We start from the raw sequence: 144179 nt of genomic DNA, 5'->3' as shown, positions 1-144179 counted from the left end.
CAAACAAACCAAACAAACAAACAAACAAAATCAAATGACTGCCGTCATGAATTTGATAGATTTTATTTGCCATTTTAGAGATCCATTAAAAGAAAAAAAAATACAGAAATCAGCATTGTGACATACATGTTTCTCACTTTGTGTTATGAGTAAACAGAGTTATATATAAAGGAGATAATGTTTTAAGTTTATTTTCAGTGAGAATGTTTAATGTTTTAAAGATAACATTAAATTTAAAAATGAAGTAACTTCTAAAATTCTATTTAGGGAAATACTAACTGAATATATCAGAAAATGCTATTTGGAGAACTTTTCTAAGATTAAGGATGAAAATTAGGAAGAAAAGTTTGCATTTTAAAATGCAAAATATGGAATAAAATGTTAAAATAATTGTTTGGAAGAAAAATCCAAACAAATCTTTAAACTATGGTGTAATGTCTTTAGAAATATCCAGTTAGATATTTGCTATCCTAAGCTACTTAAAGTGGCCTTAACCTTGCTATCTATATACATGATCTTCCAAGTTAAATCAAATATCAATGAATGATAGTCCACAGGTAACTCCCAAGGCAGAAGACTTTGGAATCACACAAATACATATTCTAAATATGTGAAAAATCAAATATGTATCTAATTTATTTAATCAAGTCCTATGTGGTTGCAAGGAGCTGAAATTCACTTGAAGTAAGCTTCAGTGAAACAGTTATGACATATTTGACTCAAGTGAAGGTAAAATTATTGAGCTGAAAAATAGATCTGAATAAAGTTTCTGTAACACAACACAGAGTGAAGAGATAGAAACAATGTTATGAAACATGGAGGACTGAGTAAGAAAATCTAATATACATCTAAACAGAGCTTAAGAAGGAGAGGAGAGAAGCAGTGGGGCAGAGGAAATATTTGAAAATTTAATATTTGAGGGTATTCTGGAACTGATGAAAAAAACTAATTAGAAGATTCAAAACAACCAATAAGTCTCAGGCAATATCTTTAAAATCTGTACCAAGACAGTACAGTGAAAATATAAAACAACAAAGAAAGAGCATAAAGGTAGCCTGTGGAAGGGGTATTCTGTTAGATTACCCCTAACACATCCACATGATCTGATTGGAAGCCAATACACTCATACTTCCTAATTTCTGAAACTGACTAATTTCAGATGATTTTATTAACATTCTGTGGGACATCATAGACTAAGTCTATTCTTTACTTCATGGGATAATTTGTCAGCTATTTAAAGACAGTAATCACATTCTCATCATAATTCTTCCTTTTCCAATCAGCAGATCTTTCAATCATTCCACAGATGGTGCAGTTTTCAAGGTCTGCTTCAATCTGTTAATGTCTATTAGTTAAATATTCTGTGTTTTTGGCCCTCAAAACAGAACACCAGCTTCTCAGTCAGGTCTGAATATGGTTGAGTACAGAAGGGTGATTATCTTCTTTATTCCTACCATTCTACCTCTATTAAAGGTACCTAAAAGGTTTAGCTGTTTTGTGGTAACCACGTAACCACATTGCTCTTTGTCACTCACATTCAGGTCACAGACATTTAAAGATTGTACACACTTTCCACAGATGCTACTAAATCATACCTTCTTGCCTTTGCAGTTCTCTGAGGATACAAGTAAAAACTTTAGGTTAATTTCTGTTAAATGTCATTTTTTCACATTCAATCTTGTTAATGCAAATCCCTTTGATTTTCAGTTTATGGAAATGAGTAATAATATTTTCACATAGAAAAGGATGCAGCTCAATTACTGACTTACGAAAAATACTTAGTCTATAAACATTGTTATTACAGATTAAATTTATGTTCCAGGCACCAGGCTAATTGACTTTTTTAATGACTTTCACCACCATTACATACCTTTGAGAGGCAAGATTACCTTAACTTTAAAGATGAAGAACGTGGAGCTCATAATAGCTAAGGGAATATACCCTGTAAATGGTAGATCTGGGATTGGAAGTGTATTAGTCCATTCTTGTACTGCTATAAAGAAATACCTGAAACTGGGTAATTTATAAGAAAAGAGGTTTAACTGGCACATGATTCCACAGGCAACTGCACAGGAAGCATGGCTAGGGAGTCCTCAGCAAACTTTCAGTCATGGTGGAAGGGGAAGGGGAAGAGGAAGCAGGCACGTCTTACATGGCCAGAGAGGGCGGCAGTGCTACACACTTTTAAACAACCAGATCTTGTGAGAATTCACTCACTGTCACAAGAACACCAAGGGAGAAATCTGCTCCCATGATCCAGTCACCTATCACCAGGCCTCTCCTCCAACATTGGAGATTATATACTGACAATATTAAGGGAAGAATTCCTGTGGAACAAAATGTCTAAGATCTTGGGCTTTGGAAATAAACAGGCCATGATTCAAATTCCAGGGTGCCTTCTTTCAACCTAAGTGGACTTGTGTTGGAGCTTCAGTTTCTTCCTCTTTAAGAGGAAATGTAACGGTGGTAAAAAAATAAAAATAAAAACAGAGATGATTAACAGATAATTGTGGTTATTATGTGCCAAGTACTCTGCTAAATTATTTCTTCATATAGCAGTTACCTCAGAGGACTGCTGGCAAGGTGAAATGCGAAAATGAACACAGATCACAGCTGAAGCGCTTGATAAAGAGTTGTTACTTTTTCTACACTATTACTATTAATAGCTGGTGCTCCTACTGCTGCTTCTACTATTGCATGGACAATGGCTCCAACCTGAAATAGCCTCCTTAATATGACTACAAGCTAAAATACAGGGTATTTAGTAAAAATATAATCAGATAACCATTTTTTGTACAAGTATTACATGGGATATACTTATATTTCATGGTTTCATGGGACATGTATACTAAAATATATCTGAAATTCAAATTTAACTGAGTATCTTATGTTTTCATTTGCTAAATCTAGTAACCTTACTTCCAAATATACATGTAATCTATCTTATATGTAGAAAAGTACAGATTGTTCATTGAATTAGTCATTAGTGCTGTCAACAGCACTTCAAAGCAATCCCTAAGTTTGGGAGGAGCAGTAGTATCTTCTGCAACTCCAGTGGAGAGTTCAGGCAGCACATCTCATCCTCATGCTAGTCATGCACCATGTATTCTCTAGGCTAATAGAAATCTTTTCAAGAATTTGGACTCTATTGCTCTTTTAATACAGTAGTTTTATATAGATGATTATCCATAAATAAGTAACAGTAAGAAAAAAAAAACCAACATATTAAAATTACACATAAGAATTCCAACAGCTGTGTTCCAAATTCATCAAGGATTTCAAAGGAATTTCCAACTGTTTATATGGCAACTCCTAAAATATTTTGCCAAATACAATGTTCTTTTGATTATAAAATTTATTGTAAGAAAATTTAAGCCCTCTGCCTGTTTCTATCCAATTTATCTTTAAAACAGAATAATATTTATACAAATTTATGCTTTTAAAAACGCTTTGAGTCTTTTTGCCTATATCCAATGTCTTATTTTAAAAACTGTATTATATATTACAAAAAAGGACTTTATTCTCACAGTATGGCAGAACACTACATACCAGGAAAGGATTCTGATTTTCACACTTGAGAGGCATTTCTGCCCCTCCTTTCATATCACACATTAATCTAAAGATAAGACATGCCTCACACAACATTTGGAAGCTATGCTCCAAAATGTCAGAGTTGAGCATTAACATTATGTGATTTTATGTACAAAATCACCCCTGTGAGCGTGAATATCAGTCTAGTTATGTACTTTTCATCATTATTTATTATGGAAATGATGATTTCATATTTACATTAATTTTCCAAAAAATTAGTCATAAATAAAATGAAAATACTTTCTCTTCCAAGTAACTAGTATTACTTCGGAGACATAAAAGTTGTTTCTGGTTTTTGTTTTTTTTAATAACATGACATTTACTATTATCACTGCCAAGCTTCTCTTTTGGAAAATAAATAACAATTATAGAAATCTCAAATCAAGTCCATCTTTATTCATTTGCATGAGTGAGGGCAAAATCACGAAGTGAGCAAGGCTGGTATCTAGTGCCACCCTCCCACACACACACAACCTTGTTTTTCCTTGACATCTTCTCAAACATTTGCAGGAAAAATAAACAAATGAATATTTAAGCAATCAGATTGTCACGATGGAGTTTCACAGTGACTGACAATACACAGTATTTCTTTCCTAAAACAACTGTCTGGGATAGAACAAAGGGAAAGGCCCAAATATTCATCATTGCAACATCTTTTGTCGCCTTCCAAAAGCTGGTAGGAGAAAACAAACACCACGGCTCTCTTTAGATTATTTTTAAAACTTTATTGCTATGTGAAGAAACCTTATGGCAGTGGTGATGATTATCCTAACTATCATTTGTTTGGTATTTTGTGGTTCATAAGACCTTTTAAAAATTATTTGGGGAGTATTATTAAGATAAAGAAAAACTGCCCTCTTCCTGTGAGACCTTGAATTAATTAACTTTTCATTTGCTTTGATTTTATATTTATTTTATGAGATAGGAAATAAATGACTCAGGATTCCAAGGGGCATATAGCAGCTAGAAAAGTATTCTGTTTGTTTTTTAACGAAGATACTTTTTATTTCCTCACAAGATAATATTGATTAACAATCAGGCTTTCCCCTTGAGCCACTGCTGGGCTGTTATTGTTTTTGTTAAAAAAAAAAATGTGGACTGTAAAAATTGCTCCTCTCCCTCTCCTGTATTGGGAAAGAAGTGAAAAGGATGAGACAAGAGGATTCCAGCCATAAATACAGGCTCCTTTGATGACACCTAGTCACAAAACCTGTCACAAGAGGTGGCAAAACTTTACCACTTGTGTCCTAGACAACTGATAAGGATTGTATTCAACTACAGTTTTCTTCATTTGAGAGACACTTTAAGATGGCTTCCTTTATTCTCCAACACAAAAATTACAAAGAAGTAGTGTGCTTAATATCTCAACATCACACATAGGAAGGTAAAAATGTTTACAGAACATCTCAAATGTCCATTCTTTTTCTTTCTTAAAATGTACAAAATATCTTTGGGTAATGGAATGGCCCAGTTTGTTCAGAATTCTGCCCTAGTACATTAATGTTTATCAAGCCCCATTTGTCAAGATACAGGAAAACCTGTCACATAGAAATAATCAAGAAGCAGCCAGGCATGGTGGCTCATGCCTATAATCCTCGCACTTTGGGAGGCCAAGGTCAGCAGATAGCTTGAGCCCAGGAATTCAAGATAAGCCTTGGCAACACCACACAACCACATCTCTACAAAAAATACAAAAATTATCTGGGTGTGATGGTGTATGCTTGTGGTCCCTGCTACTCGGGAGGCTGAGGTAAGAGGACCCCTTGAGCCCGGGAGGACAAGGCTGCAGTGAGCTATGTTTGAACCACAGCACTCCATTCTGGGCAACAGAATGAGACAGACAGATAGAAAGAAAAAGAAAGGAAAGAGAAATAGGAAGCTCCTAAACCAGAAGTGCAAAATGTTCAGGAGTTTCCTAGCACACTCAAAGTGTGGTTCCTGGACCAACAGCATTAGTGTCACCTGGAAACTCCTTAGGAATGCAGAATTTCCTTGATAGAAATGTTCCACACCACAGCTACAGAATGAATTATAAACTGCATTTTAACAGTACTTCAAATGATTCATATGCACATTAAATTTTAAAAAGTATTACTTAAGCATAACCACAGTATTTTATTAAAGCCTTGCAACAAACCCATAAAGCAGATTATTGCTGTAGTCTTAAGTATGGAAATCTCAGTTTTCTCAGCAGTAAAGTAGGGGTTTTGAAAGAGCCTACATTAAAGTATGGAGGAAATTAAATGAGTAAATAAAATGCTTAGAATAGTGCCTATCATATAGCAAGACCTCTGCATTTGTTAGACCTCATAGTAGTAACTGACTTTTTTTTCCCCCAGCACCTACCACATCTGACTAAATCCTCCAAATAACCCTATTAAATATATCTGACTATCACCTCTACCTTGTGGAGGGTCTAAGGAAATAAAGTTTTGTCCAAAGTCACACAGCTGGCAAATATGATGCTGGCATTAAAACCTCCAGACTCAAGCTCTGCATTAAAATGTGCTGCTCTTTAAGTCAAGTGCCTTAAGTTCAGGTCTTTTCAATGCAACTGCTCTATTTTCCCACAAAACTGCACTTCTCTCCAACCATCAATGAGAAGAGCATTTTCAGATGACAGATGACTCATTAATGCTATCTGATTCAGAACACAATTACTGAGCCTTTAGATCTGCCTTTCTGTTTTGCTCCAGGTCTTGTTCTTTTCCTCTCTGCTCTGGCCCTAGAGATCACTCTGTCATTCTTTGCTTGCCTCCAGGCCAGAAGACGAGGTTTCAAATCAGCATCAAAATACTCTTAGAAGATAATGAAATCCTAAGCTGAGAGTTCCAGCTTCCCCAGGATTCTGTCTAATAAATAGCCTTAGTGTGTCTGTTTCATAGTGCTCTGAGGGCAATTTGCATTTTGATGGAGAACTTCTGAAGATGAAAAGCCTTAACCTACAGAAAAACTAATGATAGTATATCAGGTATAAGAGGGCAGTGCACTCTAGGGCAAAACAGAATTAAAGGGGAAAAAAAGTTTTTCCAGAGAGCCTCTGATGGTTGCCTGTAGGCAAATAGTGTCCCAGATAATAGCACCTCTGCATAGGAGTCTCTACCAAGCAGCAAAGGGGAACATAATAACCTACATGTTTTAAGAAATTGCAATTAGGAGCCTCAATCTAACCTCACAAGTGGTTTTTATAACTAAAACTTTAAAAATTATCTGTGACGGCCAACTAAGATGAAAAAAAAATGCGTCTCCACACCAGCGTGGGCTTCATGGATGTGTTTAGGTGGAGGACATAATAGATACTTTGACTCTTTTCTGTCCTGAAGGCAAGATTTTTGTTTTGGTAGTCTGAATAGGGAAGGTAATATTCCAACAGCCTAATACTGTCTTAGGGAATGGATGAAGAAACCTGGATTCATTTGCGTAGTAGAAAAATACAGATAAGATACTTTTTCTAATGTTTCATAAGTAGGACTTGGAGGTTTGGGAAATAGTACCTTTGGTTGGCTTTACAAGACCAAAGATTCGCTCAAGAATTTATGGAGTATACTTGAAGCACAAGACTTTTTTATGGTAAACCATTGAGGTCTTTGAAAAGACTATAATTCTAAGTCTTTAAACAAGATAGAAAAATATTTTACTTAAATCTTGAAAAAAGACAGGAATTATCTACTGTCTGGATCTTTCATTGTTTGAAATGATGAGAAATAGAAGTAAGCTAGAGGCTTAAACTTTTAAATTGTCCTTCAAACCATAAGGTTCCTTTTCTTTTCATAGATAAGGGCAAAAGAGATATTTCAGGTTGGTAAATAAAAGAAAGACATATTAGCCTAAGATCAAAATAATAAGAGAGTATATATGCTTAAGGGTGAGCATTCCAAAAAGCATACAATCAAAAAGGTCTAAAATACTTTTAAAACTGTAGAAACAAAGAAAACAATCTGACTGAAAAGAAAATGGAACAATGAGTTCACAATAATATGTAGTTGATCTTTTGGCTTCACAGGCTAGCTCAAAGTTTGGAACAATAGAATATCATTGTTTTTCTTTTGTTATTTGGCTTTAAACACATTTTGTCAATGTGTGTTTTGCAGAAGTGAGTGGGATATGACATGGACGTTGCTATAGTTACTCATTTTTAATGAGTTTGGAGACTGTAACCCAACCAAACAAATAGTTCCCTCTCACCCAAAAATATTAGAAGGTAATCGAGGGGAAATTTGTAACTGAAAATGACTCATCACAACACCAAAACCAATATTTTTAATGGTTAAGGAAGAACATTATAATTTATCAAGCAAGTGTTTATTCTTCATCTCTCTTGTCAAGTGTGTGATTTGAGGGCATTTAAATAACCCATATTTGAGTAAAATCTACTTCATCCCTTAAAAATGGATTTTTTATTGTAACTTTAAAATGCTTAGCATATCTATTAATAATCAGTAAAACCTAACTGTAAAATATTCAAATACAATTTAAGGAAATCAAATGACTGTCACTTTATTAAAAAAAAGAAATAATTTTATAATATTTAGCTCTAAAAAATTTTGAACTACTTTTCACAGTTAATAAAAATGACCTCTTGAGTTCAGTGGCTCACACCTGTAATCCCAGCACTTTGAGAGGCCAAAGTGGGCAGATCACATGAGGCCAGGAGTTCCTGGCCAGCCTGGCTAGCATAGTGAAACCCCTTCCCTACTAAAAATACAAAAATTAGCCAGACCTGGTAGCACACACCTATAATTGCAGCTACTCAGGAGGCCGAGGCACAGAATTGCTTGAACTTTGTAGGTGGAGGTTGTAGTGAGCAGATATCACACCACTGCACTCCAGCCTGGATGACAGAGCAAGACGCTGTCATAAATTAATAAATTAATTAATTAATTTTAAAATGACCTAACTGTACTACATTTATAAAAGAAGATTATAAACTTATAGTGCAGAAGTGAATGCAGGATGTTCAGAGACAATGTCAAAATCTAATTATTTAAGAGACCAAAATAAAAGGGGATACAATTCAAGCTAATAAGGGTAATTTAAAATATCTTTCCTGCTAGTGACAAAGACATTCAGTTGTTTGAGACCTACAAAAAAATTACTAAGGAAGAAAAAAAGAGGAGAATGTAGCCAAGACATGCTTGAAATATTCTTGGATACAGATATTAGCTCCTTAAGCTGCATTCCCAGTACAACTCAGCAAAATTCCATTTCATTATCCCTCCTTGAAAGTGAGCCCAACTGTTAACAGCCAGTATAATCTTAATGGTTTATGTTAAGAACATTTTCATATCTTTATTCACATACTTTAGAAATATTTACATAAGTATTTTATTGCCTATAATGGTTCTGAAGCTATGGAAATACTTAAAATGACATTTAGTCTCTCTTCAGTAAGGAACATTCTAAAACAAATATATAGACATCTACATTAGAATTTTAAAATTATAGAAAAAAAGCACTTCTTTTAGCAATTTACTGCTTAGAGCTCAAACCAAAATAATAATATATAATCTAAAGACCTCTTACACTTTGGTGTGAAAGAAGAGTAGACAAAAAGTATGGCCTTTTTAAAGCCCATTTACAATAGCTATAAAAAGAAACAGGGAATACTTAGCAATATATTAACCTAAGGAAGTGAAAGATCTCTAAAAGAAAAACTACAAAACACTCATGAGAGAAATCATGGACAATAGAAGCAAACAGAAAAACATTTCAGGCTCACAAATTGGAAAATTTAATATAATTAAAATGACCATACTGTCCAAAGAAAACTACAGACTCAGTGCAATCCCTATCAAAATACAAATGCAATTTTTTCACAGAAGTAGAAAAAACAATCTTAAAATTTATATAAAACTGAAACCAAGCTCAAATAGCTAAAGAAATGCTAAGCAAAAAGAACAAAGCTGAAAGCATAACATTATTTAACTTCAAATTATACCAGAGGGCTATAGTAATCAAAACAGTATGGTAGTGGTATAAAAAATGGACACATAAATCAATGAAATAGAGAACTCAAAAATGAAGCTGTATATTTACAGTCAGCTGATCTTTGACAATGTCAACAAGAACATACAGTGGGGAAAGTCCCCTTTTCAATAAATGGTGCTGGGAAATTGGTTCCCCATATGCAGAAGAATGAAATAGGACCCCTAGCACCCACCATATAAAAAAATCAACTCAATATAGATTAAAGACTTAAATGGAAGACCTGAAACTATAAGAATATTAGAATAAAACCTAGGGGGAGACTTTTCTGGACATTGGCTTAGGCGAAGAATTCATGTCTAAGACATCAAAAGCACAGGCAACAAAAACAAAAATTGACAAATGGAACTTAATTAAACTAAAAAGTTTCTGCATGGCAAAAGAAATAATCAACAGAGTGAATAGACAACCTCCAAGAGGAAAGAAAATATTTGCAAACTATGCATCAACAGGAGACTAATATCTAGAAAACTCAAACAACTTTTAACAAAAATTAATCATATTAAAAATGGATAGAGAATATGACTAGACATTTTTTGAAAGAAGATATTCAAATGGTGAACAAGCATATACAAAATACTCAACATCATTAATCATCAGGGAACTGCCAACCAAATCAATGAGATATTATCTTATACCAGTCAGAAAGGCTATTATTAAAAGAACAAGAAATAACAGATGTTGATGAGGGTGCACAATGAGATACCATCTTATACCAGTCAGAAAGGCTACTATTAAAAGAAAAAAAATGACAGATGTTGATGAGTGTGCAGAGGGAAGGGAAGCCTTATACTGTTGGTGGGAATGTAAATTTACTACAACCTCTATAACTATCAGTATTTCTCAAAGAACTAAAAACAGAACTACCATTCAATCCAGCAATCCCACTACTGGGTATCTACCCAAAGGGAAAGAAATCATCATATCAAAAAGGTACCTGGATCTGTATGTTTATGGCAGGACTATTCACAATAGCAAATAAATAGAATCAACCTAAGTGTCCATGTGGATGAATGGGTAAAGAAAATGTGGTAGAAAGAAAATGTGTTATATATAAGCAATAGAATACTATTCAGCCATGAAAAATAATGAAATGTATTTTGCAGCAACATGGATGGAAATGGAAGCCATTATTTTGAGTAAAATAAGTCAGACATGGAAAGACAAATACCATATATTTGCACTTATAAGTGAGAGCTAAATAATGTGTACACATAACTTAGGGTATGGAATGATAGATGATGGCAACTTATAAGGGCAAAGAGGCAGTAGGGGATAAACAATGAATGGGTACAAGGTACACTATTAAGGTGATATTGGGCAATGAATTATTTGTTGGCAAGGTTAACTATTTAGACTCTTTTTTCTTCAAGAAAAATAATGTATTAGTTTGTGGAGCCTGTAAGACAGTTAGCAAAGCCAGCTTAACCCATACTGCCTCTGAAGTATAGTACTTCATGTGACTACCATAGAACGATTGACAAAATTGTTTCTAAAGGGGCAAAAATTTTACTAATTCCAGCAAGAAGTACCCGTACTCAGGGTCCTGCATTGGAACTGTTTTGGTAAAGGAGTTGTATGTACATGTATGTGTTAGGTCTGATTAGATAAGCAGTATGTGAATAGATGGTTGTTCCTGGGTTAGTAAGAGAAAGTGGTTTTTATTTCTCTGTAGTATCTATAAGAAAGCAAATCTTTACACATTTTGCAAATGCTTGGTCAAATCTAAGATGTCAACAATGAGTAGAGCAATAGGATAGAATCTGCTGGCAGAATTGCCTTTATTTCCTCCTCCTGATATTCAAAAATATGAGTCATTCATAAATTTATCAAGTATGAGTTACCTATACTGGCCTGATAAGAAATAGCATTAAAACCATTTTTAATTTAGCAACCATATACTCAAGTTCCTTGGTACATACATAAATACCAATAATCAAAATGTTGAGGAATTGTAAAATGCTGATTGAGCTAAGTGGAAAAATAATGTTTGAAACAGGAAATTTATATTTTCTTGCTAACCACACATGGCAGTAATTAAAGTTCATTTAAAAATCCCTAATCCTGGGGCAATAGTCTAGATCAGTGGTTGTCAAGTTTAGTGTATGTCAGTATTATCTGGAGAGAGCATTAAAACATGGGCTGTTGGGACCCATATCCAGAGTTACTAATTCACAGGTCTGGGGTGGAGCCTGAGAATTTGCATTTCTGAATTTCCCAAGTGCTGCTGCTATTGGTTATAAGAAACACATTTTTAGAGCCACTGAGGTAATTTTTTCTCAGTGATCCAAAAACATACCAGTAAAAACAATTTTCCTTTAGATTTACCAGTTTTTTTTGTAATTTCACATAAAAGAATTACAGAAAGAAAAATTATGTAAACAAACATTGATTCTAAACTAAGCATTATTTCCTCAGATCATTTTTGTGTGATTAAACTCTCAAAATAACATGTATATAGTTTTTGTTCTCAATTATCATTTTTATTCTTTAAATACTTCCTTTTATTTCTAACATAATAAGGATGCCAGATTAATCTTTCTGCTTTACATAGAGCAAAATTAATTTTAAATATCTAAACTTGAGGCAATATATGATTGTATCATCATATGAAGGGATTAAATTTCCTAAAGAAAAAGAAAATATCAATGCATTTCAGTGCTATTTTCTCAGTTGATAACCGAGAGTAATGTCACTTTTTCTTTCAAGACTGCACCCCACTTCATCATATGAAACTGAAACTTTTGTGTTAGCTTAGTAGTTCCATAGTAAAATCATTTGAGTCTCTAAAATGCATGAACAAAGTATATCTATAATCTTTAAAAAGAAAATTCATGAAAGTTACATTGTTATGTGTTTTTAAGTGCATTCCATGGAATAAATCTTTATTTTCAGAAAATTTCATCAGAAAGCAATTTTACATTTCTATATTTTAGCCTATTAACAAAAATCATTTTGACAGTCATTCCATCTATACTTATAGTTTCAATGTTCAAAATTTAGTATTAATCTTTTATGCCTAACAGCTGTTGCTATATCTAAACTATTATTGGCTAGCATCTAGTTTAAATTCAAATTCCTTAGTGATTTCAGGTTTTCTACGATCTAAACATAATCCGTTTGCTCATTATTATCTCTTCATCTAAACTTTTGGTAAAAAATTTAGTCCACAGACCTTCAAATTTTCCACGTGTTTTCTTGCCTCTGCGCTTCAGGACAAAATTCCTTGCTTTCTCCTTTCTTGCTGGCAAATCCTACCCACCTACCTTCATAACGTCTTTTCTTATTAAATCAGCTGTCATTGGACACATTATTTTCTATCACGTATTATTAGCTAACTTTTCCTGTGTTAACAATAAATAACTACCATTTGCATTATTATTATTTACCAGGACCTACAAAGTAAGTCACTTAAGCATATTCATCAAAAGGATTTAGGCACGATTACCATTCCCATGTTAATATTAAAGCTGAAGGTCAGAGTTTTTACCAGTCATACAACTATTAAGTAACAGAGCTGAGATTTAATTCCAGATCTCCATATCTTGTAAAGTCATGTACACATAACCAACCACTATATTACATTGTATGGCAGCCTTCAAATTATAAATAGGTTTTGATATTTTTTAACATCTGGGAATACTTTAGTATACAGAAGTGAATACCTATAATAACTTATGCTTCGACTGAAATTCAGTTTATTTAGTTGTATATTGGGAAATTCAGCTTATTTAGTTGTATACTGGAATTAAGGTGTAAGAAAAAAATAGTTGTAGTTTGATTTGCATTTCTCTGATGATCAGTGATATTTAGCATTTTTATATACCTGTTTGTCATTTGTATGTCTTCTTTTGAGAAATCTCTATTCAGATATTTTGCCAATTTTAAAATCAGATTATTAGATATTTTTTTCTATAGTTATTCGAGCTCCATACATATTCTTATTATTAATTCCTTGTGAGATGAATAGTTTGTAAATATTTTTTCCCATTCTGTAGGTTGTCTCTTCACTTTATTTCTGTTGCTGTGCAGATGATTTTTAACTTGATGTGATCCTGTTTGTCCATTTTTGCTTTGGTTGCCTGTGCCTGTTGGGTATTTATCAAGAAATTTTTGCCCAGTCCAATGTCCTGGGGAATTTTTTCAAAGTTTTCTACTACTAGTTTAATAGTAGGAATTGTTAAATTTAAGTCTTTAATCCATTTCGATTTGATTTCTGTATGTAGTGAGAGATACACGTTTAGTTTCATTATCCTGCATATGGATATCCAGTGTACCCAGCACAGTATATTGAAGAGACTGTCCTTTCCCCAGTATAAGTTTTTGGCAACTTTGTTGAAAATGATTTCACTGTAGGTATGTGGATTTGTCTTTGGGTTCACTATTCTATTTTTTAGGCCAGTACCATGCTGTGTTGGTTATTATAGCTCTGTAGTATAGTTTGAAGTCAGGTAATGTAATTCCTCTAGTTTTGTTGTTTTTTCCCAGGATAGCTTTGGCTAATCTGGATCTTTCATAGTTCCATATATATTTTAGATTTTTTTTCTATTTCTGTGAAGAATATCTTTAGTATTTTGATAGTGATTGCATTGAAACTGTAGAACACTATGTGTAATATGGACATTTTAACAATATTGATTCTAACAATCCACCAACATGGAATATCTTCCTTTTTGTTGTTGTTGGTTTTTTTGTTGTTCTTTGCTTTTCTTTTCTTTTTCTTTTTTTAGATAGAGTCTTGCTCTGTTGCCAGGCTGGAGTGCAGTAGTGTGATCTTGGCTCACTACAACCTCCGCCTCCTGGGTTCAAGTGATTCTCCTGCCTCAGCCTCCCAAGTAGCTGGGACTACAGGTGTGCACCACCATGCCCAGCTAATTTTTGTATTTTTAGTAGAGACAGGGTTTTACCATGTTGGCCAGGATGGTCTTAATCTCTTGACTTCGTGATCCACCCACCTTGGCCTCACAAAGTTCTAGGATTACAGGTATGAGCCACCACACCTGGCCATATCTTTCCATTTATTTGTGCCCTCTTCTACTTTTTTTTGGGGGGGGGGATGGAGTTTTGCTCACTCTTGTTGCCCAGGCCGGAATGCAATGGCATGATCTCAGCTCACTGCAATCTCTGCCTCCCAGTTCAAGCAATTCTCCTTCCTTGGCCTCCCCAGTAGCTGAGATTACAGGTGCCCACCAACATACCCAGCTATTTTTTTCTGTATTTTTAGTAGAGATGGGGTTTCACCATGTTGGCCACACTGGTCTTGAACTCCTGACCTCAAGTGATCTGCCCACCTCGGCCTCTCAAAGTGCTGAGATTACAGGCATGAGTCACTGCTCCCAGCCATCCTCTTCTATTTCTTTCAACAATATTTTATAGTTTTTATTGTAAAGCTCTTTCACTTTTTTTGGTTAATTACTAGACATTTAATTTTATTTGTACCTACTGTATATAAAATTATTTTCTTGATTTCTTTTTTAGATTCTTTCCTAATGGCATATAGAAATCCTGTTAATTTTTTGTATGCTGATTTTATATCCTACAACTTTACTAAATTTATTAGCTCTAATGGTTATTTGGTGGAATCTAGGTTTTTCCAAATATAAGATCATCTCATCTACAAACAAGGATAATTTGACTTCTTCCTTTCCAATTTGAATGCACTTTATTTATTTCTCTTATCTGATTCCTTTAGGTAGAACTTCCAGTACTATGTTGAATAGCAGTGGTAAAAGTAGGCATCCTTGTCATGGTCCAGATTTTAAAAGAAAGGCTTTCACTTTTTCCCATTCAGTATGTTATTAGCTATGACTCTGCCATATATGGCTTTTATTATGTTGAGGTATGTTTTTTCTATATCCAGTTTTTTTAAAGGATTTTATCATGAAGAAATGTTCAATTTTCATAAAATGCCCTGACAGCATCAATTGAAATGATCATAAGGTTTTTGTTCTTCATTCTGTTGATGTATCACATTGATTGATTTGCATACATTGAACCATATTTGCATCCTTGGGATAAATCCCACTTGGTCATGACGAATGACGTTTATGATGTGTTGTTGTTGAATTCAGTTTGCTAGTATTTTGTACAAATTATTGCAAAAATGTTTATCAGGGATATTGTCTTGTGGTTTTCTTTTCATTTTTCTTTCTTTTTATTTTTTGATTTGTCTTTGTCTGGTTTTGGTAATTCTTCACCTTGTTTGCCAGTAAGTATACCTTCTTCTTCTTTGTTTGGAAGTTTGAATAGAATTGATATCAGTTCTTTAAATGCTTGGTAAAATTTAGCAATGAAGCCAGCAAGTCTTGGGCTTTTCTTTGCTGGGAGATTTCTTTTTATCTTAGCTTTGATTTTATTGCTTGTTAATGATCTGCTCAGGTTTTGGATTTCTTCTTGGCTCTGTCTTGGTAGATTGTATGTGTCAAGCAATTTATCCATTTCTTCTAGGTTTTCTAATTTATTGGCTTATAGTTGCTCACCGTAGCCTCTAATGATCTTTTGAATTTTTGTGGAATCAGTTGTAATGTCTCCTTTTTCATGTCTGATTTTATTTACTTGGATCTTCACTCTATTTCTTAGTCTGGCTAAACATTTGTCAATTTTGTTTATCTTTTCAAAAAGCCAACTTTTATTTCGTTAATGTTTTATATTGTTTTCTTCATTTTATTTCTGCCCTGATCGTTATTATTTCTTTTCTTCTACTAAATTTGGTTTTGGTTTGCTCTTGCATTTCTAGTTCTGTAAGATGTAACATTAGGTTGTTTATTTGAAGTTTTTCTCCTTTTTTGATGTAGTCACTTATAGCTATAAACTTCCCTCTTAGTACTGCTTTCACTATATCCCATAGGTTTTGATATGTTGTGTTTTCATTATTATTTGTTTCAAGAAAATTTTCAATTTCTTTCTTAGTCTCTTTATCAACCCACTGCCAGCGTACATCCAATGTTCACTTAGGGCCCAAGAGTTCTTTGGTCCTGTTATGGTAAATGCTGCCAGGCATGGGACTCATCCTTCAGGACAGTGGGCTCCCCTCTTACCTAGGGTAGGTCCAGAAATGCCATCTAAAAGCCAAATTCTGGAATCCCAGACTCCAAGAGCCAAATTGGTGACCAATCTGGTACCTAAGCTGCAAGACAAGGTCTCTTTTCTTCTTTCCTCCCATCTTCTCAAGTAGAATGATTCTCTCCTGATAGACAGCACAGCTCTGATTATTCTGGGTCACACCTGAAGCCAGCACAGCTCTGAGTTTCACCCAAGGTGAATACTACCTGGCTACCACTGCTGACAATTCAAGGCAAAGAGCTCTGCAGTCAGGAGGTAATGAATCTTGCCAGGATTGAGTCCTTCCTTCTTTCTCTTCAGGGCAGCAGGTTCCCTTTTGGTTCAGAATATGTCTAGAAATGCTGCGTGGGAGATAAGGCCTGGAACTTGGCCTGACAACTCTGTCTAATGCTCTGTCCTACTGTGGCTGTGCTGATACCCAAGTTGTAAGACAAAGTCCTCTTTACTCTTTCTTCTCCTCTACTCAGAAAGAAAGGGTCTCTTTTGGAGCTGCAAACTGTGCTGCCTGGGGCTGCAGAGGGATGAGGCAAGTACTCCCTTAGCTGCCCCAGCTGTTGTCTCACTATGTCACCTGCCCACCAATTCCACTGGCTCTGAGCCTAGCGAAATACTGGTCTTTCCTGGGAGTTGCAGTGCGTGTGGCCCAGACTACCTTTCAAATTTATTTAGAACTCCAGAGAATTTTAATACTCAATGGTGAGGCTTGCTGAAACTCAAGTTTGACTGCTGAGATGAGCAATTCCCCTCTGTCTAGGGTCAGTCTAGGTGGTCCTTCTATGGGCATCAGCTGAGTTCTGTTCAGTGTTGGCAGCGTTGAGTTACAATGCAAAGTCCCCCAAACACTGTGCTTTCCCTCCCCTAAGTGCACATATTCTCTCTCTGTGCCACTTGGCCACTGCCAGGGGGTTAGGGAGGATTGGCATCAGCAATTCAAGACTGTCTCTTCAGTATGTGTTTCAGTAATATTAAGTTAAAACCAGGTATCATGATTACTCACCTGATATTTGGCTCTTATGAAAGTGTTTTTTTGTATAGATAGTTGTCAAATTTGGTGTTCCTGCAGGAGGCCTCTATTTGGCCATGCTGCTCTGCTTCCTCCAGCCATTCATAACTTAAGCTCATTTTTCTATGTTGTATTTTCCTTTCTTTTTGATTTGTATAATTTCTTTATATAATGATACACTAATCTTCTAAACATAATTATGTGTGTTAAAAATATATTCTATCAGTTTTTAATTCATATTTTCACTTTTTCCATCAGGTCTTTTGATTGACAAGCATTAATTTAATGACATCAAATTTAGCAATATTTTATTTTATGGTTATTGGTTAGTGTTTTTTTATAAGTATTCCTCTACTATATAGAAGTCATTAAAGTATACTCTTTAAGTTATAAAGGTTTGCCTTTTACATGTTCTTTAATCCTCCTGGAATTAATTTTTTGCATACGTTTATGAGATAAAAAGTTATTTAAAAAATTTTTCTATTTTGATAGCTAGGTGGTATAATATAATTTATTGAATGGTCTTGTATTTTCCTACTGATCTTCTCTCGTATCTCAAGTTTTTTATATGCATGAAATGATTTCTTGACAATTCTATTCCATTGGTCTCTTTTAAAATAGAAGAGTCCTTGTGCCAATATCACGTCTGAAGTTGTCTAGTTAATAGGATTAACTATCTGGTAATGCAAATTGTTCACCTCCTTCTTTTATAGGAATATTTTGAATATTCATGACCTTTATTCTTTTATATAAGTTTTTAAATTAGCTTGTCAGATTATTATGAAACAATGTCAGAATTTTTACTGAAATAGTCTCTATAAATTTATTAATGAAAAACTGCTTTCTCAATAATATGAACTCTTTCTATTTCATTGATGCTCAAAACAGTTAATAAGCATTGGAGCATACACATCAACCTATCTGTTCATGTTAGAACAATCAGGGTTAATACTGCCTATGAGAAACCAGCATGGCCATCAAAAGGCATACTGATGAGTATCATCCCAGTTCCTATCTATAGTTAAGGTAAACTATTGGAGTCCTTGAAAATAATTTTTGTGCTTGAATATGATTACTCATATCTTTGTATTGATTTTCAATTTATTTAAAAACACAATCTCTAATTTTGTAGCTATATCTTATACATATGATTCTAATTATGTATCCAGTAATGTTAATCTAAAGCTTTTGATTAATATGGGACGACTACTATAAATTTATCCAAATTCATAGAAGCATTCTAAGTACATACATAAAGTTTAATGTATTTGTTTTTAAGTAATCTTAATGTAAAATTTAATAATAAAAAATGCTGAGTACTTAATTCTTATAAATCTAACAATATAATCATTTTAATCCTTTTATATGCTTCACTGTTATATATATCATTTCAAATTAAAATGTCTAAATTGACTACTCAATACAATTGGATTAGAATCATAATGTTGACCTTATACTCTGATAGAACAGATTTTTTAAATATCACAAATATATAAAATACCAAATATATAAGGTCTTAATCTAAAATATTAATATGATAGTTTTCATTCACAGAAAAATTTATTGTGTATAATTCAGAAGTTACACAATAACCCATAATATAGATTACTGTACTCTTTTCTCTTATTGCCCATATGTCATTTTTGTATCAAGAATATGCTCACCTTGTAAAAGAATGTAGGAGGTTAGTGTCTTTCCGCTCCTTAGAAGGCTTTATACAAAATTAGTATTATTTGCTCTTCGAATATTTGATAAAAGTTACCTGTAAAACTATGTCAGAGATTTTTCTTTGTAGGAAGATTGTGAGTTACTGATAAGTGACTCAGTAACTTCATGCTCTTTGTGAAAAGCACTCAGTTTGGATCTTCTACATCTATAAATATGTTTCTCTTTGTATTCCTTTGTATTCCAAGTGGTATCAGCAACTATGTCTCCTCTTCCTTCATCAGTATTTCCAGCTGGTAACAATTATAAATTGTTTTATTTTCCAACTTCCAACTTTTAGGTTTGTTGCTCTTTTTTAAATTTTGGTTTTCTGCTCTGATGTTTCTCTCTTCTATATTTTCTTTGGTATTATTTTGTTCTTTTTCTCAATTTTGAAAGTTGGAATCTTAGCTCATTAATTTCAGCCTTTCTTCTTTGCTAATAACAGCCTTTAAGGTTATACATTTCAATCTAAATATAACTTTTTAACTGTATTTCATATATTCTGACACTATTTACCATATTTTTCCACATTAAAAAAAAATAGTTCTTCTTTGATGCATGGATTATGTGGAAGTATTTCTTTAAAAACATTGAAATATCTGTATTTGCTTTTCTTGTCATAGATTCTTACTGAATTCCACTATGGTTAGAGAATGTGGTCTGTAATTTTCTGTAATTCTTTATGATGTATTGATAATTGTTTTATGACCTAGTATGTGTTCACTTTTTATAGTTAATTAAAAATAACATTCGATTATTGGAAACAGAATTTTCTATATCTATTAGAATTGAACTATAAAAGAAGATGACTTCCTTTGGGTGGAGGAAGACTAATAACTTTTTACATCTATATATTTTATTCATACTGTAAGCAAAAGTTTTCTGAATAAGACTCAGACTGATTACTTACTTAGATTGTATAAAAGATTAACACAGACAAGTACTAGTTAAAACAATGAACACTGATTTAGTAACTACTCACAGTAGAGGAAAGAGCTGAGCTCCATTTTGATTTGTGAAGAGATTATTGGTTTTTTTAAGGAAGGATTAGGAAGGGGAGAGCTAGGTAGAGTCAAAGAAGTGAAAAATTTACAAAGGATTGATCAGTATGAGGCAAGTTATGTTTGCTAACATTCTAATGAAAGTTAGAATTCTATCTTCCCAGAGAGACAGGAAGACAGAGGCCCTATCTTTCCTGGTGATAACTGAAAAAATGATTCACTGCAAAAGTTATTAATTGTGTATAATTCATAGGTTACACAGTAACCCACAATATAGATTACTGTACTCTTTTCTCATATTGCCCATGCCCATTTTAAAGAAATGGCTCTCAGAATCTTCTGAGTTGTAAGTGATACATAGTCACAATTGTAAACCATTTTTAAAATGGAAGGTATGGAGCCTACTGTCAGCAGTTGACTAGAACAAACAGTAAATTCTCCTGGCAGCATTGAGCTTTCTCAGCTAGCCATTATAACTGGGGCTGTAGTCATACTGGGAACACAGCTCTGTGCTGCTAGAGGCCGTGCTGGAATTTGATCATCTCTTAGTGCACAGGTTGTGAGAGTTCTGCAGTTCTCTAGCAATCTTAGTGCTGGTTTCCAGTGCCCTATTTCCCTTTTGGAGCAATAGAGTGTGGGCATATATCACCCTATATGTAAAGGGGGAGGGGCTCTTTAGGAGAGGACCTGAAAATTATGAATCTTGGAGTTTGTGTAGAAACTGCAGCAGAGATGCCTCTCTTCCCCCACTGAGAAGAGAAAGAAACTTGTGCTCTCCAATGCAATCAAATCCTCTCTGGAAAGAGAAGGGGAAGATCCCCAAGTTGTTAAAACTCTTTTCAATGTAAACAGATGGGTTTAGGAGAGACAAATCATTATAAGTTTCTCCTGGGTATTTCACTGTCTTTAATGTCCAAAGCTTATTTTCTGTTCACTCATCCTTTAACTCAGGTTATGAGTAATGTTTCATCAGAAAGCCCAGACTATACAGAAATATGAAAATATTTGTTGCAACAGAGATACCCCATCTTTCCTTAATGTCTACGTTGGCAGACTCAAGTCACATGGGGAAGTTGCCCAATTCTAAGTTGCTGGTTATGTCCTATCCTCTTATATTTGGTTATTAGTGGATGGTTATATTGCCTTGGGATTTCAGCCACAAGCAATGTGGTTTAGAATTCATCTCTTACCTCTAACTACTCCACAACATGCTACTCTTTCAGCCTCCACTCTGTCATGATGGTAATGGAGGTAGAAGTAGTGATGTCTTTTCTATATTTTAGAAGTGTCATATGTCAAACAAAATCGATTAAAAATTAAATCTAAGACCTAAAACTATGGAACTATTAGAAGAAAACATAGGGAAATGCTCCAGGGCATTGGTCTAGGCAAAGACTTTTGTGTAAGGCCTCAAAACAATAAAAAACAAAAGCAAAAATAGACAAATGGGATTACATTAAGCTTAGAAGATTCTGCATAGTAAAGGAAACAGTCAACAAAGTGGGAAGTCAACCTACAGAATAGGTAAACTTGTTTAAGTTCTTTGTAGATTATAGACATTAGCCCTTTGTCACATGAGTAGACTGCAAAATTACTTGCAAAGTATCCATCTGTCAAGGGGTTAATAACCAGAATATATAAGTAACTCAAACATCTCAATAGCAAAAAAGCAAATAATCCACTTAAAATGAGCAAAAGATCTGGATTGACATTTCTCAAAAGAAGACATACAAATAAGCAACAAGTAGATGAAAAAAATGTTCAACATCACAAATCATGGAAGAAATGCCAAAACCACAATGAAATATCTTCCCACCCCAACTAAAGTAGCTTTTATCAAAAAGACTGTAATTAACAAATGCTGGTAAGGAGGTGGAGAAAGGGAAACCTTGTACACTGTTGGTGCGAATGTAAATTAGTATAGCCATTATGGAAAATTGTGTGGAGGTTCCTCAAAAACTACAAATAGAACTACCATATGATCCAGCAATTCTAGTACTGTTATGTATCCAAAAGAAAAGAAATCAATATGTCAGATATCTGTGCTTCCATGTTAACTGCAACACTATTCACAATATCCAAAATATGTAATAAATCTAAATGCCCATCAATGGATGAATGAATCAAGAAAATGTGATATATATACACAGTGGAATGCTATTCAACCACAGAAAAGAATGAAATCCTGTCATTTGCAGCAATATGGACAGAACTATAGATCATAAAATAAGCCAAGCACAGAGAGCCTAATATTGTATCTTTTGACTCATATGTGAAAGCCAAAAAAATGGACCTCATGAAGATAGGGAGCAGATTGATGGTTACTAGAGGATGGGAAGGGTGGGAGGGAGAGGGGCTGAAGAGAGGTTGATTAATAGGTACAAGTACACAGTTTGATAAAAGAAATAAGACCTAGTGTTTGATAGATCATTACTATAACTTACAATAATCTCCTGTATATTTCAAAATAGCTAGAAGAGAAAATTTGCATATTTCTAGCATAAAGAAAAGACAAATATTTAAAGTGATAGGTATTCTAGAAACAAACAGCTCTTCCTAGGTAGGACTTCAACATCAGGAGTACTGTCTTCTTGCTCTTTATCTTCTGTAGAACCTTTCACTTACCCTCTGGCTCCTTTCAGCCCCTCTGTGTAGGAGGGAATCCACTTGAGCTCTTCTGTTTTCTCCATGCCATTCTGGTTTCCCATTCACTTGAATGCACACCTTGGCTCCCTGTTCTCTTATTCAACTTGATCTAAAGGTAAATTCTCATGACTTACTTATTTTAATCAGTTCACATATCCTTTACTATTGAGTGGCTAGGGCATATGTGTAGCTTTGGACTTATACATGTAGCACAAACTGCTTAAAACCCTAGATTTTTAAATGATATTACAGTAAACATAGCAACTTTAAAGTAAAAGAGAGATTAAGAATTTAACATAGGGAGAAATGCAAACAATGCGGCTGGTATTTGTAAGTAACTGGGGTCCATATATAAAAGAAAACATGAAGGCACAGAAGGAAACCTGCTACTGTGGTGATGGGTATAAAAACTTGAACTCCTGTCTACCGCTTTCTTTTATCCTCTGAAGATCATCAGTATAAATATTACCATCCATCTTTCCTTAGAAATTGTTCTCATTAATGATGAAGGTGATGATGCTGATAATGATGACTAACATTTACTGAGTATTTATATGCTAAGTACTCTGAGCAGGTTCTTTTTTAATCTTTATAATAATTCTAAAAGAATCTATAAAACTTCCATTTTTATCTATGCTCTGAGGTCAAATAATTCTTGCTGAACCATAATTTAAACTCAGACATTCTAAGCACAGAGTTCATATTGTAAATCACTAAGCTCTATTATATCCCTCATGGAAAATTGAATCCAATAGTTCTGTTCTCTATTTCCCTGTCTATTCTCCATATACTATGCTTTCTTAGCCATAATTTTTCATAGTCATCCAGTCTCATGAATTTGAATGCCATCTATTCTTTGACAATCCTAAGATCATTTTGTTTTTCCATCCTGGATCCCGCCCCTTGAGCTCCAGACTTCTGTATTAACAATTCCAGTTGGATTTCTAATAGACATCTCAACTTCATCATATACAAAACCAAATTCTTGGTTTCTTCTTTTAAACTCTCTTCATCAGTATCTCATAAAATGGCAACTCCACCCATCTAGTTGTTTAAGTTAAAAATGTTAGCATCTTCCTTGACCAAGCCTTTCTTTTATACTCCAGAATTATACTTCTGAATGCAGCCATAATTTGACCACATCCTCACCTCCATTGCTACTAGTGGGGACTAGTCTCAGCTACCACTGTCTCTTGTTCGATTAACTGTAATTTCTTCCTAGTGCATCTCTCTTCTATCGATTTTGCCCAAAAATGGGATAGAGAAGTCAGAAGGAGTCCTTTAAAACAAGTTATGTCATTATTACTTAAAAACCCCTTTAAAATAGAAAGCATGGATTTCTCATAGCTCAGACCTGGGCCCTGGCATCAACTCTGATCTCTTTCTCTCCTTCACTCACTCTACTTAGCTATAGCATCATCTGTGTATTCCAGGCCTACTCCTTCTATCTTGAGTGATCCTTCTACAAATATCTATATGGTTAGTTCCTCTACTTTCTTTACAATTCTGTCAAATGCCAAGTTTTTCCTAACACACTAAAATAAGAAAACTTACTCCCCATCGCCCCTTCTCCATTAACCTGCTTCATTTTTCTCCATAGCATAAAATACCATCTGACTTACTATTTACTTGCGTCTCCCCAGTTAAAGTGTAAGCTCCATGACTGCAGAGATTTTGTTTGGCTTACCTCCATATCCCCAATGCCCAGAACTATGCCTAGCACATAATGTTTGTTGAATAAATTAATAAATTTACAATTCCACTACTGGTGTATGTGAGGGCCTATGTCAACTCATTCCCAAGAGCATGAATTTTTATATGTTACTTTTATATGTTATATTATTTTTATATGTTACTTTTTCTTAACATGAAAAGTAATTCACTATACAAAGCAATTCTCTAAAGGAAAGCAGTAAAGTCAGATATATATTTGAAATGACTTTTTTTGCTCTGGCTAGAACTTCCAATACTATATTGAATAGGAGTGGTGACAGAGGGCATCCTTGTCTAGTGCTGGATTTGAAAGGGAATGCTTCCAGTTTTTGCCCATTCAGTGATATTGGCTGTAGGTTTGTCGTAAATAGCTTTTATTATTTTGAGATATGTTCCTTTGATACCTAGTTTATTGAGAGTTTTTAGCATAAAGGGCTGTTGAATTTTGTCGAAGGCCTTCACTGCATCTATTGAGATATTCATGTGGTTTTTGTCTTTGGCTTTGGTTCTGTTTATGTGGTAGATTACATTTATAGACTTTTTTTTTAAATTGTACTTTAGGTTCTGGGGTACATGTGCAGATCATGCAGGATTGTTGCATAAGTACACACATGGCAATGTGCTTTGCTGCTTCCATCCCCCCGTCACCTACATCTGGTATTTCTCCCCAAGTTATCCCTCCCTGACCTCCCCACCCCGCTGCTGTCCCTCCCTTGCCCCCTTCAACAGATCCCAGTGTGTGATGCTCCCTATTTCCATGTGTTCTCATTGTTCAACACCCGCCTGTAAGAACATATGGTATTTGATTTTCTGTTCTTGTGTCAGTTTGCTGAGAATGATGGTTTCCAGATTCATCCATGTCCCTATGAAGGACACAAACTCATTGTCTTTTTATGGCTGTGTAGTATTCCATGGTGTATATGTGCCACATTTTCTTTATCCAGTCTATTGTTGATAGACATTTGGGTTGGTTCCAGATCTTTGCTATTGTAAACAGTGCCACAATGAACATACGTGTGCATGTGTCTTTATAATAGAATGATTTATAATCCTTTGAGTATATACCCAGTAATGGGATTGCTGGGTCAAATGGAATTTCTATTTCTAGGTCCTTGAGGTAGCACCACACTGTCTTCCACAATGGTTGAACTAGTTTACACTCTCACCAACAGTGTTAAAGTGTTCCTATTTCTCCACATCCTCTCCAGCATCTGTTGTCTCCTGATTTTTTAATGATCGCCATTCTAACTGGCATGAGATGGTATCTCAATGTGGTTTTGATTTGCATTTCTCTAATAATCAATGATGATGAGCATTTTTTCATATGTTTGTTGGCCTCATATATGTCTTCTTTTGAAACGTGTCTGTTCATATCCTTCACCCACTTTTGGATGGGTTTCTTTTTTTTCTTGTAAATCTATTTTAGTTCTTTGTAAATTCTGGATATTAGCCCCTTGTCAGATGGGTAGATTGCAAACATTTTTTCTTCTCGTTGGTTTCAAAGAACATCTTTATTTCTGCCCTCATTTCATTGTTTATCCAGTGGACATTCAGGAGCCAGTTATTCAGTTTCCATGAAGTTGTGCGGTTCTGAGTTAGTTTCTTAATTGAGCTCTAATTTGATTGCCCTGTGATCTGAGAGACTGTTTGTTATGATTTCTGTTCTTTTGCATTTGCTGAGGAGTGATTTACTTCCAATTAGTGGTCAATTTTAGAGTAGGTGCCATGTGGTGCTGAGAAGAATGTATATTCTATGGATTGGGGTGGAGATTTCTGTAGTCGTCTATTAGGTCCGCTTGGTCCAGATCCGAGTTCAAGTCCTGGATATCCTTGTTAATTTTCTGTCTCGTTGATGTGTTTTATACTGACAGTGGAGTGTTAAAGTCTACCACTATTATTGTGTGGGAGTCTAAGACTCTTTGTAGGTCGTTAAGAACTTGCTTTATTTTTATTTTTGACCAAACAACTAATAAGGTATACACACAGTGCTCTCATAATTTATATAATTACTTAAAATGTGGAGAAATAAAAGCATGCAAAAGTTTATCAAAATTCAACAGTGTTCTTACTAGTAACTGCTGTCATTTACACTGCTCTCTGGGTTGCACAGGTCTCTCATTATGTCATTCCAACAGCAGGGCAAATGTTACAAGTGACTGGGATATGTTTGATACTTGTTGGCAAAGGAGGCTCTATTTCAGTTCCTCCTTGAATCTTCTTTCCTGTGAGAGCCTTTCAACAGAATATTAAAGGGAGCAGAGAAAGACAAGCACAAATGATGACAATCCTCAAAAATAACTTTTCCTCATCACCAACTCTTTGGCACAGGAAGATCAGAGAAATTTTTCTTGTTGCTGATATTTTCCCTAAAGTTCCCAGCCTTCACATTTATAAAGAGGGAGTTAAGGCTGTAAGTCAAGAGTAGAAAGAATTTAACATCTGCAAAGTCAGTCTATGTTTGAAAAAATATAAGTGTAATAATGATGAGATTATTATGTTAATATTCATCATAGAAAATTCTTTTAGATAATTCTTTCAAAAATATTTGACCTTTTTTATGTATAAAGCCCTATTTTGGACACTGGAGCTAGATCTGTTTCCTGCCTCATAGAACCAAAAATTTAGCAGGGGAGACAAAGCAAATCACAAATTTATGCCAATAATTGCTACAAATTAAAATTAATCACATTAAGACATGCAGAGTAAGTATTGACTTCACCAATAAATTAAGTTTTCAAAGTTCTGTAATATAAAAGTCTGAACTAAAAGGGCTTTGGTTATGAAACATATTTGTGACTTAAAGTTAACAAATTGAGAAACATATTGGAATAGAATCCATATGAAAAGCATTATTAAATCACTCTCTAAACCATCTGTATCCCAACCCTTAGCATCACATAGTATACTCATATAACAACCCTTGAACCTGTCCCCCTGAATCCAAACAAAAAGTCCTTGGCATATTAAAATAAATCATTCCCCAGATCAGTAATATCAATAGAAGGAAAAAGGTGAAAACTATAGACATTGTGCTATTAGAGATGATCATCCTGATTATAAACGTTGCTTTCTCAGGCCTTTTCTAGTTATATTTCTTCTATTATTGTCTCTCACAGCAGCACCCTACTTGTTTTATTGTGCAAACTAATCATAATCATTATATATACATATATAAAATTTATATATCATATACTAATTTGTTTGCGTTGCTTATTTGATTATCTGTCCCTGTTGTAGAATACCCTCTTCTTGAAGGGAGGAATATTGTCTGTGTTGTTCTTTTTTCTGTCTCCTGCATAAAGAACAGAGCTGGCATGTAGTTGATGTTTAATAAATATTTATTCAGTAAGTATTTAAAGCGAGCCCATTATGTCAGACTCTTACTCTGCATATATTTTATTGAATGTGTGTCAAATATGACATGTTCAGTGCCTTCAGGTTACTTTCTCTTATAAAACAGGTTATAGAAAAAGAACTCATTAGCATCTACCCAAGACAATGCCTCTCTCCTGCACTTAACTAGTCCTACAAATTAATTAGTACCTTTATAGGCTCTGTTGGTGAAAGTAATTTTTTGAATTTTAAGTAGTACATAAGAAAAATGAAATCTACCTTTTGAAATGATCATCCAAAATTTTTAGAAACAGATTGTATGTTTATCAAATTGTTATGTTTTTATTGTAAATCAACTTGAAGTAGTAGTTTTGATCAGCATACCCAATACAAATGAGGACACAAAAATAAGAGAATGGAAATGAATTATAATTCTGTTTTGCTGCTTATAGAGAATGTACATATTGGATATTAAATATATAAATATAGATCAGACGTATATCTTTATTTTATACATGTAAAAATATTTATTATGAGAAATTGGCTCATGTGATTAAGGAAGCTAGAAAGTTAGAAGATCTGCAGCAGGCAAACTGGAGGGCAAGGAGATCCAAATGGTATAGCTGTAGGTTGAGTCCAAAGGTATGAAAACCAGGAAAGCCAGCAGTACAAGTTTCAATCGGAGAAGTGAAGCCTTCTTAGGCTTGAGGCCCAAGGAGAGCCAGTATTCAGTCTGAGTTTGGAGAAGATTGATGTTTCAGCTCACCCAGTTAGGCAAGAGAAGTTCCCTCTTAGTCGTTTTGTTCGATTCACTTCTTCAGTTGATTGGAAGAGGAACATTTATATTAGAGAGGGCAATCATCTTCTATGCTGAATCTACCAATTCAAATGTTAATCTCACCCAGAATAACCTTCACAGACTTTCCAAGAATAATGTTTGACAAAATGTCTGTGCATCCCACGGCCCAGTCAAGTAGACACAAAATTGACCATCACAGCTTCTCAGTTCAGATACCTCCTTAGTGAAACTTCCCTGTCCCTGTAGTATATTACCCTCCCTTGAATTGCTTGGGAGCACAATGTCCTCTTTTGTATTCTTCAGAATTCTCATTCTCCAAACTTATTCCTTTTTTTAAAAGATATTATTGGCATAGGAAAATGTTAATGACAAAACATTAAGTATGAGAAGTAATTATGTTTCATTTGTGTCTCAAAATTGGCCTTCTTATATATTTAAGGTGAATTGAGGTGCTGCTCTGGGTATCTTTAATTTCTTTTCTCTGCCCACCCACCACCGACTCAGCACAGTGGAGGCCAGTCCAGCAACCACTGCAGGAGCTAGGCCATCTTAGCCTCAAAGGTCAGGGAATAAGGGGCAAGCTTGGAGACTCATACACTAAAACCTGTTGCCTCTCCTGTATTTCTTATTATCTAAGAGCCAGAAAGCACATGTCTGGTTTAAATACATACTCATATATGTATTCATATAGAACAATATTTAGCAAGCTTTTAAGAGGTTATATAATTGAAAAAAAAATAGAGAAAAAGAAGACCTTGTTCAGATAACTTTTATTTGTCAAAATAAGAGGTTTTAAAGTAACAATCTGGCCAGGTACAGTGGCTCATGCCTGTAATCCCAGCTTTGGGAGATCGAGCTGGATCACTTGAGATCAGGAGTTTAAGACCAGCCTGGCCAACATGGTAGAACCTTGTCTCTACTAAAAATACATAAATTATCCAGGGGTGGTGGCATTCGCTTGTATTCTCAGTTACTCTGGAGGCTGAAGCATAAGAATCACTTGAATCCAGAAGTTGGAGGCTGCAGTGATCTGAGATGTGAGATTGCAACACTGCACGGCAGGCTGAGTGAATAAGCAAGAATCTGTCTCAAAAAAAAAAAAAAAGTCACAATTACAGTACCATACTTACATTTTGAGTATAGTATAGGGAACAAAAATCATTACTATATAACTCATTAAAACATTCACAAAGATATATCTTATTTAATAATTCTTTTGCTCTCTTTGGTATTAAACATATGTCTTACCAAATTATAGCTGTCCAAAATTTTATGAGAATTGCATTTGCAAATATTAATCAATATTAGTATATGTATATTTATATATTTTATGTAATATGTATAATACATATACATATTATATATAATTATATATGTATAATATTTATATATATATTTTTTGAGATGGAGTTTTGCTCTTGTTGCCCAGGCTGGAGTGCAATGGTGCAATCTCTGCTCACTGCAACCTCCACCTCCCGAGTTCAAGCGATTCTCCTGCCTCAGCCTCTCCAGCAGCTAGGATTACAGGCACACACCACCATGCCTGGCTAATTTCTGTATTTTTAGCAGAGACGGGGTTTCACATGTTGGCCAGGCTGGTCTCAAACTCCTGATCTCAGGTGATCCGCCCACCTCAGCCTCCCAAAACGCTGGGATTACAGGTGTCAGCCATTGCGCCCAGCCCAGTCATATTTTACAACAGTTGAGTGAATAAAAAATAAATTTAGAAAAATTAATACAGAAACCTACAACTTAAAAAGGAAATAAAAATTTATAAATAGAATTATCAAAATAAGGAAGAGTCAAGACCCACCCCCAAATTAGAGATTTTAAAATAATGATGTCTAAATCAGTTGAAAGTTTGAAACATTACATACCTAAATGACACATGATGTATCTTATGCCATAAGAATCATCGTCTGATTTGTAAGACAATTATTTATGAATACAAGTAAGTATTTAGAGAAAAATGATTACTTTTAGATATTGTTTCTCAAAATGTCCTATTGACATTTCTAGTTCAAATTTAAGTTAAACTGATTTCCAGGTGTTTTAGACCTGTGCTTTCTGGCTTTTGGCTAATAATAAATGTAGAAGAGGCAACAGGTATTACTGTATGAGTCTCAAACCCTTCCCCTCATTCCCTGACCTTTGAGGCTTAGGTAGCCTTGCTGCCGTGGTGGCTGCTGGCCTGGTCTCCACTGTGTTGAGTGGGTGATGGGCAGAGAAGAGTAATCTAAGACACCCAGAGCAGCACCTCACTTCACCTTTGAGGACACAAAGAGTGTCTCAAGTCAAAATAGGTAGCGGGAGAGACCCTCAGTGGACAAGAGGAGAGAAAGAGAGAGAGATGAGCTGATGCTGATGGAAATCAGCAAGAGCTGAGGAGAGAGGGAGGAGAGGGAATACGGTGCAGCTATTGAGCCACATAAAAAGCAGAGGGAAAAGGAGGGGGTGAAAGGGGATGTTAAGATAACTGGTCATGTTACTTTCCAAGAGAACTCAAGAAAACTTTGAATTTCTTACAATGCATTTATTAGAACGTTAAATTTCTTTGCATGTGATACCATGTACAAGGTGGGCCAGGTAGATCACCTTTATATGGGAGGATGAGAGCTAGGCCCTATTAAACAAAAACCCATATTAAGATTTTTATAACTTTAAGTACTAAACTGATCATCTGGTGTTCAAATACCATCATCAAATACCATCATCTCTACTTCTAAACAAAGCTCATTCAACTTGACCATTTCCCAGTCCTTCCCTTTCTAACTGCTGCATAATCTTGACTTGTCTCCTCTTATATATTTTCATATTTCTACAGCAGCCAAAGAAATTCCTTTTAAGTGTAAATCATATTATCAATCTTCTGATATTAACCCTCCAGTGGTTTCTCATCAAACTCAGAATAAAATGCTCACCAAGACTTCTAAGGCCCTCCATGAGCTCTGTCCTTTTGAACTCTACATTTCATCTCTTTCTTGTTCACTTTTACACACCAACTCTGTCTAAAACGAGTTCCTGCCCATCATTTTCTCAATTAGTACTCTCTATATTTCTTCTTATAACACCCATCAGTACCTAAAATTATATCTTGTATTTCTCTATTTAATTTTTTTCTATATCCTTTTCTATAATGTACACTCTATAAGGGCAAAGACTTTGCTCTGTGCACAGCTGCTGGTCCACAGGTAAACTAATACCTTTCATTCTAAGGTTGAATTAGAAAAGTCAGAGATTCAATGTTATCAAATAATCAATTATCTGTGTAAGAAGTGCTACTAAGGTGAGGCTTGGTGGCTAAGGCCTGTAATTCCAGCACTTTGAGAGACTGAGGCAGGTGAATTGCTTGAGGTCAAGAATTCAAGACCAGGCTGACCAACACGGTGAAATGCCAACTCTACTAAAATACAGAAATTAGCCGGGCATGGTGACAGGTACCTGTAATCCCAGCTACTCAGGAGGCTGAGGCAGGAGAATCACTTGAACCCAGAAGGCAGAAGTTGCAGTGAGCCAGGACCACACCACTACACTCCAGCCTGGGTGACAGAGCCAGATACCATCTCAAAAAATAAAAAAAAAGCTAATAAGAATCCAAGAGAAGTAAATAATTTAAGTTGAACTTAAGTTACTTCTTTAAATTTCAATAATACCATTAAACAAATTCAGATTGTTGCTGTTGATCATCAACTGATTAATGATTCTACAACATTTGACGTTTTCTCTTTAGTGTACTGTTTTGGAAAGATAAGCAGTAAATATTAAATGATGGTATCAGGGAGAGAAGTGGTTAGAATCAAAAAGAGTGAGGAGAAAATGAGACAGAAGATATAAAAACAAGGAGGCAGAGAATGAGGGAAAACTGTATTGCATGTGGGTGCCAGTCTTCAATTAATTATTCTCCACATGCTTCATGGAAACACAGTTCAAGGACCTTAGTTTATGAAGTCTCCCACTGTTAGCTCCCCAAATGACTGTGGTATTATATGTACTAACTAATGACCTCAAAATGTGACTTAATATCATAAAATGACAGAAGATTTAACATAACTGTGGTAAAGACAAATGGTTCTCAAGTAATTTTTAAAATGTCAAAAATTTTATATACTAATATTTAAGTATCTTTACATTCATTGTTTCAATTCTGAACATTCCTTCTTCTCCTCAGCCTTTGTTCTGATTTGTTGGGAAATGAAAAAGACTAACCTTATCAGATGTATTTTTCCCCCGAGTTTGCCTGCAGCTAAACCAGATGGTTTATAAAAATATAATCATTTCTCAGAATTCTTAACTGAAACTTTAATAAGATAAATGTGTGCTTAAGAATAATCATACAGTATAATTATATAATATGCATTAATGCCTTTTTTTAATAGTACCATATCTATTTTAATTTTGATAACTAATTCTAAGTGGATTTTAACAGCTAGATATTTTCTTGTCAGTGTCTGGGTCTGCTCTTGATCTCTGCTTCTGCTTCTATAGAAAGAAGAGCTCAGCTGGAAAACTGTCATTTACTCAGTGTCTTACTGTCTTATTGCTAGGGATTTGCTGCTCTCCCTACAATAGCCTCTAAGTGAACTTTCCCTTTATCCTTTCTCTTTTTCTGGTAACTTATCTTGCCTGTGCATCTTCGCTTTTTTGGAAGTTGCTTCATGCTTTGCACACCTTGGCTGTTCTCTGGCAGGCCAAAGGTCTCCTGCCTCTGCATTCTCCATCCTATCAGATTCTCAGCACCTGGCCTGACTCCCTGTTCCCCTTGAATGTCCTTCCCCTCCCATTAAAGCTATGTGTTCTGCAAACTCTGCCACAGAAACCTCTAAGGACATCACAGTCAAGAAGGTCTTACTTTATGTACAGTATCAGTAACAGTTCTGTTATTTTTCTGATGCCATCAGGAATATATTTCAATGCATTTATTGAGAATTTATTATGTGCCAGGCTCTGGGCTTTCTCTACTAATTCTTACAATAATCCTCTGAAGTAAGTACAATTCTTAGCATTTACAAATTATTTGTTTTCCCATATCTTTGCTAGAACTGACAGGAATAAAATTACATCAAATATATTAGGTAGCTGGTTTCAGAAAGCAGCTGAAAGGATATAACACTTCTTTTTTCTTTATTATACTTTAAGTTCTGGGATACATGTGTAGAATGTGCGGGTTTGTAACATAGGTATACATGTGCCACGGTGGTTTGCTGCACCCATCAACCTATCATCTAGGTTTTAAGCCTCACATGCATTAGGTATTTGTCCTAATGCTCTTCCTACCCTTGCCCCCACCCCCGACAGGCCCCAGTGTGTGATGTGCCCCTCCCTGTGTCCATGTGTTCCCATTGTTCAACTCCCACTTATGAGTGAGAACATGTGGTGTTTGGTTTTCTGTTCCTGGATCTAGCACTTCTTAAACTCTTTTTGCTTAGGTTTTTTTTTTTCCTATTTCAACTTTATAATTTCTAGATATAGTTTTTAAGAATGCTATGACCCATCAATAAAATAAATACTTGTGGCTTCTCCTTATTTGACATTTTATTCTACAGCACAGTAAAATAAATTCTCATTAGTTTAAAAGGTACACATTAAAAGATTGATACTGCTAGATTTAACTTGTTAAAGCAAATGAGTAATAAAGTGTAATTTAAATACATGCATAATGTTAGGCGTCTACATAGCCTGGTTCATTGGTATCCTAATCACACATGATTTTTACTTATTAAGGAAAAAATATATATAATATAAGCCAATTGAAACACATATAGGAAGCCTATTCCAGGAACACTGTAATTCTGACAAAGGGATTGTAAAAAGGCTAAATGTTAAAAATTCGTTCTTGTAATGCTTTACTAATACTAAAAATATTAGCTTTAATTAACCAAAATTGAGTTTTTACTATAGCAATGACTAAGATTAAGACTATGATAAAACAACCAAAATAAAATTGCACGTAATGCAAAAATCTTTTAATATAGAAACTACTGTTATTTTCTCTATAGTTTTAACTACCTTTCCTCCTTCAAACAGTAATAAGCAGTAAGACTATTCAGCACTTCTTCTCCTCTGGGAAGGGACAACACAACAGGAACAATAGCAGGTAAGGCAAATCCTTAATATTTTTTACAATTTATATTTTCAATTGACAAATAATAATTGTACATATTCATGGGATTCACATTGAGGTTTTAAAACATCATTTACAGTAATGTGATGGTTAATACTTAGTGTCAACTTGATTGAAGGAGGCAAGTATTGGTCCTGAGTATGTCTGTGAGGGTATTGCCAAAGGAGATTAACATTTGAGTCAGTGGGCTGGGGAAGGCAGACCCACCCTTTATCTGGTGGTGGACACAATTTAATCAGCTGCCAGTGAATATAAAGCTGGCAGAAAAAATGTGAAAAGACAAGACTGGCCTAGCCTCCCACCCTACATCTTTCTCCCTTGTTGGATGCTTCCTGCCCTCAAACATCAGATTCCAAGTTCTTCAATTTTGAGACTCGGACTGGCTCTCCTGCTCCTCAAGCTTGCCAACAGCCTATTGTGAGACCTTGTGATCAGGGAAGTTCATACTTAATAAACTCCTTTTTATATCTATCCTATTAGTTCTGTCCCTCTAGGAAACACTGACTAATACAGTGATAAGATTAGGATAATTAGCATATTCATCATCTCATGTATTCATCATTTCTTTGGATCAGAATGTTCCATATCCTCCTTATAGCTATTTGAAACCATATATTAGTGTTGACTATAGTCATCTTATAGTATATAGAACGGTAGAATTTATTCCCTCTATCTAGCTACAATTTTGTATCCTTTAACAAATTTCCCCCATCCCTCTCTTCCTTCTACCCTTCCCAGCCTCTGGTATTCTCTGTTCTACTTTTTACTTTTATTAAATCAACCTTTTTTAACTTCCACATATGAACAAGAACACGCAATATTTAACTTTCTGTTTCTGCCTTATTTCACTTAACATAACGTTCTCCAGCCCATGCATGTTGCCACAACTGACAGGTTTTCATAGTGTTTTAGGTCTGAATAGTACTTCGAAAAATATGTATGCTATATTTTCTTTATTCATTTCTCTGTTGATAGGGACCTAGGTTGATTCCACATCTTGGCTATTGTGAATAGTGCTGCAATAAATATGAGGGTGCAAATGTCTCTCCAAAACAATGATATCCTTTTCTTTGGATAGATTCCCAACAGTGGGATACCTGGGTCATATGGCAGTCCTATCGTAGTTTTTTGAGGAAACTTCACACTATTCTTTATAGTGGCTATACTAGTTTGCATTCCCACCAACAGTGTGTAAGAATTCCCTTTTCTCCACATTCTTGTCAGGGTTTGTTATTTTTTGTCTTTTTCCTAATAGGCCATCCTAACTGGCATAAGATGATACCTCATTGTGGTTTTGACTTACTTTTCTCTGATGAGCATTGTTTCATATATTGGTTAGCCATTTGTATGTCTTTTAAGAAATGACTGTTCAAATTATTTACCCATTTTTTAACCTGATTATTTTTGCTGTTGAGATGTTTGAATTCCTTGTATATTCTGAATATTAATACCCTATCATATTAGTTTGTAAATATTTTATCCCATTCTGTAGACTGTATTTTCACTCTGTTAATTGTTTCTTTGCTCCTGTGCAGAGGCTTTTTAGCTTGATATAATCCTGTGTGTTTATTTTTGCTGTTGTTACATGTGGGTTTTTTATTATACTTTAAGTTCTGGGGTACATGTGCAGGATGTGCAGGTATACATGTGCCATGGTGGTTTGCTGCATCCATCCTCCCATCATCTACGTTAGGTATTTCTGCTAATATTATCCCTTCCCAATCTCCCCACCCCTACTATCCCTTCACTACCTCCCCGGCATGCCCTGTGGTGTTCATCTCCCTGTGTCTATGTGTTTTCATTGTTCAACACTCACTTATGAGAACATGCAGTGTTTGGTTTTCTGTTATCGTGTCCGTTTGCTGAGAATGATGGCTTCCAGTTTTATCCATGTCCCTGAAAAGGACATGAACCCATCCTCTTTTATGGTTGCACAGTATTCCATGGTGTATATGTGCCACATTTTCTTTTGTCCAGTCTATTGTCGATGGGCATTTGGGTTGGTTCCAAGTCTTTGCTATTGTGAACAGTGCTGCAATAACCATACGTGTGCATGTGTCTGTATAATAGAGTGATTTATAATCACTTGGGTATATACCCAGTAATGGGATTGCTGGGTCAAATGGTATTTCTAGTTCTAGATCCTTGAGGAATCTCCACACTGTCTTCCACAATGGTTGAACTAATTTACACTCCCACCAATGGTGTAAAAGCATTCCTATTTCTCCACATCCTCTCCAGCATCTGTTGTCTCCTGATTTTTTAATGATCACTATCCTAACTGGTGTGAGATGGTATCTCAATGGGGGTTTAATTTGCATTTCTCTAATGACCAATGATGATGAGCTTTTTTTTTTATATGTTTGTTGACTGCATAAATGTCTTCTTTTGAAAAGTGTATGTTCATATCCTTCACCCACTTTTTGATGGAGTTTTTATTTTCTTGTAAACTTGTTTAAGTTCTTTGTAGACTATAGACATTAGCCCTTTGTCACATGAGTAGACTGCAAAATTTTTTTCTCTTTCTGTTGGTTGCTGGTTCACTCTAATGATAGTTTCTTTTGCTATGCAGAAGCTCTTAAGTTTAATTAGATCCCATTTATCTATTTTGGCTTTTGTTGTCATTGCTTTTGGTGTTTTAGTCAAGAAATCCTTGCCTATGTCTATGTCCTGAATGGTTTTGCCTAGGTTTTCTTCTAGGGTTTTTATGGTGTTGTCTTATGTTTAACTCTGGGGTTAATTTTTGTATAAGGAAGGGATCCAGTTTCAGCTTTCTGCATATGGCTAGCCAGTTTTCCCAACACCATTTATTAAATAGGGAATCCTTTCCCCATTGCTTGTTTTTGTCAGGTTTGTCAAAGATCAGATCGTTGTAGATGTGTGCTGTTACTTCTGAGGTCTCTGTTCTATTGGTCTATATCTCTGTTTTGGTACCAGTACTATGCTGTTTTGATTACTGTAGCCTTGTAGTATACTTTGAAGTCAGGTAGTGTGATGCCTCCAAGTTGTTTTTTGTTTTTTGGGTTTTTTTGCTTAGTATTATCTTGGCTATGCAGGCTCTTTTTTGGTTCCATATGAAGTTTAAGGTGATTTTTTCTAATGCTGTGAAGAAAGTCCATGGTAGCTTGGTGGGGATAGCATTGAATCTACAAATTACTTTGGGCAGTATGGCTATTCTTCCTAACCATGAGCATGGAATGGTTTTTCATCTGTCTGTGTCCACTCTTATTTCTTTGAGCTGTGGTTTGTAGTTCTCCTTGAAAAGGTCTTTCACATCCCTTGTTAGTTGTATTCTGAGGTATCTTATTCTCTTTGTAGCAATTGTGAATGGGCTGTCTGTTGTTGGTGTATAGAAATGCTTGTGAATTTTGCACATTGATTTCATATCCTGGGACTCTGCTGAAGTTGCTTATCAGCTTAAGGAGATTTTGGGCTGAGACGATGGGGTCTTCTAAATATTACTGTCATGTCATCTGCAAATAGAGACAAATTGACTTCCTCTTTTCCTAATTGAATACACTTTATGTCTTCTTCTTGACCGATGGCCCTGGTCAGAACTTCCAATACTATGTTGAATAGGAGTGGTGAGAGAGGGCAACCTTGTCTTGTGCCAGTTTTCAAAGGGAATGCTTCTAGTTTTTGCCCATTCAGTATGACATTGGCTGTGGGTTTGTCATAAATAGTTATTATTATTTTGAGATACGTTGTATTTTGTTTTGTTTTGAGTTGGAGTCTTGCTCTGTCTCCCAGGAGTGGAGTGCAGTGGTGTAACCTCAGCTCACTGCAACTTCTGTCTCCCAGGTTCGAGTGATTCTCCTGCCTCAGTCTCCAAGTAGCTGAGACTAGAGGCATGTGCCACCATACCCAACTAATTTTTGTATTTTTAGTAGAGACAGGATTTCACCATGTTGGCCAGGCTAGTGTCAAACTCCTGTCCTCAGGTGATCTGCTCTCCTAAACCTCCCAAAGTGCTGGGATTACAGATGTAAGTCACAGTGCCCAGCCTTGTTTTTGAGGTCTTATTCATAAAATATCTTCCCAGACCAATGTCCTGAGGCATTTTCTCTGTTTTCTTCAAGTAATTTTATAGCTTCAAGTCTTACACTTGGATCTTTTATCTATTTTGAGTTGATTTTTGTATAGGGTGAGAAGTGGGAGTTTAGTTTCATTCTTCTACACATGAATTTCAATCTTCCCAGTACCATTTATTAAAGAGATTTTTTTTCCCCAATGAGCGTTCTTGCCTTTGTCACAAATCATTTAGCTGTATATGTGTGAATTAATTTCTGGGTCCTCTATTCTGTTCCATTGGTCTATGCGTCCGTTTTTATGCCAACTAGAGCTTTGTAGTATATTTTGAGGTGTGGTAGTGTGATACTTCCAGCTTTGTTCTTTTTGCTGAGGATTGCTTTGGCTATTCCTGGTCTTTTGCAGCTCCATATAAATTTTAGAAAAATGCCATTGGTATTTTTACAGGGATTGCATTGAATCTGTAGATTGCTTCGGATGGAATTATTTTTACAATATTAATTCATCTGGTCCGTGAGCATGGGATGTCTTCCCATTTGTTTGTATCCTCTTCAATTTCTTTCATCAGTGTTTTTCAGTTTTCCTTATAGAAGTCTTTCACATCCTTGATTAAATGTATTCCTAGGTATTTCTGCTACTGATTTTTATATTGCTTTTGTATCCTACAACTTTACTGAATTTATTAGTTCTAAGATTTTTTGGTAGAGTCTAGGTTTTTCTTTATATAAGATCATGTAATCTTCAAACAAAGACAATTTGACTTCCTCTCTTTCATTTGGATACCCTTTATTTCTTAAATTACTGACTTTTGAAAATAAAAGGCCAGGGATCAGGCATAAGGGAAGATGATCTAGAAGAATACATGATTAGCTCAAGCCTGTTTTTAGTGAGGCTCATTTTTATCATCTCTAATATGGGAAGGGTTACTATACATAGTTGTTAGGAGTAAGTGATTAAATACATATAAAACCGTTAGTGCTTAATAAGTATTAGCCATTAATGTTGGGTTGAACAAAATGAAACTGTCATTTTGAAAGTCAAAAAGTCAAATATTGAAATTTCACATGATTCAATCTCAGATCTGTCAGTGCATAAATCTGTGGCAGTTTCCTGTTTCCCAAATTCAGTCCCACCTGTAGTAAATCCATCTGCTCTACCTTGGATGATATAAACATATGCCACAAGTCATCTGAGAATATAGATTGACTTAAAGAGGTCATTCTTGAAATAAAATTTCAAACTTCTGTTTGACTTTCCTCATAACCTCTGAAATCCTTTCAGTTGCAGAAGTGGAATGATCTTTTTTATTTTCATTGCAAAACGACAAAAATACTCTGGTAATTTTTTTTTGAAATATGTGCTTTGCTTAAACAGAGTTGTATAGTGAAGATTATCATTAGTATCAGCACCCTTGGAGAGGATTCATATATACTATCTCTGGGAGGAAAAGTAAAAGCCTACTCTACCAACCAATCTCTGGGACTTAGCTAAATAATTATGGAACTAGAATTCAGGTCTTTATTCACCCACTTACCATCTGCTTCCTTGAGGCTATATTCTAAGTAATTGAATCAAGAGATGAGAAACATGAACGTAACATAAAAGATCCAGCTGACTTGAAAGAGTATGCATTCTAATATTACTATATTTAAGAGCACAAATAAACTTGTATACTGGTAGTATTTCTATAAACCTGAATATTTTGATGGGGTCATTACTGCAAATCCTTTGTGTAATAAAACATTGGAGTTTGAAGTTCTGTTCAGAACTTCTGTTCAGATCATACAATTTTCAAAATCTAAATTGGGTAGCTGATCCAAATCCTGTCTGTGTCTTTAAATGAATGCAGCAGTTAGAGTTCTAGCACATATGGCCAACAACTTAGATGTGTGTTTAAGATACTATAGAAAAGACCTGGTTGGGCAGGCGCTTTGTTGGATTTTAAGAGAATGAGATTGTGAAGAATTTGCACATGCATTAAAAGTAAATGTTAGAGTACATATATAACACTTAACAGGTATTTGGCTTCTAAACAGAAATAAAAGATAGATGTTACTCTGCAGTATTTATAATGAGCAAATATTTTGGAAAGATCAAAATATTAATCTTTCCTATTGATCCATCTTTTGAAGTTTTGATATTCTGATCCTCCTTATTAGAATATAAGCCTTTATTAAAGACTTCTGAAAAGTCTTTAATAAATTTTCCTTTTTCTTTAAAATAAAGGCAGCACCTTCTTTATAGGTACTACATGATTGGAAATTTACTTTCTGTTATTTGTGTTCAGTTATCCAGCCTACTTTTTTAAAAGCAAAGTTTAGAAATCCTATCATTAAAAATTGAATACTGAACCAAAAAGAATCTTGTTCATAAGATTAAAAAAAAAAAAGTCAATTGCAAAGTAATACTAGGAATTCTCTGACATGGGAATTTTAATTGTGAAATACTAGGAATTCTCTGACATGGGAATTTTAATTGTGACTATTTTACTAGTATGCCATATTATTTTGCTATAATCTTATTACGATAAGATTTATATTGTTATATGTACATATGGATTATATTTGGATTATAATCCCTGTCATACATTAAAAATAAAGGTAAATATTTTAAAAGAGCAACAGCCTTTAAAAGCTTATATACAGTCAGATTTAATTTATGCAACTATCTGCTAGTAGTTAATGGCTACTTCTCTGATTTAACTAAGATAAAGTATGAAGACTGGTAAAATGCACTTTTTATTCTCTTCTCCCTTAATAGTAAAAGAGATCTACAAAAACTCTAATATCAAAAACTCAAATATCACACAATGAAGAAGATTTTGATTCATTTCTATTCTAGGTAAGAATAATAGAAGGAGGGCTGCAATGAAAACTACTATTCAATATTTTCCTTGTGGTCAAAGACAACACGATAGCTCAAGGAAAACAGATAAGAGATAAAAGAAATGGAAAGGGTATCCGTTAGGAGTAGTTTCAGCTGTACATACAGAAAAATCTTAAATAATACCTTAAATAAGATAGGAGTTTCTCTCTCACTTAAAAAAAAAAAAAAAAAAAAAGGTAATGAGAATCTAGAGGCAGGCAGACAGGATTGATGTGGCAGCGTCACAGTGATCAAGGACCCATACTTCTATCTTGTGGCTCTACGAGTTTTGCATATGGCCTTATGTTAAAAAAGTAAACTCCCAGCCATTGCATTTTCATTCTAGTGAATTTTAGGAAGGAAGTAGTGAGGAAGAAAAGCTCACCTTTTCCCATGTAAGGAGGCTTTCCTAAAGTCCCACACAACACTTCACTTAAATTTCATTTATCAGAATGAAATTACAGGATCATACCTGGTTGCAAAATTGCCTGGGAAATGTAGTCTTTTAGAAGAGTGGCAGGGTTCGCATACAAAATTGGCATTTGGGTTAGACAACCAGAAGTCCCTAGAGAAAAAAAATGTTATTACTTCTAGATATTGGTCCACATAGAGAAGTGCAAAGGCACTCTGATATATACTTTTAAAACTAAAAAGAATATTCATCAAGATTGAGGTACATATACAGAAAGAACAAGATAAATATCATGTGTGAGCACATAGAAATGTGTGAAATATTCATGGCAGAATTTTTGGTAATATAAAAATGGAACACATTAATGTCTTATACGACGAATGAATAAACAAATGATTGCATATTTATTTCATTTATAAAATCAAACACTTGGCAATATTAAAATTAGTGAAATTTATTTACAAGTAGTGACAGTTAACTTTCAAAAACATTGTTCACTTGATATATATTATTTATTTCTTTAAAAAATCTGAAAAACAGTAAAATATTAACATATTAAATCTAGATGACGGGTATTCCCAGGATTGTGTCTATTTGTGTATCCCATTATATCTTTGGTAGCTTGCACATTATAGCCAAACACTATCTCCATTTTAAGATTGAGGAGACTTGAAGAGATGAATAAATGTGCTCAAGGTCATGTGGTTACCAAGAACTGAGAACCAAATCCATGCCTGCCTGATTCTAGAGACTCTAAGCAACTTCAAGAAGTAGGATTTAGCCCTATTTTCAGCCACAAATCTTTCATCTATAACAAAGCCACAAACTGAAGCATCAATTTAGAGCTGTCCCTGATACTTGCTAAACTAAATACATCAAAAGGTAAGACTAGTTCAATATAATTTTAAAAGGGTTAAAAACTTAGTATGTCTATAAGAAATAGCAGATATTTTGAAAACAGTTTGGCTAGAAATGTAAAAAGCTAGAGATTGTTCAGAGTAACAGTGTTTAATAGGAAAGTTCTTTTTTACAAAAGTAGAGGAGTTGAAAGAGACAGGATGAAAGTGCAGATGTGAAGTTGCCTATGGGGCTCAATAAGCAGAGAACATCTAGGCTGAAGGCTAAATCGATGTTTTACCTTGCAAAGCAAACACCAGTTTCTCTTGGATGAAAGCTCCGGAGTAGGCAGAAGAGGCAACTGAACATCCATGGAAATGTAGTAAATGCAGTTTGGATCCTGACTAGCTTCTGCAGATCACTTACATACATTTGTACTCCCCAGTAACTTTCCTGCTCCTGCCCAGAGGCTCTGAGATGTTCCACAGGCCTTTCTAAACCCGAGGCAAACCAGACTCACGAGACTGTGAGACCCACTGGGGTAGGAACCACACCATTCATTTTTGTTTCTCTAAATCCTAATTCAGTGCCAGGCTTCTAACAAGTGCTAACAAAGATTGGATAAGTAAATAATTGCAACTCATTATTCTACCCTCCAAACTTGCAGACAGCTTACTGTGCAGTGCAACCATGGATCATCCAGAGGCCTTACTGTCTATGAAGCTGGGCTGCTAAAAGTCATTCTTTACTGTTTTTCAGACCCCAGAGCCAATATCAGATATTTGCTGAGTCCTCTGAAGTCTTTCTTTTCCTATTGATGCCCACTAACCATAACTTAGTAAGAGAGATTTTTCCCAAAATGTAATTGCAATATGTTCCTATATGATTTTTAAACATCTATTCTTTTCATACTCATTGACTCACTGATAGGATAAATTTTGTAATAAGACTTTCCAATGACATCCAGTGTCTATTAGGTAAGTTTCTTCTAACTTGGTCACACTGCAGGCACATTTGCATTCACTTAGCACAGCAGCACAGTGTACTCCTCCATGAAGCTTTGAATTTGCACATGCTGCTACTGCTGTTCCAACAAACTCCATCTAGCCTGTAAAACCCAAATTAAGTCCTTCTGTCACACTTTCTCCTAATCCTTCAGACACAGCCCTCTCTGTCTCAACTACTTCGTATATACCGCTATTCTAATGGTGATTGCACTGTGAACTGACTAATTTTTAATAGTTAATCCACTGTGGGAGAGATGGACAAGAAAAATTAAAGATGACCAGGTGGGGTCTATTTCTCCTTTAATCAAATATGGGCTGAAGGTCAATTATGATTTGACCAATAAATTATGGCAGAAGGGATTCTGTGCCAGTTTGGGCTCAACATTTAAGAGAACAGCAATTTCTGCTTTGGTCTCTCAGACTCCTAAACCACCCCAGAAAGCATTTGACTACCCTGAGAGCTCCATGCTGTAATGGAGTCCAAACTGATATGCTGAGAGACTGGGTATAGAAGAACTAAGGTCCTAGATTTGTGAACCAGCCATCTTCACTTATTTGAGACACCCCAGCTGAGGTTCCAAACAACAAACCATCCTACTTTGTCCTGCCTGAACTGCTGAGCCATAGAATCATAAACAAGTAAAATAGGCATTGTTTTATGCTACTAAATTTTTGGATCATTTATTATGCATCAATAGATACTTAGAACAACCTTCAACATCCACAAGTATTTTCCTAGTTCTCCTCCGACAGCATTAGCTGTTACAACTTCACATTCCTTTCTCATTAAACATTGAGGTCTCAAACTTCTAAGCCTTGTTTATCTGCACGGATTTCCTGGGGTAATTTCCTTCTGTATTAGGCTTTAAATATCATGCTTATGCTTACACTTTCCTAATGTATATCTGTAGCTATCTCAGAAAATCCAGACCTACCCAATTACTTCTTTGGCATCTCTATTTTAATGTCTAATAGGCAACTCAAATTAAGCACATTGCAAATGAACTCCTGATCATCTTCACCAAAGCCACAACTCTTGAAGTGTTCCCCATCTCAGAATATGTATCCAGAACAAGTTGCTCAGAAAAACATCATAGGCATTACCCTTGATTCCTCCTTTTCTTGCAGACCTCACTTCAATTTATCATCAACAAGCACTGTTTGACTCTACCTTAAAAATATATTCCAACCTGAGTGATCTTACAAAACATAAGACAGAGTCAGTCCCTAGAGTCAAATTGCCAACAGCTTTTCATCACGTTTACAGCAAAATCTCAAATGTTTACCATGATGCTATATAATCTGGCTCGCAATGATTTCTCCAACCTCACAGACATACCATTCCCTTTCTTCCTCATTCTGTTCCAGTCACATTTGCCTTCTTGCTAGGCTTAGGTATGCCAAACAGATTCCTGCCTCAAGGTTGCAACTCTTCTTTCTCTTGTGTTTTCCATTGGCTAATACATAAAATTCATTTGGGTCTTAGTGAAAATGACATCCTCAGCAAGGTCCTTTGTGCAAGCCACATCTACAATAGAGACTCCTCTCTCCTTGGTACTCTCTCATAGAGTTGCTCTATTTTTCATCATTGTACTTTCTACCACCTGAAATTTATGTTACCAATATATCTATTTTTATTTAATTGCTTGTTTATTGCCAGCTCCAACTATTTGAGGCCAGGTACTTTATCTTATTTGCTACTATATCCTCAGTCCCAGAAAAGTGCCTGAGGAAAATATATATTGCTTAACTGAATAAACTCAAAGAAGGAAGAAATCTTTAAATTCCTGAACCCACAGCCTTCAATATTTCTTGATACAAATAAGACAGTCAAGGAATATCTGTGAATGTGTTCAAATCAAGTCTGGAAGTCATTCCTAACAACTTTTATGTAGCTGTCTTCTCTCGAATAAAGTATTTAATCAGGCAGTACGTGAAAGCAAATTTTTTCATGATTTCTGGGTAGCAGATTTCTGATTTTCATCTTAAGCGTCAAGCAAATCTTAATATTTGACGTTCCTGTGGCTGATGTGCTTTTTGAGTAAAGGTCACTTTGTTTTAGTAAGTATATCAAAAAAAAGTGATATTTGACTATCATGATTACTTTTTTTGCTGAGTTATTTGGGAAGGCATATGAACTATGCATGGAAGTATTTTGAGGGAATTGTTTTTTACATTTTAAATGTAAATCAGTTATAACAGAACAATGGGGAAAATGTGTTCTCTTTAGACACATTTTCAGGATGTCATCTAATTGGTAATGCAAGGCGAATTTATATTTCTGACTATACAGGGTGCTTGTGAAAAGATGTGTATTTTAAAAATCAGAAAATTAAAATTCTCAAACATTAACAGGTTCTCTACATGTGTCTTTTAAGCCACATGTATATTTTTAACTTGATTTCTAGACAAAGAAGCCTTTTTACTAGGAATTTCTTAATATTCTATAGACCTAGGGAAGTTCATGACAGCTCTATGCCATCAAAAACACATCAGCATGTTTGGATCATTACTCTCCACTGACAAAATTGTCTCTCTTAACCAACTGTACATCCCCTTTTGTATTTCAATTTTACTACAATATTAAACACTCCAGAAATGACAGTGCTAATTTTTCACATACCTCTTTCATGTACTCTATTTTGCTACATAAATTATTCACTAAACTTTGCTTATGGTTCATTAATCCTCAATTGTATGACTTTATTTTTTTCCTTTTAGAGGTAAAAGTAAGATCTGCTGCATTTCTAAATACAGCCCCTTTTTGGCTGTTCATTGTACCCTTTCCTTGAAGTGTATAATTGGATTCTTTAGTCATATGCGTTAAAAATTCACCACTAACAGAGATGGAAAAATGTAGCATTTGTAAGTTTAAATGCAAGAATTCTATGCATTAAAATAAGTTTACACAAGAAGATGTATTATCTTAGTTTGCCAGAAAGCCACTTTAGTGTTTCAGACAACAAATTGCTCATGGTACATTTTCTACTCCAACATATTCCAGACTGAGTAAAAATAAAAGGTACAATTTCAAATGCTATCACCAACAATTTGCTTCTTTTTATGGCACATTTTAGATTTTCTTAACGTGGGTGATTTAATTTCACAAAGAAAGTATATTTAATCTTAGTGTCTGTGTGTACCTTACCTATCATGTTTCTGCAGTTATGAAAATGAACAGATACCAAGCATAAAAACTTACATTTTTGAGTCCATGATTTATAGTGAATAACTTACAGTTCTTTAAAGCAGTGCTGCATGGTGTTAAGAACACTGCTACCACCCTGTTCCATCATCTCTTGCCTCCACATTGTTCTCCCTGTTTCTCTCTTTGCCCCTATATTCTATTCTCAATGAAGGAGTCAGAGAAATCCTTCTACAAGACTAGACTGATAATGTCACATCTCCGCTTAAAGTACAGCAAGGGCTTCCATTTAATAAAGAATGAAAGCTTGACTCCTTACACTGGCTTCCAAGGCCAGAATGATCAGCCCTTTCTTCTCTGACTGACTTTTTTCCCCTAGGTTTCTATGCCTCACTTACACTTTTCTAACTACACTGATCTCCTTATTCTGTCTCAACAGTGCCAGCGTTCTTAGAGCTCAGGGCCTTTGTACAAGCTATTTTCTCTTCCTGAGACCATCTTCCTCTAGGTATCCTCTTGACTAATTTTCTTCCTTCTTTGTATTTTGCAAAAATAATACCTTCTTAATGAAGTCTGTCCTAATCACTTTATTTAAAATTGTAATCTGCCTCTACTTTCCATATGAAATGGCTCTGTCTTTTCTGTTTTTCCTACAGGACTTATCATCTTCCAACATTATATATACTTTAGATATTTGTTATATTTATTTGTAAATATATATAATGTGTGTAAGCACATATAGGTAAGCACCACAGGTGAGAAATCTGTTTTGTTTACTGTTGTTTCCCAAGAACTCAGAGCAATGCCTGACAATTAGTAGGCATTCAATAAAATTGTTTTTAGATAAATCAGAATTTTCAACAAATATGTTAGTTCAGAGTGTTTAAACTCAATGATACGTTATTTTCAAACTAAACATCAGGAGAGAAGAAAGAGGTGAAGAGGAACTTACTTAAAAGTGATGGCAAAAACTGCAATTACTTTTGCACTAATCTAATATATAGTCATAAGTATTTAGTCATAAGACATAGTCATAAGTCACATAACCATGTATCAGTCAATGACAAACTGCATATATGACATTGACCCCATAAGATTATAAAAGAGCTGAAAAATTCATATCACCTAGTGACATTTTAGCCATCTTAACATCATAGTACAACACATTACTTACATGTTTGCAGTGAAGCTGGTGTAAAGAGATCTGTACTGACAGTCATATAAAAGCCTATCACATACCATTATTACATAATACTTGACAATAACAGTATTAATGACTATGTAACTGGTTTATGTATTTACTGTTATATATATGTAATATATAAATATATATATAATAAATATATATAAAGTGTAAAAGAGCCTCAGATACGTTCTTCAGGGGGTATTCTAGAAGAAGGCATTTTTATCATAGGAGATGATAGCTCCATGTATGTTATTGCCCCTAAAGACCTTCCAGTGGGACAAGATGTAGAGGTGGAAGACAGTGATATCAATGATCTTGACCCTGTATAGGCCTGGGAAAATGTGTGTTTGTGTTTTAGTTTTTAATAAAAAAGTTTTAAAAGGGAGAAAGAGAAGACCACAAAACAATCAGAAAACAAATAAGACAATGGCAGAAGTCCTTATCTATCAGTAATTACATTGAATATAAATAGACTAACTTCTCCAATCAAAAGTCAAAGTGGCTGAATGGATGAAACACCAAGACTCAATGATCTGTTCCCTACAAGAAACACACTGTACCTACAAAGACACACATAGACTAAAAATAAAGGGATGGAAAAGGATATTACATGCAAATGGCAACCAAAAGAGAATAGGAGTAGCCATACTTATCATACAAAATAGATTTCAAGACAGAAACTATAAGAAGAGACAAAAAAGATTATTATATAATAATAAAAGGGTAAATTCAACAAGAGGATGTAACAATTGTAAATATATATGCACCAACACTGGAGCACTCAGATATATAAAGCAAATGTTATTAGAAATAGAGAGATTGACCCCAATCAACAAAGAAACATCAGACTTAATGTGTACTACACAGCAAATTGACCCAACAAATATTTACAAATTATTTCATCCAACAGCTGAAGAATACACATTCTTCTCAATGCATGAATTATTCGGAAGGACAGACCATATGTTAGGTAAAAAATATGTTTTAAAACATTCAAAGAAATCGAATAATACCAATCATCTCCTCTAACCACAGTGGAATAAACAAATCAATAATGAAAACAATTCTAGAATTATACGAACATATGGAAACTAAACAGTATGTTCCTAAATGACTAGTGTGTCAATTAAGAAATTAAGATGAAAATTGAAAAATTTATTGAAATAAATGATAATGAAAACAAAACATACCAAAATCTATCAGATACAGTGAAAGAAGTATTCAGGGGGAAGTTTATGGCTATAAGTGCCTACATCAAAAAAGTAGAAAAAATTCAAATTAACAACCTAACATGCATCTTCAAGAACCAGAAGAGTAAGAGCAAGTAAACCCAAAATTAGTAGAAGAAAGGAAATAAAATAAAAATATCAGAGCAGAAATGAATATAATTGAAATATAGGAAACAAAAAGGTTCAATGAACAAAACAGCTGCTTTTTGAAAAGATCAACAAAATTGACAGGTCTTTAGCCAGAATAAGAAGACAGAAAACCCAAATAAAATCAGAGGGAAAGAAAAAGGAGACATTACAACTTATATCACAAAAATTCAAAGGATTATTAGGGACTACTATGAGCAATTATATGACAATAAATTAGAAAACCTAGAAGAAATTTCTAAACACATATGACTTACCAAGATTGAACCATGAAAATATAAAAAGCCTGAACAAACCAACAGCAAGTAACATGATTAAAGCCTAAGAAAAACTCTCCCATCAAAGAAAAGCCTAGAAACTAATGGCTTCACTGATGAATTTTACCAAGTGATTAAAGAAAAACAAATAACAGACCTAATCAAATTATTCTAAAAAATACAACAGAAGGGACTACTTCCAAACTTATTCTATAAAGTCAGCATTAACTAGCTTGATACTGAAGCCAGACAAAGACACATTATCTGTCTATCTATCTGTCTATCTATCTATCTATCTATCTATCTATCTATCTATCAGTCTTTCTATCTATGAAAACTATTGGCCTGAATCATTGTTTATAACCGAACAATCCTGTTTCAAACAAGGAGAAAACAACAGCTAATTTCAGCACCTACAACATCCTTACCAGAGGTCCTGAGACTGTTCACGTGACAATTTTACTGCTAGCATACCCAGCATTTGAGAAAACTAGCACACTAAACAAATCTACAACCAAGGACTCCCACAGATTCCATTTCACTTCCCTGCCACCTCCAGCAGAGCAGGTGCTTGTATCAATGTCTGGGAGACCTGAAGACAGATCACATCACAGGACTCTTTGCAGACATTCCCCAGCACTAGCCCAGAGCCAGTGGCCCCAATGGGTTGCTAGAGTCAGGAGAGCGATAACAATCACTGCAGTCTGACTCTCAGGAAGCCCCCTCCCTGGGGGGAGGGGAGAGCACCACATCAAAGGATCAACCCATGGGACAAAAGAATCTAAACAGAAGCCTTTGAGTTCTAGATCTTTCCACTGCAACAGTCTACCCCAATGGGAGGAATCATAAAAGTAATTCTGATAATATGAAGAAACAAAGTTCCATAACACCCTTCAAAAGATCACACTAGCTCTCCAGCAATGGATCCAAACCAAGAGTAAATTCCTGAATTGCCAGATAAAGAATTCAGAAGGTTGATTATAAAACTACTAAGGAGGTACCAGAGAAAGTTAAAAATCAACTTAAAAGAAATTTGTAAAACAATGTAGAATATAAATAAAAAACTCTCCAGAGAAATAGATACCATAAAGGAAAAACAAGCAACAACAAAAAAACCCCACAATTCTGGAAATTAAAGACACACTTAGAGAAATACAGAATACATTAGAAAGTTTCAACAATAGACTAGAACAAGTAGGAGAAAGAGCTTCAGAGTATGAAGACAAGGCTTTCAAATTAATCCAATCTGGCAAAAAAAATAATAATAATTTTAAAAATGAACAAAGCCTCCAAGAAATTTGAGATTATGTTAAACAACCAAACATAAGAATAATAGATGTCCCTGGGAAAGAAAAGAAATATCTAAAAGGTTGGAAAACTTATTAAAAGGAATAATCAAGGAAAACTTTCCTGGTCTTGCTAGAAATCGTCAAAATACAAGAAGCTCAAAAAACACCTACGAAATTCATCATAAAAAGATTATCATCTAGGCACATCATTTTCAGGTTATCTAAAGTCAAGACAAAGGAAAGACTGTTAACAGCTGTAAGGCAAAAAGATCAGATAATCTAGAAAGAAAAACCTATTAGATTAACAGCAAATTTCTCTGCAGAAACTCTATAAGCCAGAAGGGATTGGGATCCTATCTTTAGCCCCCTTAAATGAAATAATTATCAGCCAAGAAATTTGTATCCAGTGAAATAAAGCTTCATAAATGAAGGAAAGATAGTCTTTTTCAGACATACAAAAACAGAAAGAATATGCTACTACCAAGCCAGCACTGTAAGAAATGCTTAAAGGAGTTGTAAATCTTGAAATAAGACCTAAAATACACCAAATAGAACCTCATTAAAGCATAACTCTCACAAGACCTACAAAACTATAACACAATTTAAAAGAGAAAGATAGTCCAGCAACAACTAGCAGCATAAATAAAACAGTACCTAATGTCTCAATACTAACATTGAATGTAAATAGCCTAAATTCTCCAGTTAAAAGATACAGATGGCAGAATGGATATAAATCCACCAACCAAGTATCTGCTGTCTTTAAGAAACTCACCTAACACATAAGGACTCACATAAATGTACTGTAAAGAAATGGAAAAAGATATTCCATGCAAATGGACACCAAAAGCAAGCAGGTCTGTCTTATATCAGACAAAACAGACTTTAAAGCAACAACGTTGCTTTCTTTTTTCTTGACCAATCTTGCTAATGGTCTATCAATTTTCTTTTCCAAGAACCAGTTTGTTGTTTCATTTATCTTTTGTATTTTTTTGTTTCAATCTCATTTAGTTCTGCACTGATCTTTGTTATTTCTTTTCTTCTGCTGGGTTTGGTTTGTTCTTGTTTCTTTCTTCCTTAAGGTGTGAATTTAGGTCATCTTATTGTGCTCTTTCAGACTTTTTGATGTGGGCCTTTAGGCCATGAACTTTCCTCTTAACCCTGCTTTTGCTGTATCCACTCAACCTATTTTTGATGGGTTGTGTCACTATTATCATTCAGTTCAAATAATTTTTTAATTTCCATCTTGATTTTATTGTTGACCCAATTATCATCTGAATTATCATTCAGAAGCAGATTATTTAATTTCCATGTATTTGTATAGTTTTGAGGGTTCCTTCTGGAGTTAATTTCCAATTTTATTCCACTGTGGTTTGAGAGAGTACTTGATATAATTTTGATTTTCTTGAAATTTATTGAGACTTTTTTGTGACCTACTATATAACTATCCTGGAGAATGTTCCATGTGGTGATGGATAGAATGTATATTCTGCAGTTGTTCAGTAGAATGTTTTGTAAATATCTGTTAATCCCATTCGTTCTAGAATATAGTTTAAGTCAATTATTTCTTTGTTGACTTTGTCTTGATGACCTGTCTGATACTATCTGTGGAGTACTGAAGTCCCCACTATCATGTTGCCATCTATTTCATTTAAGTCTAGTAGCAATTGCTTTATAAACTTGGAATCTCCAGTGTTAGGTGCATATATATTTAGGATTGTGATATTTTCCTGTGAACTATTTCTTTCATCATTATATAATGTCCCTGTTTGTCTTTTTTAACTAAGATGAAAAACTTAATTGATAAATGTGTGTGTTGCAACTGCTCCACTGACTGACAGTTCCCACATCTCTTTCCCTCTCCATGGGCCTCCCTATTTCTTAAGACTCAATAATTTTAAAATTATTCAATTAAAACCTTACAATTGCCTCCAATAGTTCAAGGGAAAGGAAGAGTCACACATATCTCACTCTAAATAAAAAGCTAGAAATGATTAAGTTTAGTGAGGAAGGCATATCAAAAGCCAAGACAGGCTGAAGGTTTGGCCTCTTTGCCAAACAGTTAAGTTGTAAATGCAAAGAAAAGTTGTTGAAAGAAATTAAAAGACATACTTCAGTGAACGAAAGAATAATATGAAAGTGTGCCTGCTTCAGCAGCCCATATCCTAAAATTGGAATAGTACAGAGAAGATTATCACGGTCCTGGGTAACAATGACATGCAAATTAGTGAAGCATTCCACACTTATGTAAAATAAAAAAAATAAAAAAGAATAAGAAAGTAAAACAGCCTTGTTGTTGATATGGATAGAAGATCAAACCAGCTACAATATTTCTATAAGCCAAAGCCTAATTCACAGCAAGGTCCTAACTCTCTTCAAGTCTATAAAGGATGAGAGAGGTGAAGAAGCTTCAGGAAAAAAGTTAGAAGCTAACAGAGGTTGGTTCATAAGGGTTAAGGAAAGAAGCCATCTGTGTAAAATAAAAGTGCAAAGTGAAGCATGAAGTGCTGACATCGAAGCAGCAGCATGTTATCCAGAAGATCTAGCTAAGGTAAGTGATGAAAGTGTCTGCACTAAACACCTAGTTTAAAAGCTTCAAAGACAGACTCCCTTCTTAGTGGCTAATGTAGCCGGTGACTTTAAGTGGAAGCCAATGCTCAGTTATCATTCTGAAAATTTTAAAGCCATGAGGAATGATGTTCCATCTATTCTGTCTGTGCTCTGTTAACTGAATAACAAAGCCTGGATGACAGCACATCTGTTTATAGCATGGTTTACTGAAAATTTTAAGCTCACCATTGAGACTTCTTTAAAAATATTACTGCGCACTAACAGTATACCTGGTTTCCTAAGAGGTCTTATGGAGAAATATAAGATTTAAGTGCTGTTTTGATGTCTGCTAGCATAGCAACCATTCTGCAGCCTATGAATTAATGAGTAATTGTGACTTTTAAGTCTTATGGTTCAAGAAATACATTTAACGGCCGGATGGGGTGGCTCACACCTGGTAATCTCAGCACTTTGGGAGGCCAAGGCAGGAAAATCACTTGAGGCCAGGAGTTTGAGACTAGCCTTGCAACATAGCGAAACCCTATCTCTACTAAAAATACAAGAATTAGTTGGGTGTGGTGGCACATGCCTGTAATACCAACTACTTGGGAGGCTAAGGCATGAGAATTGCCTAAACCTGGGAAGCAGAGATTGCAGTGAGCCAAGATCATGCCACTGCACTCCAACCTGGGCAACAGAGCAACTCTGTCTCAAAAAAAAAAAAAAAAAAAAAAAACCGAAAAAGACAAGATAAGACATGAAGTAAGGCTACAGTTGCAATAGATAGTGATTCTTCTGATGGAGCTGGGCAAAGTAAATTGAAAGCCTTCTGCAAAGGATTCACCATTCTATATGCCAGTAAGAATATTTGTGATTCATGGAAGGGGGCAAAAATATTAACATTAACAGGAATTTAGAAAAAACTGATTTCAACTCTCATGGATGGCTTTCAGGGGTTTAAGACTTCAGTGCAGAAAGTAACTCCAGATGTGGTGAAAATAGCAAGACAACTAGAATTAAATGTGGATCTTAAAGATGTGATTGAATCTCTGTAATCTCATGATAAAACTTGAATGGATGAGGAGTTGCTTCTTATGGATGAGCAAAGAAAGTTGTTTCTTGAAATGGAAATTAGTCGTGGTGAAGATGTTGTAAATATTGTTGAAATGACCACCAAGAATTTAGACTACTACATACATTTAGTTGATAAAGAAGTGGCAGGATTTAAGAGGATTGACTCCAATTTTGAAAGAAGTTCTACTGTGGGTAAATGCTATCAAACAATATCTCATGCTAAGAGAAATCTTCTACCATCTTAATCAGTAAACAGCCATCTCAATTGAGGCAAGACCCACAACAAGCCAAAAGATTATGACTTGTTGAGGGCTCCCATGTTACTTAGCATTTTTTAGCAATAAAGTATTTTTAAATTAATATATGTTCATTGTTGTTTTAGACGTAGTTCTATTGCACACTTAATAAACTACAGTATAGGGCAAACATAACTTATATGCATTGGAAAACCAAAAAATTTGTGTGGCTTGCTTTATTTGCTTTATTGTGGTGGTCTGGACTGAACCAGCAATGTCTCCAAGATATGCCTCACTTGCTACTGTGTTACAATTGCCTACAGCATTCAGTACAGTAACATGCTATACAGGCCTGTAGCCTAGGAGCAATAGGCGATACCATATAGCTTTGGTGTGTAGTGCACTATACCACGTAGGTTGTGTAAGTATAGTGTATGATGTTTGCACAATGATGAAATTGTCTAATGACACATTTCTCAGAGAAAGTTCCTACTGTTAAGTGACCATAGCTGTACTCCAAAGTGTGTCATTACTTAAAATAATATTAGGATCCATACATCTAGACATATTTCGAGCCTATCTATATTCTTTTCAATAGTTAAGATCGAAGAGTATTGATCTTTTGGGGGATGATTTTATTGTTTGGAAAGAGCCAGAAGCTAATATAGTGGATAAACAAATTGATTAAAACAATATTTTCTTTAAAAATAAAATACGAGATGTGACTCAAATAATCAGACCAGTTTACTTGGATCACTATTTGAGTTGGCAGTCTCCAAATACTCTGGACAATGGAAGGAGTACTCAAGACAGCCTCCCAAAAAGATCACTTTAAAAACTAACATTCATTTGGGCTCAGTTAATTTTCAAAATCACAATAAATTTTAATTGCTCTTCTATACATGAAAGCCAATAACATTATTTCTTCATGCCGACTTACCAAGTCAATATTCTCCTATGAACTTAAAACAAGCATGTTAAAGCTTACACATTTGGTTTGGATCCCAAGAAAATCAAGTGCCTGAAAGCCATGTAGACCTTAGGATGATTCCAACCTTAACCACTTTGTATTGTATGACGTTGATTAAGAACCTTTAGTTCTTTGATTCTGTTTTCTTCTCTTGTAAAAAAATAAATAAAAATAAATATTCTCATTCCAAAATATTACTCAAAACATCACTTGTAGAATGAAAAGAAATAAAGCATGTATATCAACAAGTATCACGACTAGCTCAGAAAACTTATAAGCCATTAATGCCAACCAAGTGGAGGTTTATTTGCATTATTACTTTCGGTCCTTATAACAAGCCATCAGATAGGCAGCAGTATTATTTTTATCTTGCAGATAAGTCAGTTGAAGCTTAAGGAGGTTAAGAAAGACAAAGGTTTGCTCACTTCTCCTTTTCCAAAATTGTTGTAACGTTCATTAGATTTTAATAACTTTAGTAGTACTATAAGAATACCCTAGGAGTACATCTATGTTTTTCTCCAACAAAAACTAAAGAAAGTTGTTAATGAGTTTGATGGAAATCCAATCCACAAAATGTCTACCTTGTTTTAATTTAGGTCAGTGTACCTTTTATGTTTATAATGTTTATTACTTTGGTTTTTCAATTTATACCTTTCACTTACCTTGGTAGGTTACTTTGGGTATTGTACTTATCTCTCTACTTTTACAAATTTGAAAATTACTCAAGGCATCTTATGGAAGGGAAACAATTGAAAAACTCACCGAAATAGGTGTGATAGTCAGTGTTTTGTCAATCCTGGAAAAGATTCAGATGTCAAGAAAAACACAACATGAAAAAACAATGGAATGATTGAAAATTCTTTGTGTAAGGAAAGAAACAAAAGATTTGTTTAGATTCAATTCTTATTTTTAATTTAAAAAGGAATATTCTTTCTCTGCCTATTGTTCATGATACCAGTAGGTATGATATGAAGTGAGAACAGATTTTCTAATTTTTAGCTTCTCAGAATAATGTTCCAATGTTTATGCCTAAAGGTACCTTTGAAATGACCTGGTCCAAATTGCTCATTTTACAAATGAAGACACTGGGTCTCAGAAAATTGAAATGTTATTCCCCAAATCACCCAATCAGCAAGTGACAGAACAGAGATAAAGCTGGGGCTCTGGCCACTCACCCCCTCTTGTCTGCTTTGCTACATTATGCAATTTTCCCTGCAACTGCTCTCAATACAACTGAAACCTACAATTCTTGGGCTTGAGGCAAGGTTATAATTGGCCACACAACAGAAGAAAACGTGTAATGAGCAATGTCAAACTTTTGAAATACCAAATAAGGCTATTCTTCATCTTAGGCAGAAGAAAAAAGAGAAAAATTTGGGCTAAGGACTTCTAAATACCATGAAAACCATCTCTTGACTCTGATAAGCACACATAAGATATTCAAAGCTTGAAAGTCACACAAAACTCAGGGCTTGGTATTTCAGAATTTCCCTGGAAATGAAAGAATTCCAGATTCTGGCCCTGAAAAAGAGTGAGATAACTCAGAAAAAAGGTTAACTTTCTGCTATCTCAAGTGTCCAAATAAAATCAATGCTTCATTTCACCCTTTCAGTCTGTGACTCTTTGAGAAAAGGGACTATAGGCTTTCTTATTTTCTAGCACTCAAAGCCTAACATAATCTTTTCTTTCCACAGCATCTAATAATTAATTATGGAGTAAAGAAATGTTCAATCAGTTACCTCTGACAGACAGACAGACTGTGATGAAGTTGTCCCAATAAATGGTAATATCACAACTGCTTATTAGGAGGCTGCTTTATACTTTCAACCGTCATGTCATTTGTCCTTTTGGCCTTTTCCACAGAAAAATGGCTATGGGTATAACTCATCACTCGGCTGCTTCCAGGCTGTTCTCATTTTGCTGTGAATCAATTGGTCTCTGTGAGGAGAAAAAGAAATTCTATGTTGTAGCCAATTTTATCAGTCTGTAATTATTCTTTTTCAAGAATAACTGAAAAAGAATATTATTTCTACATGCCCGGCTGGGCGTGGTGGCACCTGCCTGTAGTCCCAGCTACTCGGGAGGCTGAGGCAGGAGAATCGCTTGAACCTGGGAGGTGAACATTGCAGTGAGCCGAGAAAAAAATAAATAAATCAAGCCTCGTCCTCAGAGTTAGGTTTCAGAAGAACCCCAAGTCTACATTTTAATAAGCACTCTGAAATTCTCATATTCTTTCCTTAATGTATTTGAAATATATAATCCAATATACATACGTTTAAGGAGGTATTATTTAATAAAGTACTCCCTTTCTCTTTGCCATTTGGTAGCATCAGATATTCCTTTCTAATTTAAAACTCTCTTCCTTGACAACAATACAATCAAAGCTTAAGAACTCACTGCAATCTGTTTGGTTTTAGAAAATAAAATGCACAAGTGAAAGTTTAATTATACTAAACAAGAAAAAAATTGTATTAATGTTATTCTATAAATGGTTGTCAAAGACAATGACCTCAAAATTCAGGATATGACAAATGAACCCTGACAAACAGCAGCAGAGGGAGAAACCCTGGGATTATATGGTCACAAAATCAAAGTGAGAGTTACTGTATATCAAAGCAATGAAGCAGCCATTGACATTTTTATCAACCTGTATATTGCTGAAATGATGTAATTTCCTTTGACTATTGAGTTCCTCTGGCCAAACTTGTATCACATGTGAATACTGTGGGGAGTATTATTAAAAGAGTGTTTAAAAAACAATGTTATCTGTTGAGATTGAAAGAAATAAACTCCCATCAAAAGTAATCATTATCTGAGATTGTTGCTGATACTGTCCTAATATTGCTGACACTGCTCACAGCTTCTGATTTTGTTCTGAAAACTCCTCTTACAGTTTTCTTAAGCATTTAAGATAATTTAGAGAACTTTTATAACTCTAGACTATAAGGAAATTTGTCATAACTAATAGCTTGTATTTTGTGAATATAAAATATAACCTTGAGGGAAAACACTAACAGGTGAAATAATATATTAGAGTTTTGAATTATTCAGAGAAAGAAAGACATAGGAATTAATTTCAAGCTTTGCTGTTATTAAGCAATATTTATAGCATACACAAACATTTCATGAAAAATAGGGCAGTGTGGTTCACATCAATCCTGAGCAAAATTCTACAGTAGATGTTCTGAACAATTTTTTAATCATTCTATAAAGCAAATGTACTTGGTAGGAGGCAGCAGGGAACTCACAGACATCTTCTGTTTTTGTTTTTGTTGCTAAGATTACAAAAGTTGTAATAAGAGAATGATAATTGTAACATATCTTGGTTTCAACTTGAAAACATTTATCACTCATTCATCTGAACATGACAGGGGATTGTGACTGGTAATAGCAGAAAAAGGTGGATTCATAACCAATTGTACAATGAAAATTTTTAAATGTTGACTAATTAGTCAATCTCACTTTGGAAGAAAGTCTTTAGAAATGGTCTGCTAGGGTCTGGCTTTGGCTGCTTCCAGAATGATATAATTATCAAACTGGAAAATCACAGAAAAGTCTGTTCAACTTGAGGCAGAATTTCTAAATGATTTGATGTGTCTGAATAGGGAAACACATTGTAAGTGTAAGGTTGAGGTAGTCAAGCAAAGATCAAACTCAAAATGATGATGAGATGATGGCACTGAAGGTATATGAGGTTATATACCTTTGGAAGCGGCAGAGAATAGGAGATGTTGATTGAATAAATGTCTGGGGCTCACAATCCACTTCTGTGTGTTTGTATTTTGTTCTGTTAGATTTTTTTTTTTCCCTAAGCTAAAATGTCCAGGGGAAAAAATAATAAGGGAAAAAAGAGAAAAGTACTGGATCAGATGATAATCTAAGTCCCTTCCAGATTTAGGATTCTACATCATTGCAACTGAGATTTGTTTGAAATGTGTTAAAGATATCTGCAAAAGATATCTCCTCTTAAGAGAGTTTCAGGAAATCACATTCCTCAGTTTGTGTGTGTCTGTGCACCCAACTCACAAATACACACACGCCTACGCATTTAAGAATCCTCATCACTCAGTGCTAGTGATTTTGTTTGCTGAATTGTCTCATATATCCAACACTTATGATTCTGATCCTCCTGCTATTTTAAAAAACGATAAATTTTCTCTTGTAGTTCAAAGATTTCAATTCACTTTACATACAATTAAACTAAATATACCAAATGCCCAATTATCCTTTCACAGCAGTTGAGGGCTTCACAGTTATAATCATCAGTTTATTTCCAGGTCTCTAGGAGGGACGTAGGTGAGCCCAAAGCTCAGAATAGTTTGTTGTTTTTTTTTTTATCAAGTGTGTGGGTATGTATTTCTGCCTTTCAAAACTAAATACCATATTTAATTATATATTAGATGATATTAGTCCATTTTCTATTGTTTATCATAGAGTGTCTTAAACTGGGTAATTTACTTTAAAAGGAATTTATTTTTTACAGTTATGGAGGCTGAGAAGTGTAAGGTTGAGGGGCCACATCTGATGAGAGCCTTCTGGCTGGTGGCAACTCTACAGAGTCCCAAGATAACACAGGGCATCATATGACAAGGGGGCTGAGTGTGCTACATGCTTGCTGCTTTTTCTTCCTCTTCTTATAAAGCCACCAGTTCCACTCTCATGATAACCCATTGATCCATTACTTTATGAATGGATTAATTCATTCATGAAGGCAGAACCTTTATGATTCAATCTCCTCTTAAAGGCCCCACTTTTTTTGACATATACAATCATATTTAATCATCACAATATGTTAACATGTCCATTTCAGTGTCTTAAATACTGTAGGTACCTAAAAACTTTTAGTTGAATCTAAAGTGTGTGTGTGAGTGTATATATACACACATATGTATATATATAGGTATATACATATACCTGAATACAGGTTATATATTACATATATATTACACATATATATGTAATTTATTTTACAGGTTCTGGGATACATGTGCTGAATGTACAGGTTTGTTTATAGGTATACACGTGCCATGGTGGTTTGCTGCACCTGTCAACCCGTCATCTAGATTTTAAGCCCCACATGCATTAGGTATTTGTCCTAATGCTCTCCCTTCCCTTGCCCTTCACCGCACCCCACCGACAGGCCCCAGTGTGTGTTGTTCCCCTCCCTGTGTCCATGTGTTCTCATTGTTCAACTCCCACTTACCATTGAGAGCATGCAATGTTTGGTTTTCTGTTCCTGTTTTAGTTTGCTGAGGATTATGGTTTCCAGCTTCATCCACGTCCCTACAAAGGAGATGAACTCATTTTTTATGGCTGTATAGCATTCCATGGTGTGTATGTAAAGGCCCACTTTTTAATATTGCCACGTTGGGAATTAAGTTTCCAACATATGAAATTTGGGGGACTTATTAAAACCAGAATATATATTGTATCTATCATTCAGTGACAAATCAATCATTATACAGTAAGATTATCATTAAAAGTGGAACCAAAACGTGAAGAGTATCTAAATGTAGTACCTAAATGCACATTCTTTCAACAAATACTTTTTGAGCACCTCCATGTGTCAGACATTGTTCTAGGCACAAGGGTTGTAACAGCAAACCATGACCTTAGAGACATTATATTCCAGTGGAGAAATTTAGACAATATACAAACAAATACATATCAGGTGGTAATAACAGCTATTAAACAGGTAAAGCAGGATTATGGGTACAAAGTAAGGGGGCTGCTATTTTGTATAAATATGGGAAAATACAAGTTCTCTATTCAAGAGCAAAGACTGCCTCTAAGATTCTTGCATAGCAAAAAAATAAGTGGCCCATTTTCATAATGCTTGTTGTTTCTAAGGTTTTGTGCGGAGCAATTTCACCCGCCTGCTTTAGCTCCTCTCTTCCCTTGCTATGTATATTTTACTTTGTGGTTTGTCTGGTTTCCTTTTGACTTCCTCAAGGTGTTAAGAGTTCAAGATTGTGGTACAAGCAACTTTTCCTCCCATTGACTGATTTTCTGCTGAAAATAAAGAGCTCTAAAACAGTTTCACTTCTATTCTCCTGACCCTACAAACATGTTTTTTCTTCAAAACTTTTTTCAGTTTATATACACTTTTTTCCATTTAAGAACATTTATTCCCATAGTTTTATTTTTTATTAACACATTAACTGTGTCATTGACATGAGACCTCATTTATCTTTTCTTTGTCTGCATAATAATGTGGTAGTGAACAGATAAAGATTGCATCTTTTCCCTCAATAAAGGGCTAGAAGTCACATTTTGGGTCGTTTTATGTGTGTCAACTAAATTATTTTTAAATAATAAATCTAAGAAATGCTCTTATTTGCCATGGACAAAAAAAAATTTGATTTTTCAGTTAATCTCTTCAAACTAATATTACATTGTGCTGATTAAGAAATTATATAAAGAATAATGATGTCTTTGGGAAATAATTGTATGAGTATAAAAACATACTGTGCAAACAATAGCATTGCTTAAACTATAAAATAGATTCTTGGCAAGATTTGTATTAGATGTAGGATAGACACCAATGTTCACATAAAACTTTTCTAATTTTTTAATCAATTAGCCTGTAATCTCCGTGTGTGTGTGTGTGTGTGTGTGTGTGTGTCCGTGTGTCCTTCTCTTTCTCTCATTCTTGTTAAATGCTTTTGATTATAGTGTCTCTATCCTGCAAACATAAGTTATTTTTATTTTTAAGCATCTAGAAAAGATAAAGGGACAAAGTAAAGGAATGGGAGCCTTTTCTTGTCAGTTATAGGGGCTTTGATACTATTTTATAGCATGATCTAGGAATGTTTTACACAGAGTAGAGTTAAAAGATATTCATTTTGTTACGATTTTTAAGAGTCTGATACAATGTTTTGTTGTTGGCTTATTACTGTTACCTAAACATTTCACAAGTTCAGATTCATTGTTCTGTATCACCACAAAAGTTTTTGCAAAGTTAACATACCAAACTATATCTATAGTATCTATTACAAAGTGTATTTATGTTCTGATTTACAGTGTTGACTATGCATTCTCAAATAGCCCTGTAGTAGCTCTAGTCTTGAACAAGTAGACTTTGATTTTTATTACAACTGAATTTGGGTGCAGGAAGCAGGCTGGTATACAAAACAATAATTAGGTTAAAAGTCACTTGAGAAGGCAATATATTGAGATGAAAAGAGCTCTGAAAAATAAATAAAAATATGGCCTTCAGGTTAGGCCTGGCAATGTCATTAAGGTAGCTCAGTGTCATTTCAGGCAACTCACTTAAAGCCTCTAGATCACAGGCCCTTATGGGTGTCTATCCAGAATGACATCTAAAAATACCTCAGAGACCAACTAAATGTGGCAGTGGCCAGGGTCAGACAAAAGTAGTGGGGACTTTGGTGGACTTTTTTTTTTTTCCCACTATGAAAAAGCTTTAATGGTGGTGTCTGTACAGCATGGAGTATAGAAGGGGAAACAGCAGGTGCACACACAGCGGGACAGGCCAGAGGGCAGGCTGGGAGTGAATAGAGTTCACACCGCTTCCCTGCTTTCCCGGTGACTGGAAGCTCTAGTCCACCTCCTCCTCAGCCTCCTCCTCGGCCGTAGCGTCCTGGTACTGCTGGTACTCGGACACCAGGTCGTTCATGTTGCTCTCGGCCTCAGTGAATTCCATCTCGTCCATGCCCTCGCCCGTGTACCAGTGCAGGAAGGCCTTGCGCCGGAACATGGCCGTGAACTGCTCAGAGATGCGCTTGAACAGCTCCTGGATGGCCGTGCTGTTGCCGATGAAGGTGGCGGATATTTTTAGCCCCCGGGGTGGGATGTCACAGACAGCCGTTTTCACATTGTTCGGGATCCACTCGACAAAGCAGCTGCTGTTCTTATTTTGGACATTAAGCATTTGCTCGTCCACCTCCTTCATGGACATGCGGTCCCTGAACACGGCGGCCACCGTCCGGTAGCGGCCGTGGCGGGGGTCACAGGCCGCCATCATGTTCTTGGCATCAAACATCTGCTGGGTGAGCTCGGGCACTGTCAGGGCCCAGTACTGCTGGCTGCCCCGGCTGGTCAGCGGGGCAAAGCCAGGCATTAAGAAGTGCAGGCAGGGGAACGGGACCATGTTCATGGCCAGCTTGCGCAGGTCAGCATTGAGCTGGCCTGGGAAGCGCAGGCAGGTGGTGACCCCACTCATGGTGGCAGACACCAGGTGGTTCAGGTCCCCGTAGGTGGGCGTCGTCAGCTTGAGGGTTCTGAAGCAATGTCGTAGAGAGCTTCGTTATCGATGCAGTAGGTCTCGTCTGCGTTCTCTATGAGCTGGTGGACTGAGAGGGTGGCACTGTAGGGCTCCACCACCGTGTCTGACACCTTGGGGGAGGGCACCACACTGAACGTGTTCATGATCCTGTCTGGGTACTCCTCCCGGATCTTGCTGATGAGGAGGGTCCCCATCCCAGACCCAGTCCCCCCACCCAAGGAGTGGGTCAGCTGGAAACCCTGCAGGCAGTCACAGCTCTCAGCCTCCTTCCTCACAACGTTCAGCACTGAGTCCACCAGCTCCGCGCCTTCTGTGTAGTGCCCCTTGGCCCAGTTGTTCCCAGCACCACTCTGACCGAAAACGAAGTTGTCCAGCAGGAAGATCTGCCTGAAGGGCCCAGAGCGCACGGAGTCCATGGTGCCGGGCTCCAGATCCACGAGGACTGCGCGGGGCACGTACTTGCGCCGGTGGCCTCGTTGTAGTACACGTTGATGCGCTCCAGCCGCAGGTCGCTGTCCCCGTGGTAGGTGCCCGTGGGGTCGATGCCGTGCTCATTGCTGATTACCTCCCAGAACTTGGCACCGATTTGGTTGCCGGACTGCCCGGCCTGCAGGTGCACGATCTCCCTCATGATGGCGGTGGCGCCTTCCCAAAAGCATTAAATTCAAAATGTTGAAACACAGTGATAACTGTAGTATCCCCTTTAGCTTTAACATTCTGTGCTTTTGCGTTTTCAAACGAAATGAATGTATACTTATTAGATAGCTGCAATGTAAAGCCCTGTCATGACTTCAGAAGAACAACATAAACATACGAGCAATGTCTGCCTTTGAAGCATACAGTCTAGCTAAAGAAATAAAACTGGGCGACAAGATAAAGAGGCCAGTTCTTCAAGCGACACATGAAATGCACACTAGTTATTTATGATAAATGGATTTGTCCCTCTAAGAAACAGTGGGCTGTGTCAGCAAGTGCTATAGTCATTTTCAGAATGGCAACAGCCTCTAACATGAGGAACTGAGGAAAGGCTTCACTGAAATAGCAGAGCTTAAGTCCACAATTCAAGTGTAGAGTCTAGATTAGAATAGCATGGGGTTACAAACAGAATGTTTAACTTTTAGGAGACCCTTTATACCCTTTATAAGCACTATTAAGAAGTCTGGCTTTATTTATTTAGTTTGTTTCTTAGTTTTTGTTAATGGAGAATGCTTATTGAGGAAAAGTAAAATTTTAGTAAAAAATAGTCTTTAGAATATTTCTGGTACATTTTGACATCAGTCTGGCTGAGATACATACATTTCAATGTTGGCATTGGAAACTTTTCCACAGATTTACTTAGTGAATAAATACTTTCATTTGATCGTAACAGAATACATTTATCACCACAGTATTTGCATTTTTATTCCACTAAGCATCTGTTTTCTCTACACTGACATCTCTAGTTATAATCTTTTTTCAGTAAAACATCTTTTTTTACTGTAAACATCTTTCAGTAAAACATCTTTCACCAATGTTTTCAAGTGCTAGGAATGTAGAATGATGAAGCAAAATGGAACCTAATAATAACTAATAGTGGAATTATGATTTTAAATTTATAACTCTTTCACATGCATGTTAAGAATTTATTCCTTTAAAAAATCCATAGTATAGGCTTTATTCTTTTACAATAAAGAATAAAATGTTTAAAAAGAGAAGCTATTTCCCTGTCCATTGAGTATGATTAACACAATCATAGCACACAGTAGAACTGCTAAAGAAACCATTACAATTAGACCTAGAAGATAGCATGGTCCATACCTTTGGTGTCATTCATTCATTCAATAGCTATTATTGTGTGCCTACAATGTGCCAGGCACAGTTCTAAGTTACAAGCACACAGCAGTAAACAAGAAAAAGTGATTGCCTACTAGATTTTACAGAGATTTTCCCATAGTTTATCTATGGGAAATCTGTATCTTTATTTTTTAAATATGAACTTTTAATTTTGCTTTGAAACATATTAATTGTACATATTTATGGATTACAATGTGATGTTCTGACATATGTATACATGATGTAATCAAGGTAGTTAGCTCAAACATTTATCATTTCTTTGTGGTGTAGTATCATTTCTGTAGTGTAGTACAGTGTAGTGTCATGTAATGTAACATCATTTCTTTGTAGTGGGAACATACAAAATCCTGTCTCCTAGCTATTTCAAGCTATGTAACACCTTATTGTTGCCTATAGTCACTCTACTGTGCAATAGAACACCAGAACTTATCTTTCCTCTCTATTTTGTAACATTATACCTGTTGAACATTCTCTCTCTCCTTCTTCCCCCTCCCAACCCCAGTCTCTGGTAACTACTGTTCTATTTACTACGTCTATGAGATCAACTTTTTTAAGATTCTACACATTAATGAGAATGTGTTATTTTTCTTTTAGTGTCTGGCTTATTTCACTTAACATAACGTCCTCCAGGCTTATCCATGTTGCTGTGAATGATGGGATTTCATTCTTTTATATGTCTGAATGGTATTCCATTGTGGGTATATATACCCCATTTTCTTTATCCATTCATCAGTTGATGGAATTTAGGATGATTCCATATCTTGGCTATTGTGAATAGCGCTGCCATAAACATGGGAGTACAGAAATCTCTTTGACATACTAATTTCATTTACTCTGGATATATATTCAGTAGTGGGATTGCTGGATCATGTGGTAATTCTATTTTTTTTTTTGAGGAAACTCCATACTGTTTTTCATAGTGGCTGTACTAATTTACATTTCCACAGTGTACAAGCATTCTCTTTATTCCACATCCTAACCAACACTTATCTTTTGCCTTTTTGATAATAGCCATTCTAACTGGAGTGAGGTGGTATCTCAATATAGTTTCGATTTGCATTTCCCCAATTATTAGTGATGTTGCACATTTTTTTCATATAGCTATTCATCATTTTGGTGTCTTCTTGTGAGAAATGTCTATTAAGGTCTTTTGCCCATTTTCAATTAGATTACTTGTTTTATGGTTTGGGGTTTTTTATTTTTTGAGTTTGACTTATTCGAGTTCCTTATAAATTTTAAGTATTAACCTCTTGTCATATGTTTAGTTTGCAAATATTTTCTCCCATTCTGTAGAGCTTCTCTTCACTCTGTTGACTATTTCATTTGCCGTGCAGAAACACCATAGTTTGATGTAATTCAATTTTTCTATTTTTGTTTTTCTTGCCTGTACTATTGAGTTCTTATAAAAAATATTTGCCCAGCTCAATGTCATGAAGCATTTTTTTATGTTTTCTTCTAGCATTTTCATAGTTTTGTCTTACATTTAAATCTTTAATTCACTTTGAGTTAATGAAAGATTGGGTGTCCAATTTCATTCTTCTGTTTGTGGATATTCAATTTTCTTAGCACCATTTATTGAAGAGATTGTCCTTTCCCCAGTTGTGTTCTTGGCACTTTTGTCAAAAATAAATTGGCTGTGCATAGGCGGATTTATCTCTGGGTTCTCTAGTCTCCTCCATTGGTCCATGTGTGTTTTTATGCCAATACTATGCTGTTTATGTTACTATAGCTTTTTAGTAAATTCTGACATCAGGTAGTGTACTACCTCCAACTTCATTTTTTATTTTTGTTTTTTCTTGAGATTGTTTTGGCTATTTGGGGTCTTTTGTGGTTCCATATGAATTTTAGTACTGTATTTTCTATTTTGTGAAGAACGTAATTGGTATTTTGATAGGGATTGCGTTAAAATTGTAGACTGCTTTGTGTGATGTAAATATTGTAACAATATAAATTATTCTATGCATATAAGATATCTTTCCATTTTTGTAGTCTTTTCCATTTCTTTTATCAATGTTTTATAGTTTTCAGTGTAAAGACTTTTTTCCTTTCTTGGTTAATTTCTAGGTATTTTTTTGTAGCTATTGTAAAAGGTATTTTTTCTTGATTTCCTTTTTCAGAAAGTTCTCTATTCACATATAGAAATATTGCTGATTTTTGTTTTTAAATTATTTTTTATTATACTTTTAAGTTCTGGGGTACATGTGTAGACTGTGCAGGTTTATTTCATAGGTACACATGTGCCATGATGGTGGTTTGCTGCATCCATCACCCTGTCATCTACATTAGGTATTTCTCCTAATGCTATCCTTCCCCAATCCCCCCACTGCCTGCTATTCCTCCCCAGCGCCTCAACCCCCAGGCCCGGTGTATGATGTTCCCCTCTCTGTGTGTGTTCTCATTGCTCAACACCCACTTATGAGTGAGAACAGCTGGTGTTTGGTTTTCTATTCTTACGTCCATTTGCTGAGAATGATGGTTTCCAGTTTCATCCATGTCCCTACAAAGGACATGAATTCATCCTTTTTTATGCCTGCATGGTATTCCATGGTGTATATGTGCCACATTTTCTCTATCCAGTCATCATTGATGGGCAGTTGGGTTGGTTCCAAGTCTTTGTTATTGTGAACAGTGCTGCAATAAACATACATGTGCATGTGTCTTTATAACAGAATGATTTATAATCCTTTAGATATATGCCCAGTAATGGGATCACTGGGCCAAATGGTATTTCCATTTCTAGATCCTTGAGGAATCACCACACTGTCTTCCACAATGGTGGAACTAATTTACACTCCCACCAACAGTGTAAAAGTGTTCCTATTTCTCCATATCCTCTCCAGCATCTGTGGTCTCCAGATTTTTTAATGATCGCCATTCTAACTGGTGTGAGGTGGTATCTCAATGTGGTTTTGATTTGCATTTCTCTAATGACCAGTGATGATGAGCTTTTTTCATATGTTTGTTGGCTGCATAAATGTCTTCATTTAAAAAGTGTCTGTTCATATCCTTCACCCACTTTTTGATGGGGTTGTTTTTTCACAGAGGCCTCAGAAACACACAACTACAATCATCTGATCTTTGACAAACCTGAAGAAAACAAGCAATGGGAAAAGGATTCCCTATTTGATAAATGGTGTTGGGAAAACTGGCTAGCCATATGCAGAAAGCTGAAATTGTATCCCTTCCTCACACCTTACACAAAAATTAGCTCTGGATGGATTAAAGATTTAAACATGAGGCCTAACACCATAAAAACTCTAGAAGGCGGCCTTGGAGGCAACACCACACATCTACAACCATCTGATCTTTGACAAACCTGACAAAAACAAGCAATGGGGAAAGGATTCCCTGTTTAATAAATGGTGTTGGGAAAACTGGCTAGCCATGTGCAGAAAGCAGAAACTGGACCCCTTCCTGACACCTTACACTAAAATTAAGTCCAGATGGATTAAAGACTTAAACATAAGACCTAACACCATAAAAACCCTAGAAGAAAATCTAGCCAAAACCGTTCAGGACATAGGCATAGGCAAGGACTTCATGACCAAAACACCAAAAGCATTGGCAACAAAAGCCAAAATAGACAAATGGGACCTAATCAAACTCCACAGCTTCTGCACAGCAAAAGAAACAGTCAATAGAGTGAATTGGCGGCCAACAGAATGGGAAAAAAATTTTGCAATCTACTCATCTGACAAAGGGCTAATATCCAGAATCTACAAAGAATTAAAACGAATTTACAAGAAAAATACAGGCCGGGCACGGTGGCTCACGCCTATAATCCCAGCACTGTGGAAGGCTGAGGCAGGCGGATTACCTGAGGTCGGAAGTTCAAGAAAAATACAAACAAGCCCATTCAAAAGTGGGTGAAGGATATGAAGAGACGCTTTACAAAAGCCATATATGAGGCCAAGAAACATAAGAAAAAATGCTCATCATCACTGGTCATTAGAGAAATGCAAATCAAAACTACATTGAGATACCATCTCACACCAGTTAGAATGGTAATCATTAAAAAATCTGGAGACAACAGATGTTGGAGAGGATGTGGAGAAATAGGAACACTTTCACACTGTTGGTGGGAGTATAAATTAGTTCAACTATTGTGGAAGACAGTGTGGTAATTCCTCAAGGACCTAGAAATAGAAATTCCATTTGACCCAGCAATACCTTACTGGATATATATATCCAAAGGATTATATATCGTTCTACTATAAAGACACATACACACGAATGTTCATTGCAGCACTGTTTATAATAGCAAAGACTTGGAACCAACCCAAATGCCCATCGATGATAGACTGGACAGGGAAAATGTGGCACATATACACCATGGAATACTATGCAGCCATAAAAAACGATTAGTCCGTGTCCTTTGTAGGGACATGGATGAACCTGGAAACCATCATTCTCAGCAAACTGACACAAGAACAGAAAATCAAACACCGCAGTTTCTCACTCATAGGTGGGTGTTGAACAATGAGAACACATGGACACAGGGAGGGGAGCATCACACACTGAGGTCTGTCGGGGGGAAAAAGGGGAGGGATAGCAGGGGGTGGGGAGTTGAGGAGAGAGAGCATGGGGAGAAATGCCAGATATAGGTGATGGGGAGGAAGGCAGCAAATCACACTGCCATGTGTGTACCTATGCAACAATCTTGCATGTTCTTCACATGTACCCCAAAACCTAAAATGCAACAACAAAAAAAAGAAAGATATTTGGCAATTAAAAAAAAAAACTCTAGAAGAAAACCTAGACAATACCATTCAGGACATAGGCATGGGCAAAGACTTTATGACTAAAACACCAAAAGTAATGGCAAAAAAGCCAAAATAGACAAATGAGATCTAATTAAACGTAAAAGCTTCTGAAAGCAAAAGAAACTATCAACAGAGTGAATCAGCAACCAACAGAATGGGAAAAAAATTTTGCAATCTACCCATCTGACAAAGGCTACCATCCAAAATCTACAGAGAACTTAAATTTCTATTTGGTTTTGTATCCTGCAACTTCATGAAATTCAATTATTAGTTGCAATGGTATTTTGGTAGCATCTTTAGGGTTTTCTGTACATAAGATTATGTCATCTGCAAACAAGGACAACTTGACTTCCTTCTTTCCAACTTGGATACCTTACATTTCTTTCTCTGCTTAACTCCTCTGGGGATGGGGAGGAAGCAAAATGTTTAAAACAGGAATAAAGGCGCAGGGTAATTTCAACTGCTGAGAATGTGTCATATTTCACTTCCATGGTTGTGTGACCAAGGAACTACATATTCAGATGTGTTCTGCTCTATGTATAGCTCCCATTGTTTTTCACCTCTCTTTAATTTGGAAGGACAGTAGGGTTTGTTGCAATAATAAAGGATTCTGTGAATGAAGCAACATAAAAATGTCAGAAATAAAGGAACTTTTCATATATGTCTGTATATAAATGAAGCAAAATAAAAATGTGAGAAATAGAGGGACTGCATATCTTATAATGACTCTGAATACATCCTTGTAATGATTTCACTGTGATAATCTTATGAGATAAACATTATCATTTAAAAATAAGTGGCAAAATCATCTTGAATATAACTAAGCCTCACTCGGGTTATTTCTGCTGTATAAGCATATAGAAAAAAAGCACTTTATTACTTCAATTACTCCATCAAGATCACACCTGGTGTTAGATACATGGTTCAAAAACATCAGTGCATTTGCGTAGTAGTTGGGTTATTAATCATGGATGTCAAGTTCTTTCCACTAATTAACCTTAATTGAGCTCTCCGTTATAGAAGCACCGTTTCCAATGAAGCAACTTAGCAATGATATCAAAATAGCAGAGCATAGTAAAACCCAGGATTAATGTTACTTCCTGTTCCTGAATGCCAATGCCTAATTCACTGCCTTTGCTGTAATACAAAATATATCTTCTACCAAAATTTAAATATTACATAGAGCAAAAATTGATAGAGTATTTATGTAATTTGTATAATAAAATGATTTAGGAAAGCATTTTGGACATATGTGTCTTCACTTTATATTATTTCAAAGCAGCTAGAATATACCATAAATATTAAAAATATAAACTTTTAAAAATTCAAAGATTAAAATCACATATCTATTATTTAACATGACTCTGAACTTAGTCATGCTTGAAACTAAATCTTTATTTCATTTATGTTCAGTATTATTTCCAATAGTGCCACAAAATATCCATTAAGATAGAATTCTGCTGAAATAGGCAGCTTTATTAATCTGCCTGGAGTAATGCAGTGCAATTAATTCTAAATTTGATAACCAGCAAGCACTTCAAATGTTCAATAGGTTATTTATTAAAAAGCAAATCAAGAAGATATAAGCTTTACTGCCAATGAACAGAGTGCTTAGATTTTGAAATGGCCAGAAGGTTACTGGTATTAATAAGCTTTGTCAAATTCATTTTCAGACATGGATGGAGGAGTTTGTACTATTTTTCTGTTCATGTCATAGTTTCTGTCAAGAAGAGAGCCCAGATACCTTGGGGAAAGCTTCCTGACGTGCAAGTATTTGAAAATAAAAAGGCAAAGACAGACATTTAGCAGATTCACAAGGGAAAACAAACTCCTGGAGAATCTTGAGAAAAATTAAGGCAATAACAATGAAAGTGTTGAAAAGATTTAACCACTGATATAAATGTGGGGAAAAAACAGAAATACAAATATTGATAATAGTCATAGAAGTTCAGGTTAAAACCAACATGGATAAGCATTTACATAGGATAAGGGAGGCAAGCTGGGCCATGACTAGCTGTGACTTATAGACCATTCATTTATGTTATATTTACAGAGCCAAAATGCAAACCCAAGAGAAGTGGCACCATTTTGTTAGATAATACCTACTGTCAATGCACTTATTACAGAGGTTTAATCAAGCATGATAGAAAGAACGCTTCTCTAGGCATCTAAAACCTGGGATTAAATGATAGTTCTGAAATTTAACAGCTGCATAACTATGGACAAATTACTGAAGAGCTCTCACCAATAGACATTTCTGAGATGATAGATGCATTCTACATCTATGCTGCCCAATAAGATAGCCACTAGCTTTATTGGCTATTGAGTACCAGCATCTGGCTAGTGCAATTGAGAAACCGAATTTTTAACTTTGGTTATTCTAATTAATTTTAATTTAAATGGCAACATGTGGCTAATGGCTATAGTACTGGACAATTCAGTGCAACCTCAAGTGATTTCCACTCATATGAATTATGATGCTTTCAGTTGCCAGGCAGAGAAAATCTAACTTAAAGCTTAAACAACAAAGGGAATGTATTGGCTCACTTTAACTTAAAAGTCCAGAAGTAAACAGTTCTAGCCATAGTTCAATCAGGGTGCCCATTTGTCCTCAAGCAGATCTCTTCCACCCTTACTTAAACAGATAAACAGCTGATAAAAACCAACCACATCTACCCTCCTAGCTCAATGGCATGATAGAGTAATCTGAGGCCCATCATTAGGAATTGAAATTTAATTGTGCTAGGTTGGAATTCAAGCATCTCTGTTTTGAAAGTGATTTAAATGTGTACCTATAGTTGAAAAACACCACTCTAATAATTTTCAGATAAAGAGGAAGTGGAATCAGAGAAATATACCACATTATTTAGTGTCAAATAGCAGGCCATAATAAAATGAAACAAAGATAAGAGGAAAATAAGCAATGTTACGCAAAAATTATTTGACAAAAAACAGATGAATAAAACAAAAAACATATTTCATCTGGGGACAACATATTTAGATAACTACTTCTTACTTCCAAGATTTTAAAATACCGTGAATTTTATAAGAGATAAAGATTATATGACATTTCTTCAGCAGAGAAATCCACCCTCACATTGGTGAGGGTGGATCTTCTTTATTCAGTTTGCTGATTCAAATGCTCATCTCTTCTGGAAACATCGTCACAGACACACTCGGAAACAATATTTTACCAGCTATCCAGACATCTCTTAACCCAGTCAAACCGACACTAAAATTAGTTATCACAACCTCACATATAGTGATCACCTGTGTACATTTTAATAAATATTTAAGATGTAATCTAAGGATAGAACACAAAAAATAAGAATTATGCTTACAATGATTTCTAGAATCAGAGACAGAAGAAAAAGATAATTATGATATGATTTTGCACAATGTTTTATTATGCTAACAAGTATTTAACATTTTTAAACAATTAGTTATTTTATCAATTTATTTTCTTTATCCAATTTGCCATCATTGATTGTATTCTGCTGTCTTCAGGCTTACCTTGTGTTTGTTTTCAAACTTCTTGAACATTTCATGTTATTTTTATCATTTCTTGTTTCTTCTGTGTAACCTTTGGCCTCATCTCATAGGTTTTGATATGGAATATTTTTACCAATGTTATTTACTAGATACATTCCAATTAAATACCTCTGAATCAGCAATTCACTAAGAGAAAGTTTTTTACATTTCAAATGGTTGTTTTCTTCCCTCTTATTTCCACATATATGGTTTATGCTCTGAAATTTTTATCTCTAGTTGTGTATTTAATGTAGCTTAAACAATAATAAATCATTATCTCACTTAAGAAGTTAAGAAGAGTAGAGATTTTCAGAGTTCATTGTGCAAGCTGATGATAACCATCCAGGACACAGTCTCTATTTATGCTCTATCCACCTCCTGTATTGACAGTGTCTGCCCTAATGGACCCCAGACAATTGGATTACAGCAATTCCCAGTGTCCTTTTATGTCACATAAATGTCCAAAAGCAAGGAGGGAAAAAGAAGTGTTCTCACAAGTCTCATATCAGGGCTAAAAATATTTCCTAGAAGGCCCAAAAGTATTTTCCCTTTGATCTCACACACCCAACAATTACTAACAAGTAGAAATCAGATTGCTATTGTCAACTTAGACCCATCATAGTTCATACACTGCTATTATCAAAGATGCCCACATTGGCATTCTGTTAACCCGAAAGAAGAGTGAATTATTTCTGGGTGGATGTACAACCAACAATATCTGCTTTACAAATAATAAATATGATTTATCTATATAAATAGATATAATCATTATCTGTTACACATAATTATATATAATATACACTGTTACATATTGTTTTATATGTGCATATATATAACATATATATAACATATAACATATATATAACACACATATATAACATATATTATATATAACATATATATAACATATATTATATATATAACATATATATAACATATATTATATATATAACATATATATACATATAACATATATTATATATATATAATATATATATATATAATCTCACTGATATTTTCTGGTCCTGTCTAAATTAATTTTGATGTTTTTATCTACTCAATCTGTGAAGAACTCAGAATAAGGTGTTAAAGTCTCCCATTACTATTATACATTTGGATTGCCAATGTATTTTACTTTACACATTTCAGTTCTATATTTGTTTGTTGCAAAAGATTGATGATAAAGTTTTATACATTGTGTAACATGCAGTGCTTATTGCAACAAAGGAATCTTTGAATGTTAGTATTTTTCACCTTGAATTCAATTTAACGTTTGTCAGGTATAGCTTTGTGATTTCTTTAGCCTTTCTGTGTCACTAAATGTGTATACTGGTTTTTATTTGTTTGTTTCAATTTGCTTTTTTCTATTAGGTAGATTTCCATTCATACTAAGATGAGGAAAATATTTGGTCTTATTTCTGTGTTACTCTATGTCACTGGTTTTTTGCTTTATCTTTTTATGGCACTGAAATGTTTCTTTATACTCTATTTTTGTTACATTATCTGTGTTTCCTAAGGTATACCTCACCCCTAGTAATTTGGAATACATGAATTCTATTTTATGGTTTACATTAGTTGCTTTTGTACACCATAATAACTTCTGAAGCAACTAGTCTATTGATTCTCCTCCATAAAAAATCAAAATAGAAGTCATACATTAGTAAATGATTTTCAAAAACTGGTACACAAGTGGAAAAATAGGGATTCCTGTGTATTTTTACAGAAGTGTAAATGTTCAAAACCTTTTTGGAAGGCAATTTGATAGTTTATCAAATGCTCACATCCCATGCCTTAACAATTCCACTTCTAAGAATCTAAAAGAAATGCAGAAAAAAAGTGCTCATACAATGGTGTTTCCATTTTGAAGAGCCTTGTGTGTTATGGCAAAATGTGTGTGTGTGTGTGTGTGCGTGTGCACGTGTGTGTGTATGCGCATCACTTGAGGGTCAATATACGTGCATGTGTATCTTCATAAATATGTATGTATGTGTATCTTAATAAAACAATGAGGAAAAATGCTACATATTGACATAGATCTATCAGAAATACAAAGTTTAAAAAGCCCAAAGCAATAATTATTGTATGGCTCCATTTATGTTAAAATGTACATAAGTATATATGTTTAAGTAAATGAATAGAAAATGTTCTAGAAACATACACTGAAAAGTATTAGCCATTATTACTTCAGGGAAAAAAAGTAGAATAAGAGATTATCATTATGTCATTCTGTATTTTGTTTTAAATGTTTATAGTAAGAATGTAGTCATATAAGTATTTTTAAAAAGTGAAAAAAATAATTTTTTTGAGATGGAGTTTTTTACTCTTCTTGCCCAGGCTGGAGTGCAGTGGCACGATCTCAGCTCACTGCAACCTCCACCTCCAGAGTTCAAGTGATTTTCCTGTCTCAGTCTCCCGAGTATCTGGGATTACAGGTGCCCACCACGATGCCCAGCTAAAATTTTTGTGTTTTTAGTAGAGACATGGTTTCACCATGCTGACCAGGCTAGTCTCGAACTCCTGACTTCAGACGATTCACTCACCTCGGACTCCCAAACCCATCTAGAAGTAGAATCATGTAAAAACAGCTAGAAAAATTCTGAAAATAAAGGATTTTCCCTGATAGATATTAAAATAGTATGCTTGACAAAAGGATCAAGTAAATGGACAAACAGTTCACAAAAGAACTCGGGGGCTGGGTGCAGTGGCTCAGGCCTGTATTCCAGCACTTTGGGAGACCAAGGAGGGTGAATCACCCGAGTTAAGGAGTTCGAGACCAGTCTGGCCAACATGGCGAAACCCCACCCCTATGAAAAATACCCAAAAAATTAGCCAGGCAGGGTGGCGGGTGCCTGTAATTCCAGCTACTTGGGAGGCTGAGGCAGAAGAATCGCTTGAGCCCTGGAGGCTGAGGTTGCGGTGAGCAGAGATCAGTGCCACTGCACTCCAGCCTGGGCCAAAAGCACAAAACTCTATCTCAAAAAAAATAATAAAATTAAATTAAAATTAAAAGACTCAAGTATACACATCAATTTAGTAAATGAAAACGGGAGAATGTAAATTTTTTTTTTTTAATAATACAAACATTACTGAAAAATATAAAACCATTTTGAAAAGAAATCAAGACTTCTCACTGTATGCTAAATTATAGATTTATCAAATATTTAATTTTAGTAAGAAAGCCATAAAAATCAACAGAGCATTATTTCTTTAATTATTTTGGTTTGGAATGCTCTCTCTCAACATGAAAATTAAGCCAGAAACTAGAACAACAAAAAATTACAGGGTTAACGACATAAAAATGGAAACACTCTATATAGAAAATAAACATATCATATAAAAAATTTAAAGCAGAAAATAAGTTTGCTAAAAAGCATTTAGAAGATGAATAGTAAAGAATTAATATCCAGTTATATAAAGAGTTCTTACCAATTAATAAGTAAAAGACAAACATAACCAAAGAAAAAGGGGTAAGTGGCAGGTGTTCACATCAAGCTATTTTCAACTGTCCTGCTTTTGTAATTACAAATTTCAAGATTTTGCAATCTGCAATCATTGACCCCAAAGATCTGATGACACACAAACCACCCACAATGTTGTCTAGAATTCAACCTACAGTATATTTTCCTACTTTTTGCAAGAGGAAATTAAACTGCAGAAGCCTTTTGCTTAACACACATTTATTTTTCCCTGCACAAAGCCTATTTTGACAACAGAATTCTTTCCAAGAGAAGATAAAAGAAAAAACCTCTGGCATTAACTTAAACAAACATTGCCAATTGGTATTTTCATATTTCTCTGGTCACTCTAGATAGTTTATATTAAAAAGTTGAAGGCAAGTATCTTTTCTTCAACGATGCCTGCTTGCCCTTGGCAAGCCCAGATGCTGCTCTGGGATTCTGAGAATCAGCACCATTTCATTTTATAATTCCCATTTGGATAGATATTTCACAGAAAGAGTAAGTCTACATCTATTCAAAATATTCATTTCTTTGTTGTTTTGGCAAACAGCTAATGAAGCCACTTTGGATAACTGTTGAATTTGGTCAAATGTTTTTAGCAAGTTAAGATATTAGTGAAAGCACAGAACTTGAACTCCTGTTGAAATGTTTTCTTGGGAAGTAGCTAGGGATTATCACTCAAGCATTCACCATAGCAAGAAATACATTAATCAGTATGAGATAAGCACTGGCAGAAAGAAATTATGATTCAAGGAAACTTTTTTGAGTTCTTACTGCTTGCCAAGCCTTATTCCAAGCAGTGAGGAAACAGCATGTAACAAAATAACTCCCAGCAGTTAAGCTTCACTGTAGTGGACAGAAGCAGACTGTATAGAAATAAGCATATGAGCAAGGATATCTGATGCTGAGTTCTATGGAACTGTACTGATACACAGGAGGAAAAAAGTCAGCTCTTTGCCAGTAGCATCATTTCTTTCATTCTTTACAATAAAATGTGTGTGTGTGTTGTAAATATTTATAGAGTGTGCCAGGTAAGCCCTTTATATGTATTCTCTCATTTGAACCTCATGGTAATTCTAAATTGATAGGTATAGCTCTGGGTGTAGATTTTTGAATAAATACATTTTAGTAACTTATTTTATCACCCATTCTTTATTATATTCTTGTTGAGAAAAGAAGCTATGTCTTGTTACTTGTGCTTTCTCTATCCTCTTTCACTTCTAAAACAATCTCTTTTTCTTTCTTTCTTTTTTTTTTTTTAAACAGAGTCTCGTTCTGTTGCCCAGGCTGGAGTGAAGTGGCGTGATCTCAGCTCACTGAAACTTTTGCCTCCTGGGTTTGAGCAATTCTCCTGTCTCAGCCTCCTAAGTAGCTGGGATTACAGGCACCTGCCACCATGCCTGGCTAATTTTTTGTATTTTTAGTAGAGATGGTGTTTCACCGTGTTAGCCAGGATGGTCTCAATCTCCCGATCTAGTGATATGCCTACTTCGGCCTCCCAAAGTGCTGGAATTACAGGTGTGAGTCACCACGCCTGGCCCTAAAAAAAATCTTTAATTCCCATGTCCTTATCTACATTTAACAGCCCTCTCCACACTCTTCTTCTGATTTCCAGCTATTAGTAGAGTTACATTTGGGTAGATAGACACCCAGTTAACTTTCTATGCATCTACATAACATATGTAAACATTAACATTAAATTTAGTTTTAAGTAAGAGTGTAGTAATTCATAACAGACTTTTTACTTTTTAAATAGAACGTGAAGTATGTATATTAGGACTACCTTATTCTTTTACAACAGTTGCATTGTTTTTATTGAATGAATGAGAGATACCTCATTGAATCCCCTCCATGGGGATGGACGCTTAGGTTATTTATAATTCTTTCTCTGCTGTAAACAATGTTGAAGAAAACCTTTGTATACACATATTTGTACACATGTGAGCATATTTATCTGAAATACATTCCTAAAAGTAGAATTGTTGTAAATAATGAAAGGCCATTTACATTTTACAGATGCTTCCAGGTTGCCTTTCAAAATATTTCATCAAGTTATAATCCTATCAACATTTCTTCATATCTTTGGCAACACGTGATAATATAAATCTTTTTTGCTGTCATTTTTAAAGCTTTTAAATTGCATTTCTCTTATTTTTAATGTAAGTATGTATGGTCATATAATTTTTTCTTCTGTAAATTGTCTGCTCATGTCCTTTACCTATATTTCTTTTGGGATTTTTTTAATGACTTGTTAGAGTTCATCATATATTCTGGATCTGGATTATATATTTTGAAAATAGCTTTTTCTCAACTTATCTTTTTAATAGTAGCAAACATATATAAAATATTTACTCTGAGCCAAGTACTTTTCAAGGTACTTTACATATTAACTCATACAAGACTTACACTGGTCCTGTGAGGAAGGTACTATTACCTTCTCTAGTTTACAGGTAAAAATCTGAGTCATGTACAAGTAAAAGTCTGAGGCATGGAGCAATTACAAACTTACCCAAAGCCATATAACCAAGTTGCAGAACCAGAATCTAAACAATAGGCACTCTGGCTGCAAAATCTATACTTTTGAACATTAAGTTTAAAACTGAACATAAAAATAAATCAATTCTTTTTCCTTTTTATAGCTTCTGGGCTTCATATCTTTTACAAGAAGGTTTTTAACACAGATGAGTTACAAACTTTTTTTTCACAAATGCTTTTTATAATTTTGGTTATACTTAACTATTAAAATAATCTAGAATTCATTTTAGCGAATGATGTAAGGTCTGAAGATGACATTATAATTTCCAAATGAATAGCTAATTGTTCAAAACAGCTTGAAAATTTGTAGGGTATCTTTTTTTATACCAACTTAAAATTGCCTTTATTATAAATCAAAAAGTTTATCTATTTATGGGTTTACTTCTTTTTTAAAAGAATATACATTTTTTTAAATTTGTATTTCAGTAGGTTTTTAGGGAACAGGTGGTATTTGTTTACATGAATAAGTTTTTTAGTAGTAATTTCTGAGATTTGGGTGCACCTATCACATATGGGTCTACTCCTTTACTCTCTATATCTTTGTTTTATTTGCCTATTTCTATGCTACAACTGAACTATTTTTACTACTATAGTTGATAGAATGCTAGATAGCTCCTAAGGGAAGACTCCTTTATTATAATTGTTTCTTTAAAACGTCTTTGGCTATCCTTATGCGTATTTTTTTAACTTTATTTTTATTATACTTTAAGTTCTGGGGTACACGTGCAGAACATGCGGGTTTGTTACACAGGTATACACGTGCCATGGTGGTTTGCTGCATCCCTGGCAGTGGTATCTACAGCTCATCTACATTAAATATTTCTCCTAATGTTATCCGTCCCCAGTCCTCCCACACCCTGCTATTCCTCCTTTACCCCCCTACTCCCTGACAGGCCCTGGCATGTGATGTTCCCCTCCCTGTGTCCATGTGCTCTCATGGTTCAACACCCACTTATGAGTGAGAACATGCAGTGTTTGGTTTTCTGTTCTTGTGTCCGTTTGCTGAGAATGATGATTTCCAGCTTCATCCATGTCCCTGCAAAGGACATGAACTCATCCTTTTTATGGTTGTATAGTATTCCATGGTGTATATGTGCCACATTTTCTTTATCCAGTCTATCATAAGTGATGGGCATTTGGGTTAGTTCTAAGTCTTTACTATTGTAAACAGTGCTGCAACAAACATACATGTGCATGTGTCTTTATAACAGAATGATTTATAATCCTTTAGATATATGCCCAGTAATGGGATTGCTGGGTCAAATGGTATTTCCAATTCTAGATCCTTGAGGAATCACCACACTGTCTTCCACAATGGTGGAACTAATTTACACCCCTACCAACAGTGTAAAAACATTCCTATTTCTCCACATCCTCTCCAGCATCTGTTGTTTCCTGATTTTTTAATGATCACCATTCTAACTGGCACGAGATGGTATCTCAATGTTATTTTTATTTGCATTTTTCTAATGACCACTGATAAACTTTTTTTCATATGTTTGTTGGCTGCATAAATGTCTTCTTTTGAGAAGTATCCTTCACCCACTTTTTGATGGCATTATCAAAGGTCTTTGTGTATCCCATATTGATTTCTCAATTTTAGTCTAAATTTTTTCTTGTAAATTTTTTAAAGTTATTTGTAGATTCTGATTATTAGCCCTTTGTCAGGTGAGTAGATTGCAAAAATTTTTTCCCATTCTGTTGGTTGCTTGTTCACTCTAACGGTAGTTTCTTTTGCTGGGCTGAAGTTTTTAACTTTAATTGGATCCCATTTGTCTATTTTGTCTTTTGTTGCCATTGCTTTTGGTGTTTTAGTCATGAAGTCCTTGCCTATGCCTATGTCCTGAGTGGTATTGCCTAGGTTTTCTTCTAGGGTTTTTATGGTGTTAGGTCCTATTTTTGTATAAGGTGTGAGGAAGGGGTCCGGTTTCAGCTTTCTGCATATGGCTAGCCAGTTTTCCCAACACCATTTATTAAATAGGGAATCCTTTCCCCATTTCTTGTTTTTGTCAGGTTTGTCAAAGATCAGATGGCTGTAGATGTGTGGCATTACTGCTGAGGCCACTGTTCTGTTTCATTGGTCTATATGTCTGTTTTGGTACCAGTACTGTGCTCCTAACACATTTCCTTTTTTCTTTTAATGTAGTCTATGAAATTCCATTATGAAATGTCATCTCATTCTTTTTATTTATTTGGAGTCGGAGTCTCACTCTGTAGGCCAAGCTGGAATGCAGTGGCATAGTCTTGGCTCCCTGCAGTATCTGCCTCTGGGGCTCAAGTGATTCTTGTGGCTCAGCCTCCTGAGTAGCTGGGACTACAGGCACACACCAACATGCCCAGCTAATTTTTTGTGTTTTAGTCGAGACGGGATTTTACTATGTTGTTCAGGGTGGTCTTGAACTCCTGAGCTCAGGAGATTCACCTGCCTCAGCCTCCCAAAGTGTTGTGGTTACAGGTGTGAGCCATTCTGATTGTTGGAGGAATGCACTGACTACATACATTAATTTGGAGAGAACTATTGTGTTATGTCTTCCAAATCAGAACATGAATCTGTTATATCCCTTCAGTAACATTTTATAAATTGTATCTATATGGAGTTTCACATTTCTTGTTAGTTTTATTGCTTAGCATTTATGATTTTGTTGTTATTGCTTTTTTTCTTATCATGGTAAGACCCTCATTTTCTCTATTATAGTTTCAAATTGGCTATTGCTGATATTTGGAAAAGCTATTTTTTTTTAGGTTTACCTCTCTTATTAGTTATAAAAGATTTTTACTTAATTTTCTTCCATTTCCTAGATACATTATTCTAGGAAAATTACAGCTCTGTCTTTTCCTTAAAAAACTTTATATACATTATTGCTTTACCTTAGTTTTATTACATTAACCAGAATCTTAAGTATACTGTCCAAGGTTATCAGTGACAACAAATGCCTTTATCACATTCCTGACTTTGTAAGAATGGTACCAAGGTATCAAGTTGCTAAAAATAAAATTTCAACGTACAAATTAGAATATTCAAATGTTTAATGTGTCAAAGTTAAGCATGTTGTCTTCTATAGATTTCTGGAATATATCCTTTATCAGATAGAGGAAGTTCCATATATGAAACTTTATTAGAAAGACTGATTGAAAGATAGATAAATATTAAAGTATTTATTTTGTTAAATGCGTCAAATTTAGTTACCTTATGTTTTTCTGTATGTTAATACATTAAAATACCATATGTTGATATTGATTTGCATTCTTAGAATAAACAATTTTTTACTATGATCCAATTATTATTCTAATACTTACCTCATTTTTTGTTCAGAATTGTTTGAATTTATGCTTATAAGTGATGTTGTAACACTGGTTCACATTTTCATGTACTATGTTAAAGTATTATTAGACTTCAGTTACACAGAGGAAAGTGTACATACTCCTCGGTTTATGGGCAGGCATTATCAAAGGTCTTTGTGTATCCCATATTCATTTCTCAATTTTAATCTAATATATATTTTTCTGTTCTTGCTCATAATCAGGAAATATATTTGTATTTGTGTATCTGTGATTACTTATAAAATAAATAATAAACTGATTGTTTTTAAACTTAAATGTCAGTTTTCTCAGTCTGTTTTCTCTCTTAAGAATTTCATTATAAATGATTATTTATGTAACATTTTTGTACAATTTATTGTGTTTTGAAGATCTATCTGTCCAATCTAGTTATTTCTTCTAGTGTATTATTATGGTATTACTGTTACCAAGCCAGTGATGCTTGCTGCCCAAATGAACTAAAAGCCAATATTATCACAGCAGGTTCTTGAGAAAAGAGAAGCCTTTTACTGCAAGTCGACCAAGAAGACAGGAGTCTAGTTCAAATTTGTTTTCCCCTGCTGACTTTAAGGCAGTAATTGTATTGGAAAAGATTTAGAGGGTGGAGTCTGAGAATTAGTATATAATTTGTGGAAGGAAAGGGGAGGTTTGGAAGTTCCTTCTGAGTGTAGTTAGTTTTTCATGCCTCTTCATGGGTTTCATGTGCAAATTCAGGGTGAGTCCATATAAAACATGTGATGTCTGCAAGCTAATTCTACATAAACTCCAGTTGGCCATATTGGTTCTGAGTGTAGCCAGTTTTGTTACCTTACAAGCAGATAATGTTTCAACATTTCAACAAGTTGTTTATTTTCTTATCTACAATCTGCAAACTCAAAGATTTCTATTAATTACTATTTTCTTTAACTCTTTGGGGCACGGTTTCATTATATTTTTGAAATTATCATATTTTACTTATTTTATTCTGATAGTGATGAAAATCTATTTGCCTCCATCTATTTGTACCATAAATAGTGTTTCAGGGAACATGCTTAGGCACCTGATCAAGTGTTCCTGGGATATGTACCTAAGAGTTGATTTCCTGGGTGTATTACTTATATACTGCTGTCTAACAAATTATCTAAAACTTTGTAGCCTAAATCTTCAAACTTTCTTTAATCTCAGGGATTCTGTGGGCCTGAAATCTGGTAGCAGATGAGCTAAGTGGTTTTGGTGCAAAATCTCTGTAACATTCCAGTCCAGCTATTATCTGGGGCCACAGTTAACCTAAGGGTAGGCTGAGAGGAATCCATTTCCAAACTGACCTACATGGCTATTGTTTAGAGGCTTCAATTCTTCACTGCATGGGCCTCTATGTAGAGCTACTCACCATGGCAGCTGGATTCCCCAGAATGATAGTGATCTGAGAGAGAGAGAGAGAAACAAAAACAGAGAGGGAGAGATAGGGTTAGAAGATAGAAAGGAGAGGAGAGGGAGACCTTTTGTCTTAGATAGGTAGGTAGGTAGGTAGACAGATAGATGAGAGAGAGGTGGGGAAAGGAATAGAGAGGAAAGGATTAACAAAAATAAACCCTTTCATTGTTGGTTAGATTTAATGCTTTCTCCTTTGTTCACTCCCAAATCTCTTTACCCTAAAACCATGGCAACCATTCTGTTCTGTTTAATGAGTTTTTTTGTTGTTTATATATATATCCCTATGAATATGGGATGTGAGTTCACCACATCTTGTCAATCTATGTCCTCAAGTTACTCTTCTTTTCCACAAATATCAATACAATGAAAATCCTCATATAATCCCTGGGTGTGTGTGTATGTGTGTCTCTGTCTCTCTCTCTCTTTCTCTCTCTCACATCCATCCTTCTATCCATAAAAGTGTTGTGCTGTTGGGGTGGGGGATATATACACCCAGAGACAGAGTTGCTAGATCATGGGTAGATGTAAGCCGAGTCTTTACACTTAGTGCCAAATGCCAAACTGCTCTCCAGAAGGGCCACCCCAACCTACATTACCATCAGCAGTGCTTGAGGTTACCAGTTTCTCCTCATTCTTGTCAAAACGTATCATTACCCAGATTTTTGTCAGTCTAACAGCTGCATAATAATACCTCATTTTAAATGAATTTGCATCCTGTGATTCTGAATGATGCTGAATATCTTTTACACATTATATTAGCTTTTAGGATAGTCTAAGCTTTTTTTTTTTTAGGATAGTAAATGGCAAGATTGATCAAGGTGAAAGAGAGTATATTAAAATAAACAAAATCCAGCTGTAAAATAGATATAATTACAGGGAATTATATCTATATTCTATGTTTGATCTCTTAGTGGTAGAGTTGTAACATGCTTAAAAGACTTTTCTGGGCCAGGAGTGGTAACTCACGCTTATAATCCCAGCACTTTGGGAGGCTGAGACAGGAGGATCACTTGAATCCCGGAGTTCAAGACCAGCCTGGGCAACATGGTGACACCCCATCTCTACAAAAAAATTCAAAAATCAGCCAGGCATGGTGGTGCATTCTTGTAGTCCCAGCTACTCGGGAGGCTGAGGTGGGAGAATCACTTGATCCCAGGAGGCAGAGGTTGCAGTGAGCCAAGATCACGTCACTACACTCCAGCCTGGGCAACAGAGCAGAACCCTGTCTCAAAAAAATGAAAGAAACAAAAAAGAATTTTTCTGCTTTTCTACTACCTCTTCCAGAATTTGGCATCTGCCCACTTGTTCTCACATCTTTGTGCTGCAGAATTAATACTCTAAATAGGCCTGCTCTGAGCTGACATCTCATCTAGGATGTTTTGCGCAATAGGATGTTAATCAAGGATCCTTGGTTTAAGAAAAAGTGTTTGGGACTTGGCAAAGCCAGAGGGACTTCTTTCTCATAGGCTTTCTCAGTCATTGCAATGTTTAACCAAATGGATTTGGCCATGGTGCCCTTTAGGGATGGGAAGCATCTTGAAGAATTAGTGCTTTGAAAATCACTTTGGACAACTCTGTTGCCTTGTTTTAGACTCTTATGATTTATAATGTTCAATATTAAAATATAAAACACCATGCTTTGTTCCCTACTCAATGCCTAGTAAACAGGAGATATGCAATATATTTTAATAAAAGAATAAATGAATGAGAGTATCAATTATTGTAAAAATGTTCCATTATAGAAGGTGGATATGTAATCTATGGTAAGCCATTGCTTCTATTTATTGTAGAGTGTGATTTTACCCAGAAACTAACAGCTTCAAAAGAAAAAAACAAAATACTGCCTATGAAACAAAATTTACTAAAGGCCCTTACCTTTGTAACTTTAGTAAAAATCCACAGCTGTGTTTGCAGCCTTCTGTAGGAGAATCCAGTGGTGATTGTCCTCAACCAGCTTTGGGCTTATCATCAGTCTGGATCTTCCGACCTTATTTGCAAAGAAATTCATATCAGTCTACATCTGTGTTGTGCTTCATGATATCAGTCTCAAATGCATTTACATTTCTTAGTTTGACCTGACTCAACATTTGGATTTTATGTTCCTAAGAGGTAGTGTCCATGTCTTTTATTTCTTCTATGTCTTGAGGTACAGTCTTTCTCTTAAGTTTGATGTGATCTTTAAAAATGCTCAGACTTATATTGTTTAATGGATCCAAATAAATATTGTCTTTGTTTGTAAAATGGAAAAATACGTCAATAGATTATAACTAAATGGAAGTGAGATTTGGAGGATGATTACTCAGACTTGCAATGTCCAGCTAAATAAATAAAATTCCCTGGTCATGTGACCATCAGAACATCTATTTTGTTTTATAAGAAATGATAATAAAATGGAATTAACCAGGCAAATTTATGAATTTGCTCTCTCCGGTTTCTCTTCCAATGCCCCCTTATCCAAAATACTGGAAACCTTTGCTTCCCTTATCAGCAGGGGGTAGACAATAAGGTGTGGCATCCTATGGACCTGACTTCAAGTGTTCTATTCTCAGAGCTTGAGAAAAAGATTTCTTTTCTCCCTTTATTTGTGAAAATGTACACAATGCTACCCACCCTCCTCAGGCTGACAATAAACAAAGATTATACAAGATAAATTGTTTGAGGTGCATAGCACAGCATGAGTACCCCACAATTATTACCTCTTCCAGTTTCCCATATATCTATCTCAATAGCACCTATTCCAACATAATTTCTTGACAAAATGTCTACCATTTTTAATGCTTTCTTTCCCCTAAAGAAAACTTTGAATGCATTCATCTTTCTTTTTCCACTTTTTTCTATGATTTGAAGTATATTTAGACAGAAAACTTCTTACATAACAAACCTTTGTGTTGTGTATCAGAAGATTTCAATACAAGTTACTTCAACATTTTATTCTATTTTATTTGCAGTTCTAACACTCTCAGTGTTCATAAGGAACCTGGCAACCTAACAATGAAGTTAAAAGTTGGAAATTTGCTATTTTCAAATATTATTTTCTTCAATCTACTTTTTAAAAAATTATTTTTCTTTATTTTCTTTCTTTATTGAAACAATGGAATGCTCACCAAAGTGAATTTCATCATAGTAAATTAGACTTAGATAAGTAGAAAAGAGTGCAATTAAGAAAGCTGTCTATTTGCTTCCATTTAAATTAAAGATTGTGAAGTTGATGTGAGCTCTAACACAAGGTTCACCTTTGGTGTTTTGAATTACCTAACAAATAAAAAAATTCATGGGGCAAAGACTTTCAGCTACACTGTTGGACCTTAGCTACTTTCTTCTCTCTCTTCTAGTAAAAATTCCTGACACAGTTGACCTTGTGAATCTGTAAGTACTTGTGAAGAAAGATTGAGGTAGACAGGAGGAGTAAGTAGAAGAAATGGAAAGAGATGAGAGATAAAGGATAAGCAGAAAGATTTTCTGTTCAGAACCATATGCATTACTAAAAATGCATTACCCTTTGTATTTGTGAAAGATAAAGTTCTTTATACTTTCCACACTCAAGTTTAGATGGGACAGCTAAATGAAAGCATTTTCCTTTAGAAAGCCACAAATCATTTTTAAAGCATGAATTAATAAGGGATTTTGTAACAATATTACTCTGTTACTGTCCAGTTTTCAAAATGGAAATCTGTAGAATACCAATTTCTTTTCAGTTGGAAAGTAAATGACCACATGAAGTCCCTTTTAAAATGTTTCTCCATTGCAAGCATTTTAAATAATTTCTCAAAGGAAAGTACTATATTCTGAGTGAATAGCATGACATTTTGAACTACATCTAACATAAGATTTTGCTTCAACAGGCCTGTCAGTGCTCTTTAGTTCCACTGTAATGAAATGAAAATCATGGGAGCTTGGAAGAAATACCTTCCTCACCCTGATACTCTTTATTAACTGTGGAATTGTACTATTTTCTTCACCATGGCAACAAACACACTCAATAGATTTAGCTCTCACCTTTCCTGCACAAGGTGATGGGGGAAAACGGAAACAAAGAAAAGTGAAGCAAATAAAGATTTCAGAAAGCAAGGAGTTAAGGAAATTATGAACCCAGGGCAGTGTGAGCTCAATGATCAGCATTAAGGGCCTTGTTTCAAACAAATTTTACTAGACTAGGTAACGTGACCCAGAGAAGACATTCAGTTTATACTTGATTAAATCTCAGAATAGGCGACTTACAATGTCAGCCAGTCAATTGAAAGGTGAACGTAAGTGATCTCATTTTACAGGAAGGTTAATGTCAGTAAAAGGCATAAATTGACCAGTAATCTTGAAATAAGCCTCTGATTTACTCATATACACCATCATTAAAAAGCAAAGAACTTGTTGTCATCAGCACATACAATTCTTCGAATGATTTTGAAAGAATCAAGGCTGATTTATACTATGAAACATTTTAGCCATATTTTCTTTTTTCCAAAAAATAGAGCTTAGCATAAATGTAAGATATTCTATACTCTGCTGAATTTACATTGTTCAAAATATTCAAGGTCATTCATCTTCCCCTGACATTCTGAGGTTTGTCATGGGTTGTATTTCTCTAGGACATGCTGGTACAGGCAAAACCACCAGAAACAGGGCCAAGTGGTTATTTCCTATTCTCCAAAAAGGAAAAAAAATCACATGAGAAGCACTGTAAGAATCTATAAAAGAAATATCAGCTAAACAGAAATCAAATCATTGCATTAGAGCCAGGAAGCCAAGAAAAAAAAAGTTTGAATCATGGGATTTGACCTATGTGGGACTTCCAAGATTTAAAAAGGAAAAAAACATTAAAAAATTAATTTGGTCATCTACCTTAAATAAAAAAGGTGACAAACTCTACATTTTTTTCTTTACACCTAGTTTTTAAGTATCATGTAATTTTTAGTATCACATTTTATTAAATGCAAATTTTGCACTCATGTTCAGTTCAAAATAGTATATTAGAAATAGAAAAATAATTTGGCAGTACATCTAGGAAAGATGATGGAGAGAATGCCTATTTTAAAATCACTGCCCTCCTTGAAGCTCAGCAAAATTAAGAAAAATAACCCCAAATAGCAAAAATATTCAAACAAATCTTAATGCCAGAAAACGGTACCAACATCACACCATAAATGTCAACATCTGGTTATCAGTTACAAACATAATTTGGTACAAACTGAATATGCACATTGAATGTCAGTACACAAGTCCCATAAATGAGAGTCCCAGTGTGGTGTTTGGGGAGTTAGTGAAGAAAAGGAATACTCAAGGCTACTGCTTGTTGAGTTCTTACTACATGTCAGGAACTCATCAAGAGTTTTACCTGCATCATTTCCATGACTCGCTCCATAAGTTGGTGCTATTATAAACTTTGTTTTGCAGATGGAGAAACTAAGTTTTTGCCCAAAGTCACAAAGCCACATAGTAAGCAACTGCAGGAGCTGGAATTTTAACATAGGTTTCTTTTGGCTTTAAACTTATCCCCGAGTGATTAAGCTATAAAATCTTCTAAACAGAAAGTTTTGGAGTGCCCTACTTGTCACCCTTAACTTCGAAGGAGATGGTTGGAAGTTTTGTACGCAATGAAAGAAAGAGTACTCCAGCCCCAGCCTCTAATGTTACAGGGGACAGGGAGGGATTCAACAACATGGGGAAGGGTAGAAGCAAAGCTGAGGAGAAAGAGGCAGCTCAAGGGCAATGCTTTTGTTTGTTTCACCAATATCTTTGTCTAGCCTGGAGGGACTAGGCCCAGAAGCAAGTCCAGGCTGGAGAGAGATGCAGAATAATATGCCAGAGCCCACCTTTTAAGTCATAGACCAAAGTGATATGTGCTGAGAAAATATGAACTGAGCAACCAACTATCAGACTCCCAATTGATGAGACATCAAAAAAATGTGGTCACTTGTAAAGGTGGCTGGCCTGCCCAGAAAGCAAAAAGAAGAGCCAAATTTGAGGGTAGTGCCACAGGTTACATTGTATTCTCCAATTGGCTTGAACTGGTCTTGGCAGCAAAGTTAAAGAGATGGAAAGTACAAAAAGAAGTCACTGGATTTTGGCTGGTAATTAATTCTGATCCAGGTTGAGTACTGCTAGGCATCTTAGGATCTCTTATAGTACGTCCTATGAAGCTCAAGCTGGCACCTTATTTAAGAGAAGCACATGAGCAATTTCTGCCCAGTCATGGTGCCAATAATTCACATTACTGCCAAGCTCGTATCACTGATGCAGGCCTCTATTTTTCCAGTTGTAATTACAAGTTACTTTTAAGCTCCAAGGCCCTTTCCAATTTAAACATTCTATAACTCCATTGGGATTACTAAGGAGTTTATCAGAACCCAGGAGCCAACTAGAATCGTATCCCCTTCAAGAAAGCCTAAAGATTTGGAGAGTCAGGCCTGTGCTGGAGAAGACATGACAGAGCAGCTTTAAGTTAGAGATGTAGCTTATAGTTATACAATGCCAATTCTGAGGTCTAAGAGATAGTTTTAATTTGAAATGAGTGTTGGATATGCTCAGTGGCTTAATTGTAGATTGTTGTTAACTTACACTAAGTAGATAACGTAAAGATAAATTATAAGTGTTTCTACTTATAGAAGTTATGCAGGTTCACTGTATATTTTTTAATCAATATATTGAATAAAAAAAATGAATTGTTCAGCAATTCATTCCCTGATAACCATATTAATGGTTTGGCTTGTTTCTGTGCAGGTTTAATACTTCCTGATCTCTCCCACTAAGCAGTGAAACTCTTCATTATAAGGATTGTTTCCTTTATCTTAAAATCCCTGAGCTTGGCATAAGTAAGTGTCTAATAAATATAGACTTTCTTCAGGCAGCAAAAGTAAATATTGTCTTTTGAAAAGTTTTATCATTTTTCCAACAATTTCTTTTTATGTTGATATAGCGGATTTTCACCCAAAACCCCTTTAAATAAATATAAGAAGTGATATTTTACCTTATGGTTCAGACTTCATTATATACTACATTTTGATTAGAATTATGCTAATTAAATGCTTCTATCAGAGGTAGCAAAGAATCTACCAAAGTTATTAGACCACTAATGTGCATAATTATTATATCAATTGTTTACATGAACAAAAGATTTTTTAAACTGGAGTCAACTATGCTTTTTTCAATAGTTTTAAACATTACCTTTATAACGTTATCCACCATTTGCAGTGACTTTCGTCATCCATCCAACTTCTAGCCCCACAGCAACAGCAGGTCCATCATAACACATACTGTGAACGAATGGGATGTGAATTTATTAATATGAATGTCATAGAGGAAGGTGCAAATATTGAATGTTTTCAATATCTTAGGAGGACACTAGTTGAGATGGGATGTATCATAATTTTTTCATTAAATTTAATGAGAACATTTTTAATATAAAGGCTTTTCATTTAGTGGTGGGTTTTGTGGGAATGCATTAAGATGGATTAGTGAATTCTCAAATTAATGAATTATATCAAGAGAACCCAGGCCTGAGCTAAGATTTAGCCATGTTGGTACTGAGGAGTTGCCTATGCCCTAGACTACATACATGTGTTGATTCTCCACATTAAAAAGCCTACCAGTAGGAAGTTTTATGTGGGACTGTTCACTTTGCAGGAATAAAGTACAATGGAAAGAGAAGAGCACATGATGAATGGCCCTAGCCCAGGCCTATGAACTACATCAGAGCTCTTCACTGAGAGGAACAGCAGAAGCTGAACAACTTTTTTCATGGGGACTTTGAAGCGTGTGCTTCTGAGGTATGACATAGAGTGGGGTGATGCCTGTTTCTCCCCACCCTTTTTGTTTGGTGCCCAGTACCACTCCTGTATTGTAAGAATTCCAGGGCATTGGTGGAGATATTTAGACAGCAGCATCCACGTCTGGGCAGGAAGCTTCTGTGGTGGGCTGAATAATGGACCCCCAAAGATTTCCACATCCTAATTCCCAGAACCTGGGAATATATTGCCTTACATGGTAAAGGGATTTGGCAGGTATGATTTATTAATAGCTCAGGATCTTGAGGTGGGAAGATTACCCTAGATTTTCCAAGAGGGTCCATTTTAATTACAAGATTCCTTATGAGAAGGAGGATGAAGTATTACAGTCAGAAAAAAGACGTGGCCATGGGGAAATGGAAGCATAGCTTGGAGTGATGCACTTTAAAAATGGAAGATGGGTCCAGGAGCTGAGAAATGCAGGCAACCTCTAGAAGCTGTAAAAGGCAAGGAAACAGATTCACCCCTTATTCCCCTAGAAGGAACACAGCTCTGCCAACATATTGATTTTAGCCCTGTAAGACCTGTTTTACACTTCTGACCTCCAAAATATAAGATAATGAATTTCTATTATTTTAAATCATAAACTTTGTGGTAATTTGTTATGACAGCATTAGGAAACTGCTATTACTTGTAACAATGGACACACATCAGTGGTGGTCAGCAGAGACAGAAGTACTCAGTGGAGACCTGGTGGGAAGGCGGCAGTGCCCTGCAGGAGAGCTCATATGGGACATACTCCAGGGACGACTGAAAAGTCTTGAGAGAGGAAATTTTGCAGAGGCCTGATATCTTCTGTTGCAATTGGAGTTAGCCATCAAGACTGGAATATTATTAATATCCCGGCTTTATTTGTAACCACAGACCAATGAAGCCTGGGGATATTCCAGTAACAGAATACCTCAAGCAGGCTTGACTTGCAAATAAACTTTCTCAAGTCTTTCACCAGCTTTAGTTTGAAAAGCTTACTTGTCATTGATGGAAACAGGGTATCATCATTGAAGCCTCCTACTCCTTTCTCTCCATCCTATAATGTATCTGCTTTCTAGAGTTATTCACTTGTCCTATAGGTAAAAAGAGGCCTGAAAACCTGAAGCACACACAAAACCAACACCTCACTCAAAGGAAAGCAAGCTGGTTTTCTAATGCTAATGCTTGTTTAAGGAGGTGTTGAATAATCAAAAAGATACCAGCAGAGAGGGTCTGAAACCATGGGACACTCATTCTATATGAGAATTGCATATCTGGCAACCTGACTCAGTTAGATGGATTTAGGGAGTCATAGGGGCAGGAGGAGGAGCATGGCCTGTGTTTTCATTGATATATTATAACTCTGCCTTCCAATGGTAACATCAACTGGGAAAGGTTAGACAACGATAGCATCTTCCCATGAGAACTACCTATGACTCAATGATCTCTATAATGCCTTATTACTATAAACAGACATGCCATAATTTGCAAGCGATAAAATTATAATCATGAGTGCAACAGCTCTTTTAAATTCCATTGCAAACCCCTCACTACTCCATCATAGTTATTTATAATTTAATGAGCATTACCACTGTGAAGAGAAAATAACTTGAATTACTAGTTGCACTTTATTTCTTGTGAATTCCCAAGCCAAATTAACCCATATAGTTGCAGTCACTTGATATTAATGGTATTTATAAACCAAAAAGGAAAAAATATGAAAGGGACTTAGAAAAAAATTTCATGTTAGTCACGCAAACTATTTTATATTCAAGTACAATAAAATTGCCAGCCCATTTTAATAACACCCCAAAACAATCAAACATTGTTTTACTGTGCTATAAATTGTTTCCATTTACTCTAGGAGTTCCTAAAATAAAAATTTCCAGATTAAAATGAATTCTATGTTTCTTAAAAGACTAAATTTTAAGCTCAAATTTTTGTATAAAGGTTGCATGAACTGGCCTCAATATGAGAACCTATAACATCAAATGAGGGCCAATTAAGTAAACGGGTGATTCTGAGTGAATCTTAATCATGTTCTTATTGTTCTTTGGACACCACAAATACCTGCTACATCAGAGCTACATTAGAGGTGATACAAGTAAGTAGCTACAAGTATATTTATACCCTTGTAACTACTGGTAAGGTCATGGAGATATAAAGGCTGAGCTGGGAGCAGTAATTAATTTCAAGTAGACAATATCCCCAGACATATCTGTAAAGTAGGTACAGATTTCTCTCCCTTTTCTCCCTGAGTGGAACCCCTGTCAGGGTTTTGGCATCTTTCCCTTTATCTCACAGACAGTAATACCGCTCTTTGCTCCCTGACCCTCCTGGAGCCCCAGCTGGCTTTTCTCCTAAGTCCACGCTATGTAGTTCCCACCAAGAGATCCATGAGCCACATCAGTCCAGTACCACATTGGCTAGCACATGCTAGGCTTAACATGTGCCTGTTGAATGAATGAATGAATAAATGATTGAACAAATAGATGGATGCATGAAGAAATAAAATAATAAATAGGCTATCTTCCCAAACATTGTTTCATACTTGGGATCCTTTTCTTTTCAGACTTTTCTCTCTTGCATCAATATTCAACATTCTACTCCACATACATCCCTAATGATTCCACAGCTAAAAATATGTGTGTGTATTATAGGTATACACACACACACACACACACCATATATTAGTTGCTTAAAAGTCTGTAAGAATGCTGCTACCTGCTTTCATGGGAGACAGGAAGGCATTGCAGTATGATGGAACATAATCTTGGTCATCAGATGGCCCTGAGTTTGAATCTCCATTATGTCCCTAATCTGTGACATGGGCAAGTTATTTAACATCTCAGTGTCTCGACTTCCTCATCTGTAAAATAAGACTATTAATATATACCTTCCTGAAAGTATTTTCAAGATCTTATTTACAGATCAATCCTAAATCTAGCAGCTAATCCTCCTGTCAAAGGAGCAGGTTTATAAGTTCCTCCCAAAGTCAAAGAGGAACTAAAATGCAGAACATAGATATTTCTAGAGCAATGACTTACTGAGAGCAGGCATTTAGCAGAGAATACTGAAGGAAGCTTCATCTCATTATTACAATTGCTAAACAACTGAGGGCAGAGGCTGAGAATCTTGTTTTGTTAGTAACAAAAGTTTTGATTTAATGAAAAAATTCATGGGCAGAACAAAAATGGAGCACCAAAAATTCAGTAGAGCCTGAACAACACAATTAGTAAAATTCTGACAGAAGTAGAAGGTAGTTTCTGAATCCTATTTGGTAAAGATTTTTTTTTATCAATTTCTAATAATATATAACAAATATTAAAGTACTAGTTAGCACTTTTATTTCCTGAATTGCTACTCCATAAGAAGTTATGAGAATTCCTCTGGATTAGTTACTTCAAACAAGTTTTGGTTTTGGCCCAAATCTGTAAAAATAAGATTTCTCTTCTAAAAGTCTCGTACTTGACTGTAGCTCTACTAGCTCCAGACATTAGCCATTCCCACGTCACAAAGAAGACTTTTTATGTCTTTACACAGAGAATTTCTTTTGTCAAAATTACTTTCTGACCTAAAAGTCAGGGAAGTGACTGTTTTCATTAACTCTATATTTATCGGGTTCTAGAAACCTAATTCCAATCTTATCCTTCCAACTTTGTGAATCAATACTCAAGTTACTGAGAACATGGAAAGGAACCTCCAGTTTTCCACAGTTTCACTTACTTGCATAGTCAGTCAAATTATAATAGTGATTCTCTACAAAAAATGATTTTGCCCCCAAGGGGATTTGACAATATTTGGAGGCATTATTTGACATAACTGGGGAGTTGTTAGTGGCATCTAGTGGGTAGAGGCCAGGGATGGTGCTAAACAGCCCACAATGCACACAGGAACTCCTCATAACAAAGCATTACCTGATCCTAAATGTCAGTAGTGACGATTTGGGAAACCCTATGTTACACTGACACATGGTAATCCATGTGAGGCAGACACAACATAACACGGTGCTTAAGAGTGTGACTTACTCCTACTATTCCCCTAATAGGAATGTCACATGTATCATATTATAGGAATCCTCAAACACTAGACAGTTCTCAAGTTTCTTCAGAGTTAGAAACTTGCATAAAATGAATATTATTCTGGGGCAACATAATTTTGAAATAAGCTTTAAAACATTTTCAAACAAATATTACATTGGAATGTTTTTATAATTTTCTGAAAGCTGGATCTCAAGATCTAGTATGCAATCTTACCTTGCCAAGAGATTGCTGTGTAACCTTAAGACAGTCCCTTAACATCTATGAGTTTCAAGGTCTGCAATTACATACCTGCCTACCTCATGGAGGTTTCAAGGAAAAAGAGTTAAATCATGTCTGTAAATCACTTATGGAAGTGTAAAATAATGGTAAGGTATTATCATAACTTTTATGAATAGCTCCTTTAGAACTGTGAAGCAATTGATTTTATGACTTTTGTTTGTTTGATGAACAGTTATGTCAAATTTTCAGATAATTTAAAAGCCCTGGCCAAGTGCAATGGCTCAGGCCTGTAATCCCAGTACTTACCCAATTGTGGCAATGTGATTAGAGGATAAAATCTACTGGCCTTCCTAATGGGTATGTGTACTACTGATTAGCCAAAAACTAAGATTTATTTTTGTTGTTATAACCATCAGTGGCTATCCTCTGGGGTGAGTCAAATCATTGTCAGTTAAGAGAGCAACACAAGAGCACAATATAAATTATGAACACATTACGATGACATAAATGATAGATCGATATAGATGACAGATAGATAGATGATAGATCAATAGACAGAAAATGATCAAGAGAAATAAAATTTTTTTGTATTTCTCCTAACCAATTAAATGAGTGTGTGTGTGTGTGTGTGTGTGTGTGTACGCACGCATATGGAAAAATTTAGTACAATGCAAAATATTTAAAAATACTTTGTTAGAATAAGTGGGAGACAGAAAGAGGAAGCACTGAACATAAGGAACCAAAAATTTGGAAATGTAATCTTCTTAATATGAAACAACAAAAAAAAGAGAACCAAAATATATTTTGTATATGCGAAAGTCAGACATTCACTGAGTAATGTCTCAAAAAAGAAAGGAATGATGAAAACAACGAAAGCAATTGCAACAAAAGCCAAAATTTGACAAATGGGATCTAATTAAAGAGCTTCTGCACAGCAAAAGCAACTAGCATCAGAGTGAAAAGACAGCCTACAGAATGGGAGAAAATTATTGCAATCTACCCATCTAACAAAGGTCTAATATCCAGAATCTGCAAGGAACTTAAACAAATTTACAAGAAAAAGCAAATGAACCCATCAAAAAGTGGGCAAATGATATGAACAGATACTTCTCAAACTAAGACATTTATGTGGTCAACAAACATACGAATAAGCTCATCATCACTGTATTAAATAAATGCAAATCAAAACCACACTGAGATACCATCTCATGCCAGTCAGAATGGCGAGTATTTAAGAAGTCAAGAAACAATAGATTCTGGTGAGGCTGTAGAGAAATAGGAATGCTTTTACACTGTTGGTAGGAATGTCAATTAGTTCAACCATTGTGGAAGACAGTGTGGTGATTCCTCAAGGATCTAGAACCAGAAATGCCATTTGACCCAGCAATTCCAGTACTGTTAAGAAAGTCCCTTAAGAGTGTATCCCTTTGGTATATACCCAAAGAAATATAAATCACTGTACTATAAAGACATAGGCACACATAGGTTTACTGCAGCACTATTCACAATAGCAAAGATTTGGAACCAACCTAAATGCCTATCAATGATAGAGTAGATAAAGAAAATATAGTACATATGTATCATGGAATACCATGCAGCCATAACAAATAATGAGATCATGTCCTTTGCAGGGACGTGGATGAAGCTGGAAGCCAATCATCCTCAGCAAACTAACACAGAAACAGAAAACCAAGCGCCACATACTCTCACTCATAAGTGGGAGTTGAACAATGAGAACACCTGGACACAGGGAGGTGAAAAACACATAGCGGAGCCTGTTGCGGGGTGGGGGACAAGGGGAAGGAGCGCATTAGGACAAATACCTAATGCACGTGGGGATTAAAACCTAGATGATGAGTTGATAGGTGCAGCAAACCACCATGGCATATGTATACCTATGTAACAAACTTGCACATTCTGCACATGTATTCTGGAACTTAATTTTAAAACAACAAAAAAAGAACAAACATTGCATTACAATTTCTTATGAAGCTTAGTTTGGCTGGATATGAAATTTGGGCTTGGAATTACTTTTCTTTAAGAATGTTGAATATTGGCCCCCAATCTCTTCTGGCTTATAGGGTTTCTGCTGAGAGCTCCACTGTTAGTCTTATGGATTTCCCTTTGTAGGTTAACTGACTGTTCTCTCTAGCTCCCTTTAACATTTTTCCCTTCATTTTGACCTTGGAGAGTCTGATGATTATGCATCTTGGAGGTGAACTTCTTGTGTTGTATCTTACTGAGCTTCTCTGCATTTCCTGAATTTGAATGTTGGTCTCTGTAGCTTTACTGGGAAAGTTCTCATGAGTAATATACTTTTTCAATGTTCTTACACTATCCCCATCTCTTTCAGGGACACCAATGAGTTGTAGATTTGAGCTCTTTACATAATCCCATATTTCTCAGAAGTTTTGTTCATTCATTTTCATTTTTTTCTCTATTTTTGACTGTCTTTTTCAGGAAGCCAGTGTTCAAGCTCTGAGATTATGTCCTCAACTTTGTCTATTCTGCTATTAATTCTTATGATTCCATTATAAAACTCTTGTATTGTGTTCTTCAGCTCTATCAGGTCAGTTACCTTCTTTTCTGTACTGGTTATTTTGTCTGTCAGCTCCTGTATCATTTTATTGTGATTCTTAGCTTCCTTGTATTGGATTTCAACATAATCCTGCATCTCAATGATCTTCATTCCTATCCATACTCTGAATTCCGTTGCTATCATTTCAACCCTATCAGCCTAGTTCAGATCCCATGCTGTCGAAGTGGTATGAAACTTCGGAGGAAAGAAGGCACTCTGTTTTTTCAAGTTGTGAGAGTACTTGAATTGGTTCTTTCTCATCTTTGGGAGTTGATGTTTCTTCAGTCTTTGATGTTGCTGCCTTTGGGGTGTTTTTTTTTTCTTTTATCGTATTTGATGATCTTGAAAGTTTGATTGTGATATAAGGTGGAATCAGCCAACTGGCTTCATTTCTAGAAGATTTCAGGGAGCCAACACTCAGCTCCCAACCCCTTCACTGTGTTCTCTAACTCTGGGGAACTTATATCAGGCTCTGACTTTGTTCTTTAGCTCCTCAAACTCAGGAATCTACTGTACAGGAGGTGGGCAAGGTGCTCCCAGACCACTGGTCACTACACTCTAATGGGTGGTGTCAGCCAAAACATTTCATAGTGCAGTGTTAATGGGATCTGTCCTTTTTGCACGTGTCAGCTGCAGTGGCTATGGCAGCCCAGGAGGGTGAATGCTCTTTGGCTGCAACAGGATGCTAGTGGATGCTGGAGTGCCTGCCTCTGTATAGACATTCACCATAATGGCAGAGGCAGCATAGCTTTTGAGCAGTCTGCACTTGGGCAGGTCTGTGTGCATTCTCTGTGCACTGCAAGCAGGGGTGGTCACTAAGGGAGGTGGAAAATCTACTGTTCTCTGTGCCTAATTTTACTCCCATGGCAGTGTTGGTACAAGGGCAGGTCTTGGGAGGGAGCAGGGTTGACCTGCTCCGTGCCTGCCAAGGCTTTGATTACAATGGCGGTCCAGTGGTGGGGGTGTGTGGAGTGTATTTTTGCCACAGCAGCAGCAGGGCAGGGTGTGCACACACACACATGCACTAACAAGGCAAGGAAGGGAAAAGCCTGCCCATGCACACACGCACCAGCAACACAATGTAGGGGTTGCCACGGGCCTAGGAGAAGCTGCAATGTTGGAAAAAGAGCAGGCTGGCTGATAAGTGGCCACCCCACTGGAGCCCTTACTGGTCAGGCATTGTTGGCCAGCACAGGAACTACAATGCAGTCCTCGAGAGCACCACCTGAGGCTTCCCTGCAAGCAGGTGCTGCTTGTTGGGCATGTAATTGTCTTTTTTTTTTAAGACAAGGTCTCACTTTGTCACCCAGACTGGAGTACAGTGGTGTGATCATGGCTCACTGCAACTTTGCCCTCCTGGACTCAGGTGATCCTCCCACCTCAGCCTCCCAAGAAGCTGGGACCTCAGGCACATGCCACTACACCCAGCTATTTTTTGTATTTTTTATAGAAACAGAGCCTCCCTATGTTGCTCAGGCTGGCCTTGAACTCGTGAGTTCAAGTGATCCTGCTGCCTCGGCCTCCCAAACTGTTGGGGTTACAAGAATGAGCCACCACACCCAGCCATGAATGTCTTAAAAGAAACATGGTTTGCAAGTATTTTTTTTTTCATTCTGTAGGTTACCCTATTTACTCAAAAGGGTTGGTTCTTTTTCTGTGTGGAAGCTGTTTAGTTTAACAAAGTCCCACTTATTTATTTTTGCTTTGATTAAAAAAACTGAAAGAAAACACAAATGGAAAGCTATCCTGTATTCATAAATTATAAAACTTAATATTGTTAAAATCTCCATACAATCCAAAGCAATCTACAGACATAATGTAATTTTTCTCAAAATCCCAATGGTATTTCTCCCAAATATAGAAAAAAAAATTCTAAAAGTTACATGGAACCACAAAAGGTCCTGAATAGTCAAAACAATCTTGAAGAAAAAAGCTGAAGACATCACACTCCCTGATTTAAATATATATTGCAAAGCTACAGTAATTAAAACAGTATGGTATGGCATATAGACAGACATTTAGACAAATGGAACAGAAAAGAACTCTGAAATAAATCCACACATATATACCATTGATACTTCAAGAATATGGTGGTTAGGGGTGACAGCTTCCCACACAGTTAAAACGTGTAACTTATGACTCCCCCAAAACTCTGTGCATAACTTGACTCCCCTAAAACTACTAATAGCCTACTAGTAACATAAACAGTCAATTATTACATATTTCTGTAATAATTGTTGGCCCTACTAGTAACATAAACAGTCAATTATTACATATTTCTTATATGTATTATATGCTGCATTCTTTCCATACAGCAAGCTACAGAAAAGAAAATATTAAGAAAATAATAAGAAAGGGCATATATAATTAGTATTTATTAAGTGGAAGTAGATCATCATAAAGGTCTTCATCCTCATCATCTTTATCATTTTCATATTGAGTAGGCTGAGGAGGAAGAGAAGAAAGAGGAAGATTGGTCTTACCACCTCAGGGACAGCAGAGGTGGAAGAAAACTTGCATATAAGTGGACTCTGGGCAGTTCAAACCCATGTTCTTCAAGTGTCTACTGCAGTCAACTGATCTTTCACAAAGGTTCTAAAAATATACAATGAAGAAAGGAGGACACTCTGAACAGGTCTTTGAAGAGAAGGCACAGAGAGTGGACAGGAGGATGCAGACTCCAGGCTGAAAGGTGAGGATACTGGGAACCCTGCATAGGGTATCCAAGAACCGGAACTGCTCCTGGCCTTGAGCAGCTCCTAGGAAACTGGTGAGTGATATAGCCATGAAGTGGCCTACTTCTGCCACAGAGCTCTGAAAAACTAGATGTGGGATACTTCACAATATTCATGGACATCTGAGCTGACAGAGAGAACTTCCCAGAGAGTTAGTAGAGACAGAACTCCAGCCTGTGTGGAACCCAAAGGTTTGGCATGGGAACAGCTGCAATCAGGCACATCCACGGGTGCCTATTCCACAAATACACCTCTAGGCAGCTTTAGCCTTCGTTTGCTGCCAGACCTGGACAGAGCAGGGCAGTCTTGCTTGAGGATGGGGCCAGTTGGATCTGAGTGCCTCTTGTCTGCTAGCCTCTCCCAGGGTCACTGCCTGGTCACACTCTTTTTCAGTACAGCCTCAGCTTGCTAGTGGCCATTGTCCTATCTTTTGCAGGCAGGTCTTGCCTAACCATTGGAGCACTTTTGCAGACAGACCTCTACAGGCATGCACCTGCCTGCAGCCTCCCCAACTGGTGTGCACTTTGTTGCAGCCTCCCCTACCACCTTGCCAGCACACATGCACATGTGGAGCCCCTGCTGCCCTGCCAGCATGTATATGCAGGGACCTAGCACCACCCCACCAGCATGCATGTGAAGACCTACCACCACCCCATCAGCATGCATGAACACATGGACCCATCACAGGTGCACACATATGCAATGACCCCTGCCAGACTGCCAGTGCACACACTTGCATTGACCCACCACCACTTGGCCGGTGTATACACACAGGGGTGCACTGCCACCCAACCAGAGCACTTTTGCTGGCAGCCCCCATTGGCATGTTGTTGCCAGTGGACTGGGAACTCAGCCCCTCCACTGCAGCAGATGTTTAACCTCCAGGAGCCAGAGAACAAAACTGCAGGCCTATTCCCAGACCCTACAAATACAGTATGCAGCCCAGGAGTGTTGAGCTAAGCCTTGGCCCCCTGAAAGCATCCAGAAAGGAAACCAATCAACTAAACCCAACCACAGTCAAACCCTCAAGGGCATCAGAGAATATAAAAACAAAAAGGCCCATTCAAAACACCCAGCAACTTCAAGTATTAAAGGAACACCAGCCAACACAAATGAAAAAGAACCAGTATGAGAACTCTGACAACTGTAAAGTCAGAGTGTCTTCTTATTTCCAAACAACTGCATTCGCTCCCCAGCAATGGTTCTTAACCAGTCTGAATCAGCTCCCCAGCAATGGTTCTTAACCAAACTGAAATGGCTGAAATAATTGACATAGAATTCAGGATCTTTATAGCAACAAAGATTTTCAAGATTCAGGAGAAAGTAGAAACCCAATCCAAGGAATCTAAGGAATCCAACAAAACTATTCAAGAGCTGAAAGACAAAAGAGCCTCTTTCAGAACGACTCTAACGAATCTAGAGCTGAAAAACTCACTATAAGAATTTCATAATATTGGCCAGGCATGGTGGCTCATGCCTGTAATCCCAGCACTTTGGGAGTCAAGGCAGGTGGACCACCTGAGGTCTGGAGTTCAAGACCAGCCTGGCCAACATGATGATACCCCATCTTTACTAAAAATACAAAAATTAGCTGGGTGTGGTGGCAGACACCTGTAATCCCAGCTTCCCTGGAGGTTGAGGCAGGAGAATCGCTTGAACCTAGGATGCAGAGGTTGCAGTGAGCTGAGATCATGCCATTGCACTCCAGCTTGGGCAACAAGAGTGAGACTCTGTCTCAAAAAAAAAAAAAAAAAAAAAAAAATTTCTTAATATTATGCAATGAGAAGTTTTAACAGCAGAATAGATCAAGCTGAGGAAAGAATATCAGAGCTTGAATAACTAGTTCTTCAAATAAACTTAGAAAAAATAAAAGAAAAAAAGAAAACCTCCAAGAAATATGGGATTACATAGAGATATCAAACCTACAATTCACTGGCATTCCAGAAAATTAGAGAAAGAGAGCAAGCAACTTGGAAAATATATTTGAAGATATTATCCATGAAAATTTCCCCAACCTTGCTAGAGAGGTCTACATGCAGATTCAAGAAATTTGGAGAATTCCAGTGAGATACTATTCTACTACAAGAGGACCATCCCCAAGACATATAGTCTTCAGATTCTCCAAGGTCAATGTGAAAGAAAAAATACTAAAGGCAGCTAAATACAAGGGGCAGGTCACATACAAAGGGAACCTCATCAGGCTAACAGTAGACCTTTCAGCAGAAATCTTATGAGCCAGAAGAGATGAGGGGCCTATCTTCGGCATTCTTAAAGAAATTTCAACCAAAAATGTATATCCAGCAAAACTAAGTTTAATATGTGAAGAAGAAATAAAATAATTTTCAAACAAGAAAATGCTAAGAGGATTTGTTGTCACCAGACTTGCCTTATAAGAGGTCCTTAAGGGGGTGATAAACATGGAAACAAAGGCCATTACCTACCAATACAAAAATACTTAAGTACATAGCCTACTGATACTATAAAGCAAACATAAACTCAAATCCATATAACAACCAGACAACATGATCATAGGCTCAACTCCTCACATATCAATATTAACCTTGAACATAAGTTGTATAAATGCCCCACTTAAAAGGCACAGAGTGGCAAGTTGGATAAAGAAGCAAGACCCAACTATATGCCATCTTCAAGAGACCCATCTCATGTGCAGTGACACACACAGGCTCAAAGTAAAAGGACAGAGAAAGATCAATCAAGATGAAAAACAAAGAATAGGAGTTGCTCTTATTTCAGACAAAATAAACTTTAAACAAACAACAATCGAAAAGGAAAAGAAGGGCATTACATAATGATAAAGGGTTCAATTCAACAAGAATACTTGACAATCATATATATGTGTGTGTGTATGTGTATATATTGTGTGTACGTGTGTGTGTGTGTGTGTATATATATACATATATATGTATATATATATGTATATATATACACACACACACACACACACAATGCTGGCACATCAAGATTTATAAAATAAGTTGTTAGAGACCTACAAAGAGACTTAGTTATCCACACAATAATAGTGGGAGACTTCAACACCCCACTGACAGCATTAGACAAATCCTTGAGGCAGAAAACATTACCATGACCCTACATAAACACAAAAAACCGTTAAGACTATTACAATCACCTCTATGCACACAAACTAGAAAACCTGTAAGAAATGGATAAATTCCTGGAAACACAAAACCTTCCAAGATTGAACCATGAAGAAATTGAAATCCTGAACAGACCAATAATGTGTTCTGAAAATAAATCAGTAATTAAAAAAAAAAAAAGAAACCCTACCAACCAGAAAAAGCCCTGGACCATACAGGTTCACAGTCAAAGTCTACCAGATATAAGGAAGAGCTGGTACCAATCCTAATAAAATTATTCCCAAAAATGAGAAGGAGGAACCCTTCCCTCACTCATTCCATGAGGCCAGCATCATTCTTACACCAACACCTGTCAGAGACACAATGGGGGGGGGGAACCACTTCCCTAATGAACATAGATGCAAAAATTCTCAGCAAAATACTATCAAATTGAATCAAGTGGCATATAAAAGGCTAATCTATCACAATTAAGCAGCTTTATTCCTGGGATGCCAAGGTTGGTTCAACATATGCAAATCAATAAATGTGATTCAGTATATAAAACAGAACTAAAAGCTAAAACTACATGATAATTTCATTAAGTGCAGAAAAAGCTTTTGATAAAATTCAACATCCCTTCATATTAAAAACCCTCAGCAATTTAGGAATCGAAGGAACATACCTCAAAATAATGAAAACCATCTATGACAAACCCACAGCTGACACCATACTGAATGGGCAAAAGCTGGAAACATTTTCCTTGAGAACTAAAACAAGACAAGGTTGCTCACTCTCACCACTCCTATTCAACATAGTACTTGAAAATCCTAGCCCAATCAATTAGGCAAGAGAAGAAAATAAAGGCATCCAAATTGGCAAAGAGGAAGTCAAACTGTCAAACTATCACTGTTCACAATGATATACTTCTATAACTAGATAACTCTATCATTTCTTTCCAAATGCTCCTAGAACTGATAAATAACTTTAGTAAAGTTTTAGAATACAACATCAATGTAAAAAATCAGTAATATTTTTATATACCAATAATATCCAAGCTGAGAGGCAAATCAGTAATGTAATCCCATTTACAATAGCCACAGTAAGAATAAAATACCTAGGAATAAAGCTAACCAGGGAGGTGAAAGAGCTCTACCATTAAAATTATAAACCACTGCTGAAAGAAATCAGAGGCAATGCAAACAAATGGAAAGACATTCCGTGCTCATGGATAGAAATAATCAATATTGTGAAAATGGCCATACTGTCCAAAGCAATTTACAGATTCAATGTTATTCCTTCCAAACTACCAATGTCATTCTTCATAGGAAAAGAAAAACATTTTAAAATTTATATGGGACAAAAAAAAATCCCAAATGGCCAAAGCAATTATAAGTAAGCAAAAAGAACAAAGCTCGAGGCATTACATTACCTGACCCTGACTCCAAACTTTGCAATAAGGCTACAGTAATGAAAACGCCATGATAATGGTACAAACACATACACATAGACCAATGTAACATGTTAGACAACCCAGAAATAAAGCCACACACCTCTAACTATGTAGTCTTTGACTAAGTTAACAGTAACAAGCAATGGGAAAAGGTCTAATGGTGCTCGGATAAGTGGCTAGCTATATGCCAAAGATTGAAACTGGACACCTTCATTTCACTATATACAAAAACTAACTCAAAATGGATTAAAGACTTAAATGTATGACCTAAAAACTATAGAAACCTCAGAAAAAAAACTAAAAAATACCATTCTGGACACAGATTTTGGCAATGGTTTCATAATAAAATCTCCAAAAGCAATTGCAACAAAAACAAAAATATGTGAGACCGAATTAAACTAAAGAGCTTCTGTGCAGCAAAATAAACTATAAACAAAGTAAACAGACCCTACAGAACGGCAGAAAATATTCCCAAACCATGCATTTGACAAGGGTCTAATATTCAGAATCTTTTAATGCATTTAAACAGTTCAACAAGAAAAAAAACATTTAAAATGGACAAAGAACATGAGTAGACAATTCTCAAAAGAAGACATATGCGTGACCAACAAGCATATGGAAAAATGCTCAATATCACCAATTATTGGAGAAATGCAAATGTAAACTACAATGAGATATTATCTCACACCATTAAGAATTGCTATTTGAAATTTGGAAAATAACAAATGTCGGTGAGGCTACAGAGGAAAGGGAATGCTTATACACTGCTGGTGGAAATGTAAATTAGTTTAACCACTGTGGAAAGCAGTTTGGAGATTTTCCAAAGAACTTAAAACAGATCTACCATTCAACCCAGCAATACTATATAATTTGATTTAGACCCTCTCCAGCATGCTTTAAATGTTTTACATAGTGTAAAGCTATGCTCAGTATATAACTGTACACTATGTATTAGCAATGTAGGTTGCAAATCCCACAGTATAATGGTATAATTTTTTATTAATAGTCATATATATTCTAAAAAAAAAAAGAAAGAAGGGAGAGTACTATTCTTTTATATTGTTAAACATGAAGTATCAAACACAGAGCTGGGAAGAGATGCACAGATATGACTGGCTCTAGCACACAACTGAAATCTAAGTACTTCCTATTTCCATGGATGAGTTCTCACTTTCCTTTACAGTACCAGGATTTCAAAATGTCTCAAGAATGTCTTTTGCATAGGATGACCTGAGAATATACACTGGTTATTCTTCATAATAAATTTTCATTGGCGATTCTATTCCTTTAAAGTTGTATTAGAGGTGCCTGTATCCAAGACCCATAAAACTTTTCTAAAGACTTAAGGATTCTTTATGTCAACAATTTCATCTTGGAGTTGGAGAAATTGAGACCCAGACAATGTAACAAGTCTGATATGTGACAGAATATAATCTTTATTTTGTATATTGTACCTGAATATTGGAATTAAGTACAACAGCAAAAATTTATATTAATTAAGCTTTTAAATATTTGCAGATAGAACTTTCAAATTATGATGTAAATTTACGCAAGAAACTCAAATCAGAAGCTTCCCTAGTTTTGAGATAATAAAATCCTCTACATTTTTTCCTTCAGTCCATTGAAAAGTAAAAGTGCCAAACTGTCTTTTTTCAGCCCTTCCCCTTGGAATTCCTTTCACTCTTATTTAGCATACCACATTTTTTTTTTCATGGAAATAGCACTGTTTAGTTTATTAAAAATTCATGGGACACAATTTTCTCTTCAGTACATAGGGCCTAAGGCTTTCTACCATGTCTATATCATTGCCTAAAAACTTACCTATATTTAAAAGATTCATGAATTTAGAGTTACTACTGACTACATGTTGGCAGTGCTTTTTTTTATATAGTTATAGAAACACAGAATTAGAAAAATCCATAAGCGGTCATTTATCCTGTCTTTCGAGGAAAACTTGTCTTATGTAATCAAAATAGATAAATAACTAGTCTTATTCTTAAAAAAAGAACATATTAGCACTTGCCTTCATGTATAATAAATATTTCAGTGAAAGGCTGTATTTCTTGTGGAATGAGCTTTTTGTTGCAATAATGATTCTAATTTTTCTTGCCAAATAAATGGGCTTTTAAATAGCCCCTATGCTTCAGAATTCCTATTTTCCAAATTTTAATTATTAAATATCTCCTAATCTGTTTATAATATTTCTGTATCTCTCTTAAATTAGGAAACTAGATAATTATTCATTATGAGCACAGGCACCTTGATATGTCTAATATTAATAGTAATAATCATTTATCAAGTACATATTATGTTCCAAGGACTGGGCCAAAAAAACCGTGACAAATGGTGTCTCAGATCATCACAACAGCCCCATCAGATCATTATATATCAACTCTATTTTATACCTGAGGTAACAGTCTTAGAAAAATGGTTTACCCAAATTGCAAAGCTAGAGAGCAGCAGAGTGAGATTTAATCCAGTCTGTTTGATTTCAAGGACTTATTATTTCCTACTATGTCAATATTCCCTACGCTGAGCTACAATTCACTTGTTAATATAGATGAAAATAGAAGCTTTAGACAAATACGAAAATGAAAGCTAATAAGCACCTTTTAAAAAAATAAGAGTACAGAAAGTCACTAGTTAAATTATAATGGATAACTTGATTAATAGAGACAGTTAAGTATTCTGCTCAATATCAGAATGAATAAAGAGATTAATACAATCTTTTTATTCCTTCAGAGACTTCCAACATATGCTTGAAGGTCCATCTCAAAGGCCACTTCTTGCCCTAGCTAGAGTAATCAGACAAGAGAAAGATATAAAGGGCATACAAGTTGGAAAGGAAGAAGTCAAATTATCCTTGTTTGCAGATTACTATGTAATCTTATATTTGGAAAAAACCTGAAGACTCCACCAGAAAACTATTAGAACTTATGAAAAATTCAACTTCAGCAAATTTGTAGGATACAAAATCAACATAAAAAATCAGTAGCAGGACGGGCACAGTGGCTCACCCCTGTAATCCCAGCACTTTGGAAGGCTGAGGTGGGCGGATCACAAGGTCAAGAGTTCGAGACCAGCCTGGCCAACATGGTGAAACCCCATCTCTACTAATAATACAAAAAAACTAGCTGGACGTGGTGATGGGCACCTGTAATCCCAGCTACTTGGGAGGCTGAGGCAAGGAGAATCGCTTGAACCTGGGAGGTGGAGGGTGCAGTGAGCTAAGATGGCACCACTGCACTCCAGGCTGGGTGACAGGACAAGACTCCATCTCAAAAAAAAAAAGAAAAAGAAAAAATCACATTTCTCTATGTTCAACAGTGACGAATGTAAAAAAAAAAATCAAGAAAGTAATTCAATTTACAATAACCACAAATACCTAGCAATCAACCAAAGGAGTGAACTATCTCTATGATGGAAACTATAAAACACTGGTTAAAGAAATTGAAGAGGAAACCAAAAAAATGGAAAAACATTCAACGTTCATGGATTGAAATAATCAATATTGATAAAACATCTCTATTACTCAAAGCAATCTACAGTTTCATTGCAATCTCTGTCAAAATACCAATGACATTCTTCACAGAAATAGAAAAAAAATCCTAAAATTTACATGAAACTACGAAAGACCCAGAATAGTCAAAGCTATCCTGAGCAAAAAGAAAAAAACTGGAGGAATCACATTATCTGATTTCAAATTATATTACAGAGCTGTAGTATCAGCTATAGTATGATATTTTCATAAAAAGAGGCACATAGACCAATGAAACAGAATAGAGAATCAAGAACCCAGAAACATATCCACAGAGCTACAGTGAACTCATTTTCACCAAAGGTGCCAAGAACATACACATGGGAAAAGACAGTCTCTTCAATAGATGGCGTTAGGAAAACTGGATATCTCTATGCAGAAGAATGAAATGAGACCCCTATATCTTGCCATATAGAAAAATTAAATCAAAATGGATTAAACATTTAAATCTAGGACCTCAAACAATAAAGCTACTACAAGAAAACATTAGGGAAAATCTCCAGGACACTGGTCTGGGCAAAAATCTATTGAGCAATACCCTACAAGCACAGGCAAACACGGACAAATGGGATTCAACAAGTTTAAAAGCTTCTGCACAGCAAAGGAAACAACAAAGTGAAGAGACAATCCATACAATGGGAGAAAATATTTGCAAACTACCTATCTGACAAGGGAGGAATAACCAAAATATATAAAAAGCTCAAACAACTCCATAGGAAAAAAAAAATCTAATATTCCAATCAAAAGATGGGGAAAGTATCTGAATAGACACTTCTCAAAAGAAGACACAAAAGGCAAAGAGGCATATGAAAATGTGCTCAGCATGACAGACTATCAGAGAAATGCAAATCAAAACTACAATGAGATATCATCTTACCCTAGTTAAAATGGCTTATATCCTAAAGACTGGCAGGAACTAATGCTGGCAAGGATGTGGACATAAGGGAACCCATATACACTGTTGATCAGAGTGTAAATTAGTAGGACCACCATGGAGAACAGTTTGGAGGTTCCTCAAAAAAGTAAAAATTGAGCTACCATATGATCCAGCAATCCCGCTGCTGGTACATACTCAAAACAAAGGAAATCAGTATATCAGGGAGATATCTGCACTATTGTGTTTGTTGCAGTATTTTTTACAATAGCTAAGATTTGGAAGCAACCTAAATGTCCACCAACAGATGAGTGGATAAAGAACATGTAATACATGTATACAATAGAGTACTATTTAGCCATAAAAAAAAATGAGGTCCAGTCATTTGCAACAACATAGATGGAAATGGAAGTCATTATGTTAAGTGAAATAAGCCAGGCACAGAAAGACAAGCATCATATGTTCTCACTTATTTGCAGGATCTAAAAATCAAAACAATTGAACTCATGGACATAGAGAGAAGAAGAAGGATGGTTACCAGAAACTGGGAAGGATGGTGGGGACCTTAGGAAGAGGATGGGATGGTTAATGGGTACAGAAAATAGAAAGAATGAATAAGACATACTATTTGGTAGCACAATAGGGTGACTACAATCAATAATAACTACATTTTTAAATAACTTAAAGAGTATAATTGGATTGTTTGAAACTCAATGGATAAATGTTTGAGGGCATGAATACCCCATTCTTTATGATGTGCTTATTTCACATTGCATGCCTATAACAAAACATCTCATGTACCCCATAAATATATACACCTACTATGTACCCACAAAAATTAATTTGAAAATGGTATTTTGTTTAAATAAATAAATAATAAAAATAAGAGTACAGAAAGTCATTAGTTAAATTATAATGGATAACTTGATTAATAGAGATAGTTAAGTATTTTGCTCAATCTCAGAATGTAGAGGACCCATAGGAGGCTATGGTGCATTTCCTTGCCATTATGCAGAAAGGTGCCTCTATCATCATACATGGCTGACTATAGAGTTTTAAATATACTTATTGTATTTTAATATTATTCTATTTTTTATATTTTATTATATATCTATATATTTATATTATTTTTTATATTTACATATATATTTAAAGAAGATTGCATAACCAAATTTCTCCCTTTTTAAAAATTGTTTTATAAAAACAACACCATTTTAATTCTTTCCAACTTCAGTAGTGGTCTGTATATTTACATTATTGTGCAACCAATCTCCAGAATTTCTTCATCTTGTTTTGCAAAAACTCAGTACAACAACTCTCTATTTCTCCCCTTCCTCCAAGCCCCTGATAATCACCATTCTACCCTCTGTTGCTACAAATTTGACCACTCTAGATACCTTATATAAGTGGAGTAACATAGAATTTTCTTTTTGTAACTGGCATATCTCACTTAGCATACTGTCCTCAAGGTTCACCTATGCTGCAGCATGTGTCAAACGTTCTTTCTTTTTGAGGCTGAATCATATTCCATTTTATGCATATACCACATTTGTTTATCCATTCATCTATTTATACAAATTTAGGTTGTGTTTATATTTTGGCTATTGTGAATAATGCTACTATAAATATGGGTGTACATATATCTCTTTGAAACCTTGCTTTCAATTTTTGGGGTACATACCCAGAAATGAAATTGCCAGATTATATGATAACTGTATTTTTTAAGTTTTGAGGGGCCACCATACTAGTTTTCATGGCAGCTACACTATTTTACATTGCCACCAACAGTGCACAAACGTTTCTATTTCTCCACATCCTCAGCAACACATCTTTTCCTGTTTTTATTTTGTTGTTGTTCTTATTGTTTTTAATAGCCATCCTCATGGATGTCAGTTAATACTTCATTGGGATTTTAATTTGGATTTTCCTAATTATTGATGACATTGAGTATCTTTTTTTTTCTTTCTTTTTCTTTTTGAGATGGAGTGTCGAAGCATATGAAAAGAGATGGAGTCTCACTCTGTCTCCCAGGCTGGAGTGCAGTGGTATGATCTCGGCTCACTGCAACCTCTGCCTGCCATGTTCAAGCGATTCTCCTGTCTCGACTTCCTGAGTAGCTGCAATTACAGGCACGTGCCACCACACCTGGCTAATTTTTGTATTTTTAGTAGAGACAAGGTTTCACCATGTTAGTCAGGCTGGTCTCAAACTCCTGACCTCGCGATCTGCCCGCCTCAGCCTCCCAAAGCGCTGGGCCACTGCACCTGGCAGAGTATCTTTTGATATGCTTGTTAGTCATATATATATATATATATATATATATATGTATTTTAGAGAATATATAGAGAGAGAGAAAAAAAATCTTTAGAGAAATGTCTACTCAAATCATTTGTCCATTTTTTAAATTGGATTATTGGTTTATTTTTATGTTGAATTATAGGAGCCAATTTTATTCTTTCATGGCTTCTATTCTGGCATTGACAACTTTCAAGGAGGAATGACCATAGGTTAATCCAGCATAAAATTTTAGAGCACTAAACAGAACTGCAAGTGAATTTGTACACTCTTCCTATGTTAAATCTGAACACGAGAGCCATTCTTTTACTGGAAACCATCATTCTCAGCAAACTGACACAAGAACAGAAAATCAAACACCACATGTTCTCACTCATAGGCGGGTGATGAACAATAAGAACATGTAGACACAGGGAGGGGAGCATCACACACTGCCGTCAGTTGGGGGTTCTAGGGGAGGGATAGCAGAGGGCGGTGAGGAATAATGTGGGGAGAAATACCAGATATAGGTGGTGGGGGGATGAAGGCAGCAAATCACCTTGCCATGTATGTACCTATGCAACAATCCTGCATGATCTGCACATGTACAAAAAGTACAATAAAAAAGTACCTAAAGTATAATAAAAAAGAAAAGATTAAATCACTGACAAAAAAAGAGGAAAGCTCAGGGCTGAATAGATTCTCGGCAGAATTCTGCCAAATGTTTAAATGACTAATACCAATTATCCTCAAACTATCCCCCTAAAAATGAAAAAGGAAGAAAATTTTCCTAACCCATTCCATAAAGCCAGCTTTACTCCGATACCAAAACCAGACAAGGACACAACAATAACAAAAATATAGGCCAATATGCTAATGAACAAAGATGCAAAATCTCTCAACAAAAATACTAGCAAATCAAATCCAACAGCACATCAAAAAGATATATACCATGATCAAGAGGCTTTTATACCAAGGATGGAAGAATCATTTAACATATACAAATTAATAAGCATGATACATTACATCAACAGAATAAAGGACAGAAATAATATGATCATCGCTATAGATGCATAAAAAACATTCGACAAAATTCAATACCCATTCATAATAAAAACTCTCAACAAACTAAGCAAAAGACCATACCTTAAAATAAATAAGGCCATATGTGACAAACCTTCAGCTAACATACTGAATGGGCAAAAGTTGAAAGCCTTTCCTCTAAGAACTGGAACAAGACAAGCATGCTAATTTTAACCACTCCTATTCAACATAGTACTAGAAATTCAAGTCAGAGCAATTAGGCAAGAAAAACAAATAAAAATCCAAATTAGAAAAGAGGAAGTCAAATTGTTCTTCTTTGCAGATAATATGATCTTATACCTAGAGAGAGGAAAAAAAAAAAAAACAAGACTCCACTGAAAAAAAACTCTTAGAACTAATAAACAAATTCAGCAAATTTGTAAGATACAAAATCAACGTACAAAAATTAGTATTGTTTCTATACACCAATAATAAAATAGCCAAAAGAATCAAGGAGAAAACCCACCTACAATAGCTATAAAAATACCTACAAATTAATTTAACCAAGAAGGTAAAATATCTCTACAAGGAAGACTATAAATACTGATGAAGTAAGTTGAGGAAGACACAAACAAATGAAAAGACATTCCACGCTCATGGGTTGGGATTTAATTGAACATACTGCTCAAAGCAATTAAAGACTCAATGCAATCCCTATCAAAATACCATAATTTTTCACAAAAACAGAAAAAAATTCTAAAATTTGCATCGATCAAAAACAGAGCTCAAATAGCCAAAGCAATCCTGAGCAAAAATAACAAAGTTGAAAGCATCATACTACCTAGCTTCAAAATAGATTACATGGTTATAGTAATCAAAACAACATGGTATTAGTGTAACAACAGACCTAGACCTAGAACAGGATAAAGAAGTCAGAAATAAATCCAAATATTTACAGCCAACTGATCTTGAACAAAGCCAACAAGAACACACAACTGGGGATAGTATACATTCTTCAATAAATAGTGCAGGAAAAACTGAATAACCATATGCAGAAAACTTAATCCTAATCTCTCACCATATGCAAAAGACCACTGAAAATAAGGACTTAAACATAAGATCCAAAACTATAAAACTACTAAAATAAAATATAGGGAAATCTTTAGAACATTTGTCTAGGCAAAGATTTTATGGCTCAGATCTCAAAAGTACAGGAAACAAAAATAAAAATAAACAAATGGGACTATATTAAACTAAAAAACTTCTGCATAGCAAAAGAAGCAGTCAACAGAGTGAAGAGACAGCTTCTTGAATGGAAGAAAATATTTGTGAATTAATTATCTGACAAGGAACTAATATCCAAAATATACAAGGAACTCAAACATCTCAACAGAAAAAAAATTCCTCTAAAAATGGGCAAAGACTATAAATAGATGTTTCTCAAAAGAGGATATGTCTTCTTTTATATATACATAAATTTATAGATTTTATATATATAAAATGTAACAATTTTATATTTTATATATATAAAAGCTTACTGAACATCATATCAACATTACTGATATGTTTTGGCTGGGTGACCACCCAAATCTCATCTTGAATTTCCACGTGTTATGTGAGGGACCCAGTGGGATGTAACTGAATCACTGGGGCAAGTCTTTTCTGTGCTGCTAGTGAATAAGTCTCAGAAGACCTGACAGTATTATAAGAGGCAGTTTCCTTGCGCAAGCTCTCTCTTTGTCCGCTGCCATCCACGTAAGATATGACTTGCTCTCCTTGCCTTCTACCACGATTACAAGGCCTCCCAATCCATGTGAAACTGTAAGTCCATTAAACGTTTTCTTTATTTTTTTGTAATTTGCCCAACCTCTGGCATGTCTTTATCAGCAGAGTGAAAACGAACTAATACAACCACTAGTAATCAAGAAAATACTAATCAAAACCACAATGAGATATCTCACCCCAGTTAGAATGGCTACCATTAAAAAGACAAAAAATAACATGCTGGCAAGGATGTGTAGAAAAGAGAATTCACACACTGTTGGTGGGAATGTAAATTAATACAACTTCTATGAAAAACATATGGAGATTTCTCAAAGAAAACGAAAAATAGAACTACAATATAACCCTGCAATCTCACAAAGGAACAGAAAGAAATATAACATGTTCTTCCATCTGATGGATTATATACAATAGAACAATAGATGCCAGAGACTGAAAAGGATAGGTGAGGGGAGGAAGAGAAGTTGGTTATGGTACAAATATACACTTAGACACAAGAAATAAGTTTTAATTTTTGATTTTACTCTAGAATGACTATACTTAGCAACAATATTATGTATGTTAAAGTAAGCAGAAGTCTTAAAATAATACTAACTCATAAAAATGATAAACACTCAAGGTGATGAATACCCCAATTACCCTGACTTGATCATTACACATTCTATGCATGCAAAAAGCACTCACATGTATCATTATAAATATGTAAATTATTATATATAAATAAGAGAAAAAAAATAATGATCACAGGCCACCATAACAGATATAATATTAGTGAAAACTTTGGAATATTTTGAGAATCACCAAAATGTGACATGGGTACATGAAGTGAACACATGCTATTGAAAAAATAGCGTGAATAAACTTACATGATGCAGGGTTGCTACAGCCTTCAATTTGTAAAAATTACAATATCTGCAAAGCACAATGAAGTGAAGCAGAATAAAATGAGGTATGCCTATATATGATGTCTAGCACAGAGCCAGACACAGATCAGATGCTTATTAAATTAATTTCTTTCCTTTCCTTTCTACATAGGCACCATTAGGGAAATCATCTGGGTCCACAAATAAGGCCATCAAAATGAAGATGCTGTTCACTAGATTAGCACAAGGAAGAGAAGAATCTAGCAATAGTCCAAACTACAAGAGCTGAGTTTTTTTTGTTTTTTTTTTCTGAGTGATACTTCATGGAAATGCTGATTCCTTGGCAGGGGAAGGGCCAAGGTTCAAGTCACGTCACATAGACACCGTAAGTAAGGATGCCACTTAAGAGGTGAGGAGAGTATATAAATGGAAGCTAATCATTAAAGCCTCCTGTCAGGAGGCAAAAAACAAAACAAAAAAAGAAAAGAAAGATTAGTCGGATTGCTTTATAGTCAGTAACATCTGGCAGTTCAGAATCTTAATTTTCAAAAACTGTGTGAAAGTCATTTTTTTCTTGAGGGACAGGTATGTCTTAGATGGCTTTGTGCGTTCTTTAAAGGAGTTAATCTGGGTCCAAAAGAACTAGGAAATTGTAAACATAAACTTCAAAAGAAGTCACACATTTAAAGTGAATCTTCAGAGTAGTTATATTTATGATCATAGGTATCACAATAGAAAAGACATGGAATCAACCTTGGTGCCCAACAATAATGAACTGGCTAAAGAAAATGTAGTACATATACACAATGCAATACTACATCATCATTAAAAAAAATAAAATAATGACCTTTGCAGCAACATGGATGGAGCTGGAGGCCATAATCCTAGGTGAATTAATACAGGAACAGAAAACCAAAGATCCCATGTTCTCACTAAACATTGAACACACATGGACATAAACATGGGGAAAATAGACACTGCAGAATACTATAAGGGGGAGGGAGAGAGGGGAGAGTATGTTTAAAAATCACCTAGTAAGATGCAATATACCCATGTAACTAACCTGCACATGTACCCCTCTGTATCTAAAATAAAAGGAATTTGCTAAAATGTCAGTGATATGTGGCCTATATCCATAGGCCTCTATTTTCCACTATGGCTGATGGATTAGGAGTTATTTCCAATTTTTTTTTTTTTTTTTTTTTTTTAGAAAGCAGGTCATACTAAATCCTTTGTGGATCAAATCCTTGATCAAGCTACTGAGATTTGGGATAGATTTATACTGGAATCAGGATCCAAGCTGACAGAATTCCCATATCATTTCACTGTATGCTCTAGGCGTGGTCCTCCAAATCCAACTTTTAGTGTCTATCTAATGACAGCTTTTAATCTAAGTGGGGGTTCCTCAACCTCAATTGTATATTTTGGGCTGAATAATTCTCTGTTGTAGGGGTTGTCCTACCCATTATAGAATGCTTAGCAGCATCCCTGATTTCTACCCACTAGATGTCAGTAACACCCTTCCCCCAATTGGGACAATCAGAAATGTTTTCAGTCATTGTCAAATATCTCCTTCGAGGCAAATACCAGTTCAAGAACTATTGCCCTAGCAGAAGGAAAGATACTCATTTCCAAGCATAAAAATTTATTTACCTGAGTATCTGCTGTCAATTTGGTTTTCTAAATAAAGAAAACATAAGATACGTTAAAAGGGGGATAAAACATTTTGAAGAGAAAAAGCAGGCTTCTGAGCCATATTTAGATATGACACAGATATTGGAACTTTCAGACAATGTCTTAGTCTATTCCTGCTGCTATAACAAAGTACTTTAGACTGGGTTATTTATGAACAGCATAAATGTATTACTCAGCTACCAAGGCTGGGAAGTTCAAGATCAAGGTGCAGGCAGGGTTCTGCTTCCAAGATAGCACTTTGTACACTGCTTCCTCCAGAAGGAATATACTTTGTGTCCTCATATGCAGAAGGAATGGAAGGACAAAGGTCAATACCGTGAAATGCCTCTTTTATAATGGCATTAATTCCATTCACAAAGGTGGCTCCCTAATGATTTAATCACTTTCTAGTGGCCCCACTTCTTAATACTATCACACTGGCAATTAAACTTCAACAAATGAATTTTGTGGGACACATTCAAATAATAGCAGACATGAATTTAAAATAACTAGAATTAGTACGTTAATGGCTCGAATACAAAAGACGGACAACATGCAAACTCAAATAGATCATTTCAGCAGAATGATGAAAACTCTAAGAATCATACATAAACTAGAAATCACAAACAGAAATAAAAAATACCGTCAACAGTTACATCAGTCTAGCTGACATAGCTAAGGAAAAAAAACGACGACCTTGAAGATGTCATTACAGACCACTCAGGATGGAAAGCATATTGTGACAAAACATTTATGTTTTTAAGTTTTTTACTTAAGGAAAAACCTCTTCTGTTATTTCTTTACCAGAAATCTGTTATTTCTGGTAAAGAAATAACAGATTCTCTTTATCATATTTTAGTTTCCTATACTTTCTCTGGATCATACTCAGCTGTTAATGTTTCTTGTATATTACACCATCCTCTGATGATTCCCTTTTTACTTTTCGGAGTTTTTTCAAAAGTTTTTTTATATGGCATTTTAGAGGTTATGCTTTTTTATTATTTTTATTTTTACACTTTTTCTTTTTAAAATTTGTATAAGCTTAAGAGGTACACATGCAGTGTTGTTACATAGATATATTGCATAGTGATAAAGTCTAGGCTTTTTGTATAACCATCATCTAAATAGTGCACATTAAACCCATTAAGTAATTTCTCATCCCTCATCCCCCTCATCCTTCTACCCTTTCAAATCTCCAGTGACTATCATTTTACACTCTATGTCTAGGTATGCACATTATTTAGCTCCAATCTGTAAGTGAGAACATGCAGTATTTGAGTTGTTCCAATAAGGATAATGCCCTCTAGGTCCAACCATGCTGCTGCAAATAACATGATTTTATTATTTTTATGAATTTATTCCATTATATATATATATACACATATACAATTATGCACATGACATATGTGTGTATATATACACATATATACATGTACATATATGTATTTGTGCATAATATATGATTAGAAGAAAATATACACTACATCATCTGTTGATGGACAATTAGGTTGAGCCTATATCTTTGCTATTGTGAATAGTGCCGTAATAAAAAATACAAGTGTAGGTATCTTTCTGATATACTGATTTCCTTGTAGAGATCTTCCATCTTTTTTTTGTGGAGCTTTTGTAAATGGGATTTTATTTTTATTTTATTTTGTAGGTATTGTAAATGGGATTGCTTTCTTGATTCGGATCTCTGCTCAAGTGTTACTGGTGTATAGAAATGCAATCTCACTACTGAATATATACCCAAATAAAAGGAAATCAGTATATCAGAAAGATATCTGCACTTGTATTTTTATTGCAACACTATTCATAATAGCAAAGATATGGGCTCAACCTAACTGTCCATCAACAGATGATGTAGTATATACTACATTTTATTTATCACACACACACACACACACACACACACACACACACAGAAATCAACTCAAGATGGATCAAATACCTTTAAACTTAATTGATAAAAGTCTGGATTCAAAATTTTGATGAACTTTTTTCATTGTTTTTTATAACTTCTAATGTTGCTTACGGAAAAACCAGTACTCTGATTCTCTTATGGGTTAGCCATTTTTTCAGGATACTCATATAAATTTCTCTTTTTTCCTAGTGTTCTGATTTTATCAGGAATTGATGAGATACAGTTTTATCATGAGGTAATCTTATAACATCCTTGATGAGCTCTTCAATCCAAACATTATCAATTTCTTGCTCACTGCATACACACTTGGAATTGTTCATTTTTAAAATCTTTTTTATTTATTATTTTCTTTTCTCTATAGTCTCTGTAAAGGTCTTCTTCTAGAATATCTCGTAGATGCCTTTTCTAACCCTGTGCCTGTTCTCAAAGTATCTTAACTTTCCTTTAGTTTTCAGTAACTTTTTAGTTGTACCATAAATTAAGAAATTTCTTTTGTTTTCCTCATCACAAACATGGCTATAATGTAACGTTCAGTTTACTATTTAGCTGGTACATTAAATTTATCAGTTCAGAGATCATTTTTAAACATCAGGAATTGTTTCTCCTCAACACTTCCTTCGAGTAATCATTCTGTTTTTTTTTCTTATTCATAGTAGTATTTTCGTGCTTGCATTCTAGATGAAAAAAATCTATCAAATCTCTGTAAATGCATTACTTCGAAAAATTTATAGAATCTCTGCTGATTCTTCACTCATTAATTTCTCCCCTCTGAGTTTAATTGTTCTATATGCTCTATTTTTATTTTCTCCTTTATGGGCTTTGGTGGTAATTGTGATCATTGTTCTGTTTTTAGGCTTCTTGCATTAAAACATTCTTTGAATCTTAAGGAGCTCTCAAAACAGGAGGAAGAAATGGGCTTACCTCCTTCAAGAAAGGATTATGGGTGGGAGTAGAAAATTCTCCTTCCTGATCTGTCATTTTCTGTGTGATAATTTGCACCAATGGCAATGGACTTAAGTTCAGTGGCATGATGGTACATATTGACTGGAGGTGGAATTGGCAGCAGCATCCTGCACTGATAAAGGTTCTTGCCCATTTTTACAGCCTGGTTCTCCAGACCTTCTGTTGATTCTGTGAGCCAGGTAAAGCCCTTCCAAAACAGCCTTCTATTGTTTAAGATTTCAATTGTTTACAAAGATTTTCTCACAAATATGGTTGTCTTTAATTGGCCTTCATTGAATAAACGAAGGGCTACTTTGAAAAGCAAGACTCTGGAATTAGTATGACCTCTTTCTCCTAATGCATTTCCCTTTATGGGAGGGGTGCCTGCCACTTCTGTGTATGCGAACAGGGTGTTCAGGGTGGAGAAGAGGCTTCTATACAGAAGGGCAGAGAAGGAAGTTGGTGCCCTATATTGGGCAAAGGAAGGCTTCACACTGAGAATGAAAAGCTTTAGTCAATTTCACTTCTAGGCAGATGTGCCTTTCTCTATCCTCCTCCATTTCCTTTTTTCTCTCCTTCTCTTTTCTGTGTATGTGTAGTGTTCTAGTGATAGCTCTAATTTTGCTCTTTTCTTCAAGTCTTTGCTCACAGCCCCTTTATTTATGGAATAAACAGAAACTGGGAAGCCATTTGTTAAGAATGTGATTCCTTGATTCTTGTACTGATTTAATCTGAGCTTGTAACTCTCTGGTATCTTGCACTATGGTTTCCTGTTCTTTCATCATCAACTAATTCCATTTGCTTTTGTCTTATAAAAAATATCTTAAGATGTTTGGACTTCTGATGTCACTTCTTCTTCTCCAGAATCGATTTTATTATTATTTACTTTTCTACATCCAATGGGAACTTCGGAAAGAGGATGGAGAAATAGATGTACTCAGTTACCATCTGGTTTTGCCATTACAAGAAATTTCCATTCCTCACTAAATGTTCTAAAACAGTGATTCTCAATCTTGGTTATACCTTGGAGAGGTTTTTTTTAAAATACCAGTGCTTGAGCCTCAGTCACAAAGATGATGCTTTATTTAGTTTGAAATAAAACTGAGTTGTCAGTAGTTTTTAAAACTCCCTAAGTGATTGTAATGCAGAGTCAAGTCTGAGAATGATTCTTCTAAGCAAGTATATGGCCATGCTTCAATCAAGGAGTTACTTATCAGACTTCCGTGTCTGTAATAATACTCAGAGGAGATTCTAGGGCCCTATACCCAAGACACTGATTAAGTAGAAATCTGATTGCTGCTTCTGATTTGGAGGTCCTCCAGGGGAACGGAAACCTGAGGTTTTCTTCAGCAGTTTCTGAAAACTTCTGTGTCTTTCTGTCTCTGTTTTTGTGTGCTGTGAAGAACCCTCACCCTCACTTATCAATGTCACTAAAGATAATCTGTCACATTTCCAAAATCTTCAATGCTGTGAATCGGGAAGCTTCCAACAAAATTCAATTGAAGTAGACATACAATATGCATGTTATATGTTATCACCATCCTGGCCCCAGAAGTTCTCAAATATAGCTGGTTCTTCTTCTCAGAATCACTTCAGTTATTCCAGGGCTCTTTATTTTTCAAAGATTGCCAAACGCTTTTCAAAGAATAATTATAAGTAAAAGAATAGTGACATTGGCTGGGTGCGGTGGCTCATGCCTGCAGTCCCAGCACTTTGGGAGGCCGAGGTGGGCTGATCACGAGGTCAGGAGATGGAGAAGACCCTCCTGGCCAACATGGTGAAACCCCTTTTCTACTAAAAATACAAAAATTAGCCAGGCGTGGTGGCGCGTGCCTGCAGTCCCAGCTACTCAGGAGGCTGAGTGAGGAGAATTGCTTGAACCAGGGGAGGTGGAGGTTGCAGTGAACCAAAATCGTGCCATTGCACTCCAGCCTGGCAACAGAGAAGACTCTGTCACAAAAAAAAAAAAAAAAAGGAAAGAAAAGAAAAGAATAGTGATATTTACAGATATAATTTTCATCCAGAAAAATAGGGCAGTCATTCCTTTATACTTGAAAATAACATTATAGGAACATTTTGCCATATATTTTTCAGGATAAAAGTAATGACAGAACAAACTTTATTGTTCTTTATAGAGAATATTAATTCCTTCAAGTCAGAAGGAGGGAATGAGTTCTCTTTGTTCTTGTAATAATAACTGAGTATAACATTTCTTTAAAACCAGAATATATCTGCAAGGCTCAAAGACTCTCAGAAAACATGATAGGACATAGTTGGAAATCTTCTTTCATTCTGCAGATGAAGACTGCTGTAAAGATTCCTACCTGGCATAGAAGTGCTTTCAAATAGTCTGCCAAGCTATACTGTCAAATTTTGTTTAAAAAGTTATAGAGACATTAAATTTAAAGCCCATGATATAAGAGACTAGTTCCACAAACTAAAATTCCAAATTTTTTCTTAATTTTAATCACATGACCTTAAAAATCAGCAGATCCAAAATAAAATTTTAAATACAAATAATTCTGCAGTGTTTACATTAGCATTATGAAAAAATTGAGTGTCTAAGTTTCTTATGCAATTATAAAACATGCTTTCATATTTCACAAAAAATTCTTTTAATTAGAATCTATTTAACACAACAGCACATCTAATTTATTAACTCTTAATTATATATTACAGAAGCAGCCAAAAAAATCTGCTGTTTATTGCTGGAAAGTTTCCCATAGACAGAAATAAAATTCAGGCTGTTTTGAAAGTATATAATTAAGCAATCAGTATGTAAAATTTCACTTAAATAAAATGTAGGACAAAGACATATGTTTATGTCCTTTCTGTGAGATGCATAAAATTCTATCTGGAAAACATTGTCTGGTACATTAAAAGGTGGAAATTCAGATGAATTTAATTTGTATCATAATAACTAGATGAAGACAGTATTTCAGAAAAAGATGATAGTGGCTAAAAGACTGGATGCTGAAACATGAGGAACAGTGAGTCATAATTTCCAAGGATAATATATGTTAACTACATAAATACTGGTTTGGAAGAATATCTCAACACAAAGCATTTACTCACTGATTCAACAAATACAGTATTTATCAAATGACTACTAGATGCCAGGTATTACATTAGATGCTACAGATGCAATAGTAAGCATTAAAAACTGAAGTTTCTTCTCTCATGGACCTCTTGGTCTACTAGACTATGCACATATGAGTTAAACAATTATAAAATAATTATATAACTACAAGTTGTGCTCAATTCTGTAAAGGTACCTGGTGCTATAAAAGGTGTGGATCTAGTTGGTTCATAAAGAAAGAACTCAATAAAATACATCAATACTTTTAGTAAAAAGAAAAAAATTCAGTAAAAAGTTCAAATTCATCAAAATCCATATGAATGCATTCCACCAATAAGACTCACTATTATAGCTGAATTATGGAAGAAATTCCTTAAATATTTCTAGAAAGTAATCATAACAAACTGGGGTTAGCATATATTGGTGTAAAAATGCTACAAATTTAGACATCTGCTGTTTATCTCAGAGTTGCGCTCCCTTGAGAATTTCTACATCTGAAGTTAAGCCTTTTAGACATAGTTCAATTCAAAGAAAAAAATAAGATCTTTATGAGAAAGTGATAATGAAAAGTTAATAAGCTTCATCTTGAACGGGAACTCTTAAAATAAAGGAAAAACATGACCATAAACTTTGGACTAATTGTGATTGTTATCTAGACTGATGCATTTCTGATTGATTCATTTTTAATGAGTAAGATAAGGTAGGATATTAAGTTATGTATATCTGTTTTCCAGAGCAGAAGCAGGTATATGATACAAAGTAAAAAATCTAAAGTACTCATCTCCATTATTTTTTATAATAATGAGCAAGTTAAATTATTCATGGAATTTGTTGACATAAGCTTTAACATTCTGCTATATCATGAAGACATCTTGCTATCTACCAATTATTAAACTTTTTGGTTATGTTGAAAGAAAAAATACATAAATACAACATTAAAACTGCTATTTGAACTATAGCCATTTTCCCAATTTATTTCTAGAATTCAGAGAAAATCACTGAGTAGTTCACATGATCATGTCATGTTCTAATTACATAAATCAATAAACTAAAAGAATGCATAAAAGATTTATCTAGATATACTTAGTTTTCTTAACCAAATCTGTAATACCTAGTGTTAGCCCCTAAGGCAGTGGCAGAACAGAAATTATTCTTGCTCAGAAATAAAAGACCTTCTCTTGGTTAATTATTAAAAAGGCAAGAACAGGAACTTTTACAAAGCTACAAAAAAAAAAAAAAGAAAAACCAATGTCATAAATTTTCAGCAGCAGTTACCACTTGTGGCTAATAAAATATAGTTAGAGCAAAATCTTGCATTTCTCACAAATGCCTAAATGTCTTTAACCATTTAAAGCCTTTATTTCCCATTAGTTACCTTACAGTACTCAGAATCACTGGGATTTTGATGTGTATACATGCAATAAATTTATATATCTTTTCTCATTTAGAAGGTATGAATCTGATCAATAGGAAGTATGGGAATTGTTGCATTTATATGTATATTTGCTGTAATATTAACAAAAGGGTGAGAATATGCAATTTTTGTATATTTACATTAATGAGAATAAGAAAGTTTTTAATGACATTTAAAGGATAGTTTGAAAGCATGGAGTAGACAACACTACCAGAAATTCAACAAGTTTAACAATACCACAGACAAAGAACTAAAATCAAATTCACTTTTTCTAATTCATTAAATTTAATAAAATTTCAAAACTATTGTGATTTTAATGTAGAAGGAGATACTGTATTCTTTTTAAATAAAATCTTTGTTTAATATTTACCCATGTAAATTTAGAAATTAAACCAGAGTATTTTCTCATAAATGACTCAGACATCTTTTTTCTCAGACAAAATTAAAATATCAGTTAGATGAAAATTTGTGTGATATTTTCAAAATTACCTAGGAAAAACTTTTATGTAAATATACTTAGTTACTAACTATAAATTCTCAATAAACTTTGCTAAATATTCCAGACTGAATATCATTTTGTGTGAGGAGAAAAGTAAGCATCTTAGGTTATGTAAACCCTGTCTTTTTATTTTAATGAAGAAAAGGAAAAGAACATATCTTCTTTCAACCATTAAAGAGCTTACAAAGTTGTTTAAGTTTGAAATTTATACTTATGGGTGACATTTTGGCATCTACCTCTGTATTTGTGTTTAATAGCAAAGTTATGGGAATATAAAAGTACAGCTTATAATTATCATTAAGAAAATAATTTTTGGGGGAGTGGGGGGGACAGCGGAGGGGGGAGTTGGGGAGGGATAGCATGGGGAGAAATGCCAGATATGGGTGAGGGGGAGGGAGGCAGCAAATCACACTGCCATGAATGCACCTATGCAACAACTTTGCATGTTTTTCACATGTACCCCAAAACCTAAAATGCAATAAAAAAAAAAAAAAAGAAAAGAAAAAAAAGAAAATAATTTTTCAAATAAGAAAAAGAAAAAACTACTGAGTTGGAATAAGAACTGAAATTAAACCATTCACTTATAAGGCAGAGTGGATAAAAGAATAACAATGCTTAGAAATCCTTTGGGATTTATACTCTATAATAAAGAAAATGACTACGACCACAAAAATACATGGAGTAATATATTAGGACAGAAATGTCTTTCTGGCCAGGAATTATATAGCATAAAACATATAACAAAACATATGAGAAACTCTCGGGAAAATTCGTAATTTTAAATATCTTATTAGATGATAAAAAGGATTAAAATTAGTGAATTAGAAGGTTTTCAACTCAAAAATGTATTGAAAGCTAAACAAAAAAAAAAAAACAGTAGGAAAAACAAAACTGGGAAATATAATGGAAAACTTTCACTCATAATATCAATAAAAATACTTAAAAAGTAACTAACAACAATAAAGCAGAGAAAAAGGAATGCTTATACATTGCTGGTGAAAATGTAAATTAGTTCAGCCATTGTGAAAAGCAATTTGGTGATTCCTCAATGAACTTAAAATGGAACTACCCTTCAACCCAGCAACTCGATTACTCAGTATATACCCAAAGGAATATAAATCGTTCTACCATAAAGACACATGTACACCTATATTTATCACAGCACTGTTCACAATAGTAAAGACATGGAATCAACCTAAATGCCCATCAACAGTAGACTGAGCAGTAGATTGATAAAGAAAATGTGGTACCTATCACCATGGAATACAATACAACCATAAAAAAGAATGAGATCATGTCCTTTGCAGCAATATGGATGGAGCTGGAGGCCATTATTCCAAGCAAATTAACACAGGAACAGAAAATCAAATACTGCATATTCTCATTTAAAAATGGGAGCTAAACAACAAGAACACATGGACACAAAGAAAGGCAAAAATAGCCACTACAGCCTACTTAAGGATGGAGAGAGAAAGGAAGGATGGGATCAAAAACTACCTATTGGGTACTATGATTATTACATAGGTGATGAAATAATCTGTACACCAAACTCCTGTGAGTGTGCAGTTTACCTATATAACAAACCTCCACATGTACTCCCGAACCTAAAAGAAAAAAATACCAAAGTGTTCTGGAACCATAAAAAGGTTTTAAACAAATAGAAAAACATACAATATTTTTTCACAAGAAGACTCAATATTATCTTTTCATTCTTTATATATTGATAACAATATTTAATGTATAAAAATAAATTAAAGTACAATTTTGGGGAATGTGAGCAAATGATACTAAATTTCATTTAGAATGATAACAGCTAGGAACACTTACTTTATAAAAGAAAGTGAGTTAAAAGAACAGAATTGTCTTATCATGTTAAAAATACATTATAAAGCTACAATAATCTAATAATGAGAAACTCATGACAAGAAAGAAAACATTTAGGAAAAAAAGTAAAGCCTTATCTTATATTGAAAACTAAAATTAACTTAGTTACAACAGAAATTTTAAAATTTAAAAGTAAAATGTAATATTTAACAACATAAAGATTAAATGTTCTTTTTGTAAAAAAAAAAAAAAAAATTAAAAACTAAGTTAAAAGAAATTGACACTCTAGGAAAAAAATATTTGCAATAAACATACCAAGCTCTTAATAATCTTAAAATACAAAAACCTCACATAAACCATTCTAAATTATGCCCAACATTCTTTTTTTTTTTGGAGACGGAGTCTTGCTCTGTCACCAGGCTGGAGTGCAGTGGCGCAATCTTGGCTCGCTGCAACCTCCGCCTTCCAGGTTCAAGCGATTCTTCCATCTCAGCCACCGGAGTAGCAGGGACCACAGGCGCGTGCTACCACGCCCAGCCAATTTCTTTGTATTTTTAGTAGAGACGGGGTTTCACCGTGTTGGCCAGGATGGTCTTGATTTCTTGACCTCGTGATCCGCCCGCCTCGGCCTCCCAAAGTGTGGAGATTACAGGCGTGAGCCACCGCGCCAGGCCTATGCCCAACATTCAAATAGTAAAATAGTCCAAAAAACTTTTTATGGCAATTTGCAAAGAAAGTAGTAGAAATGGTCAAAAACATATGAGAAAACTGGATGATCACTGCTATATTTGGATGCTTGGCATCTTTCCTTTGTGATACTACATTCTCCACTTCATGTCATTTTGTTGGAGCTACCAACAGTGAAACCTTTTACTCGGAACTAGAATGTGTATCATGTGACCTATGCTAGTTCATTCAGGCTCTCTCCTAGGAATTGTTATCCTGAATGGGCACCTATAAGCCAGAAAAATGATTAAAAACAAATCATTTGAAGGCAGCATCATAGGAGAAGAGAATGCCCGTGAGGGCATGCTGCTTTTCCATCTCACATTCCATGAGCTGTCCACCCAATAACCCCCATTCACTTATTTAAGGTAGACAGAATCTATTTTTTAAAATCAAAGACCCCTGAGTGATATAATCTGTTGAATCTCACTAGTGATCAAAGAAATGTAAATTAAAACATATTCTTTTGGCCAAAAGTATGGTAAATATTAAAACAAATGGTATCAGGTAATAGGTTTTATGAGTAAGAAATAACACTATAAGAAGATTTCAGGTGCATTAAATTTTTTTCTTTACACTTTGTTGTTTTAAAAATTCAAATGATAAAAGAACATCAAGTAAAAAAAGAATTCAGATTTTTATTAATTTGGCAAGGATAACACAGCATCTGTATTTTTTTAAGCCTGACAAAGAGAATATATCAGTCAGGTGCTTGCAGGAAAAGACGGCAAACCAAATTTGAGAAATTTGAGAAGACTTATAAAATAAAGTGGGCAGAGTTTAGGAAAATCAAGAGGGACTTGTGCAATGGGGCTAGCAACAGCTGAAAGCCAGTACCTGCTTTGGGCCTGAACAGGCAATAAAGGGAGTTAGTTCAACCATTGTGGAAGACAGTGTGGTGATTCCTCAAGGACCTAGAAATAGAAATTCCATTTGACCCAGCAATCCCATTACTGGGTATATATCCAAAGGATTATAAATCGTTCTACTATAAGGACACACACACATGAATATTCATTGCAGTACAGTTTACAATAGCAAAGACCTGGAACCAATCCAAATGCCCATCGATGATAGACTGGACAGGGAAAATGTGGCACATATACACCATGGACTATTATGCAGCCATCAAAAACGATGAGTTCGCGTCCTTTGTAGGGACATGGATGAACCTGGAAACCATCATTCTCAGCAAACTGACACAAGAACAGAAAATCAAACACCGCATGTTCTCACTCATAGGCGGGTGTTGAACAATGAGAACACACGGACACAGGGAGGGGAGCACTACACACAGGGGTCTGTTGGGGGGAAATAGGGGAGGGACAGTGGGGGGTGGGGAGGTGGGGAAGAGATAGCATGGGGAGAAATGCCAGATATAGGTGAAGGGGAGGAAGGCAGCAAATCACACTGCCATGTGTGTACCTATGCAACAATTTTGCATGTGCTTCACATGTACCCCAAAACCTAAAATACAATTTAAAAAAAAAAAAAGAAATGTAGAGAGAGTAGCTGTTTGAAGAAGTGGCCTTCAATAAAATTTCTGTCACCATCCCTCAAATACTAAAATACTTTGGAATAGGAGGACAAATACAAGATGCAAAACCTTAGATTAGATGAGCCAAAGGTGGTTTGGAAAACCTAAAATGTATTATTAAATGTATAGTTCATTCTAAAATTAGTTCACCCTTTCTATGGGGTATTCCTTTCTGAAACCTGTATATATAAGTTTTAATTTTTAAAATCACATATATATATGTGTATCTTATTTTAAAATTCACGCAAAATTTAGAAGGATAAGAGTTTGGAGAGAAAAATTTAGGCAAAGGCTGAGAATGATATTGACTCTAATTTTATATTTTGGATGAAAAATAATATTAAAAGCCATTTTCTTATTTGTGGTAACATTTATTTTACTCACTGACCCATTGTGGCAGTCAATAAAGGATACTTAAGACAAGGTAATATCTAAATTAAGATTGTAAGGTGAGAATCAGTCACAAGTAAAAATACACTGAAGCTCATGAGAGTTCATTGTTAAATTTTTAGGAGTTTTGCAACTGGTTGTTAAACACAGCCTTTGTTAAAAATTAAATTACAGAAGCAAATAATTAAATAAATTGCATTATAAGCAAAGTTTAAAAATACACTCATCATTTCCTAATTATATTGATGTTTTTCTATTTTCTATACTCCTGAGGTTGTTTACCTCTAATGAATCTATATGGTAGAAATATTACATCATGGTGCTACTGATTCTCTTTTCAATTTCATATTTAATGATATCAGGTTGATAACTTGAAGTCAGTGATGATGAAAGAATTCTATGGGGATCTGCATCTTTTACAAATGAGGGCTTTTGTTGTTTTCTTGGAATCAGTTGTTAAATGTTTGCTAGCATACCACTGGAAAAGTGAATAGGGGAATGTGAGAATACAAACATGAATATTCCAAACAAAGAAACCTACATAAATAGTGATATAGAAGGAGGTATAGGGGTGGTAGTATTAGCAGGAGTGGTAGTGGAGGTAATGGTGGTGGTATAATGATGGTAGTGGTAGAGGTGGTCAAAAAAGTCTATCTTTTCTTAAGTGCCAAGATTCAGAGATGCAGAGTTGCATCCAATCCTCATAATAATCCTATGAGACAGATAATATTCGTAATTTCAATTTTGCCAATGAGGGGTCTGAGGTCTAGAGGGGTTAAAGGACTTGCCCATGGCCTCATAGAAGCAGACCTGAGCTATAAACCTGAGCATATTGGATCATATAGCTGAAACTTTTAACACATATTTCATCTGTTATTTGATACTGATGAGTCCATTGTAAGGCGGAAAATAATAAGAAAAAAAACTGGAGAGATGAGCAAGTGTCAGAATGTAAAGTTCTTGTAACAAAATAATAGTAATAATCATTTTGAGTGTCCATTATATGGTGAGTAGTGTAAGAACTTACTGCGTCTCACCACGATTATTCATAAGGATAATTAGCAGCTATGCTTCATTATTTTAACACAATGAAGTCATTGTTTCTATAAAAATGATACATGTTTATTATAATAAAATCAAAAGAGAAGAAAAATTACACAAATACTTACCCCTGAAATAATTATACTTAAAATAGTCATCATTCTATATATCTCTATACACATACATACAACTAGCAGATGACATATAGACTCATAAAGATAGTATTTTATGGTGTGACACTCTGAAATTATATTCTTAATAAGCCTTTTATTTTTAAAATATTTTGGATTTATAGAAAAGTTGCAAAGGTAGTATAGTGTTACCATACACCAGATGGTTTCACTGGTGAATTCTACCAAACAAGAAAGAAATGATACCAATGCTCTACAAACTCTTCCACAAAATAGAAGCAGCATTACACTAATACTAAAACTAAATAGAGACATTACAAGAAAGGGAAACTATAGACCATATCCTGAGCATAGATGCAAAAATTCTCAAAAACCACCAGCATATTAAGTCAACAATACTGTAAATTTAACAATCTATAGTAAGAATCAAACACCATGACCAAATGAAATTTGTTCCAGGTATACAGCACTGGTTAAACATTTGAAAATTGATAAATGCAATTTACTACATCAACAGGCTAAAGACAAAAACATAATTATATCAGCTGAAACAGACAAAAAATTTTTGAAAAAATTCAACACCCATTCATGATTTTTAAAACTTTCAGCAAACTAGGAATACAGGGTTTTCTGTATTCCCAGTAGGTTTTTCTGTTGAGGTAACTTCCTCAACTTGATAAGGAACATCCACAAATAAACATACAGATAGCTTAATGGAGAGAAACTGGAAACTGTCACCTAAAAACTGGGAACAAGGCAAGGAAATCCTCTCTCACCTCTAAAAATATGCTCAACATTAAATGCTATTAGGAACCACAAGTAAATTAAAACAATAAGATGCTACTCCATGCCTATTGAAATAGCTAAAATCCAAAAACCTAACAGTACCAGTTGCTGGCTTGGATGCAAAGCAACAAGAAAGTCTCTCATTCATTACTAGTTGGAACAGAAATCGGAACAGGCACTTTAGAAGATAGTTTGGTAGTTTATTACACCTTTTGATATTGCCCCCACGGTTCTTGAATATTCTGTTTTGTGGGTTTGGGTGGATTTTTTAATTCTTTCTTTCTCTTGGCATTTCAGTTTGAAGATAAGTTTCTGTGAACCTATTGTCAAGCTCACTTAAGCTTATCTTGACCACGTCAAGTCTACTGAACTCATCAAAAGCATTCTTTATTTCTGCTATAATGTTTTACATTTCTATTATTTCCTTTGATTCTGTTTTCATCTCTCTGCTTGCATTAACCATATAATTTTGCATGTATTCTATTTTTTTCCATGAGGTTCCTTGATATATTAGCCATAGTTACTTTAAATTCCGTTTGACAGTTTCAACATCTGTGTCATATGAGTCAGATAATTGCTTCATCTTCTCAGACTGTTTTTGCTTGCCTTTTAGTATGTATCCCTTGTAATATTTTTAAAGCTAGACATGTTATCAGGTAAAAGGAACTGAGGCAAACTGAACTTTACTGTGAAAATTTATGTTAATATAACTAGGAATTGGGCTATGTTTAATGTCTGCTGTAGCCCTAGGTGCCAGAGGCTTCATTTTCTCTAGTGTTGTTTTGTAATTCCCTCTTGGCTTTGGACTTCTGTAGTTACTCCTTTTCGGAAAGACTGTATTTTGCAGCTCTTTTAGCTGCAATCCACTGTTACCCTGGAGTCCTGTTGGTGTGATGGTAAGATTTGGGATGAGGAGGTATCCTATAATCATTCGATTAAATGTCAGTGTTTTAACCTGAGTCTCAGAGCTTTTTCTTCAGTGGTATAGTTTCTTTATTCCCCTCTTTGTCTACTCCCTTTCCTGACTACAGGTTCCTAGTCTATTTCTTTGAAACTCTGGCAGTGTTAGACCGAAAGCTCTGACCTTGAGACGGGAAGGCTAGAGGTGAATGTGAAGAAATTACATTCCCTCAGCTGGAATAAAGTTCTGATAAAGTTTTCCTTTGTTATGAAGAATGCTCTGGATATAGTTCACAGTCATTGATCTTCCTCTATCCCTACCAGAGCTAGGAAGATCTTTCTCAGATCTTTACTGTGAGAACCTCATGGAATTTCTGTAGGTAAAACTCAAGAAAGTGTGGAGACCAATCTCATAAACAATGTGGTCCCCAGATGATTCAAATTATCAAACTAGACCATGCTCAGGCTCCAAAAATTAATCAAAATTAAGATTTAAGTGTTCCTACCAGTATTGACTTCAGCAGTTATGCTCCAAGTATGTAGATCTCCAAGTGTGCAGATCTCCAAGTATGCAGATCTCCAAGTATGCCGATCTTAGCTGTGATTTTCTGTATCTACCTGTCTTTTCAGATTTCAGGGTGACCACTTCCTTTGCAACCTCAGTTATCTAGTGGGTCTAAGTCACTAATCTTCAGTTTCTTCAGCTTTTCTCTAGTAGGGACAGGACTATTTTAACCTCTTTATGTGTCAAAGTGAAACTGAAAGTTCTGCATTTATTTTTAAATAAAAGCATCAATTCTAATTCTAAACAAATTTAAAAGTAAACAAGTAAAATGTGCCAGGCTCAGTGGACCACGCCTGTAATCCCAACACTTTGGGAGACTGAGGCAGGCAGATCACCTGAGGTCAGGAGTTCGAGACCAGCCTGGCCAACATGGTGAGACCTTGTCTCTACTAAAAATACAAAATAAATAAACAAATAAATTAGCCAGGCATGGTAGCAAGCACCTGTAATCCCAGCTACTCAGGAAGCTGAGGCAGGAGAATCACTTGAACCCTGCAGGCGGAGGTTGCAGTGAGCCGAGATCATGCCACTGTGGGTGATAGAGTGAGAATCTGTCTTAAAAAAAAAAAAAAAAGTAAAATGTTTTATACCATGAGATATGTTTATTTCTAAAAAGATTTCACTAAGATTAAGAAAAAATGATAAAAAAATATTTAAAAGTCTGACTCAGGTTGAGTCATTTTTTTTTTTTTTTTCTCAGACAGAGTTTCACTCTTGTTACCCAGGCTGGAGTGCAATGGTGCAATCTTGGCTCACTGCAACCTCCACCTCCTGGGTTCAAGTGATTCTCCTGCCTCAGCCTCCTGAGTAGCTGCAATTACAGGCATGTGCCCCCATGCCCAGCTATTTTTTGTATTTTTAGTAGAGATGGGGTTTCACCATGTTGACCAGGCTGGTCTCAAACTCCTGACCTCATGATCTGCCCGCCTCAGTCTCCCAAAGTGCTGGGATTATACAGGCGTGAGCCACTGTACCTGGCCAAGTCATTTTTTTAAACTATTTTTTTCAGTTTTAGACACTTTGACTTTTTTGCCTTAAAAGAATGTTAGCATTCTTATCCTTCATTCAATGTTTTCTACCCTTTCCTTCTAATTGTCATTCATACTATTGTTTTGATATTGTGAGGCTTATAACATTTCCACAATCATTTCCACAGATATTTAGCCATAATTCTCAATAAAACAGAAGCAGTATGTACCTCCAGGCTTTTAACTGTGCCTTTTCGTCTTCTGAAATAGTTATTTTATCTCTTTATCAACTGGATTTTGGCATTGAATGGTAGTCTAGGTTTTAATGTTTTTGTTTTTTGTTTTTTCAAGAAGGCTTCAGACATTCTATTTCCTAAGTTGTTTAATGTCTTAAAGTGTGGTTCAAAGCCTTTACATTTTGATAATGTCTTGGGTTGGTGAAAACCTTCTGTTTTTCTCAGATGTTTACTCTCCTTCCTTCTGGCTCTGAATTTAGCTGTGGAGAAATTTCAGGAGAAATTTGCTCGTTTTTAGGCCTGATTTACAAAACTTACCCGGTGTAGGTATACATGTTGTTTTATGTAAATTTTTCCTCTAATACTGGAATAGATTAACAAAAATCCCTGCACAATATTTCTTAATTTTAAGGACATTTTTGTATTATGCCTTTGAATATTTTTTCTATTCTACTTGTCCAGTTCTCTAATTGTCAGGCCTTCAGTTTAGATTCTTCTTTCTAATTTCTTTAATTCATTTGTCTGTTCTTATTCTATCCCTTTGATTACCTCTAACTACTCTTGTCAGTAATTTTATTTCAGTCATGTCATTTTGTTCTTATTTCTAATTTACTTATTTCCTTAATGATAATTTGATTCTCAACTTTTTCCTTCATTCTTTAATCTCCCCATTTCCATCTCATTTTGATGTAATCTCATCTTTTCCTCATACTATTATTTTTTGAATTTATATTCTTATTAAATTTTGTAAGATAAAGCAGCCATGAAGAATCATTCGTTATATATTCTGTATGTAGAATATATAATTTATATATGCTATATATTTATTTTATATAGAAAATATAGTTTATATAACTATATATAGAAATTCATATAAATATATATGTATATATAGCTAAAATAGCACTGTATATTCTATATATTTATATTACATTCTATATAAACATATAGGATGGATATATACTTGTATATATATAGTACAATTTTGACTTCTTGCTGGTCCCTATCATAGTTAGTTAGACAACTCTTAGTAGATATTACTCCCATTTTATAGAGGAGGAAATTAAGTTTTAAAGGTAAATAGATGGATAGAGATAAACTGGTAAAATCAAGATTTTAAACTCCTGTATTTTAGTCAGGTCAGTCTGGTTTTTCAACCCTTCCTATCTATGCAATACTTGTAGTTATGCTTCAAATGTCATTTAAAATATTATTTCTGCCCCTGCTTGTGGTAATCATGCTGCTGCTGTAACATGACTAATAAATTATGATTCACACAGGCTGACTCTTGTCACTGACAGGCCAATCTGCCTTGACATTTAGGTATGAAGATGATGTATATGGATAATAAATTCACGCTCATAGATTAGTTCGATCTATACTGTCTATAAAGAAATGATTGGGCCTTTAGATATCAGGTGCTTCAGGAATCCATGATGCATACTAATCCTAAGATCTAATTCTATGATATCTAACAAGTAAGATTTCCGTTGCTGCTGCAACCAATTTAAAGGGGCTTATTTATCGTATAACTACACAGATATAACTAAAGAGAGGCAGAGCAAGATGGCTGAATAAAAGCCTCCAGCAATTGTTCTCTCCACAGGAATAACACATTGAACAACTACCCACATAAGAAAGCACCTTCATAAGAACTAAAAATCAGGTGAGTGATCATAGTACCTGGTTTTAACATTTTATCAAGGAAAGAGGCACTGAAAGGGTGGGGAACACAGTCTTGAATTGCCAAAGTCTCTCCTCCCTCATCCCCTAGCAACACCGTGTGGTGCAGAGAGAAAATCTGTGCATTTGGGAAAGGGAGAGCAAAGTGATTGTGGGACTTTGTAATGCAATTCAGTGCTGCCCAGTCACAGTTGAAAGCAAAACAGGGCAGATTTAGTGAGCCCCAAAGAGGAAGCATTTAAAATGACCCAGCCAGAGGGAAATCATCCATCCCTGTGGTCAGAACCTGAGTTCCAGCAAGCCTTGCCACTACAGACTAAAGTGCTCTGGAGTCCTAGATAAATTTGAAAGGCAGGCCACGAGGACTACAATTCCTGGGCAACTCCTGGTACTGTACTGGGATCCGATCCAGTGAACTTGGGGTGCACAAGACCCATTGAGTGCCCTACTGGAGTTGCTAGGGGAGTGCTTGTATCACCTCTCCCCCAACCCCAGGCAGCACAGCTCATAGCTTGAAGCTCTGGGAGAGATTCCTTCCCTCTGCTTGAGGAGAGAAGCGGGAGAGTAAAGAGGACTTTGTCTTGCAAATTGGATACTAGCTCAGCCACAGTAAAGCAAAGCATGGAGAAGAGTCCTGGAGCCCCTATTCGAGGCCTTACATTCTGAATGACATTTCTAAACGTGCCTTGAGCAAGAAGAGAACCCACTGCCCCAAAAAGAAGGACCAAATCCTGGCAGAATTCATCATTTGCTGACTAAAGAGCCCTTTAGCCTTGAATAAACATTGCCAGTAGCCAGGCAGTACCACCACAAGCAGGGGGTAAGATCCGGTACTGTGCTGCTTTCGCATGAGACCAGCACATAACCAGCTGTGGTGACCTCAGGGGGAGGTCCCTTTTGCTTGAGGAAAGGAGAGGAAAGAGTAAAAGGGACTTTTTCTTGCAAGTCGGATGCCAGCTCAGCCACAGTATAATAAAGCAGATACCTAAAGCCCCTGATCCCAGTCCCTAACTCCTGGAGAACATGTCTAGACACACCCTGGGCCAGAAGGGAACCTGCTGCCCTGAAGGGAGATACCTAGGCCTGGCAGGATTCATCAGCTCCTGACCAAAGAGTCCCTGGGCCTTGAATAAACTTCAGTGGTAGATAAGCAATAGTCACCACAGGCCTTGGGCAAGATCTTCATGTGTAACCTAGAACGGTGCCAGCAATAATGGTCACAGGACACCCCTTCCCCAACTCCAGGCACCTCAACACAGAGAAAGAGACTTAGCTAGTTTGGAGGAAAGTAAGGGAAGATAAGAAGAGACATTGCCTGTCATTCCAGGGAATTCTCTCAGATCTTACCCAAGACCAACAAGGTAATATCTCTATGAATCTGCAAGAGCCACAGTGTTAGTAGGCCTAGAGTGCTCCCTAAAGACACACCAACAGTGACTAAAGACATAGATCAACACATATAATGCTTTTGAATAATTGGGATGCCTTCTCAAGAAGGAAGAGTACAAATAGGTCCAGACTACAACAATTAGAGTAAATATCTAACTTTTCAATGGCCTGACATTGATGAACATCCACAAGCATCAAGACCATCCAGGAAAACATGACCTCACCAAATGAATTAAATAAGATACCAGTGGCTAATTCCAGAGTGATAGAGTTATATGACCTTTCAGACAGAGAATCTGAATTAGTTTCATTGAGGAAAATCAGTGAAACTGAAGATAACACAGAAAAGGAATTCAGAATCCTAGCAGATTATTAACAAAAAAATCAAGCAGAAATTCTACAGCTCAATAATTGAATTCACCAACTGAAGAATGCATCAGAATCTCTCAACAGCAGAACTGATCAAGCAGAAGAATTAGTGAGCTTGAAGACAGGCTCTTTGAAAACATTGTCAGAGAAAAAAAGTTGAAAAATAATTTAAAAAACAATGAAGCATGCCTACAAGATCTATAAAATAACCTCAAAAGGGCAAATCTAAAAGTTATTGGCCTTAAAGAGAAGGCAGAGACCATGCTAATCTTCTCTGTATCATTCACAATTTTAGTATATGTCAAGAAGAGCAACTCCAAGGCACATAATCATCAAATTCACCAGGGTGGAAATGAAGGAAAATATGCTAAGGGCAGCCAGAGAAAAAGTTCGGGTCACCCACAAAGGAAAGCCCATCAGACTCACAGCAGATCTCTTGGCAGAAACCCTACAAGCCAGAAGAGAGTGGGGACCAATATTCAACATCCTTAAAGAAAAGAACTTTCAATGCAGAATCTCATATCCAGCCAAACTAGGCTTCCTAAGTGAAGGAGAAATAAAATACTTTAAGGACAAGCAATTACTGAGAGATTTCATTGTCACCAGACCTGCCCTACAAGAGCTCCTGAAGGAAGCACTAAACACAGAAAAAAACATCCAGTACCAGCCACTGCAAAAAGGAACCAAATGGTAAAGACCAACAACACAATGAGGAAACTGCATTGACTAACGGGCAAAACAACCAGTAACAAAATGGCAGGATCAATTTCACACATAACAATATTAACATTAAATGTAAATGGCCTAAATGACCCAATCAAAAGACACAGACTGGAAAACTGGGTAAATGGTCAAAACCCATCAGTATGCTGTATTCAGGAGACCCATCTCACATGCAAAGACACACACAGACTCAAAATAAAGAGATGCAAGAAGATCTACCAAGCAAATGGAGAGCAGAAAAAAGCAGAGGTTGCAATTTTAGTCTCTGATAAAATTGACTTTAAAACAACACAGATCAGAAGAGACAAAGAAGGACACTACATAATGGTGAAAGGATCAACACAATAAGAAAAGCTAACTATCCTAAATATATATATGCACCCAATACAGGAGTGCCTAGATACATAAAGCAAGTTCTTAATGACCTACAAAGAGACTTAGACTCCTGCACAATAATAGTGGGAGAATTTAACACTTCACTGTTAACATTAGACAGATCAACAAGACAGAAAATCAACAAGGACTTGAATGCAGAACTGGAACAGGCGGACCTAATAGACATCTACAGAACTCTCCACCCCACAGCCACAGATTATACATTCTTCTCAGCACCACATCACACTTACTCTAAAATTGACCACGTAATTTGAAGTAAATCACTCCTCAGCAAATGCAAAAGAATGGAAATCTATATAATAAACAGTCTCTCAGACCACAGTGCAATCAAATTAGATCTCAGGATTAAGAAACTAAATCAAAACCGCACAACTTCACGGACACTGAACAACTGGCTCCTGAATGGTGACTGGATAAACAATGAAATGAAGGCAGAAATAAAGATGTTCTTCGAAACCAACAAGAATGAGGACACAATGTACCAGAATCTCTGGGACACATTTAAAGCAGTGTCTAGAGGGAAATTTATAGCAATAAATGCCCACATGAGAAATGAGGAACGACCTAAAATTGACACCCTATCATCAAAATTGAAAGAGCTAGTGGAACAAGATCAAAAAAACTCAAAAGCTAGCAGAAGACAAGAAATAACTAAGATCACAGCAGAACTGAAGGACATAGAGATACAAAAAAAACTTCAAAAAAATCAATAAATCCAGGAGAAGGTTTTTCAAAAAAATCAACAAAATAGACCACTAGCCAGATGAATAAAAAAGAAAAGAGAATAATCAAATAGATACAATAATAAACGATAAAGGGGACATCACCACCGATCCCTCAGAAATACAAACTACCAGCAGAGATTACTACAAACAACTCTATGCACATAAACCAGTAAACCTGGAAGAAATGGATAAATTCATGGACACTTGCGCCCTACCAAAACTAAATCAGGAAGATGTTGAAACCCTGAATAGAGCAATAACAAGGGCTGAAGTTGAGGCAGCAATTAACCAAAAAAAGTCTACAAACCAAAAAAAGTCCAGGTCCAGACGGGTTCACAGATAAATTCTACCAGATGTACAAAGAGGAACTGATACCAATCATTCTGAAACTATTCCAAACAATCCAAAAAGAGGGAATCCTTCTCAAATCATTTTATGAGACCAATATCATTCTGATACCAAAACCCAGCAGACACTCAACAAAAAAAGAAAACTTCAGGCCACTATCCATGATGAACATAGATGCAAAAATCTTCAATCAAATACTGGCAAACCAATTGCAATAGGACATCAAAAAGCTTATCCATCATGATCAAGTGGGCTTCATCCCAGGGATGCAAGGCTGGTTCAACATATGCATACGCAAGTCCATAAACGTAATCCACCACATAAATAGAACCAAACACAAAAACCACATGATGATCTCAACAGATGCAGAGAAGGCCTTTGACAAACTTCAACAGCACTTTATGCTAAAAACTCTCAATAGGTATCAATGGAACCTATCACAAAATAATAAAAGCTATTTATGACAAACCCACAGCCAATATCATACTGATTGGGAAAAAAACTGGAAACATTCCCTTTGAAATCTGGCACTAGACAAGAATGCCCTCTCTCTCCACTCTTATCCAATGTAGTATTGGAAGTTTTAGCCAGAGCAATCAGGCAAGAAAAAGAAATAAGGAGTATTCAATTAGGAAAGGAGGAAGTCAGATTGTCTCTATTTGCAGAAGACATGATTGTATATTTAGAAGACCCCATTGTCTCAGCCCAAACTCTCCTTAAGCTGATAAGCAACTTAAGCAAAGTCTCAGGATACAAAATCAATGCACAGAAATCACAAGCATTCATATACACCAATAACAGACAGAGAGCCAAATCAAGAGCAAACTCCCATTCACAATTGCTAAAAGAAGAATAAAATACCTAGGCATACACTAACAAATAAGGTAAAGGACCTCTTCAAGGAGAACTACAAACCACCGCTCAATGAAATAAGAGAAGACACAGATGGAAAAACATTCCATGCTCATGGTTAGGCAGAATCAATATTGTGAAAATGGCCATACTACCCAAAGTAATTTATAGATTTAACACTATCCCCATCAAATTACCAATGACCTTCTTCACAGAACTGGAAAAAAACACTTTAAGCTTCATATGGAACCAAAAGAGAGCCCAGATAGCCAAGACAATCCTAAGTGAAAATAACAAAGTTGGTGGCATCATGCTGCCAGACTTCAAACTACACTACAAGGCAACAGTAATCAAAACAGCATGGTACCGGTATCAAAACAGAGACATAGACCAATGGAACATAACAGAGGCCTCTGGAGCAACACCACACATCTACAACCATCTGATCTTTGACAAACCTGACAAAAACAAGCAATGGGGAAACAATCCCCTGTTTAATAAATGGTGTTGGGAAAATTGGCTAACAATATGCAGAAAGCAGAAACTGGACTCCTTCCTGACACCTTACACTAAAATTAACTCCAGGTGGATTAAGGACTTAAACATAAGACCTAACACCATGAAAACCTAGGCAAAATCATTCAAGACACAGGCACAGGCAAGAACTTCATGACTAAAATACCAAAAGCAATGGCAACAAAAGCCAAAATAGAAAAATGGAATCTAATTAAACTTCAGAGCTTCTGTACAGCAAAAGAAACAATCATCTGAGTGAACCAGCAACCAACAGAATGGGAAAAAATTCTGCAATCTGCCTATCTGACAAAGGGCTAATATCCAGAATCTACAAAGAACTGAAACAGATTTACAAGAAAAAAACAAACCCATCCAAAAGTGGGAGAAGGATATGAACAGACACTTTTCAAAAGAAGACATATATGAAGCCAACAAACATATGAAAAAATGCTCATCATCACTGGTCATTAGAGAAATGCAAATCAAAACCACATCGAGATACCACCTCATGCCAGTTAGAATGGCAATCATTAAAAAATCTGGAGACAACAGATGCTGGAGAGGATATGGAGAAATAGGATCACTTTTACACTGTTAGTGGGAGTGTAAATTAGTTCAACCATTGTAGAATACAGTGTGGTGATTCCTCAAGGACCTAGAAATAGAAATTTCATTTGACCCAGCAATCCCATTACGAAGTATATACCCAAAGGACTATAAATCGTTCTATTATAAAGACACATGCACGTGTCTGTTCACCGCGGCACTGTTTACAATAGCAAAGACCTGGAACCAACCCAAATGTTCATCAATCACAGACTGGACAAAGAAAACATGGCATATATACACCATGGAATACTATGCAGCCACCAAAAACGATGAGTTTGCGTCCTTTGTAGGGACATGGATGAACCTGGAAACCATCATCCTCAGCAAACTGACACAGGAACAGAAAATCAAACACCACATGTTCTCACTCATAGGCAGGTATTGAACAATGAGAGCACTTGGACACAGAGGGGAGCATCAC

At 35.5% G+C, this 144179-nt stretch overlaps 1 long non-coding RNA gene, 1 other non-coding gene and 1 pseudogene across 3 annotated transcripts; 1 reads left to right on the top strand and 2 right to left on the bottom strand.

The window, feature by feature from the left end:
• Nucleotides 1-29593: 29593 nt before the first annotated feature.
• On the bottom strand, nt 29594-135068 carry LOC105706603 (uncharacterized). Of its 2 annotated transcripts, none has more exons than XR_001104862.3 (8): nt 134886-135068; nt 92449-92537; nt 87166-87277; nt 61395-61474; nt 57931-58129; nt 56954-56987; nt 42328-42420; nt 29594-29923 (listed from the first exon to the last, which is right to left on the bottom strand). It is a non-coding gene; the product is annotated as an uncharacterized LOC105706603 (long non-coding RNA). The 2 variants fall into 2 exon arrangements; XR_010343475.1 differs by lacking the exon at nt 29594-29923 and adding an exon at nt 32310-32403.
• Nucleotides 53505-53608, top strand: LOC135275946 (U6 spliceosomal RNA). Its single transcript, XR_010343532.1, has one exon. It is a non-coding gene; the product is annotated as a U6 spliceosomal RNA (small nuclear RNA).
• On the bottom strand, nt 63753-65070 carry LOC105706598 (tubulin beta-4B chain-like; annotated as a pseudogene).
• Nucleotides 135069-144179: the final 9111 nt, after the last annotated feature.

Source organism: Aotus nancymaae, unplaced genomic scaffold (genome assembly GCF_030222135.1).
Source record: "Aotus nancymaae isolate 86718 unplaced genomic scaffold, 86718_ANA_hifiasm-v0.15.2.pri h1tg000019l, whole genome shotgun sequence".
In the NCBI taxonomy this organism is placed as follows: Eukaryota; Metazoa; Chordata; class Mammalia; order Primates; family Aotidae; genus Aotus; species Aotus nancymaae.
Note: the sequence above shows the minus strand (reverse complement) of the source record. Positions and strands in the feature narration are given on the sequence as shown.